The following is a 144,179-nucleotide window of genomic DNA, read 5'->3' on the forward strand; positions in this document are numbered from 1 at the left end:
CCCCAGGACCTGAGCAAGCGGGCTGTGGCGACTGCCCTCTAACTTCTGCTCGGGCCGCTAGAGCTGGGTTGCTCGATCCTTGAATGCACATATATTTTAACGACAGAACTAGAGCCTGTGGCTAGATTCAAAGGTTCCCTGAACCTTCCCTTTAACCACCTGGCATTTCCCACTCCCAATCTGGGAAGTGGCATCAGAATTCTGTATATTAAATTGTTCGAGGGATGGGGGGGATCTTTCGGAGCCAGTCACCATCCTCTTCTTTCTTCTTTCCCCAGGCCCACGGCTACCTGGTGATCTCAGTCCCCAGGCAAACTCTGGCTGGGGAGGGTGAGGGGGCAGAGCTGAGGATGCTCACCTTTCTGGGTGACTCAGAAGCAGGAAGAGAGGGCAGGGCGTGTGAAGGCAAGAGCTCTGTTCCAGGGCCCGTAAGAGCCTGGGACTGGTGGCCCTATCACCCACGCTGCCCCTTGGGCCGGTGGCCTCGTCCAGGCCCTCTCTCGCCCCTCCCACAGCTCCCCGCCTGCCCGAGCTCCACATAATCCATGAAGTTGATCTTGAACTAGGAAGTGCATTTTTCTCCACCCCCCTCCCTGTGATTTCAGACTCAAGCAGCAGTAAGCGGCAGCTTGCAGCAAGTAACAGTGAGCGGTAGCTGGAAGCAAGAGCTTAGTTCCAGGACCGGGAGTCCTAACAACTAGACCACAGGGGCCAGCAGCTAGGGCCTGGATCTCTAGTTCTTGCCTGCCTTGTCAAGAATGAATTCAGGCGAGGAGGCAGAAGGTAAAGAGAAAAGTAAAAAGTTTATTGGAAAAGCAGAGTACATGCGGAAAGACACACGGGTGAACTCAGAGAGAGTGGCTCCTTTGGGAAGTTTAAGTCCTTTATAAGGGGGCATTTACTCGGGCCTTCGTCTCCCTTCTGGCCAGTCATCTTGCTTTGTCCGCGAGCCACCGCCCCCCGCCCCCATTTGTCTCAGGACCCTCCCCTTAGGTGCGCACGCACCTCTCAGCCAAGATGGATCCCGATGTGTAGGCGTCTGAGAGAGGCAAGAGTCTCCACGGCCTGGAGTTGTTCCCTGACCCCCAAGGAGTCTTTCTGCGCATGTGTAGTGTCTCCCTTGCACCAAGGAGGGGGGAAGCGGAGATCCTTTGATCCTTTACTCAAACAAGGTTTTGCCCCTCTTTATTCTCGCCATGACTGTTATCTTAAGGTGTCTACCAGAGACAAAGCTTGGCTATTTACCCTGTCTCTCTGTCCTTGCTTCTATCTCAAGAGAGCAAACAGGAGGCTGATTTTAAATGTCTGACCTGGAGCCCACCTACCTCCTGTGTCAGGAAATGCAAGCAGGGGCCTAGTTCTAAGTGTCCGGCCTGAAGCCCACTTTTCCTGCCCCATGAAATGTAAATAGAAGGCCAGTTGTAAACGTCTAACCTGGAGCCCATCTATCTCCTGCCTCACCTGCTTTATAATTTACAGCATTCTAACGTGTGCTGCCTTCACAACTGTGCAAGGTGCTTTGTCATGCTCTCGTTAATTTGGTAACAGACAAAGCAAACCAATAAATCTCTAGAGTTTATTGAATGGCATTTCATGTACTTACAAAATTGTATTTGCTATCTCCCTTACTCTTTTCATATGCGTATTTGAAACAATTATTGAAATGAATGATAATTACATCTTTGGAGAGTGGAGGGGGAGCGGAGAGCTTTGAAGGCTGAGGTGGTGACAAAACCTGTGCCCGGGACTCGAGTGTCTGGTGCCAGCGGCCCGAGGGTGGAGGGCGCCCTGTGCTCTTGAGCCTAGCCGCTCCGGCCTCGGGACCAGAGCGCGGGAGGCCAGGGGTCGGGCGGACCGGAAGTGCATAGCAATATTTTATTTCCCCTTCTTTCAGTATTCTGTCCCTCATCTGGCTCTCCTGGGGACCTGGGGAGGGAATTTGTTCAACCACCTAATTAAACTTTTCTGTTTCTAATCTCATGCTGAATTTGTGCAAATAGAAAGCATGGGAAATGCAAATGGCAGCTGCCTCACATAAAAGGTGCTGTGTGTGCAGAGGGCATTGTCAGGAGTCTGAAAGCTAAATGGGGCTTCTCAAAAGACACCCGCGAAGGGCTCTGTGCACGACTGGAAACATTAGAAATGAATGTACTGCCTTTTACTCTCGAGGCCTACAAAGAGCTCTGAGGAGTGAAGGCAGGGGTCCAGACTGTAAAACAGCTTCCTTCCACCACAGAACCCATTAGTCTTGCTCATTGGAGAGGCTGCAGGTCTGTGCGCTGAGCCTGGCAGCTAGCTTGGGTCCTGGGCCAGGGCTGTCCTCACAGACCTCCGGACAGGCAGCTCTCTGGTCCCACGCAAGAGCCATCTTTGTCATTAAGCTACACGAACGAACGTGGAAGGTGGCCGGGGTCGGGGGGGGTCTAGTGAAGCAGAGGAGCAAAAGTTCTAGTTCAGTTTTCCGGGCCTTGTCCTGCCCCCAGGTAAGTCAGCATGTTTAAGAATGTGCAGCTACAGTGCCGCTGGTGATCATTCCTCAGACCCAAATTCTAATAAAATACACACCAAGGATGATCATGGGCCCATTCCTATTACTGTCTTCCAGCAGAGTAAAGAGAAAAAAGGATTTTGGAAGCATGCAGAGAGGCATTTGCCTTTGAGCAAGTGCTTTAAAGTCAGTCTTCTCATTTCTAAAATAGGGATCATGCCTATTTCATGGGATTTTAGTTTAACTTATCCGTAGTTAATCTAAAACCTTCACATGTGAGTGGTCTCCCCACCAGCCCTATCTCTCCAACTTTAAGAGCAGCATTTAGTTATAAACCAGGAGGACATAAGTTGAAAACAATCACCCAATTTCATCTGACACCTCCCTGGAAATGTGCATCATCCACCTGAGACCACAGAGCACCGGCTTCTCTGTCCAGACTGGCTTTGCAGATTCTGATAGTGAGGGACCAACATCCCCTTCCACTCAGGTCAGGGGAGAGGGGTGCACACAGGTCTGCCAAGTGTCATCTTCAGGAGCAAAACTGGAGCTCAGAGGGGGGTCAGTCATGCAGCCCACAGCCTACTGAACTGTGAGCTTCTGGAAAGGTGGACTTCTGTCTTATCATTGTTATTTTTGTTATTCCATTTATTTCTCCATTAAGATATTATACCCTTGAGCCAAGAAGGGCCTAACAACAGGGGTAGCAAGGACATTGGGTGCCAAGAACTCTTTAAAATGTCACTCCTGAAAGGCCTGTGGGCATGGAATATATATTACACTGATGGCTAAAATCCAACTCCTCTGCAACATAACGTATAGATAGGAAGGCTCTCATGAAAACATCTGAAAACGACTATGTATAAGCACCTCGCGTTCACCTAACAATGGCTGTAGTTTATTAAATGCACATTATGGATCTACCTGTTCACAGGGTTGACTCATTTAGTCTTAACAAACCTAGGGTTTGGGCCATTATTACCTCCGTAACTTGCCTGTCTCTGCCTGTAGGATGTGTGCAGTGGGATCAAGCCTCCAGAGGCTGTATTCTTAATGCCCAGGTTGATGGTTGCATGTAGAGAGAAATACATTTTTTTAAAAGGTTCCTTTAAAGATCTTAAAAGAAAACCTTCTTTAAACTGTTGAAAGACTAAAAAAAATCCTTATAAAAGCCTTAAAACACCAAATGAACATCATTAACTCAAAAACAGCATCAAAGACTGAGGGCATAAATGCTATAAAGTACATACTTTAACTAATGAGAGGCCCAACTAGAGGCATTTTGTTTTGTTTTGAATAAATTCACCATTGCAGTTGCTTTTTACAGTCTCCTCTTCCCAAACGTTACTTGATTCATCAATGTGTATGAATCCTTCCTCTTTAGACAAAGGTACTTACTAGGTGGGGGAGAAATAAACTATTAGCTCTAGTCAGCACTGTAGCCTAATCTCATATTCTCCAATATTCTGAGCTCAGATTCTCCCACCTAATACTTCTTGTGGATCTGCTGAGTTCCCTGCCAACCACAGCTGAACATCAATAATCAAATCTGCTGACAAAGTGGAAATAAGTTACCTAGATGCATAAGACCCCAGTTAAACAGTTTAAGTGGGAAAAAAGAGAATACCCGACTATGGCAAATAGCAACTTTAGGAAAAAAAATAGTAAGAAAAGCAAAAGTCTGAAAAGCATCGAGGGAAAGAGATCTGTCATCTGAAATAAAATGGTTTCTTCTACACTGACACAGGACATAAGTATGTTAAAGCATGCAGATCGTGAGATCATTTCAGAATTGTGACCATATCTGAAATGGAAAATTCCTAGGAGGTCACAAAAGAAACGAAGTGAACCTATTGGGGGCAGCATTAGTAAGATACTAAACTTGATTCATGCAAGGAGAGATGCAGAAACTAGAAAGATCTATAAAACAAAGACTCACTGATGGAAATGATTAGAACCGTAAGGTAGGACTAGTTGTCTTTGGCATTTAATTTCGATTTTCATATGAATTAATTACGGTTCTAACATAACCATTGATACTGAATGTGTGCTTGTCCTACAGAGGACGCCTGTGTCACTAGCCACTGAACGCAGGGAGGCCAGCCGTGGGACTAGGGAAGGACGCTTTTACTTATGTGGTGTCTGTGCTGCTGCATGTCCAGTTTTTCATGAAACAAAAACAAACCACCATAAGAAAAGTGAATTTTTTAATGTTTTTTCTCAGTGGCAGAATCACATAGCTTTCCAGTAGGTCTAAAATACCGCTTTTTGGAGTTGTAAAAATCCCATTACACAAACACACAGAACAGGCATAGGATAAATAGAATCACATCAGTTTATCAGACGGTTGCTCTAAACATATTCTTTGTCTTATTTTCTTATAAGAAAAGTTTGAAGGATCAAATTGGAACTTGTACACTCAGCAAACAACTCTGGTTTGGGAGGAGAAAACCTAGAAGGAAAAGATAAAAGCAGTAACTGGGTTCACTGGCAATGCCGTGTCCACATCTCTGCGGAAGTGTGCATGTGTGTATTAGCTGGGACGTTTATAATTTCCAAAAACTTTAGGAAATCTAAAACATATTCTTTATAAAAACAAACCATTGCTCTTCAATGTCTTTTTCCCTTGAGGCACAAGCTCCTTCAAGAAAGGGGTCAAAAGCTTTAATGAATAATTTGTTATTCACCTGAAATATCTGGACAGAAAATTGGCAAATTGGGTACATGGTTTAAAAAATTTTACACATTCTATAAAATTGAATTGAAACATACACAGACTTTTTTTTTTTTTTTTTTTTTACTGCCCAATTGTCAAGTGGTCAAAACCTTAAATTGTTTTTAAATCCTTTAAAGACTAAAGACCTTAGGGAAAAAGCTGCTTCCAACACACGAAAGTGTTATTATAACGGAAGCAGAAAGCAGGTGAACAGAAGGCATTAAAGAAAAAAAATTAACCATTTAAAACAGTAAACACCTGTTAAAAGCTAGAGTTATATTCCAATCCTAAAAGAAAGTATAATTACTTAAGTGGATGGCAATGTTCAAAACTTTACTGTTCCGGTGGAAATGATATTACGATGTTAACACAATTTATGAAGCACTGTGAATGAACATGCTCAGTGGTGTGTACTCCAATGAATTTAAAAATCACACAGGATAATGTTAAGAATATCATTCACCAAGGACAGTCCTAAAGTGTCTTAAAAAAATCTATACTAAAGGTTTGGACAGAGAAAGCAGGGATACACTTTGTTTCCTATAAAGAGAGTCACAATACAGCAAGTGCACTCACAATTACACTAGTCACAATTTTTAATTTTACAGAATAAAGTTACAGTATGTAAACTTACAATATATTGATCTACTTTAAAACCATTTTTGATCTGTCATTTTTTAGAAATCAAAAACTAGCAGAAAAATGTAACTGATAAATGCAGTCTTTACAATATTTTATGGCCAATTATATGCTAATTTTCAAAACACAACAGAATTTTTGGTCCATTAGGCCCTTAAAAAAACAAAAGGCAGGTGAGGATTCCCATTTATCAGTAGAAATAGAAAGGTCATGAAAAAACTCCAATAATTATTACAACATCTTTTTACACAATGCTTTTTTTGGGTGGTTAAACACAAGAAATATCTCTAATAAATAATGGGTGTGACCAGGCGAAAAACATAAGTGGATTAAGATGCTTTCATATGTGACTGTCTCACAAATCTTTCGAAGGCCATCAATAACGGATTTTCTTTGAATGCCAACTAAAATATAATTATTATTTCTTACGTTAACATATTTCAGGATTTACTGCTTAACATGCCTGTTTTTCTCCCTCTAGGGCAGGAATCAGCAAACTATGGCCCACAGGCCAAATCGGGCCTGCCGCCCCTTTCTGTAAAATAAAGTTTCATTGGCATACAGCCACACTCATTCACTTATATATTTTCTGTGGCTGCTTTTACACCGTAAGGGCAGAGGTGAGTGGTTTATAGAGACCATATGATTCTCAAAGCCCTGGATTATTTACTATCCCATCCTTTACAGAAAAAGCTTGTCAACCCTTGCCCTAGGGGGTTTCCCAGAGCAATCTAAAATAACGCATATGTTTCTCTACTTTTATGAACACTCTGCTTTCTCTTCTTCAAATGCACGTGTGTAGTTCATGTATTTTATACTTCATTTTATTTGTTGGTGTATACCAAAGAAGCTCAACATCCCAGCTGAGTTCCCATGTTTAACATATTTGGAACATAACTGATCTCTCTGGCCATAACCTGTTTGATTCCAGGTCACTCAGGAATTTTCCAGGAGTTGGAGGATAATAAAATGGATGAGCCACATCTAACAGAATGGCCGGGAAACTGTACATCTTATTTTATCTTGAATAAGGAAGTTGAATAGCAAAAAGAATAATAAAAACCAAATATCCCTTAGGGTATATGCCATTAAGTCAGGGGAAAAACAGCTCAAGCGTTTTCAAAACACACACAAACATATCCAGGGCCATCTTCCCACCTATTACAAACTAATGACTACAACATAGAGTATATTTGTTTTATAAATATATTACTGTCTATATACATATAGATACGTCCATAAAAGACATGTTAAATAATTATCTGTATAAGCAATACTACTTTAAGTTTTTTTTCTGTTTTAAAATTACACATTCTATTAAAATTATCAAAATAATTCTTTAAAAATACCAGGAATAAAGCCAGTAAATAGCTGCTTTCCATTCAAGTGGTTCTAAATCTTATCATTGGTCATTCAGACTCCAGACTTGGTTGTCCATAACTCAAAGAAACAGTTTAATTAAGGAAAACTTAGCCATCAAAAGCGTAACATTCTCCCATTTTTAATACTTCTTAACAAATATGTATGCATGTATGTATGTATATATATATAAAAACACTCTTTTTAGTTATATTACATATTCTCATAAATGAATTTTCATAAAAACACAAAGTTCAAGTTTCTACCAGTATCAAATATTTTATACTGGTGTGCATTTCTTTCAAATGTTTAGGTCAATGACAAACTCTATGAGGATACAGTGATCACAAAAAGGAAATTGAAAACTTAGATGTCACATGCAAGAAAGGAGGAAATACTAAGGGCCAGAATTTGGCCAGTTGGGTACTACTCCCTCTGTACTAAGACACAGAGACAACAAACCGGCTAGTTACTGTGTAAAACAGTCAACTGTCAATTATTCAGGGGCAGAATATTCCAATCTGAATCCTCCTCTTCTATCAGTTGACCACTTCTACTACTTACTAACATACCTCTCTCCGGTTATTTGTTAGCAAGTCTGAAGATACGATTAAGGTGAAAGTTTTGGCTAAAATGAAGTTTTGGGATCAGCTCTGAATTTAATTAATGATGGATCCTTTTACTTATTGCTTTAGATAATTAAGAAATTGCTGCATCTAAAGTCAGCCAAATATCTCATTCTTAAGCTCTGAAAGCAACATCGGTGCTTCAAAAAAAAAGCGCGGGTGGGGTGGGACAAATTTCCTGTTGACATAAGAAAACTATTTCTTAACTCACAGTCAACTACACTGCAGGATTTCAGCGTGACTATTCAGAGCTATTCACGTCAGGCCACGTGGCGGCAAGCCCCACTGTTTTTTCATAGTCTAAAATCCGGAAAGCAATGAGAGCTACTTAGCTACAGACATGAGGAGGTCAAATTAAAGGGTGTGTTACACATTTCACCGAAGACCTCATTTAAAGAAATTTCATAAAATTTGGCAGAATCTTCAAATAATTCAAATGCAAAAATTAAGAAAATGGAAGCAAAACCTACATGTACAATTTAAAAATGATTTCATACTAAAAAAAAAAGCAAGCTTAGAATAAGACTGAGATGAAAGGTACTCCACGTTTGTAACTCTACTTTCGGCACTGGGTTAGCATCTACATTAAACTTGTTACAGAGAGTGACCGACAAAATCAGGAGAACGATTTCACAAGTGAGCAGGTCGCTCAGAGGACGCCTCGGTGGGTCCATGCGGCCGTGCCCGTATCCTCTGCGGGCGCAGCGAGGGGCACCTCACCTAGCAGGCGGCAGCAGCGACTGTGAACCCCACTTTCCTGAATTAGGTTTGCTGAACATGGTTCAGATTATTGGATATGTCAATATGCACAATGCCTTTTAGAAGCATTTACTGTAACCCAAATCCTACTTCATGCGACACACAGTGTCACACGAGTAGTGAAAATGTTGTCCTAGTCAAAGGTGCTTGGACGTTATTTTCAGGCAGCATTTTACCTTTATTTTAAGTTAAGTTCACGCTAGATAAGTTTTAGGAGAAAGAAAATGCCAATAAATTCATTTAATATATTTTAATATATAAAACTAAGACAGACACTTTTATTTACCTAAATTGTTTTTATTTTCTACCCTATTCTAGACCTCAATTTTACTTTAAAAATTTGTATTTAAATAAGGGATAAAATGTTGCCCAAAAGTCTAATCATAGTTACACATCTGTGTTTTAACTAGATCTACAAATCAAAATAGTTCTTATAGTTAAAAAGATACAATTTGTATCAACAGTAAAAGGTACTTTCTGGTTTTTCAGGGCTTTACTTCAAACTGTAGCAGGTAGAATAATAAGGATAACCAGGGCATCTAGGCACACTCCAGAAACAGATCGGAATGCGTCTGTTACACTAAGTAAAACTCAAAAACTGGAGGCAGCGGTGAAGTCGTGTCAGTCACACAATTGTCTGCCACTGATTGCATCATCTCTCTTCTAACCAGCGACAGAAACGAATCCACGCTCAGCAAAACCCATGACTTTGAAACCAGAAATATCCCTTACTAATACGAGAACAGACTTTAGTCTGTATCTAAAACTACACTATTTGTGGCAAGAATCTGGCCTTAATAATATAACAGGCCCCCCCAAAAAACTACCTTCAGGAAAATGGAAAATATACAGTATTTTACAAAAATTTTAAGTTACCATTTACAACTCCTGCATCACCATTTCTATAGTGCAGTATCAATAAATGTTGCATATCCTCAACACATAAAACCACCTCAGGCCAGCCTTGATAAATAGCAGGAAAGCTAAAGGGTATATTAAATATAAAAGTTGCATTGAGAATAATTAGATTCGTTAAAAACAGGCAAGTACTGCAAAAGGGTTATTTTATCCAGTATTTTGCCCCAAAACAAAAAGACAAACACATTAAAAAATACAGGTTAATGGAAGTCTAGGAATTCAATTCCATTTCTACTGTCCAGAAGCACATCATAGCTGGATAACAAAGCTCTAAACTGTAACAGTTGATGGCTTTTGCCTTTTTTATAAAAAAAAAAATGGAAACAATTTTTTCCATTGATTGCATCTGCTTTCCTTTAAATCAACCATATTAAATTAACAAATTACTTAACACAGAAAATCCAAACGAAAATAAAACAACGAAAAGTGCCATACTGTAAATCATTCTAATATATACTGTTACCCATTTCAACATAAACTGGTAACTTTCATTTTGTTTAAAATATAAAGTCAGTACTGTAGTATATCTTTGTTTCTATAAATAATGATTATAGCACAAAGAAGCCCACTTTCCCCAAATAAAAATAACTTAAAAAGCTGTAAAAGTTTCCAATTATGCTTGGCTTGAAAAAATAGTTTGCTAGGTCTAGTCAAATGTTCAACATTCTAAAGGTATTGTAATTGCTTGCAATTGATAGACAAACACCAAGTTAATAAAACATGAAACAAGGATAAAAAGTGCTGCATATAAACCCCTGATGCACCAAAGATTAATATCAAAGATCACAGATACATCTAATAAATCAAACTGGAAAAATCTCCAGCCAAGGATATAGCTTTAAAAAGGAAATATTAAAAAAAAGTTTGAATGTAAAGCAATCCCGTGATACTTCCACTATGTGGGGCTATACATACAGATTCCATGATACAGTATTTCACATAAATGGATACTATATAACCTCCTTGCTGAGAAGGAGATCACATGTGCTATTGTAGCAAACCTCCCTCAGCATTTGAGCTGAACAAAAAACTACTAAACACCACAAAGATGCATCATCTTTCAATAACCCAGCTGTGATTTCTCCACTAAAATGGCTGCAGCCAGCTGCTGGGCATCTGTCATGTGAGGGTTCCTTTTCATGACAATTCTCACAAGGTCAGGTGGGAAGATGTTGCACAAGTTGATATAAATCTTTTCTCGGCTGTCTTGGTACCTGGGGGGGTCTTGCGGCACTCCGCAGTACGGGATGCGCCAGGTGGGCTCCGGCTGCTCAGGGAGGCTCTGGAAGGTGAACTGCTCGTAACACGGCTGCGTGGAGGTGTCAGGCAAAGAATAAGTCTGCCGGTAGCCGTACACATCGATCCCGTAGCTCTGCCTATCCCAGCTTCCCAGCCCTTCCTGGCGGGTGTAAGGCTTTCTTTGTCTGGAAGGAGAACTGTCATACAGCCGAGAGTCAGAAATGCTGTCTATTCTCGTGGCCACCAAGGACCGCCCCAGGTGTGGTGCCTTCGAGTGCGCTGAACTCGGAGGAGACGGGTAATCGCCAGGATAGCTGGACCGGGCCCCCACGGCGGCATGCTGCAGGTGCACGGCCAGGTGTGGGAGGGGAGGTTTGTGATGGTACTTTGGTTCTTCGTGACTGTAACTCTGCACTCTGGTTAAGGGGTCGTGGAAATTCTGCAGGAAGGGCTGAGAATTAAGGCGGCTGTGAGGGTGCATGTGTTGACACTTCAGATTCTCCTCCAGCTGCGGGTCAGGAGAACTGACATAGGAGCGGTCACTGTACCCCACATACGAGTCACTGCTCCCGCAGCTCATGCTCCCTTCACTGCTGCAGTCAGAGGCGACAGAGCTTATCCTATAGTCTGTGTCTAAGGAGAAACGCCTTTCAGGACTTCGTGGGCCTGAGATACTCAGATTTGAATATGCATTCAACATGGAATAATATCCGATGTCGACAGGCGAGTCACATTTTGGATACTGTTCATAAGGCATTGGCGTTCCATGATTTTTGGTTGCCATCAACATTGGAGGATATTGTCCCTGTGATCTTTGATCCTGAGGTGGGAAATGAACTCCAGATGGAAGGCCATTGCTTAAAGATGTAGTGCTTTGGGGTTTTGCGGTAGAAGTAGCCGGTATACTAACTAAGGAAGGTACAGACCTGGTTTCCAGTTTGTTTTTGGTGGGAAGCTTTTCCTCTAGGTCTTGGTAGACTTGAGTCCTTATGCTTGGATCCGATTGCCTCTTTGGAGCACCTCGCTTAACATCGGAAGTGCTGTCGGCTTTAGTGCTGCAGGGGACACTGTTGCTTTTCACCAGTCCTCCTTCATTTGCAGTTTTGGCTGCTGTGTTTCTAGACATGGCACGCAGTTCATCAGCCACTGACCGCTGAGGCTGACTGCCCCTTTCTGGATGATAATATTTGCACTTGTGTCCATAGGTACACTTCTTTCCTGTGAAGAGTAAAATCAGTTAGGCAAAGGGCCATTCATTCCATCAGACCCTGGACACCCAGTGTGGCACTGCTCTTTTAACGTGAAGAAGAAACAAGGGCAGAAATGAGAGCTGTGCTCACTGCTACTCCGCTACTTGTTTCTGAGAAATGCCGCCTTTCAGTCTTCCCCCGTCGGCACTATCAAGAGCAATAAGAAAGTTGGCTGAATGAGTAACAATCACCTCCAGAGTTTTGGTTAATACCCTGTGTCCTTAATTCCTACCTGCCTCTTCTCTTCCACTATGACTCTGCAATCAGTAGGACATTCTGTTTTGCAGAACATAATGTACTGCCGTGATGTGAAAAAACCAAGCTAATCTGATGTGTAGCTAGATGAAAGAACTCCAAATTTTTATCTACCTGAAAACTTACTTCATGTAGAGTTAACCAAAACCATGTTTTAATTCAGGGAAATGCATATGTGTTGAACCCAGCTAGGTAAAAGTAATAATTTTTTCACATAGACTTTTTCTTAAATTTAATTACATTCAAAAGAACCACATACTATATGCCATCCAAATTTATTTTTAACAGCAAAAGTTTAACAATATATTGTGTTCTAAAGGCATGTATTAAATACTCATAAAGAAAGTTACCATATGGACAAGGCTGCTTTTTGTGTTCAGGAACAATAGGTTTCTTCCTCAGAAAATTATCCAGGCTTGGACCATGTCTGCCAAGAGGGTCATCTGGGGGCATGAACCTGTCATGGATATAATACAAAATTATACCTAAGTAGGAGGCTGACAATTTAATTCTAAAGACAGAGTGTAAAGATTATTCACCCCAAGGTATTTTTTTGAAATTTTAATCCAAGTATTTTGATTCAACATTTATAGGATAGGGACTTCCCTTGTGGCGCAGTGGATAAGAATCCGCCTGCCAATGCAGGGCACACGGGTTTGAGCCCTGGTCCGGGAAGATCCCACATGCCGCGGAGCAACTAAGCCCACGCACCACAACTACTGAGCCTGTGCTCTAGAGCCTGTGAGCCAAAACTACTGAGCCTGTGTGCCACAACTGCTGAAGCCTGCGCGCCTAAAGCCCATGCTCTGTAACAAGAGAAGCCGCCACAGTGAGAAGCCTGCACACCACAACGAAGAGTAGCCCCAGCTCGCCACAACTAGAGAAAGCCTTCATGCAGCAACGAAGACCCAACACAGCCAAAAATAAATGAATAAATTTAAAAAGATAATAAAACATTGATAGGATAAAAAAACAGTACAGGAAGTTTTCTTTTCTTAATGAAAACAAAATTAAAATGTTTCAAGCTGAACCTGTATTTGTTTTAATTCAAGTAAGTTTTGAGCCTACCATGTTCTAATTAATTCTTCCTTTTCTTAGTCTTGGAATTTTGTAAGGACTTTAGAAAATGACTACAATGACATTTTAGGAGAAGTTTTATGAACATTAATCTTGTGAAGCAATATGAGGCAGGTGGGCGCCAGGAGGATCAGCTGAGGGACAGAAGGGAGAGGTGGGAGAGAGGAACGGGAAGACTGAAACTACCCAAACATCTAGTACATGTTGGACACCCTGCACACGTCACTACATCTCATCCTCACAATTTACCCTTGAAGTGTTAGTTCCACGTTACAGATGAATACACTTTTCTAATCTAGGCTTAGATGAATTGAGTATTTTTATCTCTGTTCACATGGCCTAGTCAAGATTCAATTTGTCTAATTCCACATTCATTCTCTGCCCCCTATAATAAGGTACTTCTCAGCTGAGATAGAAAAAAATCTTACGGAAATAAACTTATTATTTTGGATTGATTGTCCAATGGAAGCAAGAATTCATGGCATGAATACTGTAACAAGGTTATGATTGCAGTTTGACTACTAGTTATGTCACTCTTTGAACATGAAATAAACCAAGTGTTTACCCATAAAATGTGAATAATGTTTGAACTATTAAGGGAGTGTCAACATGCCTGAGTAATAACACTTAGCAACTATGATGTTTAAGATTATTATAAAAACAATATGGCAACACGAAAAGTTTAAAAATAGAAGACAAAATCACTCAATCCTACAATCTTAACACAATTATTTTCCAGTTACGTGTTGCATTTTAGTCATTTTCCTGTATGTACATATCACTTTACAAACACAGATGTAATTTTATGCTTTGTCTTTTTAACATAAATATTTTTCCATGTTTCTTAACAGTTTTCATAATCATAATTCTGAATAGCTGAATAATATTCCACTAGGAGATGTATTGCAATTTAATTGTTTTCTCTATAGTAACTTTAGTTGCCTTTGAAGTCTTGCGATTATAAATATACAGAAATGAACATATTTGGGCTTCCTTTTTTCCTCATTATATACTCTAAGAAATGAGATTATTGGTTTGAGAGGGTATTTTTTTTTTTTTTTTTTTTTTTTTTTTGTGGTACGCGGACCTCTCACTGTTGTGACCTCTCCCGTTGCGGAGAACAGGCTCCGGACGCGCAGGCTCAGTGGCCATGGCTCACAGGCCCAGCCGCTCCGCGGAGGCATGTGGGATCTTCCTGGACCGGGGCAGAACCCGTGTCCCCTGCATCGGCATAAGGCATATGCAAAAAAGTTTTTTAATTTTATGAATTAAATGGGTGAAAAAATATACTCTTCGTAGATTTAGTTTGCATTTTTGATGATCAACAGGTGAGCCTTTCCCACATATTTGTAAATACAGTTGACCCTTGGAAAACATGGGTTTGAACTGTGTGGGTGAACTGATCCTTGGGTACTTATTTCTCAGGAGACAATCTTGTTCATGTCATCTGTCCATTCATCAACTTAATCGTGACTAGTCTTATATTGCTTTAAATTTTTAAAAATCATATATTTCAAAAATCGTATATTGAAGTAAGTTCTCAATGCTCTAAGTCGATTTCAAAAGGCAGGGTTCTAGCGGTCAGTATGTTCTACATCTGCATCCTCTGAAGATGGCCAGTCTCCCAGTGTCAGTTACTCCCAGTCACTCAGCCGCAGAAGACCTGCTCTGCTAGTCACTTATGGGGAAGGGCAGCCTGCGACTCACACAGGGCCTCCCGAGGCAGGACTCTGCCGTTTTCTTACTCTCACTGAGGATTAGTGGGGACATCAGTGGTTGGAAGAAACTGTCTTAGGTCTGGTCAGTGGCAAAGAGAGAGGGCTTCTGTAGCAGCTGCCCAGGGATAGTTATATTTTCAGGGAAGCAGTGTTACTGTAAGTAAGTGGTTTTACTTACTTGTCATTGACAAATGAATACATTAATAGTCGCTCATCTATGAACTTTTTCCATTCTGGTTTCTCATTTGCCAAATCCCTGTAGTTATCATTGGATACAATTATACCATCCGACTCAAACGCCAGCTTCACGATGAACCTGTCATCATAGCACACCACTCGCCTCCCCTGCACTCTCCGGGACGGTGTGAACACCAGGATTTTCTCCTTCTCTAATTTGCGTAGAACTTCTTGATCTGCAGGAATAATCAGGGTAGAATTTCAGTAATAAGTACATACAAAACACATCTCGCAACCTTCATACAAAGTGAGTGTTTATAACATGAACTGGATACCTGTAACCACTTAACTAGGGATTATGATTTACAGTTTGTAGATGTAGCAAATTTGTAACTCCCAGTAATAGTTTTTCTTCAGGATTTTCAATAAAAAAGGTTTAAAAAATAGCCAAAAAAGTGAACCTGAAAAACATGAAAAGTTTAAAAGCATAAAACCTGAACATGACTGAGCAAATTCTGATTTTCATTACATAAAGCTTTTGCTTGATAGCTGGAGCCCGCAGCTCTACACTGTGAACCAACTTCTCACACATCCCTAGCACTACGCCATCCTAATGAAGCAGGTGTGTTGGGTTCCGGTGTGAGCAACAGATTCTTTCCCCCAAATTTGTTTATTCTGTAGTGCTCGTTTTCTAACTAGTGGATGTGATGGTGGGAGAGTTTGAAAAGTAGAAGAGGTGGAGGTAGCAAAGGGAAGAGTCTTAAGATGCAGAAGGTTCAAAAAGGAAGCAGGCAGTGAGGTCAGAACTGTTGTTCTGGACATGGCTATTCTGCATTCTGTGTCCTTTCCTGTGAAGCAGGTGCTAACAAAGGCCAGCAGTCTTGTGGGGCTGGACTGAGTGAATAAGAAATTAGAAGTGATTATATGGGGAAAACAGACATTGATTAAATATGGACAGGTAGGGGAATGCCCATTTTCTCTTTGGTGGGCACACTCTTTCAGTACTTTCTAATTCTACTGACTTGTTAGTGGTTTTTTAAAAAAAAAAAAGGTGCCAGAACTCATATTTTGATTAATGATAAAATTCTCTCCTCACCATGCCGTCCTTCCTACCTTTGCTTTTCCACTCCCTGACTTCCCACCCCTGTAAATTCTGGCACAGAGTGCTGGGTATAAGCTGACAGATGTCATGAATTTTTTAAAACAAAGGCTCACTTCTCCTCAATGCTTATTAACTGGAGTTACTAATTAAAAAAAAAAATCTCTCTTTTCAGCAGATGATCACTACATGCCTACTCTATGGTATGTGCTGTCTAAGTGTCAATGGCCCTCAAGATGAAGAACACTTTCTCCTCAAGGAGGCCTCAAGTTATTGGGCCGGACGAGCCTGTAAACTGGGAGAGCAGGGGCTGTGATCGCCACAAGAGAAGTATGAGCAGGGTGCGGGGGGAGGGGGAAGGAAGAGTGACATGGGTCAGCTTGGCATACAGACTTCATGACGTTCCAGACAAATGAGTTCATTAAGACCAGAACTTTGGTTTAGGAAAGCAGCAGAGTAGAAGTGGAAGAAATATGAATGTCAAAGTCAGCAACTCGTGGATAAATCTCAGGTTCTGCCACTTTCTCTATCTGGCAATCGTGGTCTTATTGAACCTGCTCTGTCATGTCCTCAAATGCAGATTGTAGGCCATGAGGAGTCAATGAGTTATCACATGTAAAAGCACCTAGTAGAGTGCCGGGCAAGCTCTCAATAAACACTGTGTCCTTCAACTTGATTTTGCCTAATAGATGCGTGTAATTATTGATCTCTTTTGAAAATCTTTTGAAAATCACAGAAAACCAATACAAAATCAAAAGCCCAGTCTCAGCCACAGGATTTGCCATATTATAGTTATTTTGTGTGCCCCCTAACAAACACTTTGAGGGCAGGTGGCTCATTTATCTGTGTGCCCATCAGCACTCAGCACAAGGACATATTAGCACATCAGTAGATCCTCAATAAATGTCTGTGAAAGGAATATGTAAGCTACTTAAAGATGTGTATTTTGAGGGCTTCCAGTTTATTCACTGTCCATGTTCATGCATAATCCGTGGCCCTTTATTTGTGTTTATTTGTATAGGATATGCCTGGATCCTGGAAGCGACTGGAGGAGTGAGGTGGTGGCCTAATAGTCATCACCATCTTGCTTAATTTGCATTTCTTTACCAGCTAAGGAGGTTAAAAGGACACTAATTAGGAAGAAAATTAGTGCTAATTAATTGGGATAAATAGTCCTAACCTAAATAAATATGAAGTCAGTCTAGCTGGTAAGTTAACTGAATCTCTAGTTCCTAGCACAGTACCTGATACATAGCCTCGTGCTTGCTTGTTAAATATTTATTCAATCAATGGAAGCCTGGCTAACGCGCTAGTTTGAATCTATACTGAGAACTTTAAAATATTTCTTATCAAGTTTCTTTTTTGGTATGGTGAAAACAGACTGGACTATTCAATTTACCAGGCATTATCTGGTTGAGGGTTTTAGTCAAAAGAATTATTACCTGGGGGAGAAAACACCTAACAACCTCTGATTACAGTGGTACACATTTTACAAAGTAAACTGCATACTGATGAGTTCCAGAGACCTGGCGTGCTGGTATTTTAAAAATTAAACTCAGCCACATCTCACACTGAGTAGTACCATTTTCCCTTCTTGATCTCATATTCCTTTCACACTCAAGAAGCTTTCATTTACGTGTTTAAACATTGTTTTTTCTTTTTCAGTTTATCTTTTCCCTGATTATTAACGTATTGTAGTTTCCTGTAAAAAATTGGGAAAGTAAGAAAAAGTAAGAAGTAGGGAGAAAATAAGAGATCATAAGGACATGACCCAGAGGCAATTACTGTTAATATTTTGGCATATTTCCTTCTAATCATTTTCTGTGTATTTTTTCCTTCTATACACATGTGTATATATGTATGTATGTATGTATATGTGCACACACACACAATAACAAAGGCTGCCTTTTACGTAAGATAGCACTTCCTGAGATCATTAAAAATTCTGCCTAAATATTCTAATACTACATATTCTATCATATAGATATATACTTATTTATTGAGCCATTCTTCTAATGAATGTATGTTTTTCTTCCATTTTTTTTTCTAACTAATATTGTACTGGATGTATTTGTGGTCTAAAATCTTTGCCTGTACCTCTGTTTATTTTCTGCGGAATTATTCCTAGAAGGGGAACTAGTAGATCCAAGTATTTACACTTTAAGATCAAACTTTTCCTGAAAGGTTGTAATGATCTACATTTCCACATCAGTATAGGAGTAACTCCCTCTGGGCACTGAGTATTATCAGTTTTTAAATCCCTGCTAATTTGATGGGTAAAAAAATAACAGTTTTTAAAATATTCATTTCTTTTTTTTTTCATTTTTTTTTTCATTTCTTTAATTACTAATGAGGTTGAACACTTTTTCGTCTTATCTGGCACTTGCATTCTTCCGTGAACTGTCTATTCCTACTACGTTACCAATTATATACTGTTTTATCAGTGTGTAGGAGCTCTTTATATGTTCAGGACATGGATTCTTTGTTTATTTGTTGTACTTTTTCTTAAGCAAATAAAAAAATTTTCTCATTGTTAAGAGAACGTCCCAAAATACAGAAGTTTGATCCAATTAAATCTATCTTTCCTTTCACAATTTCTTCTAAAATTTTAATTTTAGAAAGGTCTTCCCCAGCCACTCAAAGACTATTTATAATCTCTAATGGAGATTTTTGACAATTAATTCTTCAACCATCTGCATTATATGGTGTAAGATAAGGATCTAAATATGTATATTTTTTCCAAAGAGTTATCCAATGTCTTGGTACGGCCAACTGAATTATGCCCACCCCTCCCACGCTACAGTTTATATAGGCTAGGGTCTGATTCCATGGCTCTGAGTTCCACCATAACTTGTCTATGGATTCTTATTCTAATTTAATAAAATTTAATAATTATAGATAAAAATAAAATAATCTTCCCTTGGGGTACATCGTGGGTGGTCACTCCATTTGTTTTTATTTTTATTGGAGTATAGTTGCTTTACAAGGTTGTGTTAGTTTCTACTGTACAGCAAAGTGAATCAGCTATACATATACATATATCCCCTCTTTTTTTGATTTCCTCCCCATTTAGGTCACCACAGAGCACTGAGTAGAGTTCCCTGTTATACAGGAGGTTCTCATTAGTTATCTATTTTATACATAGTATCATAGTGTATATATGTCAATTCCAATCTCCTAATTCATTCCACCCCCCCACTTCCCCCTTGGTATCCATATGTTTGTTCTCTATGTCTGTGTCTCTATTTCTGCTTTGTAAATAAGATCGTCTATACCATTGGTCTCAGATTCCACATATATGCGTTAATATATATTTGCTTTTCTCTTTCTGACTTACTTCACTCTGTATAACAGTCTCTAGGTCCATCCCCGCCTCTACAAATGATCCAATTGCGTTCCTTTTTATGGCTGAGTAATATTCCATTGTATATATGTACTACATCTTTATCCATTCCTCTGTTGATGAACATTTAGGTTGTTCCACATATATGCGTTAATATATATTTGCTTTTCTCTTTCTGGCTTACTTCACTCTGTATAACAGTCTCTAGGTCCATCCCCACCTCTACAAATGATCCAAATTCGTTCCTTTTTGTGGCTGAGTAATATTCCATTGTATATATGTACTACATCTTTATCCATTCCTCTGTTGATGAACATTTAGGTTGTTTCTATGTCCTGGCTATTGTAAATAGTGCTGCAATGAACACTGTGGTACATGTCTCTCTTTGAATTATGGTCTTCTCAGGGTATATGCCCAGTAGTGGGATCGCTGGGTCATATGGTAGCTCTGTTTTTAGTTTTCTAAGGAACCTCCATACTGTTCTCCGTAGTGGCTGCATCAATTTACACTTCCACCAACACTGCAAGAGGGTTCCCTTTTCTCCACACCCTCTCCCGCATTTATTGTTTGTAGATTTTGTGATGATGGCCATTCTGACCGGTGTGAGGTGATATCTCATTGTAGTTTTGATTTGCATTTCTCTAATAATTAGTGATGTTGAGCATCTTTTCATGTGTTTGCTGGCCATCTGTACGTCTTCTTTGGAGAAATGTCTATTTAGGTCTTCTGCCCATTTTTTGATTGGGTTGTTTGCTTTTTTGATATTGAGCTGCATCAGCTCTTTGTATATTTTGGGGATTAATGCTTTGTCAGTTGCTTTGTTTGAAAATATTTTCTCCCATTCTGAGGGTTGTCTTTTTGTCTTGTTTATGGTTTTCTTTGCTGTGCAAAAGCATTTAAGTTTAATTAGGTCCCATTTGTTTATTTTTGTTTTTACTCTCATTACTGTTGGAGGTGGGTCAAAAAAGATCTTGCTGCGATTTATGTCAAAGAGTGTACTGCCTATGTTTTCCTCTAAGAGGTTTATAGTGTCTGGCCTTACATTTAGGTCTTTAATCCATTTTGAGTTTATTTTTGTGTATGGTGTTAGGGAGTGTTCTAATTTCATTCTTTTACATGTAGCTGTCCAGTTTTCTCAGAACCACTTATTGAAGAGGCTGTCTTTGCTCCACTGTATATTCTCTCTTCCTTTGTCATAGATGAGGTAACCATAGGTGCATGGGTTTATCTCTGGGCTTTCTATCCTATTCCACTGATCTATATTTCTGTTCTTGTTCCAGTACCATATTGTCTTGATTACTGTAGCTTTGTAGTATAGTCTGAAGTCAGGGAGCCTGATTCCTCCAGCTCTGTTTTTTTTTTCTCAAGATTGCTTTTGTTATTCTGGGTCTTTTTTGTTTCCATACAAATTGTAAAATGTTTTCTTTTAGTTCTATGAAAAATGCCATTGGCAATTTGATAGGGATTGCATTGATTTGACAAGTGCTGTTGTTTTCTTCACACAGGTTCCTCAGTTTTGTTAATGTTGGGGAAGAGAGGGGCAGGAGGGGTTGGGTGCCAGTTGAGAATCACTGACTTGAGCAAAATGTTGGGCAGCAATAATTAACAGTTACAGGGGACACCTCTGCCTGAAACTCATACATTTAAAAATTACAAGATAATGCAAAATACTGATACTTTATTGGGATCGAGTCATTTCCTCTACTTGACACCAGACAGCATGCTCCCAGGATCTCACAGGTCTTTATTGATCTGCAGTCACTAGAATTTGATTACCACCTAATTTCATACAGCAGATGAGAAAACTGGGGTCCAAAGAGGGTCAATGTGCTGCTCAAAGTGCCATGGACAGTACCTAGCACAGTTGGAATTTGAATCTAGGCCTCTTGACTCCTAGCATGTCTCTAAAAGTCAGAATTTTTACAAAATTTGAAGTAAAAAGTTTCCAAATGAAAAAAAAAGAACTGGCTTATGTAGCAAGAATTACTGTTTAGTTAACATAACCCAATAGTTTTTAAACTCGAAAATAACTTTAATGTTCCACCCAAGTGAATGTGGCAGTCACACAAACTTAGTAAACAGAAGCAGACACACAGATTATTCAGCAAGACACTGGCTCAGGTACACACGGAAGCTTGCGGGCTCACCTGTGATGAGCGCGTCAGGTCGGGACTGCTCTTTCCTCCAAGCAGGAACAAAGACGGTAACATCCTTGTGGCCTCTTTCCAAAAACCAATCCACTGCTAATTTTATTCCTCGGCAGGAAAAGACTTCTTTGTTTCCATGGCTAAAAGATTATTTTAGAACACTTAAAACACAACAAAACCTAAATTTGACTCCATTAATTCAAATTTGTAAACAGATGTGATAACATAATTAAAATATTAATAAGAAATTCAAATTTAAGATAGAGTTTTAGGGCTCAGAGAAACATTAAGATAACCGAGGAGTGAAAAATCTGTGAAGAACAAAAAGAAAACTGGGATGATTATTGTGTGAAGAATAAAGAAAACTGAGTTTTCAAATGTGAGGTTGTAAAGGTTAACTAGTTAGAAAGATACAAGCTCGTTTTGATAGGAGAGGGAAAAACGGGCCTCAGCCACAATGAGAGTAATTTCAGTCAAATGTAAAAAAGAAGTCACATAGAAAAAAAATCTGTAAAAACAGTGGAATGGAATACTTAAGAGTTTCTAAAAACTCTTCCTTTTCAAGAGTTCCTATGTGTATATTTCAATCCAGTGATTAAGCAATGCACAAAATTTATCAGGTGACCAATGTAAAACAACATACACACATGCACTCAAGTGAAAAACTCAATGCTTAATCTCATACAAGAAACATTTTCCGTCCTTCAGTGAAAAGACACCTGGTTTCTGTTTAACAATATTGTGTTGCACAAGGATTAATGATGACAAAAGGGCATTCAAAATTGGATTAGCAGTTTTAGTGCCTAAAAGAAAATGCCCAACTAAAAGTGTAGTCATTCAATAAATATTTATCTAGCACCAGGCTCTGCTTGTGTACTTTAACCTAATAATTCAAAGTAACACTATTCTAATGTTTTAAAAGAAACAGTCTTCTGCTTTGAATGCAATAAGTACACTTTTTTACAGTTTGAGCACTGAAGGCTCCATTCTTATCTACAATGGAGATAGATATTCTTTGTTCTTGGGCTAAGGTGCACTGAATGGAATAAGGTAAGTAAATGCTCTGTTACCTTTTAGCACAAATCAAACATTAGGTATATTAATATACTGTTCTAGTGGTCCCCTGGGAAGCACTAAAACTATCTAAATATGACTACTCATGTTTGAAGGACAAAACAGAAATAGACCAACTTGCTTTATAGGTATTGAAGGCTATAAATGCAAACCTCAGAAACTGTTTATGTTCCATAGACCTGTCCTAATGGTCTGGGGCAACATTAGAGTTGAAATCAGATGCACTGAAAGTCTCAGAGAAAGGGATAAGGGAAGGGGGAGTTTGAGGCACATTTTCTTGGAAAGAAGGGATACCTGATGGCTTCAACAATGCCCCAGCAAATGACACAGAGTGATGCTAGGTTTCATGGAAAATACTGAAATTTAAGCAGTCTTCTGAAGAAATATAAAAAATGATGGCTGGGGCTTCCCTGGTGGTGCAGTGGTTAAGAATCCGCCTGCCAATGCAGGCGACATGGGTTCGAGCCCTGGTTCGGGAAGATCCCACATGCTGCGGAGCAACTAAGCCCATGCGCCACAACTACTGAGCCTATGCTCTAGAGCCTGCGAGCCACATCTACTGAGCCTGCATGCCACAACTACTGAAGCCCGAGAGCCCTAGAGCCCGTGCTCCACAAGAGAAGCCACCACAATGAGAGACCTGCACACCACAGTGAAGAGTAGCCCCCACTCTCCGCGACTACAGAAAGCCCGCACGCAGCAACGAAGACCCATCACAGCCAAAAATAAATAAATAAAATAAATAAATTTATAAAAAATAAAAAAATGATGGCATTCTCTCATGAGAATATATATACTAATTATTCCTAAATACAAAACTCAACTTGCTAAGACGCAAGTATATTTTTATTTTGCATTAATGCTTTGAGATCTAAATGTATTATGCTTTGCTAGTCATTATGACATTTGGTTTACTGAGACTTAAGAATTTAACTGCTTCTGGCTCTAAAGAGAGGACTGCATAAGCATTTTCTTTCAGGTGATTTCACTTGGTAAAGACAACCATCACATTTTACTGTAGAAAGAGAAGATTCCATCTTTCTAACTAAATAACTTTCATAAACTGTGTGTAAACAGCAAACCACTTACAAACATGGGACTAAGATTCTACAGATGCTAACCCAGGTATGATACCATGTGCGACACTGACAACAGGTCGTTCCCATTATCTGCTCTTCCCCTCTGCCCACAGCCCCGCACCCCCTTCCCACAAAACCTCCTAGGGAGAACGCAAGCAAGAGGATGAGAGGCACCACACTGTGAATGGCAAATAGAACCATATCAACTGTTGATGGACCCACATCAATCTCTGATTTTGTTATTTGAGAAAAAATACCTCCCCAACATTTGTTTAAAAAACTGTAGTGAAATTTTCTGTTATTTGCAGCTAAACACATCCTTAACTGCTGCCTTACTCATACCGTAAACCAACAGAAAATTCTATGAATATCAGAAAAAAATATATTTTAAGGCAGAAACATTACCAGGGGTAAAAAGTTATTACATAATAGTAAAAAGGGAACAATTCACAAGGAAGCTATAATAATTGTGAACTCAGTGTAAGGCAAAAGATCACGGGATGACAAGAAGAAATAAACAAATCCACAATAATACTAATTGACAGGTGAAGCAGAAAACATTTAGTAAGAATACAGACAAGTGAATAATCGATTACAGGTGACCTAATGAACATATACAAAACCCTGTACAAAATTAAAGAGAAAACCTTTTCAAGAACACATGGAACAAGAACACATTGGCTGTGCACTAGGCCACAGAACAGATTTCAACAGACATCAAGAATCTATCATACAATGTTCTTTGACAATACGTTATTAAAGATGTTGCTATACACCAGTAAACCGATTTAAAATTTTAATTTTAGGGCTTCCCTGGTGGCGCGGTGGTTGAGAGTCCGCCTGCCAATGCAGGGGACACGGGTTCGTGCCCCGGTCCGGGAAGATCCCACATGTCGCGGAGCGGCTGTGCCGCTGAGCCTGCGCGTCCGGAGCCTGTGCTCCGCAACGGAAGAGGCCACAACAGTGAGAGGCCCGCATACCGCAAAAAAAGAAAATTTTAATTTGAAAAATGACGCCATTTTTAATAGTTACAAAAACGAAACAGATCTAAAGAAGAAAAGATATCCCAAGAGCTTTATAGAGAAAATGAAAATTGAAAACCTGTTTTAAAGGGAGTAAGAGAAGACCTAAATGAAAGGAACAATATACCAGTTTCATGGATGGTAAGACTCAATGTATGAAGATGGCAATTCTCAAATTAATCTATAAGTGCACTGAAATCCCAATAAAAATCCTGAAAGGGTTTTTTTTATGGAACTTGAGAAGCTGATCCTAAAATTAGTATGGAAAAATAAAAGGCCAAGGATAGTTAAGCAATTCTGAAGAACAAAAGAGGAGGAACTTCCCCACTAGCTATCAATACTTGTGCATAAAACTACAGAAATCCAATTGGTGTTTTACTGGCAAAAATAAAAAAAAACAGAAAAAGTATAACAGACAAGTGAGCCTAAGATCTCTCTCTCTCACACATACACACAGGTGTGTATAAATCATAAAAGTGTCATTACAGATAAAGAAAAGATGGATCATTTAACAAATGGTACTAGGGCAATTGATTATTTATGTGGAAAAAATAAAATTGTATTTTTACCTCATACCATACATAAAAATAAATTGTATATAGTTCAAAGATTTAAAAATAAAAATACTGTAAAACTTTTTAGAAGAAATTAAAGGAGATATTCATGTCAAGATAGGGAGATTCTTCTTAAAGAAGACACAATCACATACTATCAAGGAAAAGAATGATACATTTGAGCACATAAAACTTCTTTATGAAAAAGACTCCATAAAAATGCCATAGCCTGGAAGAAGGTATTTTCAATACATAGGACTGATAAAGACTAGTACTCGTAATACATAAAGTACTCCTATACATTGAGAAGGGTAACCATTTTTTTTTTTAAGGCAATAGATATGAACAGTGAATCCTCAAGAGAGGAAACCCAAATGACCAACAAACATGAAAAGATGCTCAACAGTGAAGAAATGCAAATTAAGCTAAAGTGAGACACCACTTCACACCCATCGTACTGGAAAAAATAAAAGTCTGCAAACACCAGATGTTGCCAAGGATGTGTGAAAGTAGGAACTCATACATTACAGGTGGGAGTATAAATGGTATGACTATTTAGGAGAGCAATTTGGCAATACTTTATAAAGGTGAAGGCGTGTTTTCTCTCAAACATAGTAATTCCACATCCAGGTAGAGTAAAACCCCATAGTAACTTGAAATCAGATTTAAAGCAATCAGCAGTTGGCCCAGCCTCAGATCTCACATGGGGGCAGGCTAATGTCTTCTCTATGGGTGGGACAGAAAGAAGCAGGCAAGTGGGGATGTGTAGGGTTGGTCCCTGCATGTCCAATACTTCCCCAGCCAATTCTCTCCTGATCAGGCCAAACAAATGAATGCCAGCTAGGAAATCCCTGGAATGGCTGCTGCTGGCATGGAAGTCCCTGCTAGCTGCCAAGGCCCAGAATCATCCCTAGTAACAGTGAAAGCCTGAGCAGAAAACTACCAGGTAGCTCCAAACTGCAGGTGGGACTTACAGACTGGGAGAGGCTGGGGGAGACTGAACTTGACCTAACCTTATGAGGCGTGTTGAAGGATGTGACTAATCATATGTGCTGGTTACTATATAAGGGGCAAGGGTAGGAGGCTCTGATAAAGAATTATAAAAAGAGTAAGCCTGATATAAAAAAATATGAAAAACAGGATGTCAGAGTGAGCACAATGTAGCTACTGATGCAAATTAACTGTCTGTTGAGTGTTTACTAAAAGAGTAGGATGATGTTTACAAACTGTAGCTCTAATTCCACAAATAGAGAAGAAAATTCATTATAGTTCTGTAGCCATCTTACAGGCTGTATCTGCATGCATTTAGGGTTTTTTTCCTCAGTAGTAAAAACAGCTAGTTCTATATTTATGAATTGGCATGTTCCTGTGGGCCTCAATTTCTTTCGTATTTCAACAATTTGGCAATAAGGATGGTATACCTCAAGTGAGTCCCGCTGGTGAATTTGTTACAGGGTTTGTAGCCACCATTGATTAGGTTGGAGACCCTGGATGTTTGCTAAAAAGTGTTCCTTTGACTACTTTGGCTCAGTGGGTTTGGTTTCCCAGGGAAAATGCCAAACTCTCACTGCTAATTCTGAGTTCCTGCTGAGCAAAATGGGTAATAGAGGCTTGAAGGTTGTGTGTGATTCAACACTGGCTTTAATGTAGAAAATATAAGGAGCCTGCCAGAAGGTCTCTTTCTTAAAGGGCTTACTTTACTCTGTCATGTTTTGAATAGGCATGTTTATAAAAATCCTGCTTTGCAATGGCCAGAGGAAGGCTCATTTAAAGTAGACAAATTGGTATATTTACACAGATTTTTAGAAAAACCCTACTTAAAATAAAAGGGTTATTGGTATCTCTGGATCTCAGGAAATAAATGAAAGAATGAACTAGACAGCCAGTAAGAATGAATTAAAAAAACTGAAGGAAGAGATTAAGAAACTGAAAGCACCTTTTTGTTTCTCCAGGTTCTCAACACTTCTCTGCTACTGCTCCTTCTATCCCCCTTCACCTTCTTTGCCTTCTCCGGGACCTAGAAAGAGGAGATGATGCCTTCTTGGACAGATGGTTCCCAGGGACTTCAGGATCCCGGGATAACTTCCCTTTGGAAGAGGGAGAATTGCCAGCCTTATTTTGAATGTTCTGGTATGGACTCCACCTCCAAGACTCCCCCTACACTCAACATGCAAAACATAGCTAGGGAAGCAGAAATGATTAAGAGGAAGGAGCAAGGAGCCTGAAAATCTGTATAAGAAACTGTCTTAGAATTAAGGCATCAGGTTGGCAAATGGTTTCCCTGATAACTTGGAGGGAAGGGGAAACAAAAGGAGTCAGGCTTTTAAATTGCAAAATGAGCCTGAAACTATAGTGCCATACAAACCAACTTAGTTTTCATCTCAGTGTAGAGAAAAATCAGCCTTCTCCCTTTGGAGCTACAGGGATTCAAATACCCTTCAGAAGTTATCCAGTACTGCTGGGTGGATCAGATGTGGTAAGGGTACCACATCCCTTCCCCCTAGCTGATATCCATCTTAAGAGTTATTTTCCAGTGCCCTGGAAAGATCTGCAAAAATGTGCCAAGGTTTTCTACAGCATGTTTTCAGTTTGCAACCCTGTGTGTGAGGATGGACACTGACTGTAACTTGGAATGTTGCCTTAGGTGAGTCTGCTTGACTAAGGGAACAGATGTGATGGGGCAAATGGAGTGTCATGGCTTCAGGCACCTTCCGCAACAACTCTGGCTGCTCCTCAAACCTAGGACACCCATTGCGAGGCACTGCTGATGGCAGACTTTGCAGTCTTTCTGCAAAAGGTGGCCTGAGAGAAGCTGCAGTGCTGCTCCTGCATGAGTCCCCCAGTGATTTCCATCAGTGGTTCACCAAGGCATTTTCTAAATGAATGGGGATGGATACAGGGGTGGATCAGAATAGACTCTTAATCCTCTCCACTTCTGTGGTAGCCTTGTTGCAAGCACAAGTAAGAGAAAAGGTATCTGTATGTCAAAAAATAGACAGTTTCTCAGGTATTGGCAACAGTAATCCAGTTTGGGGGAAAAAATGGAGAAAGGTGAAGCCAAAAAGAAACTCAAGATTGCAGTGTTACCTACCTACTTATTCACACAAGGAGCATATACTTTTCTGGGGCTACCAACAAATAAGATAGGACTTGCCGATGAAAAGTCAGTGCCTTACTATTGTAAGAAGATAGGATGTTGCCAATGAAAAGTCAGTACGTTACTATTGTAAGAAGATAGCTAGAGACTGAGGAAGATACAAGGGACGCTACCTATAAAACTTTACCATCTCCATCAGGAGACACCCCCTCTCCGCTTGAAATCAGACAGGAAACAATTAGCAAATGGTGCAAACTAATGAGCAAAACTGACTTAATAGAGGAGCTTCAGAGCTGGGAATGGAAAAGCCTTATATGTTTCCTTTTCCTGCCTTAATATTTTCTTGTCCTTTCTTGTAGATACTGGAACCATGCATGTATTCTGCAATTTCTACTGACCTCTCTTGTTTCACCTACATCCAGAAAAACATATAAGTTGTGGGTATCTCTGGACAACCTTCTACCTGTTCTTTCTCCTCTGAGATTCCTGAGCAAATAGGTCCTCTCTTGGAGGAACATGCCTCTCTTGTCCCTTAATGCTGTTCATCTGTTGGGAAGAGATCTCCTGTATAAACTAAAGGCTACCATATTCTGGACTCCAGGTAGAGGATTTTTGAAGCTCCTGGGAGACAAGCCACCTGAGTTAGTGAATATGTGCTTATCTATACTGAGAGTAAATATGTGCTAGAGGTCTGCCATGCTATGGGCCAAATTTTGAATGAGAGGTTTTCTAATATCCCACAACTAATATGCCACGTGCAAAACTAATTGCTGATTTATTAGTCATTGCAACTTCCCAAACAGATTTCTGTAATTCATTGCAGAGCTTATTCCAGACAATAAGATGAAATTAATTTGCAAGCTGTGAAAAGGGCTACTAAGGTCTGGACTGGGGTAACTGAAGCCCCATTTCTTTTATGCAGGGACTCCTACTCGGAGTTTCAGACATATGCACCTTCTAGTGAACTAGAAATTGGAAACTAAGGGGAGCTAAAATGAACACAAATTATCTTGACAAACATATTCTTCATAAGATTTTCACTATCATAACTTTATTATTCTGTAAATTCACTTTGTCTTGTATCTAATGGGATTATCTTTAACCTCTTCATATATACTACTGCAACAAATTTGAAAACCCCTCAGTTCTACTTTTCTGTCTTCAACAGAAGGGCAATTCCATAAGCACTCAAACTAATATGATATTTGCTAAATCTTATAAAAACATCATATATACTTCCCACTAGAGAACTGAAGTACACTTGCTTATTATGTGCCATTAAATTAGTCACCTGTGATGGTTAACGGATTTACAAAGGTGTATTTTGTAATGCAGAGAAAAATTCAGGGAACCACACACTTTAATGTAGCTTGCCTCAATACAGGACCTAGAAGAGAGGGATAATGGGCGAACCATTCCATTTGCTGTGTCTAGGAAACATAATTTCATGTATTATATACTTTGTTAAGTTATATACACACATATCATTAACTAGGTTAACCACAGGATAGAAAGGGTTATTTTAGAATTATAACTGTTATATTCCTGTGGTAGACAGGAGCAAATTGAAAAACATGGAGAAATCTAACAAGGGAATGAAGGCATCTATTAAAGGGGACTACTTCTTTTTAATTCTTTTCATGGCATTGAAAAAAAAAAAAAGAGAAATGAGTCTTTTGTCAATTATCTTTATTTCCTCAAATTTGATTTTGCTCAACTTTGAGTATTTGCTTTGAATTAACATATTACTTATAATGCTTGCAAAGAACCTTGGAAATCATAAATGATTTTTATTTTCTTATATTTATGTAATAAGTCTATCCCTTATATGATCAAAGGAAAGCCATTCTTAAAAAGTTTTTCCATAGCTCATCTAAAATCTAATTGTAACAATCATACCTAGAATGGCATGTTTAGTACTACTAATAGTAAATTAGCACTACTAATTATTATGACAGTATTAGTACTATTACACTACTACTAGCATTACTACTAAACAGAGATGGCTTTTCATGAGTAGGCCAGCACAGTGAAAATAACAGTGTCTGGAATTAGACATGAGTTTAAGTATTTTCTTTAGTACATTTCTGTGTGACCTTGGCAAGTTACTTATTTTCAACCTCAATCTTCTCATATTTAAAATGGAGATAATCCCACCTACATTGCAGGGTTGTGAGAACTGAACAAGGTAACATCCACTGAGCAGAGTGCCTGGCACATAGAAGACTTCAATAAATATTAGTGCCTTCACTTTCTCATGTCCCTTTGGTCCTAATTTTTAGAAAATGGAAAAGAGCTTGCTTTGGAATGAAAATGAAACCAGTAAATCTTTAATAGCTTTAATCTCACTACTGATGGTAAACTGTGATTTTTTAGATCAATGTGTTTGATATGTGGAGATCACTAAACAGTTTTAGTTTTTTTTTAAAAAAACAGAAAGAGATCAAGGTATCAGGGGACTCAAAAAAACAATCCATTGCTTTTTTATAACCTTTGATATATCATCTTTTATTTAAATCAAAAACTTGACCTACAAGTTTGCTACACCCTTCACTGGAAGATTCAAGTATGATTATAAAACTTTTGTGACTTTAATGGGTCATTATATCAAACTGCATATAATGATAAGGATACAAGTTTGTCAGTGAAGTGCCTAGAGTGAACAGTATGAGTAAAATGTATACTTTCTTAAATTTTTTTTTTGCGGTACGCGGGCCTCTCACTGTTGTAGCCTCTCCCGTTGCGAAGCACAGGCTCCGGACGAGCAGGCTCAGCGGCCATGGCTCACGGGCCCAGCCGCTCCGCGGCAAGTGGGATCCTCCCGGACTCAGGCATGAAACCGCGTCTCCTGCAACGGCAGGCGGACTCTCAACCACTGCGCCACCAGGGAAGCCCAAATGTATAATTTTAAACTAGAAAACCGTATTTGAATCTTTAGTACCAAAGTCCTTTAAGCTTAGATATAGTTAGCTTATATAATTATATTATATTAATATAATAATAATAATATTTATCGAACACTAAATTATTAATACACCTAGGTGCTCTTCAAATACTTGATGACTTAGTTTTTCAATTTTTAGGCCTGACTGTACATAACCCATGTCGTATACATGAAAATAGATTTTAATTTTAAAGAACTCTTTCAAATACTAATGCATTAGCAACGTTTAATGATTGTTAAGAAGAAACTCTCCTACATCTATCCCATTTCCCTTAAGCAAGGAAACAGGAGTACAGCTGGATATCATCTTCAATATGGAAATAAGAGAATATTTTCCTTCCTATTATTGTAGTCTAATTAAATTTCATATCGTATTTAAGAATCTATAATTCCATGTGCTGACTCATGGGCATCTAGAACTTTTTCTTTTATATTGAAGGCTCATGAGTGATTTATGTCTATTTTGTTACTCTTATAGCTACTGAACTTTTAATCTCTGATCTCTTTCCCACTACACCAAGATCACTTTGAACCTAAACCTAGTGATCAGGATGCAATATACCCAGAAAACTAAATCCCTTGTTACAGATAAACTCCCTTCTTACAGATAATTTAATCAGGTCTATCAAGTTGTGTTCCAAACAGAAATCCCAGAGGCCCTTCTAGGGAACAATGAAGGGAATTTTTAACTGGGAAACACAGCCCTCACTTATACCCTCCAATTCAAACGATACTATGTTTTTGTTTGTTTTAAATACTGGGCTTCCTTTTAAGATTTGCAGGATTGTACTGCTTCAAAGGAAAATAAAAGTCTGAAAATTACTGATTTAGGACAATGAAAATTTCAACACCAAAATTACAGTCGAAGTCTTAACATGCAAGTTCATTATTACCCTCCAGTTGGTACAGACACAAGAGCAGTGTGGCCAAGAGAATTTTGAGAATGGGAAAGGATAAGGAAAAAGGAAAGTAGAAAGATGTCCTCACCTTATAAGGTCCATAATTTGAAGCCAAAATCAATAATAGGAAGCACATCTAGCTAATCTAGATCCAAGTGGGTCATTAGTCTAAAGATGCTGAACAGAACATACCTGTTAAGTAGAGGTAATAATGTCTTCAATATTAAGACAGGTAGGAAACGTAAAACTCGAATCACTTTTTTCCTATTATAATTGGGTGACTTTTCCCATTTCTTACAATCACTAGTTAGGTGATTTATAATTAACTTTATTCATTATGTAATAGGATTATTAATGTTGCTATTTCCTAGGTTAGGGTTTAAATAAGCATATTTGAGATAACAGGAAAGTTTACTGACCATTGGTCTACGAAAATTCATTAATGATGACAGGTAGAAGTATATACTTAGGGTTATAAAGAGATGCAGTGGAACAGAACTAACATCTGTCTTTGTCAGACTCCACACTGATATAATCAAACAACAGAAAAAACTAGTTCTGATTCTCTGATTCCTTTCATATTACCTAAGGATTTTCTTTAAAACAATGAGAAATGGGACACTGCCAACTAACCTGTAAGTAGTACCTATGACACTGACACTCATCTAGAGGGAAATCAGGCTGTCTTTTAATTGATGTTAAGCCCCCACTAAGTTGGAACTTAAAAAACATTTCACTGAGAGGTTACCCAATAGAAGTATAATGTGAACCACAAATATAATTTAAAATGACCTAGAATAGCACATCTTAAAAATTAAAAAGTAGGTGAAATTAATTTTAGTAATATATTTCATTTAACTCAATGTATCAAAACTGATCATTTTTATACATATTCAGCATAAAAGTTGTTTTATTTCATATATTTTTGTACTAAGTTTTCAAAATCTTGTATGTATTTTACATTTACAGAATATTTTAATTTGGATTAGACACATTTGAAAATCTCAACAGCCACATGTGGCCAGTGGTCACCGTACTGGACCATGCAGATCTACTGCACATAATTTTGATACATTTTTGTTGAGAGCCAAAACCAAATTTGAATGAACCCTGGCAAGCTGTAGTCTCACACCTGTAATCTAAACCAAAAACTTGGACTAGGTGTCCTGGAGGATTTTATTAACTGTGAGACAGGGCTGTACTAAAATGGTAAACAGGCAACAGAACAGCAAACCCATCAAACAATTGAAGGCAAGTTTTGGAGCCCAGGCAAGATGGTCTTCAATATTCTAATTCACACTGAAAACAGTTCTCAAGTCCATACAACTTCACAAACCAGATTAGATACATAAAAGCCTTTGTACCTTCAAAAAGATTAATCTAGATAAATAAATCCTATTTATACAGACTGCTAAATTCTGCTAATATTTTATAAATATATAGGCTTAGCCCACAATTCTTGATATAAAGAAAAGTTGTTACAACTTGGGCATTTTTCTGTTCATATTTTGACTCTATAATCTGACTATATATGATTTCTGTTCAAACTTTAAGAAAATGACTTCAGTGATTTACCTGGAGTGCTTTTCTACACCCCAGTTAAGATTCAGATTTATACAACACCAGCTGGTTTCCAACATGAGTCTTTTTGAGGGGTAGGGGTCGAGCAGATGGTTGTTTTATTTATGTACTCTCTGCCATTAGACTGGTATACAAAGGCAATATTCTTCTTTTTCCAGGAGTTGTCCACAATTTAACTTTTGCATATATTTTCAAATATAAGTAGGTCTCCTTGTCTGCAGTCTTAGTGCTCAAATCCTTCTCTAAATTTCTCTACAGAGTGAACTTTCTTAAAGGTAAATATGATATGCCACTCTTCCCTTGCTTAAATTCTTTTCGTGGTCCCCCATCATTAACACAGAGGCAATACAAGCATGGATCCTATTGGTCAAAAGTGGTCCACCTGAGATTTTTAGCAAACAAAATATCTATCCTAATACTCTGCTCAAACATGCAGCAATAAAGCCTACCCACCAGTTAGGAGATTTTATCTAAAACCAAAAGCCTGGATTCACTGACCGAGAGAGGACTTGCAATGACAGGGGAGTCAGGGTGAGGAGGATCTCAATAGTTTGTTCATATCAAAAAGAGATGGCTGGTGTGCCTAGCTTCCATCCCATGAAACTGGAGAATTTGTGCTACACATAGTGTAGAGGTAGTGATGAGGCTCTGGGTTTTCTCTTGTTCACCACTCTTATTTCACATATTTGGTAGAAGCTGAAGTAGAAATATGGAGATATAATTTTATGAAGTCAGGTGACTATGTTATGGAAGCATACTGAAGAAATCAAGGACGTTTAGGAAACCAAGAGCAACAACATCCAACTTACACTCCCATCCCTGATGGCTCACAAGATGGTACTTTGTTAATGGCAGAACAAGTCATCTGAACCTAAAACCATGGGTAAATTAAAACACTGGAATTTCTTAAGGAAAAATGAATTTAAACTATTGGATACATGTGGATAGAGAATAATTCTATACTCCATTGCTAAACTACTTCAGGTTTAATAGAATCAGATTTTGAAGAATTGTAAAGCTACTTGGAGGAAATAAAAATCACAATATCATGAGAATTTCATTTCAGAAATATGATAAGTATTACTTATGCTTTGTTTCTGTTTCTATATCTGGAGTATACATTTCACAGTATAATTATATTATGAAGTATCTGCCCTAGTATGGAAAGAAGCCTATTTGCTGAATGACCAATTTGCTAAATTACTGAGAGTTTTTTTTTGTTTTTGCTTTTTTAAGAATTAAAGTTAACTGCAGCTTCTTGTCAGTACTTGTTAGTTAGTCCAGTTCCACTAAATATAAATTTATTCTGTTTCATATTTCAAAAACCAAGTAGTTTTGTGCAAAAGTTTAGGGCTTTATCTAAACTTATTAGTTTGCTGTTTTCTATTTTTGAATACTTATGTCCTCTTTGCTCTTATACCTCACATTGAAATGCTATCACAAATTATGCTAGACTACAGTCTAGGTATTTGTCAATTTTGAATGAATTGCTTATTCAACGAACTTACCCAGAACTTCTATCAATGTGGCACATTTTTAAGAGATATTAATAAGCTGAAAGTAGAAGCATGCTTCCTGCAAAGCAACACAGGATTCCTGCAGTTTTGGGACCTATGCTGTATATTACGGTTACATGGCTTGTCCCTGGGCAATTTTGGCATCACCCAGATCTAAGAGCCCAAGTCTTCTTTATGAAACCATAGAAATCATTGAAAACAATCGATGATATAAACATAAAGAATTAAAATATACCTATAGATCATAGGATGGACTGCTAAACTGCTGTTTGTTAAATGTTGAATAAAAAAACTGAAAAGCTGGGACTTCTTGGTGGCGCAGTGGTTAAGAATCTGCCTGCCAATTCAGGGGACACAGGTTCGATCCCTGGTCTGGAAAGATCCCATGTGCCGCGGAGCAACTAAGCCCATGTGCCACAGCTACTGAGCCTGTGCTCTAGAGCCCGTGAGCCACAACTACGGAAGCCCGCACACCTAGAGTCCATGCCCTGCAACAAGGAAAGCCACAGTAATGAGAAGCCCGTGTACTGCAATGAAGAGCAGCCCCTGCTCACCGCAATGAGAAGCCCGTGTACTGCAACGAAGAGCAGCCCCCGCTCACCACAACTATCAGCAACGAAGACCCAACGCAGCCAAAAATAAAAATAAATTTATTTTAAAAAATCTGAAGAACTAAGTTTTCATTACATTAGTTATTATGTTCTGGATTAAAATACAGAATCTAGCTCTTTAATGTAATAATAACTGTAATTTACTGAGCACCTACTACATGCCAGGCACTTGGTATTAATTATCTTTAATTCTAATAACAAGCCTGCAAGGTGAGTTCCTCTTTTTACAATCCTGAAAACTGAGATTGGACAGTTTAAACAAGTTACTCAGAATCACAAAGGTAGTGTGTAGAGAATTAATTGTTTTTTAAAGTCCATTTTGGTAATTTTACTAAAATGCCTTTCTTTCCTACTTTTAATTTACGTCTAAAGAATCATTTATATCAGTTCCACTGCTAGCATTTAAATGAAACTAAAATATATTCTTCTTGTATGTGGAATATATCTGCCTGAGAAATCAGAAAGGAAATAAAATAGTACTCTATTCTTAACTCATCCTCGCATTTACCTATTATAATTTATTATGATGTATATAAATTTATTATATAATAGGTTTGCTAAAGTAACATGAGTACGACATTAACTTAAAAGTAAAAGCATGGGGCTTCCCTGGTGGCGCAGTGGTTGAGAGTCCGCCTGCCGATGTAGGGTATACGGGTTCGTGCCCCGGTACGGGAGGATCTCACATGCCGCGGAGCAGCTAGGCCCGTGAGCCATGGCCGCTGAGCCTGCGCCTCCGGAGCCTATGTTCCGCAACGGGAGAGGCCACAACAGTGAGAGGCCCGCGTACCGCAAAAAAAAAAAAAAAAAAAAAAAAAGTAAAAGCATGTTTGCTATATTTTATGCAACAGGAAGTGGGTAAAATCTCTCTGCATTTTGTTAAATTAAGATTTTGAATCTGAAGTAGATATGCATTTCTAACTGACTTTTATTACTTTACGTAGATCTCGTAAGTGGCAGAATGTAAAAGTTTACTATGCATTTCCATGAGTTCTGGCACTTTCAAAGTTATGGACATGGTACGACATTTCATTGTGACTGACAGTATAACGCTGCTATAATAAAATTTCCTGTCAACTCGTTCTCTCCTGCAATGCCTGAAGCATCTCAGGTTACATGTCAGATTAAAACATACGATGTGCATTGTCCCGTCTTTACAGCAAAAGAAACAGAATGGGGCCAAAATAGCGTGGGGGTGGAAGTGTTTTCTAATTACATATAGTAGATTGTTTGAAATGCCTTAATTATGCCATTTATTTTTGTATCTCATCATGTGGGATAAGTAAAGTTTAGAGTTTTATGCAAATTTTCAGTTATCCAAGTACTTTTCAATTGCCACTGGGAACTAGGTTTCAGTCATGTGAGTTGCTCCAACTATGACATCATTTATCTAAATGATATCCATTAAAAAAATTCACTTCTATGGGCTCTAAGTTTTATAAGTCTGATGCTGTTTTTCCCCTCCAAGGTGTTCTTCTGACTACCCCAAAGTGTATTTACCTCCAATGCCAAATTCTCTATTTGTATTTTGATTGTCTCCTCCTTCAGAGAACTTTGCTTCAAAAATTAAACTCTCATATTATTGCTGTTGTGGAGACTTTTTCCCCATCCCCTCAGCTTATATAGTTCTGTTCTATATAAAACTAAAAACCCTTTCTCAACTCACTCCTCTTTCTTCCCTTCCTCTGTCAACTTTTGAGAATAACAGTCTAGCTCTATTCCTTCATTTCTTGACATCTTGTAACTGGGTTTCTATCTTTAACACCATATGGCATTCTTGAAGACAATGATTTCCTGGCTGTCATGTCCCTGTATCTTTTTTTCAGTTCTACCCACAGGATACTCTCTCCTTAAAGCCTCCGCTTCCTTGAGTTGATGGCATTTGTATGTCTCTTGGTTTTACTAGCACTAAACTTTTTTCCAAGACTGGTATTTTTCACACTACTCTTTCCCTGGATCATCAGTTTCTTCTACCTCCCGACCTATTGATATCCACACCTTCCATGTTGAATTGTTCTTAACACTGGCTATGCATCAGAAATACCTTGGCACTTTAAAAATACTATATAGTTATTTGGGCTCTACTATACCCCACTGAATCAGATTCTTCAAGAGTTGAGCCCTTTAAGAACCTCTCTGGTGCTCTTGGTATATGGCTATGGTTGTAGGTGTTTCTCCAGGACCTATTACCTTCCTTCATTACTCTCTTGCTTGGCGATTCCATGGTGTTTTGGCTTTACTCATTATCACTCTAAGGTAACTGTTCACTAGTTCTGGATTATTGCAAGAAAAAAAATCATTTCATGGCTAAATTTGGGAAAGATTAGACAACAGAGAGGTTATTTTACTGAAGGACTTCTCAAGGTTGTATGTACACTTCATACCTCTATGACACTTAAGGCCCTTTTTACTCCCTTAGAAAGGGTTGTTTGCATTCAAATTTATCTCCTATCTCCTGTAGTCCACTTTAAATATCATGGCCAGACTATCAGTTTAAGGCACAGCTCTACTCTTGACATTACCCTCCTCAAAAATCTTCAATTACCTTTGGATTGGAGCCAAGTTTAAATTCTCTAGCTTGGCATTGAAGGCCCTGGAAGATCTGGCCTGAACATTTTCAGTTTGTTTTTAACCTTTCATTATGAGGAAAAGTGTATAGACTTTGAAGTCAGACATATTTGGGTTTGAATTATGTTTTACTTTGGACAAGTAATTTAAATACTGCAAATCTCATTTGCTTATAAATGAAAGAAAGATAACCTTTCCATCAGGTGGAAGCAGTATTATTTTGAGGATTACAAGTTGGTCCTTCTCATACTCTATGCAGAAATGCTGCTATCACCTAAAAAACAGTGGTTCTCAAATTTTAGTAGGCATCATTATTAGTGGGGGTATTTGTTACAAAAGGAGATGGCTGGGCTACACCTTGATCTAGACTTGGTAGGTCTGTGTGTGGACTTGGTAGGTTTCTAGAACTATACTGTCTAATATGTAGCCACAAGCTACATGTGGCTATTAAGCACTTGTAGTATGGCTAGTCTGAATAGCGATGTGCTATAAGTGTAAGATATCTGATTTTAAGACTTAATATGAAAGAAATAATGCAAAAATATCTCATTAACAATTTTCTTATTGAACACACATCGAAATAATATTTTGGCTATATTAACCTAAATAAAATATATTATTCATATTAATTTCACTTGTTTCTTTTAATTTTTTAATGTAGGTGCCAGAAAATTTTAAATGACATATGTGCCTCATATCACGTTTCCATTGAACAGCACTGCTCTAGAATGTACACTAGTTAGAACAAGTTCCCCAGATGATTCTTTGATAGCTATCCTCAGGTCACCTTGAGAAACAATATATGAAATGTTAAGCTTTCTGAAAGAAGAACTGATGCCTTTCCATATCTTTATATCCCCACAGTATTCTGAACACTGTGGGCAGTTAACTATATACTAATTGAATTTAGATGCACTTTACGTTTTTAGCCATCAAAATCCATAAAAAAATTTCTCTGGAAGCTTTGCTTTTTTTTTCCCCCCCAGTTCCTAAAAAATTATATTTGAATTACATTTCTTAAATGGAACAAAAAAACTCCTGAAATTATGGCTTTGATTTGTTCCTGAAACCAATAAAAATAATTTTCTCAAAGAACTGGGATTTTATCTTATGGTTATTTGACTTTGTATAGAAAAAGGCCATTTATCTCTCTAGGTTCCAAAGTTATTCAATATGATCATACTCAAGCTCTTCAATTAAAACTAATGTTTAACACTATACCGGGAATATATGCTAATTTTTATACCATAGTAATTTACCAGATGAGGGGGAAAAAAAAGACATAACTAGGGAAAAGGAGGTCTTTTATTTAGGGACAAATGAGGTAAGAGTGGTTGACTGCTCTGGAAGTAGAGAGAGAACTAAGAGAGACACAATTAGAAATATGGAAGCTAATGTTGGGATGCAGAACAACCTTGACGTTAATGACTGTTAGAAAAGAAACAGTCACAAAATTAGAAATACGTTTTAAAGATTGTTTGGTAATAATGAGTGAAGATTTCCCCACTTACCTCATCGCCACATTGCTGCCATCGATAACTATTGGTCTCAGATTTTCCCCATCATCTGTTACAATCTCTTGCATCGGAGATTCAGACCGCTGAGATTCCAGGGAAGACGTTTCCCTCATTATACTGTTAATTGTACTAACCGTTTGTTCAGCCTCACTTTTATTTCCAAGTTTGACAAGTTCTCCCAAAATATCATTGATTAAAGCATCGGTACCAAGTTTGTTTAGCACAAGCTGAACCTGTTCTTCAGAATAACCTAACTTCAGTGCAAACTCCAGTTTTGTTTGGTACTCTCGCACCACATCAGGGGGTTTCCTCACTTCCTTGGTTGGCTGAGACTCTTCAGGTTTAAAGTCTTGCAAAATTTCACTGCGTTTGAGTATGTGAGGCTCTAAACACGGAGACCTACATAGTTGTCTGTGAGTCTTGGTTAATAAGCATGGCTCTACCGAAATGCTACTCAATTGTTCTGACTCATTATCAGAATTTGTGCTTTCTTCAGAGTCACCAGAGCTCGCATTCTCTTCAGACACCTCTTTTTCTTCCTTCCCGGAATTAACTTTATCCATTGTTGGTTTTTCTACCATTGACCAAGGTACAGATGTACTTAAATGTGGGTCAGTGCTCTCCACATAAAGGTGGCCTAGGTCATGCCCCAGATGATCCTTCAAGCCCATGAAGCTGTTATGTGTACTTGACTCCACTTTGCTGTTTTTTCTGTATTCTTGAATGCAAAGCACCCCGTATTCCTAGAGAAAAATGTAAAATATTTAGAATTTCATGTCTACTGAATGATATTTCAGTATCATTTCTATTTCAATAAAGAAGTTGGGAGAGAATTACCAAACTATTGAATATCAACTTTGTTTTGTCTACATCCTCTCATCCCTTATAACACCCTTCCAAGATAGTATCATGTCCTGTTTTTCAGATGACAAAGTTTGGAATTAGAAAAATTAAGTATTCCCTCCAAGGCAACAAAGTAAATAAGTAGGGGAACTGGATTTTTTACCCAGTTTTGTCTGACTCCGAAACCCATGCTTTCCCCACTATATCATGCTGCTTCTCAATCCTGATGGAAGAGATTTTCCCACAGTTAGAAGGCCTATGTTTCTATAGTGACACACAGAATATTATTTAAAAAAACCCTGTTTTAGATGTGCTATGACAGGTTATGTACATTTTCTCTAAAATAATTCACAAAAATTTGCAAAAATTATTTTAAAGAGAAAGCCATGTGAAAAGGAAAACATTAACTTATTATAATTTAAAAGTTATTAATTTGGATCAAGCGTAACAACAATTTAAAGACTTTCAAAAATGATTTAGAGTACTACTGCGATGAAAGAGCACACATTCTACAACAGCCAACAAGGAATGAAATAATTACAAAGTGAATTATATTCCACTTAAGAGATGAATAGTTTTGCCCTAATAATCTTTATTTTGTAAATCCTGAACACAGTAACAGACTACAACACTGTGCTACCCTTATTAAGTGCCAGGGACTACAGTCTATTTCATTCCAGGGGAAACGGCTCTTATTCTATGCACATTTATAGAAAGCATAGGAATGGAATATTCCTATAATTATATTTGCTGCTAAATAAAATTAGCAGCAAATAATTAAGTACACTGAATAAATGTTATCTTAATTTCTTGAATTTTATGGCAGAAAATACTTCTGTATTATATTAGGTGATTAGCTAATTATTATCTGCATTTGGTTAAAAAGTCATCTTTTATTCTACTTTCCCCCTACAGAATGCTTTTACTGTTTAAAAGGCTTTGGCTGTTTTACTGTTTTCCTAAAAGTCTACTGGGAATAATTGTTATTTCTCTACCAGGAATAGGTTAGCAAAATAAAATTATTTTCTCTTGTGCTTCATTGTAAGGACTACATGCACATCAGTAGTTTACTTATTAAGGCAATTCCAGTGTTCTACGCATGGATAACATTGGTAAGCCAGTGGTAGCTGAATATGAGACTGTCATAGAACACCTATTTAAATAACCTAAAAAAGAAAATTGTAAAAACATTTTATTCTACAGTTCCTCAACATCTTATTTACACTAGAAAGGAGCTATTATATAAATGTTAAGAGAAAATGCTAAGTGATTTTCTAAGAAGTTGCACATTTGAATGCATTAGAGTGAACTTATTAGAATGAGTGCAGCATTTCTATACAATGAAATAAATTGTATTAACTATGGTAAATAATAGAGAAGAGACCATGGAATCTTTAACTTGATAACAGTACACTTAAAATTCCTTCAGTGTAGAAATCCTACACACTTCTACAGGAGTTTCTTCAGTTTTATCCCTTGAGAAGACAGATAAATTTAACATCATTGTTCTACTAATATAGCATTCATTAGTTTTAAAGAAACATCACACTCTCCTGGCTCCTGACTGCACAACTGATAAAAAGAGATTTTCCTTGGGAGACCTCTATATCCATCTGCTCCATTATGAAGCTGTAACAATTTCAATTTTTTTTCTATTAATATGGATATGCATGAGCCCAATTATTAGAATTAAAGGAAGCAGTTTTGAAAGCAAATCTTAATACTCAGTGATTTATTAACTACTGTAATATACTGACACCATAATGCAAGCAACAAATCACAACAGCATCCTAATAAAGGGATACAGTTAAAAAGAAAAATCTGCACTGTGGCCTTGGTAGAGCTCCCACCAAAAGTATCTTAAACAAGGAAAACCTATTGGAAGCTGGGCTGCCTGGCAACCAGAGCTGGTTGCTAAGCGGCACTCTTTTAACGTGCCATCATGAATGCTAGCACAGTAAAAGAATAATTTGGTATGAACAAAAGCCTATAAAAGAGACTGGGACTTAAGTGCGTCTGGTTTACCCTCTGAGAACAATGCAGCTGCCAAACCAATCTGGAAGCTCCGACATCATTGTTCTGTAAACCCCACAATCTGCTCTGACTGCAGGAAGTGTATTTAACGGGCAACATTTTTGATCTCCCCTGAAAAGTTTGGATTTTGCATAAGTGCTGTTGTGAGATAATTTTTCACTGACCAAACCCCTGAATTGAACTAAGAAATATTATTTTAATATTGAGCTGTAGTGTTTTTCTTTTGGACTGTTTTAAACAAGATTAATACTTTTTGAAACATACAGCCGGTGGGGAACATTAGAATGAAATGTTATGTTTAAAGAATAGTGAATTCTTAATTTTCACATTTTTCAAAGAAGCAAAACCAGATATTATAAAGTTTTTAAACTGAAAATTATCCACCCTAAAAACGTATTGGGTTGGTCAAAAAGTTCGTTCAGTTAGTGAATACGCTGTTCAATAAAGTTCTTCATGAACATGAAAAATGTCTCCTATTTTTACCTAAAACTGAACAAACTTTTTGGCCAACCCAATATTTAAATCTTTCAGTATCACTTTCACTCTAATATTAAAAAAGTGATGGTGACACTATGTAAATCTGCTTTTCTATGTAATTTTATTATATGGCTATAATGATTAAATAGGGAGAAAAATGGGATTATCCATTGTTTGCTTTTTATAATATTAAACTAGATAAAACTCATTTGTATTCAAATGTATTTAGTGAATACCACACACCTTGAACTTGTGATAATTCATATAATTTATATATACTATTTAAATATAATGTTTCCAAGTGAGCTAATATTAGGTATAAGTGTAAGCTTGATTTACACTACTTCAAAAAATGTACACCTAATTTTGTTAGGCAAAATAACTTTTCTTTTCCTTTTTTTTTTTTTTTTTTCGCGTTACACGGGCCTCTCACTGTTGTGGCCTCTCCCGTTGTGGAGCACAGGCTCCGGACGCGCAGGCTCAGCAGCCATGGCTCACGGGCCCAGCCGCTCTGCAGCATGTGGGATCTTCCTGGACTGGGGCATGAACCCGTGTCCCCTGCATCGGCAGGCAGACTCTCAACCACTGCGCCACCAGGGAAGCCCAAAATAACTTTTCTTTTAAAATATTTTGGTTGAACTTTTTTTTCATACTGACAGGCCTCTCTTCATTTTCCAGATTTCACTGGATAACTTTCTTTGAGGTAACCAATGTCATCTTGTACTAAACAAGCAGTTAAATAATTTTTAGTTCCTATAAACCAACAGACTATAAGGACAAATAAGTTCAATTACCAGGCCTATAAGCTGCATATATTTTCTCCACTACATAATATAAATTTGAAATAACTTACTTTTATTGACTCAAATGGTAAAGATTTGGTTTTTAAAACTTTAATCTCTAAAGTGCTTCCTTATTCACTTGTAATTTGTAAAAGATCACCCTTCACATATATACAATGGAATATTACTCAGCCATAAAAAGAAACGAAATTGAGTTATTTGTAGTGAGGTGGATGGACCTAGAGTCTGTCATACAGACTGAAATAAGTCAGAAAGAGAAAAACAAATACTGTATGCTAACACATATATATGGTACCTAAAAAAAAAAAAAAATTGGTCATGAAGAACCTAGGGGCAGGATGGGAATAAAGACGAAGACCTACTAGAGAATGGACTTGAGGACATGGGGAGGGGGAAGGGTAAGCTGTGACAAAGTGAGAGAGTGGCATGGACATATTTACACTACCAAATGTAAAACCAATAGCTAGTGGGAAGCAGCCGCATAGCACAGGGAGATCAGCTCAGCTCGGTGCTTTGTGACCACCTAGAGGGGTGGGATAGGGAGGGTGGGAGGGAGGGAGACACAAGAGGGAAGAGATATGGGGATATATGTATATGTATAGCTGATTCACTTTGTTATAAAGCAGAAACTAACACACCATTGAAAAGCAATTATACTCAATAAAGATGCTAAAAAAAAAAAGATTGCCCTGAATTAATATGGCACTAAAAAAAAGTCAATATTTTGAAATCATTCAACCAAAAAATTAAATTTAAAAGCTGACAAAAGTCTTAAGATATAAAAGCTGACAAAAATATCTTCATAGGCTGCAGTACTACTTAATGTAATGTGTAAAACTTACAAGGAATTATTACATCTTAGAACAAAGAATGGTATGTGATCTTTATTTTTGTTCAGTGCCTTAAAAATGAACAATATAAAAAAATGATCAATATAACTTTGAAAATGATTAGCAAAGACTACAATAACAACACAAAATTTACTATTACATGCAAGGGAGAAAACACTTTTCTTCTTAAATTTTTAAATTAGACTTTTAAGTTTTGCCATTTACTGAAATACAAACGCATATAAATAATCTTTAAATTAATCAACTATTAACAAGAGTAATTTTCCTCATTTCATGAAGCAGGCTAGACAAAGTTTCACACACAAAGTAGGTCAATGTTTATATTCCCATAGTTATCAAAAAACTCCAAGAATACGGCTTAACTTTTAGGTTATCAGAGACCTATTATAACTGGCCTTTACACTATATTCATGAACACAAAAGGTACTGAGCAAACATATATTGGTCTGAAAACAGATTTCTGTACTTACAGAGCTTTAGATTTCCTCCAAATATTGTAGAAACTAAAACAATTTTTCTTATTGAAGGTCTAATAAGTAAAAAATCAAATAATACTATATGTTGAAAAAGAACTAAAATGTCATGCTATAGATGACATTTATAGATGATAAAGTGTAACCAATTATTTTAATTGCCAAAAAGCTTTATACTAGCTGAAAGCAGATTTTATTATATAAAGGCTATTTACTAGAAATTTGTTGCATACACAAACATTCCCCCATTTAGTGAGATTTTCTGAAAGCTCTCATTAGATAACTTAATCCTTCATCTCAAATCCAGTAAAATTTTTTTTATATTCTAAAAAGCATCATATTATCAAGAATATTAGACCATAAACTTGTTAAATCAATGTTTGTTTGTAACATCAAGTTACAATGCCATAAAGTGGGTTCTGATTGTTATCCAAATGGTAATAGTATGAGAACAATGAAAATAAAATAATGAATATGTAATAAATACCTACTGCTGTAGTCTCTGTGTATTTAATTACCACTGTATTTTAGTGAGTGCTGTTGTCTGCATCCCTCTAGCTAACAAAAGAAGGATGTCCCTTTGAACAGATTGGTTAATGCTCTGGGGCAACAGATGTCTACTGGAACTGCAGGAGACCAGCAACTGGTGGCCTGCCCATCTTCTGAAAACTTTCAATAGACTTATGCATATGTTCACACAATAGGGCATGTGGTAGAAATGAAAACCTCTTTTTAACCCTTTATGCTCTTTCTTTTCCTCCCAACTGATAGATGAAAGTCTTTGTCTCCTCCCTTCCCCATTACAGATCTCTTGAAAGCAACAGTTCTCCAAGTGACATCTTCAATCTAATATCTGAAACTAATGCAAGCAAAAAATAAAAAATAAAAAATAAAGATGGGAGAGAAGAAATTGTAAACTATACATGAGTATTGAAACTGCTGACAAAGCAGTTGAATACTTAATCATCATAATTAAAACAAGCTGAAACATCTAATAGCAATCCATCTCCCCAAGCTAGATTTTTAAAACAATGGAAAAATCTATTAAATCTTACTATCATTTTACAGCACCTAGGTCTGACAGTGACACCTTAAGAAACCTAAGAATGTGACAAGAAGATAAAATCTAAATTCATTGTTTATCAAAATATCAGAACACACTATAACTTATCTTTAAGTACAAATGATTACATGGCATGCTTAATGCCTTGTGAATGTTTATGAAACTGTAATTATTTATATAACTCCAGAATATAAAAATGTAAAAAATCTGCTTCACAGACATATTTTACAGAAAGAATTTAACTTTCTGGTATTTTGGCACTATGTAATAATTTGTAGGCTTTCATTTGAGGTGCATTCTATCCTTAACAGAGTTCAAATTAATATCCTGAATACTTGGCAAAGTTTAACTTCCAAGGCATTAAGTAGCACATATACTCACGTTCGCAGGAAAACACAAAGACATTGGTTTCTGTAGCAGCTTCAGCAGTAACTCCTTAACACAATTTTAGCTGCAGACTTCCAGGCAAGCAAGAAGAACAATGAATGGGTGAACAGATGGAATGGCAATGTCTTTGCTTAACCTATTACCGAGTGGAATAACAACCAATCATAGGCCAGAAAGCTCACAATTAGTCGGCCAGGCAGATGCAAGCCAACCTCAGCACCCTGCGTCAGGTTCGCAGGTTTCTAAGATAAGCAAGTTGATGTCATTCTCGGGTCTGCCCCGGGCAGCATGTGTATTAACGAGGGGTGTGCGGCAACAATAGGCCATACAAAGCTGTAGTAGGCAGCTGCTCTTTGAGAGCAGAGCCATGAGGGAGCAGGCTGCCAACAAGAAAACACCTGGCTTGGGCAGACCAGCTTTTCCTCCTTGGTTTTAAACAAAACAAAGAAACCAATTATATTATAAAGTAGTAAAAGTTGCATGTTTCCAAAAAGTCAAGGCTATCCTCTAGTCTATTAGCTTTTTGTTTCTGAGAAATAAAGAAAACGAGGTGTGTCAAAGTAGCAATTAACTACTGCAGCAATCCCTTTTCTTTAATAAATGATTTACTGGTGAAATGAGACAGATTATAGCAAAGCTACTTCCCTGGAAATACTGGGAAATATAAAATATTTGTAAGTATTGGTTCATTTGTGGCAAGAGAATAAAACAAACAAAAAAAGAGATGATGAAAATAAGATTGCAAAAGAAAAAGGTTTAAAAGCGTACAAACAGAACTGATTTTTTTAAAGTTCATAAGATAAAACAAGTTTGGCCAACTTTGTGCCAAATGAGTCATCTAAACTTAATATTTAGACAAAACTACTTAACTTCAACCTAAAATCACCAGAACGACCCACTTTATTTATGCCAAATAACAGTGTAAAATTATTTTATTATGGATACCAGTTAATCATGTAGTTAAATAAAAGCAAAATCGTTCATTATGTTTTAATATACAACATGTTATTTGTTATATTTATATTTCATAAAATTTGTAAGATGTAATACTCAAATTTCAGTTCAGGAACAGGTTAACTTTACAAAGAAGAAACATTGTAATATTTTTAAAGGATATGAGTATACAAAAATCAGCTCTGTCAGTGAGGAAGCTTGTCATCCCTGATTTATTTCAAAGTTCCAGACTACAGTATTTATAATGTTATGGACTACTTGCTTTTGAGAGCTGCATAAATTGTATCTTGAGTGACCTCTGATTACGGAAATTCAATCAAAATTTAAACACCATCAGGTGTTGTGAGACTAATTCCTTACTAAAGAAAAAGGCAATCTAAAGTGGTTCACTACCTACTTATGTGATGTAGAACACACACACACACACACACACACACACACACACACACACACGTCTCCCCTTTTCATTCCAGTGCAAATTAAAAGAGTGAAGGAAAAAGCTCCTCTTAAAATACAATTTTCTGAGATAGGCTGATTTATGCGGAGCCTGGGCTTTCCCATTATATAATCAAGTACCCTAAAGGTATAAAATTTGGTTAAAGCACCCCAAACAATCTCAAACAATCTAAATCAGTCTCTCTTCTCACACACAAAAACAGAGGCTACTCACATTTAGGACCATGTGACAATACTTAGAAAAAAAGTTAATATTGGTGGGGACTCTTGGGCATGTCCTTATCGTGCCCAGTCAAATGTAAATGAGAGGTACTCTATTTACAAAATAAGAGAGAAATCTACTCTAAATGGTTAAAATTTTTCAGCTACCTCACCAAAAACATTCCTTATGCCTACTAAAAGCCTAAAAATTATTGCTGTTTCCAGAAAGAAAACTAAAATACAAAGTATGGTATTTGTAGATCACCATTTGTCTATAGATATTTTTCCTCAAAAAGAGCTTAATATTCCATGAAAGTATGTTATTCCAAAAATGTTAGAAAATGTAAAAATCTGTGAAAGTATTTTTAAACTAAATGTAATTAGTAGATTCTGAATGCCAAACTAATTTCTAAAGGAAGAACTATTCTTTTTCTGCCAAGGGTTACAGTAATGTTTTTTGCAATAGTTACACCCATAGCCTAATTCCATAAGCCCACAAAAGATCAAGATAAAGCATTTCTAATATTATAGTTTATTGCAAAGTATAATGTGAATTACATAGAGTTCAAATTTTATGTCTTGAGTAAGCATATGAACATCACAAAAATCAAGTTAGAAATTATTTTTTTGTTGGTGTGGTAGTAATTTTTTTTTAATTTCATGAGTAAAAAGGTATCATCAACTCTGAAAAAAGTAAGAAAGATAAATCAAGTCCACTAGTATGGTTAGTAAATGTACTTCTGGTAAAACTGAGTTTGATTAAATAAGATTAAGATGAAAAATATGACATATTCATGCAAAGTAGTTACAACTAAAACTTAATAAAACTTAAGTTATGTACTGACTAGAGATAGCGAGGTCAATATTTATGAATTTACATTAAAATATTTTCCCTTTTGTATATAAAAAAGACACTCTTTAGTATGAATAGACAGTCCCTCTTTCCCTTGGGCTTTCTTTCTTCTTTTTACCCCTTTGCTACTATAGTTACTACTTTATAGCTTTAATTCAGGAGGAGGAGGAATCTTCTCACTAATTCCTGCCACTGTGAACACAAAGAATGAGAGAAAACTACCCGAGAGCTCAGCAGGAAGCCTGATCCCTAGCACTGGATTAAGCTTTTTTGCAAACAGCAAATAAAGGCAGTGATCTGAAAAAGCTAATCAGATCCTGCTGTGGTATTTAGACTATCTTGGTTGCTAGTATTGGATAACGTTAAGCACATTAAAACATCTGTAGGTGAAAAGAGGCCCTTGCCTGCCTTTCTTAGTCACATGGCCCTGGTCCACTTCCCACTGCAGAGAAAATGCAAACAGCTGTACTGGGCTGTCTGGGTCACTGCAATAAATGACTGAGCACAGGGCACAGTTATGACAGTGTGGTTTTAGTGATAACACTAATATCTGTCAATGTCAAGGGCTTTTCTAACATTTGAAAATTCAACTGTTTGCTGAGGTATGAATGTGACACACGTGGGTTTTGATGCTAGTGTTGGAATCAATTCTCTTTGTCAGCAGTGATCCAAGCTGCCTTCCCGGTACCTTTCTCCTAATATGGATTTGTTCTCCTTCAATCTACAATTCTTTTCATCCTAAAACACCTCCATAGAAGTAAGATCATTAAATCAAATTTTCCCGGTACCTTTCTCCTAATATGGATTCATTCTCCTTCAATCTACAATTCTTTTCATCCTAAAACACCTCCATAGAAGTAAGATTATTAAATCAAATTTTCCCATTTGTCCCCAGAAGATTGCAAGGTTAAATTTTTAACCAAAAGCTCTCATTATTTTTGATTAAAAAAAAAAAACAACCAACCAAAAACCTAATTTATACACATGGTGTAAAAGAATGGAGCAAAATCAATCAGGCACTAACTCTAACCTCTGAAAGTTATTATATTTAGTAAATCAGATGGGCATGAGAGCTTTAATATATTTCATTTCCTTAGGCTTAGATTACTTTCATTTCTTAATTTATCTCCTTCCTTGAATACCCCCTAAGTACATCCCTGCCAAAGTAATTTTCAATGACACCACGCTTAGGTTTAAAAAAAATCTCCGCAGATCACATCTCTGGTCCTCTGCTTTGTTTTCAAGATTCTTACAACCGGGGCTCCTCTAGCCCTGTATTCTTATTTTCCACTTCAATTAAGGTGAAGGAATAGCAAAAGTGAAGTCACAGATGCTGAAACAACTGTCCCTTCACCCAAGTGTTCTCTTGCACAGCCTCACCTACCCAGATCATATCTGTTGTTCTAAGCCCAGCTCAAGGCTTATTTTTCCATAAAAATCTTCTTGGACCAGTCTGGTTTTTATTGAACTTCTATAACATTAATAGTCTGTACTGCACAATATAGCACTTATTTATGAACCAGGCTATAAGCTTCTTGAGGGCAGATCCATTTAATCTTTGATAATCCACACAGCAAAAAAAGCCTATATGGTACCCAGCAGTGTGTTGCTATCTAGAAGACATCTGAGTGAAAAACAGGACCAGTAAAAAACAGGCTCCAGCAAATTTGAATGCAGGCATTCATATGAACAAAATGCTCCCTGCTAGTTTTTATTTCTCTTTGTGACAGGGTGAGCTTATCAAAGAGCCTGCAGTGATTTGCAATGTTCCTGTAGCCCTGGCTCTGCCACTGGGGCTGCTTTCAACATCCAAGGCAGCTGTGAAATTGAGTGAGCTCAAGCCTGGAAGGGATGAGAGGTCTTTTCCTGCAGTCTCCTTCTCTGGCTTCAGTTTTCTAACTAGAGTGGCATCCCTAGGAGTAATGCTCTGGCCTCTTCCGCCTCACTTGAGGATGACTTATCTGAGGGGTAAGTCTGGGAAGAGGAGTTGTGTAAGCAAAGTGCAGCCCCTTCCTCTGCACATTTCTCTTGGGATCTGCCCAGGTGCAGACAGCACACAGTTGCTTTGCTCTCCAGCACTGCCTGAGATTGGATGACTACATCTTTCTAATTTGGGGGTTCAATGTTGCTAAATCCTTTATGCTGTCATGTTCTGCAATAGCTCCATCAAAAAAAGAGCTGCTATTTTGATGTCCATCTACCTGGCTCCTTTGTTTATTTCTCAATTGGTTCAGAACTAAGGCAGGAAAAAGACCCCCTCAAACAATATTCAATAATAATAAGTTTTGATATAAAGAACTATTAAGGAAAAAAAAGGTGATGAAAAGACTTACATAAATTAACTCAACAGACCACTTTAAAAATACATATAAAGGGATAAAGTTAAAAAAAAAACAATTCTGTGACAAAGAAAGAAGATAATGCTTCTTCAAGTCAAAATTCTTAGGGTTTGATTATAAAAATATTTCAGTGTCATATCACTAAGAGCAGATATCTTTCAATTCTCTCCAGGGTTCAGAGGCAAATAGGAAATCCACAAAAACGGCATTTCTTCTCAGTGGTCTAAAAACAAAGAAACTTTTCTATAGTCACTTTAAGTGACAATATAACCCATATCATTATTTGGGTTATATTTTCAAATATTTCCCAATGATTAGCTTCCCATTTAGTATTTTTTTTTTTTTTTTTTTTTGGCAGCTTGCGGGATTTAAGTTCCCTGACCAGGGATCAAATGGGGGCGCACAGCAGTGAAAGTGTCAAGTCCTAACCAGTGGACTGCCAGGAAATTCCCCCCATTTAGTATTTTTAAAAGTTCAAATAAACAAGCAAGTCTTTTAAAAAGATGATCTTCAATCCCTATAAAACTTGTAAATACTCAAGGAATGAGAAATTTTAGAAAAGCTCAGAGAATACAAATGACATCCAAAATGCTGATGTACTAGGTTGCTAAAGCAGCTAATGTGTGGCAGAGCAGGATAGAGAAAATTCGTGAGGAAAAAAGGACATAGATGATCTTAAAAGAAGTATAAAGCACATGATATCATCCACGTTAACAAAACACAGTTATATTAAGTACAACTGAAACTGAGGAAAAGCTGACCAAACCTATGTAATTTTTTTTTTTTTTTTTGATACGCGGGCCTCTCACTGTTGTGGACTCTCCTGTTGCGGAGCACAGGCTCCGGATGCGCAGCCTCAGCGGCCATGACTCACAGGCCCAGCCGCTCCGTGGCATGTGGGATCTTCCCGGACCGGGGCACGAACCCGTGTCCCCTGCGTCGGCAAGCGGACTCTCAACCACTGCGCTACCAGGGAAGCCCCCAAACTGTGTAATTTTATATAAAATATATGTAAGACACATTCTCTGCATTATAACACAACTGGATGGTAGTTAAATGGCACTTTGTCTCTGACAATAATAAGATTTACAACATCATTCTCCAAGCCTAGTCAGAACTCAACCCATCTCTCCTTTTGATGCCACAGCACTGTACCTCTCACTCCTGACAGCACCCCTCACTTCCCACCTGCACGTGCTCATGTGTGCACATCATTTCATCTCAGGCTGAGTGTACCAGCTGAGGACGGTGCATGTCTTATTCTTCTTCGGGTATTAAATAACTCTATTTAGCAAACTAACTCAAAACTTCTTGACCAAAAGTTTAAGTGAAATTGACAGATTCAGGCGATAAAGAATAATTGTATCAGACAGAATTAAAAGAGGACTCTATTATTAGAGGTCTCTGTTCTTGCTAATGGTCTAGAAGACAGTGTAATGGTACATTAAATGTAAAGGAACTCAAGAAAAAATATATAAAACATGGTATACAGCAAATTATGACCCAATAAAAGTTCTTTGTTAATTATAAGTTTGATCTAAGTATAAATTCTTGCTAATAATCAAGACAGATAATAGTTCCTTACATACCAGCTCCTATAAGATGAGAAAATGAAATGCTTGAGTTAGTACTTCCAATGGTCCTCATTCTACTGGTTTAGACAATTGTCCCAGTGTGCAAGAAACTGAAAAACTTTGAGAGGCTAACAAAACGAATGGTTGTGTTAGAAAACGCTCAGTCAAATTAGCACAGAAGTTCACAACACAATTTTTCTTTACAGAGTTCTATTCATATCAGAGGATGATATAGTAATTTAGACATTAAATTTAGAATTCTGAGCATTTAGGATAAGATTCCTTCTAAATGCAAATCATCATATACTATAAGTTAAATCTAGACTATGAATCATCCTAAACAGCTGCCAAAACAATTCAACTATAAACTCTAACAGGCCAGAGATTCTTGTGTTTTGTTTTCTGCTGTATCTCCAGCAACTAGCAGAGTGTCTGGCAAACAGCAGGTGCTTAATAAATATGTGCTAAATGATAGCATTCCAATAACTGGGCCAAAATCTCTTTTCCAGATTTATTTGTTCTTTATATCCCTTCACATAACCTACACTCCAGCCAAACACAAGGATTTAAAGCAGTGGTTCTCTTAATTTGGTTGCACACTGGAATCCTCTGGGGAGATTTAAAATATACTGGTGTAAGAGTTTCATCCCTAGAGATGTTTATTTATTTATTTATTTATTTTTTGGTCTGGGTGATTCTAATGTATAGCCAAGTTTAAGATTCTTTCTTCTAAAATAACTTTCTCCATAGTTTCACGGGTTAAAATCTTATCTATTAGTATTGAAGATTCAGCTAAAACCCCAACTCTGCCATGAAACCTTCCCCGGAACACTGTTAAACCTATCTTTGGATTATTTGAGTTTTGCACAGGGCCTGGCATAAGGTTAGGACTTGATAAATGTCTGAGTGGTAAATAACTCTGGGAGCATGGCACATAGCAGAAACACAGTAAATATTTATTGAAAAAATGATGTATAGTTGGCCCCTGTTATCTGTGGATTCTGTACTTGCAAATTTGCCTACTCACTAAAATTTATTTGTAACCCCAATAAATCCTCGCGGTGCTTTACAGTCACCCCACGGCAACGTGCATGTGCAGAGAGGCGGAACATTTGAGTTGCCAGACAGGCATTCCAGCGGAGGCTGAACAAAGCCCTCATGCTGAAACAAGTGTCTTAAAAAGGGCTTGTTAGTGCTATGATTTTTGCATTTTTGTGCTTTCTGTTGGTGAATTTGCTGTTTAAATGGCCCCCAAGTCTAGTGCTGAAGTGTTATCTAAGTGCAAGAAGTCTGTGATGTGCCTTGTGGAGAAATATGCGTGTTAGGTAAGCTTTGTTCAGGCACGAGTTACAGTGCTGTTGGCTGTGAGTTCAGTGTTAATGAATCAACAGTACATATTTAATAAAGTGTCTCTAAACAGTACTGCATGTACAACAAGGTTATGTATTGATTGGTCCATGAAAATGTTCTGACCGGAGGCTTGCAGGAACCTAATCCCGTATTTCCTCTAGAAGCAATGGTTCAGTATTTGCAGTGACTTCATAGAACATAACTACAGTTGCCCCTTGAACAACAGTGGGTTTGAACTGCATGGGTCCAGTTAAATGTGGATTTATTTCAACAGATACATAATGACTATGTGATTCTTGGCTGGTGATCTGGGGATGCAGAACCCTGGATAAGGAGGGCCAACTGTGAAGTTATACTCGGATTTCTGACTGCACAGAGGGTCGGTGCCCCTAATGCCTGTGATGTTCAAGGGTAAACTGTTCAAGAAAAACAAGATTGACTGTAATTTCATCCTCTCTTCAGAACTCTTAGTGATCTTACCTGTAAATTTTAATGCCAGTTTCATTCAGCAAACGGGCACCTCCTAGGTGCCAGGTGCTGGGGATACAGCAAGAACAAAGCAAGTCTCTTCTCTCACCAAACTCACAGAGGGAGAGAATGTAAACAGTAAATACACGTCAGGTGCTGGTAAATGCTATAGAGAAACTTTTAATCAGGGAAGGCTTTTATGATAGTGGTATTTGTGCAGATACCTAAATGAAGTGAAAGGAATGTGTAACAGGAGGAGGGAGGGTTAAGTACAAAGCCCAGAGATGAGAGACGTCCACAGGACAGCAAGGTGGCCAGTATGTCTGGTGGCAGGTGAGCAAGGGGAGGAGTCAGCAAATGAGGTCAGAAAGGTCAAGGTCAAGACCAGCCATGTCATGCAGAGCTTTGAAGGGCAACGCACCTCAAAACTTTACACAGCGTGGGAATCATACAAGAATCTTTTGCATGTATATGCTTCCAGCTACTTAAGAATTAGTTTGACAAGTTTTTTTTTTTTTTTTTTTTTTTTTTTTTTTTTGCGGTACACGGGCCTCTCACTGCTGTGGCCTCTCCCGTTGCGGAGCACAGGCTCCGGATGCGCAGGCTCAGCGGCCATGGCTCACGGGCCTAGCTGCTCCGTGGCATGTGGGATCTTCCCGGACCGGGGCACGAACCCATGTCCCCTGCATCGGCAGGCGGACTCTCAACCACTGCGCCACCAGGGAAGCCCCAGTTTGACAAGTTTTAATAGAAAAGCTGCTGTTGGGAGTTCGATGGAGATTGTGTTGTAGTAATCCTTGCTTAAAAAGCACTACTGATTTACTATATTGTTTAATCAAGAATAATTGATTGAAATTTCCTCTTTCAATACAGTTCCTAGATTTCTTTGTAGGGGGCTTATAAATTTCTTTTTAAACTTGTCTTAAAATATTTTGCTTTTGTTCTTGCTGTGAATGGAGGTTTTTTTCTTCCCTTATATTTTCTAACTAGTTATTGTTGGTGTCTAAAAAATAATTATTTTTATTCTTGTACATAAAACTTTAGTGAACTAGGTATCTCAGTGAACTCAATGTTTCTATTAGTGTTTCACTGAGGCTCTTGGGTTTTCCAGGCATATATAATAATGTAAAATCATCAGATTGACTCTTCCTTACCAATTTTTACATCTCTTGCTTCATACTTCTGTCAATTACATTGTAATGTTAACAATGGTTATTTTGTGTCATTCCTGATATTAATGGGAATGCGTCTAGTGTTTTATTATTAAGCATTATATTGATGGCTGGTTAGGTTGTACATACATATACATATAAAACATACACATCTATCACGTTGGGCAAATTTACCTCCTCATGCCTCATCTGTTAAAAAATAAAATACACACACACATATAAATAGTTGTTTTGAAATTTAATGAGCTAATGCATGTAAAACACTTGACACCTGGAACAGTGCCAGGCACACAGTACGCACTCAGTAAGTGTTAGCTGTATGTAATTATAAGTTTATATACAACTATACATTTACACACAACACAATATGTAGCCTTTAAAAAGTCACTTATAGAAATATGTTTTCCTCCTCATGAAAGATTTAAGAAAAAAATTAAAAATGTGTATTGCATTAAAATGATATATTAAGATGATCATAATTTCTTCTTTGAGTTACTAATATTGTGAACTACATTAACAGATTTACTAATATAGAAACATTATTACATTTTGGAGGATTATACTGTATATGCTGGTATTTCCTTAGGAATTTTTACATCAATAATCATAAGACTGGCTTGTCATTTTCTTTATCTGCTTTGCCACATTTGGGTACTACTATTTTGCTGATGTTAGAAAAGGGGTATGGTATTCCATCCAAACTTTTTCTCAATGACAAACCAATTGCCCCACGTACCAAAGGGAATTAGACTAGACTGGGCCATGTGTTCCTATACAGGCAGCACTATTTCTAATATCTGATTTACTGGTATTCTGAAACGTGTACCTGACCCCTTACTATAAGTTCTAGGGTAGAGTTTACTCCAGCATGGGGTCCAAAGAAAAGAGGATGAGCAAGAGAGAGATCTTATAATTTATGGATATAAGAACCAACACCACAACACACCCTCTCCCAAAAAGTATCCAAATATCCTGGACAAATTACACAACTGCTGTGTTTCAGTTTCTTCAACCATAAAATGGGGATAATAACAACACCAACAGCACAGGGTTGTAATATATATAATAACTTAGAACAGTGTTTGGCACATAGTAAATATTATTATCTTAAAAGTTTATACTAAAAGTGAAATTTCAGTACAAAACAATAGAAAACCTGATTTTCATTATTTTATGTTCTCATTAATATAATTCTAAAGTTCTGCCTTTGTTCCTGATCTCAGAACATGAATTTTGTTAAATTAATAAAATAATTTAGAACAATGTTTCTCAGAGGGAAAGGGGAATGACATTTAGTTTGGAAAAGCCAAACATACCTATCCTTTTTTGTAAGAAAAACTACTCAAGATTTAAGTGTCATGGAATACTTTGGCTAATAAGGATAATTAGAAGACAATAGTATCAATAACTATGAGTACCTTTGTACGGTGACACATCATAACTAGACTTACCCTGGTGATTGTTTTGAAAAGTACAGAAATATCAAATCACAATGTTGTATAACAAGAACTAACATTGTGTTGTAGGTCAATTATACTTCAAGAACAAACAAACAAAAAATAGAAAGAGATCAGACTTGTGGTTACTAGAGGCAGGGGGTGGGGTGAGGGGGAATTGGATGAAGGTGGTCAAAAGGCACAGACTCCCAGTTATAAGAGAAATAAGTACTAGGGATGTAATATGTACAACATGATACAGATAATGAACACTGCGGCACATTATGTGTGAAAGTTGTTAAGAGAGTAAGTGCTAAGAGTTCTCATCACAAGGAAAGATTTTTTTTTCTATTATTTAAATTTTGTATATATATGAGATAATGGATGTTCACTAAACTTACTGTGATAAGCATTACGCGTAGGCTCAGCGGCCATGGCTCACGGGCCCAGCCGCTCCGCGGCATGTGGGATCTTCCCGGACCGGGGCACGAACCCGTGTCCCCTGCATCGGCAGGCGGACTCTCAACCACTGCGCCACCAGGGAAGCCCTGTGATAAGCATTTCTTGATGTATGTAAGTTGAATCTCTATGCTGTGGCCTTAAATATATACAATGCTTTATCTCAATTATATCTTGATAAAAGTGGAGGAAAAAATATTCAAAAAAGAAGATAATGGTAGAAAGCTTAGTAAGGAACATGAGTATAAAAATGGCTGGGAATCAGTAATTTAGAAGAAATACATTGATCTGATGATGGGCAGAAGTGAAGGGATGTGGGAGAAAATGGAAGTAAAATTAGAAGAAATTATAACAAGCACCTGAAAGGAAACAAAGGTTTTTCTTATGGAAAATGAGAAAATACTTCTTTCAGTTTAACAATATAAATTGTGGACTGTGCAAATTTATTTTAAAATAAATGGCTGTAGACAAAGATCAGCCATCGGCTCCCACCTCTCTCATAATCTCATTAACTTTTAATAAAGTAATAAATTAGTATACTTTTCAGAATTAGCTTTCTCTTAAGATCTGTAAGTTACTATCAAAAAATTAAAGCCATAATAATTTTCTCCTTTAAATAATTGTTATTTAACAAATCTTTTATGGAAAAAAATCCTATGACTTAGGAATCTATTTTCTTGATAGTAATATCATTAAATACAGAGTAATTTAGTTCTTATGGCATTTTTACAGATGTTAGCTAGGTGATCAAATTCTATTTTAAAATGTGTACAACTAATACATTTTGAAAGTAATACTCTGATGAAACGCAGGACAACAGCAGCCTGGTCCATGGTCACCCAATCAAGCTAAATCAGAGGTTAAGCCAGTATTCAATGAATTAATGTATTCACTCAAGAAACATTTATTTGAATGCCTACTATGAGAAAGTGACATTAAGTGAAGAAGATGAGAGAGGGTACAAACATGAATACGGTTGCTACCCTAAGGAATATAAATTTACTAAAGAAACCAAATAGATGAATACTTATAAAATATAGCGCATATCAAAATTAATGCTATTAATAGTGATATATCATAGAATACAAGAGACAAAGACATTGGCTCAGATTGGAGAAGGTTCTGAGAGGCAACATATAAGCTGAGAACAGAATGATGATGATGACACATTCCTATATATACTATGGTGTATGTGTCTGTGGTAGGGCAAGATGGGGAGTGGGGTAAGGTAGGGAAAGAAAGGATTTTTGAGAAAACAGGATCAAAGGCCAGAGACGTGAAAGATGATAAAATATACAGAATACTGTGAGATTAATACTGCTGTAGAAGAGGCTAGAAAGTTAGGATGTACTTAGTTCATGGAAAGTCTTGAATGCCATACTAGTGTTTCAACTTTGTTATTGGGAAACTAGTGAAGGTTTCTGAAAAAGGGAATAGTGTAGTTCTACCCACATTTTAGAAAGGTAATTAAATCAATATAAAATTAAATATAAAATTAATATAAATTTAAAATAAATTAAATAAATAATTAAATAATTTATATATAAATTAAATCAATATAAAATTAAATATAAAACTAATATAAAATTAGAATTATTGATTTAAAAAAAAGAAAGGTAATGGGGAACCACTGAAAGTTTCTGAGAATGTGAATGATGTGTTTCTAACTACATTTTAGGATGGTAATTCCAGCTCTATTAGGTTTGAGGGGGCAAGAAACTCAAAGACAAGTTAGGAAGGTATTATAATACATAATGGTCTAAGCAAAAGGTGACTGGTATCTAAAGTTATGCAGAAAAAAAGAAACAAATATGAGATATTTTCTAAGATGAGCCAATGGGTCCAGTAAGGATTTGATACTAAAGACAAAAGAGGAAGGAGTAACAAAAAATAACTGATGGCACCAAATGATACAGATACACTGCAGAATGACTGAGGACATTGGGTAAAGGTGATTAGTGACCACTGAGGGAGCTGTTTTGGAGATATGAAGACAGGTGGGGTGAACAGGCAGCTGCTCCTAAACAAGTTTTTATGCCATAGATCCTTTCTCAGTCTAATGAAGGCTATACACCTCTTTTCGAAGTAATGCTTTTAAATGCACAAAGCAAAAGCAGAGACTGCATTACAAAGAAGCCAATTATATTAAAATAGTCATCAAAATATGTAAAAATGTGATATAGTAAAATATGTCTTTTATTAACACATTTAAATAAGATATAGCAGCAGACCTAATAACTACCATGATTTTGAAGTAGTTAAAAGTAAAAATGATATTTCAGAGTATTTACTTCAACTGTAACATGATAGGGAAACATTTATGATTTCTATGGATGACACAGTCATATATGCTGTTATTAAAATTGGACTTGTTGCTTACATTCATAATTGAGGGAAATGGTAAATTTCAATCAGAGGATATGAATATAAATACATAAATTTTTTCCCATCCAACATCACAGAATGCCCAAATTCTATCCATGGACCCTTTGGGGAACCACAGAACACAGGCTAAAAACTCCCAGTTAAGGAGTAAGTGTGTGCTGAAGAAGAGATGACAGCATATGTATTCTTTTAATAAGTTTGGCAGGAAAGGAATAAGATATAGAAAGATATTTTGGTGGGTAGGGAGGCTAAGGGTTTTTTTTTTCTTTCTTTTAAGAACTTTAAACCAGGAGAATGGATTTAATGGGGCAGGAGAGAAAAAAGGTATGCCCACCTATGTATGAATGAAAGACTGGGAATAAATAAAAGGACAATAACTTAGAGGAAAAAAAAGAAGGAATAGCAGTGAATTGGGAAAACAGAGTTGGTTCAATGAGGCAAATGTTGGCTCTACTCTAGCCTCTAATTCTCGGTCAAAATTAACCAGCCTACCACCCTCAACCCTGCAGTCCTTTCCCAGCCTCCACAAGACCCAGAGGGCCAGGACTGACTGGGGTGAAGAGTGAAAGGCGAGGACAAGCACAGCTGGCAGGGAACTGCCCATGTTCAGGAGCAGGAAGTGCGTTCTTGTTGCTCTTCTGCCTCCTTTTCTAACGCATCTCCAGTCTTCTTTCCCAGCTCTCAAGATACCTAGAGGCTTAATGCTGCCATTTGGCCGTCTAGATACTCCCATCCTAGCTGCTCCGTCCAGTCTCCCTTCCCGCAAAAATCAAAACTCCAAAAGAAAGATCATTGAGGGTACTGTGATGTTTATATGATAAAAGTAATTATTAAATATTTAAGTATGAAAGATTCTTGAGGAAGGGGCGTAAGTACAATGGATGCTCTAAGGATGGCTTGTTAAACCAAGTGACTATTTATTTAGATAAAACGATTGATGAAAGATTTTTAAATATAAGAATCTTAGTGTAATCCTGGTCTCTGGACCTCCTTCCTTGTCGGCACCTTTCCTCCTCTGCACTTGTGTGTGCATATGCACACGTGTGCACGGAGAGAAGGGGGTGCAGGGAGGACAGAACCAACTTACCGCATTTCTGACTCTTGGAAGAGATTCTTAAGCCTTTGGGTTTAGTAAGCAAAAAGCTACATTATTGGAAAGCAAAGATTTAGCAATAAAACAAATTAATCAGTCTTCAGACCCAGTATTTCTATTTTTTTCTTTTTTTTTCTTTGGCCATGCCATGCTGGCATGTGGGATCTTAGTTCCCCAACCAGATTAAGCCATGCCCCCTGCAGTGGAAGCACAAAGTCTTAACCACTGGACCACCAGGGAAGTCCCTAGACCCAGTATTTCTAAAATAAATAACTGATTGTTTTATTTTATCTTCTAATTCTGATTATTTTTTAAGAGATAATACAAAAAGTTGCGGAAGAGGTTAGCACACATTGAGAAGAAAATTATTTCAGGATTTTGATCAAATATAAATCCATGTTGAACTGGATTAGCTTATATTAGGTGTTTATCATAAAATAGTATTCAATCTATTAAAATGCACGTAAGACTTAAGTACTCATTTGCTCTCAAAGTGGGAAATAAACATTTATGATCTACGTGTTATTTTGAGGAATGCTCAGGCCCAAGACTCAGCACCTGGTAGCACTCTTGCCAAATTGGCATTCTGGCTTCTGGCTATCACTCAGGAATTCCAAAGTGTTTTCTCTACCTGCCACATCTTCACTCAGGTGCTCTCCCAGCATGGGATGGTCTAGAAGCTAAGTTGCAGCTGTCAACCTGGCACATGCTTCCCAGCCACCTAGGCTAGCAGTAAAATTTTCTACATCAACCAAACTCACAGAATTAATTTTGTGAATTTTTTTCTTATAAGCCAACTCCTGATTTTTTTTTTCAAAATCACACTTACACTACCTATACTCTAAACCTAGTCTCTCTCCTAGTACAGAAAATTTTTCTAATTTGTGGATCAGTATTTGACTTCAAACATTAGCTGCCTCTGATTCCCTACTGAGGTTCTTATTTAAAAGGGAGGGATTAAAGACCTTAGGACCTAGCAGAGCCTCTATTTAATATAATCAAAAGACCTGAAAGAACACTGAAAAATAGAGAACTTAATGGGAAATAAAGGAGCAGCAATTTAAAGCATTTTGTTTTTCTTACTTATAGGGATCACTAGAATTGTCCACCATCCATTTTAAAGAATGTGGAGTATTTTCTAAAATTCTGTCATTTCTCTTGGCCAATGTATTCATCCCATCCATAAACAGGTCAGGAAAGAAGAACTAATTTTTATTTCCAAAGCTTTACAATTTGGGGGGTGAGAGTATTTGAAAGATGCACCCTGAAATACTATAAACTGGTAAAGAGCATAGTGGGGCCCATGGAAAAACAGAGCTGCTCGCTCAACTTCCAACTCCAGGAAATCCTAGAACACACACAGAAGGGAGCACACAAGGGCCAAGGAGATGTAGAGATCTGCAGGCAGAGATGCCCCATTTAAGGAACTCAAATACTTTTCAAACAAACTTAGAGATCAGCTTATTTTGAAAGTTACACCATCCTATCCTTACACAAAGATGACAAAAAGCCCTGACAATCTAAAGCTTTAGATTTACTTCTTTTATCCACAGGCCTTAAATGATGATGATGGCATTAAACTCCAGGGTATATGTGTATTTAATCAACAACAGCAACAACAATTAAAATGGCCCTTATCTGAAGTACTCACAGAGTAATTGCTAGGGACTTCTTTTTTTTATTTTATTTTAATTTTTTATTTTTTGCCTCTCACTGTTGTGGCCTCTGCCGTTGCGGAGCACAGGCTCCGAACGCGCAGGCTCAGCAGCCATGGCTCACGGGCCCAGCCGCTCTGCGGCACGTGGGATCTTCCCAGACCAGGGCATGAACCCGTGTCCCCTGCATCGGCAGGAGCACTCTCAACCACTGCACCACCAGGGAAACCCTACTAGGGATTTCTTGACTTCAAAGATAAGATACAGAGGACATTTGCACTAGACAGACCAACTTTTTCAAGGCATTAGGAAAAACTCAAACATAGAGAATGGACTGACTATGAGACACAAAAATGAGAAGTCAGCATCTGATAACAAAAATTTTTTTAAACCCTAAAACTCCCAATATCTGTACATTAAAACTCTCTTCCAGATAACCCTGCAGTTAAAGAAAAATAAAAAATAAAATTACGGACATTAAAAATGGATGACAATAGAATTATAACCTATGGGATGTGGCCAAATTAATACTCAATGAAAAAATTAATGGTGTAAATGTATTTAATAGAAAAAAGAAATAAATGAATTAAACATTTAAATTAGAAAGGTTAAAATAAGCAAACAAGCCAAAATAAAGGTAGGCAAAGTAATAAAATTAAAAGCATAAATAAGTAAATTAGGAAGCAAAAAAATGTAGAAATGGTTAATATAATGGAGAGCTGGTTCTAAATATGAATGAATGAATAAATGAATAAGTGAATAACTTCCTAAAAATGTGACCAAGAGGTTAAGGAACTCTACAAATTAACAATACAAATATAATGTTCAATGAAATGGAAGGGTTTCTTTGCATAAATCTTTATGCCAATAAATAAGAATCCATAATTGAAGCCGATTTAAGAAAAGGTTGTAAGTGAATAACCATGGAAGAAATAAAAACTTTGTTAAAGATTTATACCCTCTATTCCATTCCTGACAAAGAATGCTATACCCATTTTTTCTGTAGGTGTGTTCTGGCAAAATCCTTTGTTACTGAGATTATTCTAGGGCACCTAAGAACATGGAAAGCATCCCAACTGGTTTATGAGGCTGGCCTAATTATGACCAAACCTAACAAAGATGGCACCAAAACTAATCAAATATATGTATAATCTTACTTATACTTTATACAGAGTTCTAAATATAAGAAAGGTAAGTTATATAGTATATTCAAATTATAACAATACACATTTAACCAGTAGATTTCATTCTATGATAATAGATTTTTCTAATATTGAACACTGTTAATTCAGTTCATTTAATCATAAGTACTGATGGGTACTTATGGGTACTTGGATGGGTGTGGAAGATGAAAGAGACATGAAGAATCAAGAACTTCTAGATCTATGGTGTGAGCAGCTGAGAAGATGGTAGTAACATTTATTAAAGTGGGGAAGACTTGGAAAGGGACAGATTTGGAAGGACAAAAATTCTGTTTTAGATAATTTTGTTTCAGATACTAATAGCTATCCAAGTAGAGCTGTCCCAAGACAGCTGGGTAAAAGAGAGAAGTCAGTATTGGAGATAAAAATTTGGTAGTCATTAGCATGCAGATGGTATTTAAAAATATAGTTTGCATGGATGGAAAACTGTACAAAAAAGAAGAGAGTCCAGGATTCAAATTTTAGTAACCCAACAATAGAAAGACACTACCTAGATCTGTGAATACCATATCTTCATACAGTATATGTTGCTATACTTAATCATTTTTTAAAACATGCTAAATCAGGACTTTGGTACAAAAATTATTTAACAAAAACCTTACGATATCACAGGGTGGGTTTCCTGCTAGCCCCTGAAAACTTCAGTTTCAGTAGCACTGTCATATTTGTGATTTGTAAATTATTTGAATCTTTTTTGGGGGGTAGTCATTTTTAAACAGTTTTCTGAAAGATGCCTCAGAAGCTGAGTAAGGAGGGCTCTGGGACTATGACCCTAAGACTTTATTTGAATAAGGGTTTTATTCCAAGGGGCAAATTTGTTTCATTTACTTTAACTAGTATTTTATAAATATAATGTAATAGCAGACAATGCTGAAAAGTAAAGTGGGTCTCAAAGTCTGTATCATTGAGACAAGGATGGAATCATTAAGTGGGTTGAAAGCAGCAAAATTTCAGCCTTACTGACATTTAGCCTTATTTAAACTGACTGACTGTATGTTCAATTTAAAAAGAAGAGAACATGAGTCAAATGCTGAAAATGTAGTTTTGAAGATGTGCCTAAAAGATACTTAGGAATTTAACAATTTAAAGGAATTCTCCCATAATATATAAATCTATTTTCAAGTTTCTCACATTTAGCTTTTATAGATATTTGCAGGAATATGTGTATATAAGCAGGGGACACCTATGTCAGGAAACAATAGCCATTGGCATTTAAAAAATGAAATAACAGGGAGAAAGACCCAGTAAAATAAGAAATAAGCTCAAATGCCTACTATCACTGTTCTATGGTTTCAACCAATGCAATAAGACAAGAAAAAAAAGTTGAAATATTTTTTAAAATTTATATTATTTGGGGGTCACTTACAATATATCCTGAAAATCAAGACAGTCAACTGAAAAAGTATTGGAACTAAGTACTACAATATAACTAACGGTACATAAAAGATGGTTATTTAAAATTGACTAACTTTCCTTTATACCACCCACTACAAGGTATAAAATATAGGCATACCAAGTATAGAATATAATGAGGTGAAATCTCATTCATAATTAATAATGACAGCTAACATCTCTCAAGGGCTTATACTTCAATGTACATTATTGGTTAATAGCCACAACCATGATATTATATGATATTACCATGATAATAGGTACTATCATCACAATTTCACAAAGAAACTGCGGCTTAGGAAAATATAGGAAATTTGCCCACGATCACACAAGCGTCAGAACAGGAACTCAAACTCAATCTCTCTGACTCTACTGAAGGAGCTTCTTAGCACTATTATGTCATTCTTGTTTATCAAATTAACAAAGACAGGCTGTGAAGGGAAACTGTGATGGGTGCAGAGAGCGACACACATGCATTTCTAAGAATATAAATTGGTGCAACTTTTCTAGAGGGCAATTTGCATGATCACATCTAGGAATTTGTTTAAAATATATTCATCAATGTGTACAAAGATCTATATACATGGACATTTATCATGTTCACTATAACAATAAAAATATTGGTCATACTCTAAATACTCAACAATATGAGCTTGATTAAATTGCAGTATTTGAATGTGTTGAATGCATTCAGCCAATAAAAATAATCTCTTTTTTTTTTTGTGGTACGCGGGCCTCTCACTGCTGCGGCCTCTACCGCTGCGGAGCACAGGTTCCGGACGTGCAGGCCCAGCGGCCATGGCTCACGGGCCCAGCAGCTCCGCGGCATGTGGGATCTTCCCGGACCAGGGCACGAACCCGTGTCCCCTGTATCGGCAGGTGGACTCTCAACCACTGCGCCACCAGGGAAGCCCAATAAAAATAATCTTTTAAAAGGATATTTAATGATACAGGAAAACATCGTATATTGAATGAACAGCAAGAAACAAAACTACATATGCATACAAATTTTTTAAAGGATGTGTTTATATTGACTAGGAGATTAAAAAAAAATGAAAACATTACCAAAACTTTAAGTTCTCTCTACGGGAGAATTATATATGATTTTTCACTATCACTTTTACTTTTTCTCTATTTTAAAAATGTGATAAAATAAATGTTAAAATATTTAACTCAAAATTTAATTTTAAAAGATAAAACGAAGTAGTCAAAATAATAGAAATGCACTTTGGAAAACATCTCTCCTATTTAAAATTATTTTTTCCTATGCATGATATTGCTAATTTTAACATAACGTTATGAACACAATTTTTATGTTACTTAAGGCATTTTTCTATCTTAGCAAAAATAGAAATAATGCCTACTTTATCAAAATAGATAATTTATTGCACACTTCCAGCATTTTAGATCTGTACTAATCATTTACAATTACAGCAAAATTCCAAGAAGTATCTAATACATAAAATCGCCAACTCAGTGGGGCAATTCAAAGAAACGATGACTTAAAAAACGTCTAAGTCAACAATGAGGAGGCAGCCTCAATTATATGGGAGAACTGCTCCCTATAAGTATACAAAATAATAAAAATAAATTATAAAGTAAAAGCCAAGATGTGAAACAGACTAAGTCACAGAATAAAGGATAAAATTAAGCCCATGTAATTTTGAATAGGAAATGAGTAGATGACTAAGAACAAAGAACAGAAACTAATTTTAGCTTCACCCTAAATGACATGAAGTAATAAATTTAAAAGCCCTTTGAAAAATCTAAAATATAAACTTACATATTAAAAGCAATAAAAGTAAACTTGATTTTTTAGGTATTTTTCATCTGGTAAGCCCAATTACCCAGAACACAATTAAGAGCCAGTGAATAAGTAGACAGAAAAATAAAACAAACAAACAAAATCTCTGTCTAATCAATTCAGTGAATACTGCTAAGTCACTTTATAATAACATTCACTGCCTTCTATGTGCCAGGCACTTTTTATACTCATTAGCTTAAATCACTAAAAACAACTTGCAAAGTACAAGAAATCAAAGAGAAACTGAGTTTTGTCTAAGGTCACAGCCAGTAAAGGACAGAGCTGGGATTCAAACCCAGGTCTATTTGATTGTTAGAGGCCCCAACTACTCTCTGAAAGTGCAATTTCTCAGTTCTCCAACCTAGACAATCTGCGAGTCCTAAAGGCCTTTAATTGCTGCCTAAATACTTTTATGTTAGCCATAATACTAGCTGTTGTCATTCAGTTTCACAGTCCATAGCAGTTATCTTCTTCAAATTAGAGGGAAGAAGTGACAACATCAGCAAGGAACAGCTAACAGCAAGGAAAGAAGACCAAAAATCATTAATATACATCAACAGAAATCATTGAGTTCTGCTGTCCTCACCATCTTTTTTTTTTTTTTTAAAAAAAAGCAAAACAAGCATTGTTATTTAGATAGGATAAATAAGAAATCTTGATAACCCCTGTTCTATCACCTGGAAGATAGGCAAAACAACAGTATAAACTTTATACAATTGTTGTAAAACTAAATTAGATAATGTAAGTAAAGTGCTTAATACTGTACCTGGCATAAAGTTAGTGCCCCATAAATGTTAGCTATTATTATGCTTCATAATAAGTGAAGTTATAGGCTACATGTTACTTGAAGGTAGAAAAATATAATCCATGTATTTAAATTTTTCCATTTAAAATAGTTAAAATGTTTTGTTCTTGAAAGACTTTAAGACTAACTTCTAGAAATTTGCCTTTATAATATCCTTCCCCAGCTAAGTGGGGTAGATAAGGGTAAATGCATGTGACCACTCAAGAAATCACATCATACATACTAAGTTAATTTTAAAATGTTTGGGTACACAAATTGTGTTATTTGCTCTACTGATTACTGCGATCATCTCATAGCCATCTACTGACTTTTGTTCACCCTACCACATCAGCAGGTCCATTTAAAGAACATACTCTATGGCCTTTAACAATAAAAACACATCCATGAAGTATCTACTAGGTATTAAACACTGTAGAAGACTTGGGATAAAACAGTGTAAACCAAAGTCCTTGCCTAAAGACTACAAACGAGATAAAGAAGATCCTAGGCACTGTATTTTGTATTATCAGTTAATCCTTATGACAAATCTATGCCCTAGCTAGTACTTTTTTTTCTGTTATATAGATGAAGAGCAGAGACACAGAAAGCAAAAAAGAAATAAAGAAGAAACAGTTAACTATCACCAAATATACAAGTGTTATAGAGGGATTTAAAGTATTTTGAAAACACAGGGGAGTAAACAAATAATTTTGCCTAAAGATGGGTAATTAGAAAATGCTTGTATTTTAAATTTAAAACTCAAGTAAAAACTCTGTAAAGTATAACTACAGAAAGAAAAAATAGGAGAGTGTTTATCAAAATATTTACAGAAGTTATTTATCGGTAAGAAGATTCCAGGTGGTTTTACTTTTCTCTTTGCTTCTTCTTAATCAACCTGCCTACTTTAATATCTTAAAATATAAGTAGAAAAAAGTCAGCATTAAAATTAGATATTAATGTTCATTTAACAAACTGTCAAAAAATTTTACAGTTAATAGTTAATTCAAACATGGAATGAAATCAGCTCTGTCACGCTTTTCTGACAAGTGTACATACCAATACAGCTTTTCTGGAAAACTTTTTGGCCATCAAAGACCTTAAAGCTTATTCTCTTTGATCATTACTTCTAGGAATCCATCCTAAGAACACAGATGTAGAAAAAAGAAAAATTACTGGGATGTTCAACTAAAGCATTATGATTTTGAAATACTGGGGGAAAACAAATGTCTAACTGAAATAGGAGAATGATTAAGTAAAATGATATGTTCTTAGGAAGAAAATGTTTGAAATATTTTTAATGTCATGAGAAAATCCTTAGTGAATGTTAAATGGGGATGGAAAGGTGGGGCACCAAGCTCTATAAACTCCCAAGAGAGATGATTCTATTATATAGTTTAAATCTCACCATAATATATTAACATGTATTAGGTTAAAGAGACCTTAATATTTCATACTTAGCCTAAGTTGGGACACCTGCTCTGCCATTAACTGTGAAACCTCTAGCAAGTTATTTAACCACACTGTAGTTTGGTTTCCTCATCAGAAAAAAAAAAAGTATTGAAATACTTCTTTACAGGAGTACAGTAAGTATTAGATGCATTAATATATGTAGAGCACTTAGAACAGTGCTTGGCACAGTAAGTGTCACCTCTATTATCAATCTTAACCTACAATGGAGTAAACCCAGTGAGATCTAAGCTGAGGCCTGAATAATGAGGTGTGAGCCAGGCAAAAGATGAGGCGGTACAGGGGAATAATGTCCAGGCAAGCAGGAAGAACTTGGGATTTTTATTTGCTATCTACCTTTAGAGATCTGATAATTTATCTTAAAGGCAGAATGCTTTGAGTGTTCAGACATCTGCTTATGGGCTTTACTTTATGCCAGTTCACTAGGCATAAGAATCATCATGCATCTCTTAATTTTGAAACAATGTGTATCAACATACAAACATACACACAATGACACACTTTTTACAGAACTAAAAATAGTATCACAGGAAGGCAGAACTGCCCAGTGGTTAAGGGCATGAGTTTTAAAGTCAGACTCAGGGGTTCAAACTCCCTCTGCAATTTACTAGATGTGTGACTTTGGACAAGTTATTTAAACTTTCTGTGTCTCAGTTTCCTCATCTATAGAATGAAGATAATAAAAGCAAGCATAAGCATGACATTAGCACATCAGTGCACAATACACAATAACTATTATTATGTCAGCTATAAAAACCAAAGATGGAATTGATATCTCCACATCACAGATCTGAAAGTTATCTTTATGCCACTGGATCCAAAATACAGTGTGCCACAGCAAAGGAAACCATGAAGCAAATGAAAAGACAACCTACAGAATGGGAGAAAATATTTGCAAATTATGTAACCGACAAGGGATTAATCTCCAAAATATATAAACAGCTCATACAGCTCAATATCAAAAAAACAACCCAATCAAAAAATGGGCAGAAGATCCAAAGAAGACAAACAAATGGCCAAAAGACACATGAAAAGATGCTGAACATCACTAATTATTAGAGAAATGCAAATCAAAGCTACAATGAGGTATCACCTCACACCCGTCAGAATGGCCATCATCAAAAAGTCTACAAATAATAAATGCTGGAGAGGGTGTGGAGAAAAAGGAACCCTCCTACACTGATGGTGGGAATGTAAATTGGTAGAGCCACTATGGAGAACAGTATGGAGGTTCCTTAAAAACCTAAAAAAAGAGCTACCGTATGATCCTACAATCCCACTCCTGGGCATATATCTGGAGAAAACCATAATTCAAAGCAATACATGCACCCCCAATGGTTCTTACAGCACTATTTACAATAGCCAAGACATGGAAGCTATCTAAATGTCCATCAACAGATGAATGGATAAAAAAGATCTGGTATGTTTATACAATGGAATATTACTCAGCCATAAAACAAGAATGAAATAATGCCATTTGCAGCAACATGGATGGACCTAGAGATGATCATACAGGAGGCATATCAGCACTTAAAACACAAATTTTTTTAAGAACATTTGGTATTTTTGAACCCCAGAATCACGATATTTTAGGCTTAAATTTGAATTCCTGATTTAATATGCTTCTGTTATTCACTGACCTTCTTACTTAATATTTTTCTTTCCAATAAAACTATACCCTTGAAACCATCTTTGCCACCTTAATCATCCACTACTCCTATCATCTGGGGAATGCTCCAGACACACTGGATCACCTACTCCCTGCTTTCCTTGACTCAGGGTATCCATTTGGAAATGACTCCCATCTTTAAGGCCTGGCATGCCACCTTTCTCAGTGCCTGAATTTCCTACTTCTTTGCTTATGGCACGTAGAATATTCCATCTAGCTTTATGTGCTCTCTGTTAATAATCTCTCTTCTTTTAGAGGTCAGGGTCCTTATACAGCACCTAGATTGATACTAAATAATTATTTGCTGAGGTAATAGAAGTTTACCAGTCTCACATAAGCAATAACTGTCAATTAGTTTACAATCCTACATTCTAATTCTAATACTAAAATGATAAAAAAAAAACCCTCCTACTTAAAATCTTACGTTTACTTCTTTAAAACTGCTATCAAATAAGAATGAAAGTAGAATTCTTTTGAATATATGTAGAAAAGCAATTGAAAGCACTAAAAGGGTATAAAATGATATAAAAATGGTATTAAAAACTATAAAATGATAGCAACACTTTTACATCTGTTACAGTAATTAAAATTAATGTAGAGAACACTGTGATGTGCTAGAATGAAGACAAGGTAACCCAGTTGTAGAATGAGAAAAATACTTAAAAAACACTATATCTATTGAACACTTGGGGTTCAATTTGGCAGATGTAATCCATGAAAACATAGCTCCAGAGAAACCAGTAATATAAAATAGGATAATTTTATTAGTATAGTAATTAAAACAAAAATGTAGTAAAAGGAAATGACTAATAAAAACTTCCATCAGCATACAAACGTTTCTGTTTCCTATAATATTTTCCATTATAATAAACTAGTTCATTAGACTTCCATTATTAAAAGCAGGTTAAAAAAATAGTGGCCTCTTTTTTGCTGTTGTTTTGTTTAAAAGTTCATTTTACTTTACATATAGAGTTTAAGTACTTGTGTGATGACCAGATGCTAGAGGTAGAAATGTAACCTACTTTGAAAGCAAAATCCATTGTTAAACTAAGTAAAAATACTCAAACATTTCAAATCATAGATACACAGTTACCAAACGATTCTGATGTTTAGGGTATCTTCAAGTAGACAGATTAAGGTAACTTAAAATCCAAATGCCAAATTGGAAGAAAGCAGGTGAATAGAGAGGCAAGTCTGAAATAAGCATCTTCCTGGGGTTATCAACAGTAAGACAATTTTACAAATACTTGGTGAAGCTATCCTTATATTCGAACAACAGATAACACCAAAATTGAGAAATTGCGACTAAAATTAATTGCATATGTGATTAAATAAATGGAAGTCATACCCTCATACCCTAAATATATTAAGACTTTAAAAAATATATAACACATTACATTCCCACTTCTTGTGGTTCTCCAAGGTCCAAAAACTTGTATTAGGCATATCCACTGTTTTCTGTTTATAATATACATTAGAAAAACTACATGAGGAAATAAGTGAAGAACTGATGAATTTTCCCAAATTTCTAAATATACTGAGCCCCAAGTATCTCTGCAACTATTCTAAGATGGTTAAAAAAAAAAAAAAAAAAAATCTGAATCAATAAGCGCCTCATGGGCCTGGGGATATTCCAACACATTCTTGCAACCAACAGGAAAACTTTCCCTAAATCTGGATTAGTATTTCTTCTCTTTATCACAAAACACAGAGCACAGACCAGGATTGTTAACGGTTACCCAAACAGCAAGAAATCCAGTTAGGGTGATCAGTACTTGGAAGCTTAGGCTGGTTTTAAGGTCTTGAAGGGGTGAAGGACGAGACAGTTAAGGGAGGAAATGCGGGATTCATTTCTCCAAGTTACATTTGTAACACCTCTTTGTAGGGAGTTAAACATGGGGACCGGTCCGGCTAAATGAACGCAGGGTGAAAATGGGAATTTGTCTGGACACTGAGGGGTGAGGGTTGCAGGAGGGACGCGGGAGCAGAGGGGGGTTTTCGCCACGGCCCGCCTGGGGGTTTGGCTGGAGGGATGGATAATAAAAGCTAATGGCTGGGGCTGTATCCGAGCTGTCGGATGCTGCCTCACCCCCCCGCCGCCCCCCCCGCCTCCCAGCGCGCGAGGTCTGAGCCTCAGGAGAGGGACTGTGGGTCCGTTTCCATCCGGGGCGCCCGGGTCCGCCTCCATGTTCGGCGGCCGTGCCCTGGGGCGGCCGGGAGTGGACCGAAGCCCTAGGCCGCGGGGCCGGAGAGACCGGCCTCCCCTCGCCCGAGATCCCCGGTGGGGCCGGCTTTGCCGCCCGGGAGGATGCGCTGGGCTTTCGCTCGACCCCGCCCGAGCCCCGGGAGCAGCCGGGGCTCAGGGACTCGACTTCCAGCGGCCCGACCTGCCTGGGCCTGGAGATCCGCCGGCGCGGCCGCCCCAGCCACGGCCCCTCCGCCCGGCGCTCGGGCGCGGCCTCCCGGCCCGCGGCCCTCCCCTCGCCCAGCTCCCTCAGGGCCATTGTCGCCGCTGTCCGCCCCTCCACCCCCTTCCCGAGGGACAAACCTGGGGGCCGCTACCCGGCATGGCCGGCCCCGTGAGGAAGCGGCGAGCCGGCGGCGGGGCCCGCAGCGACAGCAGCCACTTCGGCCCTCCCCGCTCGGCGCCGCGCCCGCCCGCCCGGCCCGCGCGCCCTCCGCGCCGGCCGCAGCCCCGGCTCCCCCTCCCCCAGCTGGCACCACTCGCCCCCCCGACCCCCACGCGCGCGCACCCGGATCTGTTGCTCAACCTACTTTCAGTCTCTTCTCATCAGCCATCACCACATGCCCTGGAAGCGGGGCCGCCCCGGGACCCTCCGGCGGGCGGCCGCCTCTCCTTCAGCCTCTGGCCGCCGCTAGAGCGCGGGGCGAGTGGGAGGCTCCCCCATGCCGCCTGCGCGCACACCGGCCACACGCCGGGGACCCGGCTCGGCCCGCCGCCCGCGCCGCTGCTCCGCGGGGAGAGCGAGCCTGGATCTCCCGCTGTCGCCTCGCCCCTAGCCCCTCGCCCGCCCGCAGCGGCAGCCGCAGCCGCTGCGCCGGTTCCTCCTCCCCTTTCCTCTTTTCCTTCTCCTCCTTCGCCTCGTCTGGAGCTGAGGTTGGCAAACCAGCACCTGCTGCTGGAGATCACCGAGAACTGAAACAGGAAACCCCGAACCCAGGGGAAAACCCGGGAGGCGTGGGGAGGGGTGAGGGGAGCTGCTGGAACCTGTCGGGCTTGGCCGGGCCACTGCGGCCGCGGGAGGTTCCCGCTCCGCCTCTCCTCGCGCCCAGCCCAGGGGTCCCGACCTCCCCACTCCGCTCCCCCTGCCCGGGCCGGCGGCGCCTCTCGGCTCAGCTACGCCTCCTCCACCCGGCAGTACCACGGATCATTCCCTGGGCAGCAAGGGAATCGAGCGGCTGCCTTCCTTTCCCGTGCTAGTTTGCTTGTTATCAGTATTCCGTAATGAGGAAAAACCACACCCGGCATTAGCAAGACCAATAAGGGAATTTAAACAAATGAAGCTGTTGGGATTTTACCCAGGGGAAGGACTTCTTTCAGTAAGGAAACTGGCCTTGTTGGAAGTGGCAACATGTCCAAATTGAGGTGAAAGTCAAGTTGAATCCAGATCTCCTTCGGGAGGTTGGGAGGAGAGCCCTCTGCACGGAGGTGGGCTCCTGAGTTGCAAGTGTGAAAGCACTGAGAGCAGCGGGCCCTTCTACTTTGTGAATTGTCCAACACCCAGCACAATCTAGGCCAACATTTCAGAAATGTTCAAATCATCTCACTCACCTGCCTGTGGAATTGTCACCAGGCGCGTCACTCGTAGCCTTGGGCAGGATGCATCTGCTTTTGGAGTGAGAGGGAAAGGAACATCTCCGTCCCTGGATTGTGCCTCTACCACGTGCCACAGACCTGGCAGCTGCTTTAAGTGCATTAACTCGTTTAAGTGTCACCACGGCCAACTGAGCTAGGTGTTATAATCCCCTTTATCCCACAGAATATTGAGATTAGAAAAATTTCCCAAAAGTATACAGCTTGCATAGGAAGGACCCAGGTCTGTCTGCATCCAAAGCACATATTTGTTTCACTGGACCTGAGTTCACACCTTTGATCACACTTTTCACCCTTAACAAAGTTATTTCTTGCCTCTCTGAATTGTTTTTAATGAGGGCATACTTGCTTTAAGCATGGATCAGTTGAATCTGATTGGACTGCTTAATGGTAGTGATATCCGTGATGCTTACTGGGGTTTAAACTTTATAGTTTCTCTATTTTAAAAAACCCTGCTTTTATGGCTCAGTTGAGCAGCATAGATGTCCCCGCCTCATTGGCCAGCATCTGTTGCTCTTTAGCTATGGATGATATGGGGTCCCAGCTGAGAGCATCCTGCTGGCTGGTGTCCATGGCATGCTGACACTGCGAGATGAAAGGAGAGCATCTCACTGAGCCTGCTTTCCACTACAGCAGGCCAGTCTTGGAGCCTAGTAAATGAAATAGTAGACTGGTAGGTTTTTTGGGGGACATATGAGAATTCTCTGGTCCACATTTTTAGTACCACCTTAGGAAGTTTGGCAACCTTCTGTCTGCAGCCAGGTCAGTTTGAATTGGCAGGAAGGGAGGGATGCTCGGGAAAGAATTCCCTGTTCACTGAGCCAAACCCTCAGAAGCCTCTTGAGCAGTATTAGGGAGTGGCAGGGACTTAGAAAGAGGCTGGCTTGCTGACAACAATACGTGACGGAATCTATGGCATGATTTTAGTGAGACCAGGAAGTTCCCCTATTCCACAATGTACCACCCACACAGTCTACTTATTTCCCTCAGTTGACTCAGCTGAATTCCACTCAATATTGATAAAGCATGGTTATGGGCCAAGGCACTATACTAGGAACTTTGGAAGTGAGAAGTATGAATAACTATCATAGTTGCTAACATTTAGTGAGTGCTTATCATGTTCCAGGTACTATTCTGAGCACTTTTATATTCTCTCACATAACACCCACAAAACCCCTACAAGGAAATAACTATCACTGTTTCCATTTCACAAATGAGAAAACTGAGACCAAGGTTAAGGTCAGTAAATAACAGTGCAAGGATTAAAACACAGGCATTCTAACCCTACAATTCAGGACTCATTATGTGAATGATACAGTAACTGCCCTTAATTACCTTACTATGTAGTTGGGAGATAAAAACATATGAAAGTTAAAAGAAAACTAAGAAGGCAAGAGAATTCTTAACTGTTAAATATGTGTCACGGGTAATAAATGCAATGAAGTTTCAGAGGACAGAGGAATCACTTTAGGTTGGAATGGTTGGAAAGACATAGAAGATTATTCTGGGTTTCAAAAAGGGGAAATTTAAGCTAGATAATGAAGATGAATAGTACTTTGATAAGCAGAGAGGATAAGGAAGGCATTTGAGTGGCACAGCATAAACAAAAATAGAATGCCAGGGAAATCTGGGAAATAGGGATAAAAGAAGCTGGAAAGGAAAATTAGGAAATTACACAGATTTGCAAATAAGAGAGGGAGAGAGACAGACAGGCAGACAGACAGAGACAGAGTTTGAGCTCAATGTATCCTATATACACTGGGAAGTCTGTGAAGGTTTTGAACAGAAGGTAACATGGAGAATATCCCAATTTAGTAAACCCAATATTGTATTGGTTATTGGATAGTTTGGAAAAGGCAAGGCTTGAAGCAGGGAAACAAGTTTGAAGGCCATTATGGGAGCACTGACAGGGAATAATGAAGAAATCATGAGGGAAGTGAGGAAGGGACCAGTTAGTGAGACATTGTGACTTAAAAAAAATCACTGAGGCTTTGTAAATGATTGGATACATTTGATGGAGATGAAGCTAAGAAAAGGGAGAAGTCCAAAATGACTTGGGGCTGTGAATATGAAACCTGTAATATCACCAACTGGGAAAAAAGGGAAGTTAGGGATAGAAGAATTACTGTTTTGAGAAAATGTTTAGAGGAATTTGGTTTTAGGCATGTATTTGTGGTAATAGTGGGGATATGCTTGTGGAAATGTTTCATAGTATTATCTAGAAAAGGCAGGGAGTTGGGTAAATGAGGCTTTTATCTGCTACTGAGAGAGTAAGTATGAACACTTTAAATGGTCGCTGTTATAACAATAACCAACTATGGTTTTCATCTTAAGTAAACCAGAGTTGAAAGAAAATTTCAATCTCAGATAAATGAGCATTAGGGAATTCCTCTTCTCTTTACTCCAAGTTCTATTTACTCAAAGGAAAAGAAAATGTATAGGAAAGAAATTTCATGCTTCAGAGAATGTCAGACTGATGAAAGAAAACTTAAGAGATCATTGAATCTGACCCCACTTTTCAGTTTGGGAATGGTGAAAATGAGGATCAAATTTTTGAATGTCTGATACTAAAACTTCGAAATAGGCTTTAGGCAAGTATGGCACATTTGCTATTACCAATTCTGGATAGCCTGTTTGTATTTTAGTTGTAAACTCAAGTCTGGACCTAGAATTGTGACTTCGAGTTGCACATAATTAAACAATTTGAGTGGCTATGGAGCCATAACAGGCAAAGCCCTGGAATAGCCTCACTAGTTAAAAGCAAATGCTTTGGAAAGGACGGGCTGTGAGCAGAAGGTGGGAGGGAGAATGGTTGCAATGTCAGCACTTCTTTCTAAAATGTAGCTCCCAAGTAGACCACCTCACACTGAGATTCACATTTGAACCTTAAAAGACAGAGTTTCAGGTGCCCATCACCCCTTACTTGGCTGCCTCAGTCTGGATTTTCCAACTGCTCAGCCACCTTATCTAAGACCTCTCGGAGCTTCAAAAGTGATGGCCCGTAAGTCACCCTCAGGTTCAAAACTGGCACACAACCCTGGAAACTACTTCTAGTTCTATCCAGAGCTAGTGGTGTCCTTAGGAATTTTCTGATTGAAAAATGTGTGGACCCACTGGTTACACTTGGTGATACAAGAGAATTATTTCTCTTGTTTTCACGTCTCCCACTTTATCATTTATGCCAAAACACTTACCTTAGTTAAAGCGATGTCAATAGTCCCTTGGATGCACCTTCCTCTCCAGCTCTTTGTCCAGCACTTGATTTCCTCTGATTGAAGAGCTTCACACACATAGCCAGGTGACTACTGTGATTTTTCATTCACAGTTTCTTTTGTCTTTCAGAGAAGTTCTGGTTAATTCCAACAGCCCATGAAATGTAATGTTTCCTTAATATTATTACCCTAAATGACCACTTCCCAAGCACATGATCTATATAGACGGACATGGAAGGATACAACACACTCTTGCCCATGTGCTTCAGTGATTGGTTAGAGTTGCTTTTCAGTACTGAGTTCTTGGGGAAAGGAACTAGACGGCACGAGATAACAGGCTGTTGGCCAATCCCAGGGCTTCTTTCTTTTGATGAGTTACCACAGGATTCCATACTAGCAGCATGACTCTGGTTTTCAGCATGTGGGAATCCAGGCAGCAAGGTTTTCAATACGCTTGTGTCATACAGTTGTGTGCTTGTTCTTCTACCTGAGCCAGACAGTGTGGCTGCCCTAATTTCACCATATTTGACCAATGTAGAAATTTTGTAAACAGTAAACACTTAAAATAAGAAATGCTCCTTAGGTGACATTTTGCCATCTTGACAAGGATCACACCTGTCATTGTAGTTCACCCTGCCCAGAAGTTTAAAAATTTTTGTTTCAGCATGGAATTTTAAGTGTACCAAAAACATCCTCATCACCTCCGAAAGCATCTGTTGTTTTATAAGGAAATTGATATATAGAATTACAAATGTACAAAACTGAGATGGTAGTTGGAAACATAATTATGGAAATTTCAGGTTAGAGTACATCTTATGTTAAAAGGCTATATCCAAGACTATTAATTGCAGTATTACTTACAAAGTCAAAAAATTAGAATCAATTTAAAAGTCCATTAATAGGAAACTATTTAAATAAGTTGCAGTGTTGCCATATATTAGGATGCCATTCACCTATTAAAGAGAGTAAAGTGGCTCTATGGGTATGGAATAAACTTCAAGACGCATTGTTTATTGGAAAAGTAAGGTACAGTATATATAGTATGCTACCATTTGTGAGAAAGACAAAGAATGTCTCTGTGTTTGCTTATACATGCATATAACATCTCTGGGTGGGCACACAAGAAACTGCTAAGTGTTGTCTTGGGCAGGGAAACTGGATGATTTGGAAGAAAGGGCGGAAGAGAGATTCACTTTTTAGTCTATACCCAATAATGGCTTTTGAATTTTAAATTGGATACTTGAATTAGCTATTTGAAAAAAAAGTCTTTTAAGTCTACTCATTGGTGATGGGTACTATCGTCCACACCTTTCTATTTGATTCTATAAATAAGCAGATATTATTTTTTTTAATAGTTGAAAAGGAAGAGAAAGAGAAGAAGAAGTTGAGGGAGCCCTGTGAGTTGCACGTGTGGAGTCCGGGGCTTCCCAGGCGAGGGGAAGAGTCCTGTGATCGTGTGGAAGGGGAGATCCCATAATTGCTAAAGGATTCCCAGCCAGCGTTAGTGGGACGGGTCACTTTTTTTTTTTTATAACAAGTAATTGTCAAAAGCTCCAAACTCAGATTCTGTGAAGATTTCTGATGGGAACTGCTTTAACTAAGGGAAACATTCAGGGACATTCTCATCAGCAGATGCAGGAGAAGTTCCTATAAGCTGCAGGCATCACAAGTCAGCAGTAGGCCTGGGCAGATGAAGCAGGTTTTGTTTTTTTTTTTGTTTTTTTCATGATACTCATCACCTAGGATTGTATTTGCTTATTTATTTTACTGTGTATCCTCACATCAGAACGTAAGCTCCGCAAAGGCAGGAACTCTGTCTGTCTTGTTCCCTGCAGTGTCCTCAGTTCTCCTGCGCCTGACATGTAGAAGGCACTTGGGTTGGTTCTAGACTACTGAAACTGGGGACCATAACACCCAGTGACTCTCCAGCCTGTGGCTACTTATTTAGGCCTTAATCTGTTAGGACATAGTAAAGACATGGCCAGGGGAACCAAGTTTTATGCCTTAGTATCTGAAAGAGCAAGCAAAGCAGAATTCAAACCTCAAAGCAACTGGGGAATTAGAAAACTACTTAAGCATGGAGAAACAAGGCAAGGAACCAACTACTGAAGTAGCAGAACAAGGTAGGGGTTGGCTTAAAAACAAAAGGAAGGAAAAAAGAAAAATAACCAACCAGAAAACAAATTAAAATGAAGGAATCTCCCCAAATATCATAACAAATATCATAACAATAAAATAGAAGAGATAGCTGCATAATTAGGGCTGCAGTTTACTGGAAGAGCAGAACTATAAACAGAGCAAGTTTGCTGCTGAGTCACTGTATGCTGGAGAGTTGGGTGGCTGAGGTGGGAGAGTCACCTTGATTTAGAGTCTACAGTGGCTTCAGAGTCTAGGATAGGGGTGAGTGAGCCTAGACGCTAAGGTCTGAGGAATACAGAGGAAATGGATAACCTAGGTGGTTCCAGGTACTCCCTTCCATCCGTAGAGTAGAAATCAATGGGACATTTACACTGTCAGCTATTTTTGTTTGAACGTGGACATTCCAGGGGATATTCAGCCAAAGATCATCCAGGAGTCAGAAATGAGGAGTCCAGCCAGGCAGCGATGGGACCCACAAGCGAGTGCCACAGGCCCAGGCAGGAGATGATCTAGGCTGAAGAGATAAATAGACTGGAACTATCTGATGGCTTTTAACAGTTTTGGATATAGTACAGCCATTTATCTGTTTCTGTCTTCCTTTGTTTCTTTTTTTTTTTTTTTTTGGCTGTGCCATGTAGCATGCAGAATCTTAGTTCCCTCACCAGGGATCGAACCTATGCCCCCTGCATTGGGAGCTTGGAGTCATAACCACTGGATCACCAGGGAAGTCCCCATTTATCTATTACTATGTCTCACGGCCCTTCATTTTCGTCCAAATATTTACCTAATTTGAAACGTCAGTATTCCCCTGAAATGTTTCTCTAACTCTTCAGTTATTATGTGACTTCCTCTGCTTTTTTTAGTTTCATACACAGACCCCTGTTTTACTGAGAAGGGCTAGGACTTCTGGGTTGTTTTTACAAGCATCTATTTTAAAAAGTGAGAATTATTTGTCTTTGGCAGTTTCTGCTTTTTAATGGCAATCTTGCTAGAGAAATTCAGGAACTTGTCACTTTATTTTGGAAAACTACAGGAGGCAGCTAAATGTTCTGTAAACTTTGGCAAGGACAACTTGTTTACTAGAAGACACTTTCCTGATGAATGTATTATTGCTACCTTCTGTGTTTCCTTTGCTAAAATATGTGTTTGCAAGAACATTTTAGAGAGTTGGTAGGTTTGAGTCTAAACAATTACTTGTATTGTCTTGGTGGTCAACTCTTTACGTACAAAAGCAGGAGCTGGCATTTTCCAAGGTTTTTTATTTTTATTTTATTTAACATCTTTATTGGAGTAAAATTGCTTTACAATGTTGTGTTAGTTTCTGCTTTATAACAAAGTGAATCAGCTATACATATACATATATCCCCATATCTCCTCCCTCTTGCATCTCCCTCCTACCCTCCCTATCCCACCCCGCTAGGTGGTCACAAAGCACTGAGCTGATCTCCCTGTGCTATGTGGCTGCTTCCCACTAGCTATCTATTTTACATTTGGTAGTATATATGCCCATGCCACTCTCTCTCTTTGTCCCAGCTTACCCTTCCCCCTCCCTGTGTCCTCAAGTCCATTCTCTACGTCTGCGTCTTTATTCCTGTCCTGCCCCTAGGTTCTATATAACCATTTTTTTTTGATTCCATATGTATGTGTTAGCATACAGTATTTGTTTTTCTCTTTCTGGCTTACTTCACTCTGTATGACAGACTCTAGGCCCATCCACCTCACTACAAATAACTCAATTTCATTTATTTTTATGGCTGAGTAATATTCCATTATATATATGTACTACATCTTTATCCATTCATCTGTCAATGGACACTTAGTTTGCTTCCATGTCCTGACTATTGTAAATAGAGCTGCAATGAACATTGTGGTACATGACTCTTTTTGAAATATGGTTTTCTCCGGGTATATGCCCAGTAGTGGGATTGCTGGGTCGTATGGTAGCTCTATTTTTAGTTTTTCAAGGAACCTCCATACTGTTCTCCATAGTGGCTGTATCAATTTACATTCCCAGCAACAGTGCAAGAGTGTTCCCTTTTCTCCACACCCTCTCCAGCATTTATTATTTTTAGATTTTTTGATGATGGCCATTCTGACTGGTATGAGCAGATATCTCATTGTAGTTTTGATTTGAATTTCTCTAATGATTAGTGATGTTGAACATTCTTTCATGTGTTTGTTGGCAATCTGTATATCTTCTTTGGAGATATGTCTATTTAGGTCTTCTGCCCATTTTTTGGATTGGGTTGTTTGTTTTTTTGATATTGAGCTTCATGAGCTGCTTATAAATTTTGGAGATTAATCCATTGTCAGTTGCTTCATTTGCAAATATTTTCTCCCATTCTGAGGGTTGTCTTTTCATCTTGTTCATGTATTCCTTTGTTGGGCAAAAGATTTTAAGATTCATTAGGTCTCATTTGTTTATTTTATTTTATTTTTTCATTTCTCTAGGAGGTGGGTCATAAAGGATCTAGTGGTGATTTATGTCACAGAGTGTTCTGCCTATGTTTTCCTCTAAGAGTGTTATAGTGTCTGGCCTTACATTTAGGTTTTTAATCCATTTTGAGTTTATTTTTGTGTATGGTGTTAGGGAGTGTTCTGAATTCATTGTTTTACATGTGGCTGTCCAGTTTTCCCAGCACCACTTATAGAAGAGGCTGTCTTTTCTCCATTGTATATTCTTGCCTGCTTTATCAAAGATAAGGTGACCATATGTGCATGGGTTTATCTCTGGGCTTTCTCTCCTGTTCTATTGATCTATATTTCTGTTTTTATGCCAGTACCATACTGTCTTGATTACTGTAGCTTTGTAGTATAGGTTGAGCCTGATTCTTCCAGCTCCATTTTTCTTTCTCAAGATGTTTTGGTTGTTCAGGGTCTTTTGTGTTTCCATACAAATTGTGAAATGTTTTGTTCTAGTTCTGAGAAAAATGCCATTGGTAGTTTGTTAGGGATTGCACTGAATCTGTAGATTGCTTTGGGTAGTATAGTCATTTTCACAATGTTGATTCTTCCAATCCAAGAACACGGTATATCTCTCCATCTGTTTGTATCATATTTAATTTCTTTCAACAGTGTCTTATAGATTTCTGCATACAGGTCTTTTGTCTCCTTAGGTAGGTTTATTCCTAGGTATTTTATTCTTTTTGTTGCAGTGGTAAATAGGAGTGTTTCTTTAATTTCTCTTTCAGATTTTTCATCATTAGTGTATAGGAATGAGAGAGATTTCTGTGAATTAATTTTGTATCCTGTTACTTTACCAAATTCATTGATTAGCTCTAGTAGTTTTCTGGGAGCATCTTTAGGATTCTCTATGTGTAGTATCATGTCATCTGCAAACAATGATAGCTTTACTTCTTCTTCTCTGATTTGGATTCTTTTTATATCTTTTTCTTCTCTGATTGCTGTGGCTAAAACTTCCAAATCTATGTGGAATCATAGTGGTGAGAGTGGACAACCTTGTCATCTTCCTGATCTTAGAGGAAATGGTTTCAGTTTTTCACTGTTGAAAACGATGAGAACCATTGAGAACCACTGAGAATGATGTTGGCTGTGGGTTTGTCATATATGGCCTTTATTGTATGATGTAAGTTCCCTCTATGCCTACTTTCTGGGTTTCTTTTTTTATCATAAATCGTTGTTGAATTTTGTTGAAAGCTTTTTCTGCATCTATTGAGATGATCATATGGTTTTTCTCCTTCAATTTGTTAATATGGTATATCACATTGATTGATTTCCTTATATTGAAGAATCCTTGCATTCCTGGGATAAACCCCACTTATCATGGTGTATGATGCTTTTAATGTGCTGTTGGACTCTGTTTGCTAGTATTTTGTTGAGGATTTTTGCATCTATATTCATCAGTGTTATTGGCCTGTAATTTTCTTTCTTTGTGACATCTTTGTCTGTTTTTGGAATAAGGGTGATGGTGGCCTCACAGAATGAGTTTGGGAGTGATCCTTCCTCTGCTGTATTTTGGAAGAGTTTGAGAACTATAGGTGTTAGCTCTTCTCTAAATGTTTGATAGAATTTGCCTGTGAAGCCGTCTGGTCCTGGGCTTTTGTTTGTTGGAAGAGTTTTAATCACAGTCTCAATTTCAGTGCTTGCAATTGATCTGTTTATATGTTCTATTTCTTCCTGGTTCAGTCTAGGAAGGTTGTGCTTTCCTAAGAATGTGTCCATTTCTTCCAGGTTGTCCATTTTATTGGCATATAGTTGCTTGTAGTAATCTCTCATGATCCTTCTTATTTCTTCAGTGTCAGTTGTTACTTCTCCTTTTTCATTTCTAATTCTATTGATGTGAGTCTTCCTCCTTTTTTTCTTGATGAGTCTGGCTAATGGTTTATCAATTTGGTTTATCTTCTCAAAGAACCAGCTTTTAGGTTTATTGCTATTTGCTATTGTTTCCTTCATTTCTTTTTCATTTATTTCTGATCTGATCTTTATGATTTCTTTCCTTCTGCTAACTTTGGGTGTTTTTTTTTTGTTGTTCTTCTTCTTTCTCTAATTGCTTTATGTGTAAGGTTAGGTTGTTTATTTGAGACATTTCTTGTTTCTTGAGGTAGGATTGTATTGCTATAAACTCCCCTCTTAGAACTGCTTTTGCTGCATCCCACAGGCTTTGAGTCATCGTGTTTTCATTGTCATTTGTTTCTAGGTATTTTCTGATTTCCTCTTTGATTTCTTCAGTGATCTCTTGGTTGTTTCTTAGTGTATTGTTTAGCCTCCATGTGTTTGTATTTTTTACCGATTTTTCCCTGTAATTCATATCTAGTCTCATAGCGTTGTGGTTGGAAAAGATACTTGATACAATTTCAATTTTCTTAAATTGACCAAGGCTTGATTTGTGACCCAAGATATGATCTGTCCTGGAGAATGTTCCATGAGCACCTGAGAAGAAAGTGTATTCTGTTGTTTTTGGATGGAATGGCCTATAAATATCAGTTAAGTTCATCTTGTTTAATGTATCATTTAAAGCTTTTGTTTCCTTATTTATTTTCATTTTGGATGATCTTTCCATTGGTGAAAGTGGGGTGTTAAGGTTCCCTACTATTTTTGTGTTACTGTCGATTTCCCCATTTATGGCTGTTAGCATTTGCCTTAGGTATTCGGGTGCTCCTATGTTCGGTGAATAAATATTTACAATTTTTATATCCTCTTCTTGGATTGATCCCTTGATCATTATGTAGTGTCCTTCTTGGTCTCTTGTAATAGTCTTTATTTTAAAGACTATTTTGTGTGATATGAGAATTGTTACTCCAGCTTTCTTTTGATTTCCATTTGCATGGAATATCTTTTTCCATCCCTTCACTTTCAGTCTGTATGTGTCCCTAGGTCTGAAGTGGGTCTCTTGTAGACAGTATATATACAGGTCTTGTTTCCGTACCCATTCAGCCAGTCCATGCCTTTCGGTTGGATCATTTAATCCATTTACATTTAAGGTAGTTATTGATATTTATATTCCTATTACCATTTTCTTAATTGTTTTGGGTTTGTTATTGCAGGTATTTTCCTTCTCTTGTGTTTCCTGTCTAGAGTAGTTCTGTTAGCATTTGTTTTAGAGCTGGTTTGGTGGTGCTGAATTGTCTTAGCTTTTGCTTGTCTGTAAAGGTTTTAATTTCTCCATCAAATCTGAATGAGAACCTTGCTGGGTAGAGTAATCTTGGTTGTAGGTATTTCCCTGTAATCGTTTTAAATATGTCCTGCCACTCCCTTCTGGCTTGCAGAGTTTCTGCTGAAAGATCAGCTGTTAACCTTATGGAGATTCCATTGTATATCATTTATTGCTTTTCCCTTGATGCTTTTAATATTTTTTCTTTATATTTAATTTTTGATAGTTTGATTGATGTGTGTCTTGGCATGTTTCTCCTGGGATTTATCCTGTATGAGACTCTCTGCACTTTTTGGACTTGGTTGACTATTTCCTTTCCCATATTAGGGAAGTTTTCAACTATAAACTCTTCCAATGTTTTCTCAGTCCCTTTCCTTTTCTCTTCTTCTTCTGGGACCCATATAATTCGAATGTTGGTGCGTTTAATGTTGTTCCAGAGGTCTCTGAGACTTTCCTCAATTCTATTTATTCTTTTTTCTTTATTCTGCTCTGCAGTAGTTATTTCCACTATTTTATCTTCCAGGTCACTTATCTGTTCTTCTGCCTCAGTTATTCTACTATTGATTCCTTCTAGAGAATTTTTAATTTCATTTATTTTGTTGTTCATCTTTGTTTGTTTGCTCTTTAGGTCTTCTAGGTCCTTGTTAAACATTTCTTGTATTTTCTCCATTCTATTTCCAAGATTTTGGATGATCTTTACTATTATTACTCTTAATTCTTTTTCAGGTAGACTGCCTATTTCCTCTTCATTTGTTTGGTCTGGTGGGTTTCTACCTTGTTCCTTCATCTGCTGTGTGTTTCTCTGTCTTCTCATTTTGCTTAACTTACTGTTTGGGGTCTCCTTTTCACAGGCTGCAGGTTTGTAGTTCCCGTTGTTTTTGCTGTCTGCCCCTAGTGGCTAAGGTTTTTTCAGTGGGTTGTGTAAACTTCCTGGTGTAGGGGACTGGTGCCTGTTTGCTGATGGATGAGGCTGATCTTGTCTTTCTGGTGGGCAGGACTGTGTTTTGGGGTGTCTCTGACCTTATTTTGATTTTAGGCAGTGTCTCTGCTAATGGGTGGGGTTGTGTTCCTGTCTTGCTAGTTGTTTGGCATAGGGTGTCCAGCACTGTAGCTTGCTGGTTGTTGAGTGGAGCTGGGTCTTAGTGTTGAGATGGAGATCTCTGGGAGAGCTTTTGCTGTTTGATAGTACATGGAGTCATTAGGTCTCAGGTGGACAAATGTCCTGAACTCAGCTCTCCAACTTCAGAGGCACCAGCCTTACACCTGGCTAGAGCACAAAGACCCTCTCAGCCACATGGCTCTGAAGAAAAGGAGAAAAAAAGAAAGAAAGAAAGAAAAATAAAATTATTAAAATAAAAAATAATATAAAATAAATAAAAAAATAAAAAGTAATAGAAAAAGAAAAAGAAAGAAGAGAGCAACCAAATCAAAAAAGAAATCCACCTATGATCAGTGATAACAGGCGCTAAAACTATACTAAAAAAAAAAAAGGACAGACAGAACCCTAGGACAAATGGTAAAAGCAAAGCTATACAGACAAAATCACACAAAGAAGCATACACATGCTCAGAAAAAGAGAAAAAGGAAAAAAAATCTATCTATATATATATATAAAAAGGAAGAGAGCAACCAAATCAATAAACAATTGTACCAATGATAATAAACTCTAAATACTAAACTAAGATAAACCTAAAACCAGAAACAAATTAGATGTAGAAAACAAACCCCAAGTCTACAGTTGCTCTCAAAGTCCACCTCCTTTTGGGATGATTCGTTGTCTATTCAGGTATTCCACAGATGCAGGGTACATTTAGTTGGTTGTGGAGATTTAATCCGCTGCTCCTGAGGCTGCTGGGAGTGATTTCCCTTTCTCTTGTTTGTTGACACAGATCCTGGGGTTGAGCTTTGGATCCAGCACCGCCTCTGCGTGTAAGTCGCCTGAGGGCATCTGTTCTTCGCTCAGACAGGACGGGGTTAAAGGAGCAGCTGATTCGGGGGCTCTGGCTCACTCAAGCCGGAGGGAAGGGAGGGGTACGGATGCGGGGCGAGCCTGTGGCGGCAGAAGCCAGCGTGACATTGCAACAGCCTGAAGCACGCTGTGTGTTCTCCCAGGGAAGTTGTCCCTGGATCACAGGACCCTGGCAGTGGCGGGCTGCACAGGCTCCCAGGAGGGGTGGTGTGGAGAGTGACCTGTGCTTGCACACAGGCTTCTTGGTGGCGGCAGCAGCAGCCTTAGTGTCTCATGCCCGTCTCTGGGGTCCATGCTGATAGCCGCGGCTCGCGCCAAGTCTCTGGAGCTCCTTTAAGCAGCGCTCTTAATCCCCTCTCCTCGCGCACCAGGAAACAAAGAGGCAAGAAAAAGTCTCTTGCCTCTTCGGCAGGTCCAGTCTTTTTACCAGACTCCCTCCCGGCTAGCCGTGGTGCACTAACCCCTTCAGGCTGTGTTCACGCCGCCAACCCCAGTCCTCTCCCTGGGATCTGACCTCTGAAGCCCGAGCCTCAGCTCCCAGCCCCGCCCGCCCCGGCGGGTGAGCAGACAAGCCTCTCGGGCTGGTGAGTGCCGGTCGGCACCGATCCTCTGTGCGGAAATATCTCCGCTTTGCCCTCCGCACCCCTGTTGCTGCGCTCTCCTCCGCGGCTCTGAAGCTTCCCTCCTCTGCCCCCTGCAGTCTCCGCCCGCGAATGGGTTTCTAGTGTGTGGAAACCTTTCCTCCTTCACGGCTCCCTCCCACTGGTGCCAGTCCCGTCCCTATTCTTTTGTCTCTGTTTATTCTTTTTTCTTTTGCCCTACCCAGGTACATGGGGAGTTTCTTGCCTTTTGGGAGGTCTGAGGTCTTCTGCCAGAGTTCCGTAGGTGTTCTGTAGGAGTTGTTCCACATCAGTAGATGTATTTCTGATGTATTTGTGGGGAGGAAGGTGATCTCCACATCTTACTCCTCCACGATCTTGAAGGTCTCTCTCTCCAAGACTTTTTAAATATATGTAGCTGACTAATAGGGAAATTGAGACTCAAATACTTCAGCTGTATGGATCTTGAACAAGGGTTAATGGAGGTGGATTTCACTGGCTTTAATAGCTAGTACCTTGTAGTATTCTAATGTATCATTTTAAGTTATAACAAGAATACATGTATATGGTAGAAAGTTTTAAGACACATAAAAACATAAGGTTTCAAAGATACAAATCATCTCTCATCCCATCATCCAGATATAACCAACCACCCTTTATAATTTTTTCTTTTTCTTCCATTATATATCTACATTCCACTGCCTTTCCTGATTTATTTTTTTGAGTTCCAGCACTGAAGTTGGAATCAGAAAAGACATGGTCCATAACTTAAAAAAATATATATATTTTCTCGGAAAGGTAAGACATACATTTGAACAAATTCTAGAGAAAACACTAATATAAATATAATTAAGTGACAAACTTGCCTGAGTTAGGGGCTCATTCAGTCAGCTGTGTTCTCCACGATGCAGATCTCAAATAATTCTCTGCCATCTGAGGGATTCATTCATTCACCAAATGTTTATTGGGCACTTACTGTGTGCTGGGCGCTGGTTGCACCCTACTTCCTAAGGCAGACTTGGAGAGTCCCTAAGATGAAAGCAGTTGCTGCTTCCTTCAGTCTATCCTGTTCACTACCAACCCCTTGTCTTCTTCCACCCACCCCCACCCCCACTCATTCTCCACCAGCCACACTGGACTTCTTGCTGTTTTTGTTGTTCCCTCTCTCTAGAACATTCTTCCCCAAATATATACAAGGCTCATTCACTAATGTCCTTAAGATTTCTGCTCAAATGCCATCTAATTATTAGAGAAGCCATTCCATAACACCTTATCTAGAATATCACATATATCCTTCATTCATATACATTCTGGTCACTATCCATCCCTAACCTTGCCTATTTTTTTAGTACATATATATATATATATATATATATATGTATTTCAGTATCTCCAGGTAGGATGAATATATAAATGGAAATTTATTTATTTGAAGATGAGAATGCAAGAAAGTGTTTTTGAATAGGTAAAAGGAGAACAGACATGGCATCACTACTGAGATATATTACAGGAAAACTAGACAGACAGTAGATAAGTAGGTGAGGCTTCAGAAGTCCCCAGATGGGCACAATAATGAGACAATGTAATGAGAGGAGTCTTAGCTATCTAGGTATCTACTGTACATCATAATCAGCCAACAGCAAATCATCTAATCAAGTTGTGATTTACATTGTGAACTCTGTTTTCCTTTAGCTTCTGTGATACCATTTCTCTCCTGCTTCCCCCTTATCTCCCCTGATCAGTATCTTCGGGATATTTCTTCTTCTGTCTACTCCTACAAAGAATTCCTGTCTGACCCACGTCCTGGGTTTTATCACCCATTCCTCTGGCATTAACTACTACCTACATTCTGATGTTTGTTCAATCTCTGCAGCCTATAGGACCTGGCACTGAGTAGGTGCACAATAAAAGCACTTTTTATGTATTCAAAATGAATAAATGGCCTTTTTTTTTGGCTCTTACTGTTGTGTTAGCTATTGTTTTAGGTGCTGGAAAGGTTTCCTGCTCCAGGAGAACTTATATTACTTACCCAGTATATAATTAAACAAATACACAAAATCCACAAATAAGCAAAGGAGTATAATAATTTCACATAGTAGCAAGTGCTCTGAAAAAAATAAATTAGAATGAATCACTAGAAGGTCTGGGACTGGCTTGTGGGTGGGCATCAGGGAAGACCTCTTTTAAATCACATTTGAACTGAAATGATGCAAAAAGAGCCAGCTATGCAAAGAACGGACGTTCAGTTACAGGAAACAGAAAGTGAAGGAGCTTGGAGGCAGTATAAGCTCGGTGGTTCCCACGGCAGAGAATGAAGGGCAGTGTAGTGGAGCTTGGTGAGCAGGAAGGAGTTTGGCAGGAGCAGAGGCTGGGCCCCTATAGGTGAGTCCTGTGCTCTCCTGTTTGCCCAGATCTCACACCTTACTGTTATCTTACCCCTGGCCAGTCTCTTTACTTACCTTACTTGCCTGGTTCTTGTAGGTATTTGAGTTTGTGACCCTTCCTTGTCCTTGGGAAACTGCATTGACAGTTTAAAACAGTCAGGTTCCATGCTTTTGTTTACTTCTGGGCCTCCACATAGGCTGCTCTCTCCGCCTGCAACACTCTGACCCTTGTGAACAAAGATTCAGCTCAGCGATTCATTTCATGCTAGAAAGTTGTCTTTGATCTCATCTATCTGAGTTACATGTCCCTCCTCTGTTCTCCCAGAGTCCAGTGTGACAACCAATGCATGGAAAAGTTGAGTAGCTTCCCCCAAATCACGTGACAAGGTCAGGATTTGAACCCAGGCAGTCTAGCCCCCGTTCTTAACCACTGTGCTCTATTCCCTGCCTATAAGGCCGTTGGGAGAACTACATGGGATGATGCATGCCAAATGCTTAACACAGCTCTGACCTTTGGAAAATACTCAGTAAATGTTAGCTCTAATTACAGACATAATCTCTGCCCTTGAGAAGCTTACGATCAAATGAGGGAGCTAAAAGTCTAGTAAATATATTAGTAAGTTGGAGAAAACAGTTTGAACACTAGAAGGATCTTCACTATAGTAGGATCTAAAACTGTACTTTTAACTGCTTCTCTCATTGGCATCACTTTCTATAAAGTACTTGTCATTTAATAACAGTGATGGTGACACTCTTTGAAAAAGAAAATATTAAAAATAGGAGCAGGTCTTATGGAAAGAATTATTAATAAAATTCAGTTTTAGACATGTTGACCTTGTCTTCTGGAAGGGCTTCTGGAACATCCAATTAGAGATGACAAAGAGGCTGAACAAATGGCTGCATAATTCACCCTGTTGCTTCAGTATCATTCTTGATTCTCCCCTTCCCTCACTTCCACATGTAAGCCAGTGGCCAGGCCTTGTTGGTCCCACTTTCAAACTACATCTGTTAATCTGCTCTCTTTTCTCCTCTGCTGCCACCCTGATCCAAACCACCACCTCTGTGTCTCGCTTCCTTCATCTGTAAAATGTAAATACTGATAGTGCTTACCTTATGGGGTTGTTATGAACCTTAAATAAGAAAATTTGTGTCAAGCACTAGGAATGCTGCCTAGCACATAGAAGAAGGACAGACCAAAAAGTAGAGAGAGGACCAATACTGTGGGGTCAAGGAATCCACAGAACATAAGTTCCTAGAAAAAAGCAATTATCAGAGGATAAAAGATTGGGAACTTCCAACATGTGATGTCCTGTTCCATTAGGACATGTTTACATGAGAGTGGTGAAAAAGAAAATTGAACAAGATTGTTCCACACAATGTGTTAATTAGAATAATGTATACAATAATTATCTACAGTAAGGTTGAGTCAATTAGGCTTCTTAGTTAAAAGGAGTAAGACTCAGCTAGGATCTGGTTGACTCAGGTCACCTCTGTTGAGTCAAAACTTTTTGTCTCAGGCAACCTCATAGACTGCCGATCAGTCTGTTGAATTGGCTTTCTTTGCGTCAGCTGCCCACCCCTGTTCAATTAGTGGAGGCCAGAGAGGGGTATGATCAAACCACCGTGGCTGGGGGCTGCCCTGTCAGTAGGGACTCAAGATGGGCAATTTCCCCTAGAAGTGGTTCTGGGTTCTGGGTGTGGCAGGCACCACAAATGAGACTAATAGTTGAGAAGTACAGTTATGTAGAGGAAAAGTAGGGTGTTTGAAGCTTGGGTTTTGAGTCCCAGCAATTCAGTTCCACTTTGAACCAGCTCTGTGCTTTGAGCAAGTTAGTAACTTTCTTTAACATCTAACTTCTCCTTCATCAAGTGGATATGCTCATGATTTCACAGATGCTAGCTTTGGAAAGCTCTATGTGAACTGTCACCACCTCGAATCAGCTAGGTCCCAAATAACCTTTTTTTGCTTAGAAGGAGAGATGGTTTCAATTGAATAGTTAAGTTATTTGCTGAAAATTTTGTTAAGATACTACTTAAAGTGACACCACTCTCTGAGAATAGAACAAAGGTAAAATTCCCACAAAAGATTCTCTCATCTTTCAGAGGTACGGAGAGAAGACATTCTTTAATGCTAATGAGAGATAATAGGGTAACGCCAACAAGGACAGTCTCCACATGCACAACTGACTGCTATGAATTTACCTCCTAAGAAGTAGAATGAAATGGGGTAGAAGAGCTAGTTAAAGCTCTTCTTCAAAGAAGCAGAATATTGTACTAAGGAACTCTGACAAGAAAGGGGAAAGAGAATGAACTAAATGAGGGAAAGTCCAGCGGAACAAAAGGTGGACCTAGGATTTCAATGCTGTTCTCAGTGAATGGGAATGGGAATTACTCCCAGTCGAGCACCCTGAGTGGGCCATTTGGGGGTAGAGAAAGAGCAGACTGGGAGCCATAGTGTGGTGTGAGGGCTCTAGAACAGGTAAGAGAAAACAGTTAAATGCTGATTCACATCACATGTTTGTGCACAGTCATTGCCACCTGGAAGGTACATTCTGGAATTCAAAGTGATAATGCTCCCGACTACCAGCAAATGTTTTTGCAATGGCTACCAACTGCCCACCCCCTTCTCAAGCTACCACATATAGCTGGAGTAATGAGTTCGATATTTTAAAATATTTAAAAATAAATATAACAAAATAGTCAGGATTCTTACACAAAAAAAAATTATTTTAAAATGTTTGGTATTTGATATAACCTCCAGAAGGGCTTGAAAACCGGGCTTATAAGTGATAGAACCAGGAAACATGTCCAACATTACATCTCAGAAGCATCCCAGTAAGATATCACTGTCCCTATGATAGGCTCAGACGCCACAGCTTGCCCTGCTTTCAACCTGATGCTGGCACTGGAGGTGGCCTGGAATCGCTGCGCTTTGGAAAACGAATGCAGCTTCTGTCCCTGCTATTATTAATCTATTCAGAATGGACTCTGAGCTTCCTCCTTCTTTGGTCCTGGTTCAAAATCTGAGGTGGGTGCATCCAATCAGAGGAATCTAGACCATGTGCCAGCAGCAGTCTAGCTGGCCAAGCCAATACCTGGAGTGCTGAGCTTCTGTAGTGGAAGGTGGGTTCTGCCTCATAAGGTTTCTCATGCATAGCAAAGAGGTTTAGATGCTGGGGAGCCAAAAACATTAAAAGTGTATACAAGGTTTGTTTTCTAAGAATGCTTGGTTTTGGTCAACAAATTCTTGATTTAGTTAATTCAAGATATTTTAGCATACCACAAGCAGTCTTCTAGACATACCCTTTTTGTTCCCAGTACTTGTTGGCAATTCCTGAGAAATCCCAAAGAAAGTGAAGGCAATACTGATTCATTAGACACTTTTACCAAAGTAATGTTTCCCCTGTGGGATATTATGTAAACATTTGCTTAGTTCAAAATTTTGAACATTTACTAGTATTAAAAATTATGACGTGTTTTTTGTTGCACAAAGATAATTGTTAATATATTGAATAATCACCCATAAAAATAATGAATAGGTTAAAAGAAAAGCTTATGTATTAATAAGATACTTTCTTACTTAAAGTATGCCATGATTAGGTAGCATTATGTGGTGATAATCATCATCAACATCATTAAGGAAAGGGTATCACACTAAATATTTTATGTATTCTCAGATTTTTTTTTTAGATTTCTGCCCAGACCTCTGAGAGTGTATACATACAGAAACTAGCTTCAATCTCTTTTTGTCACCAGTGGAATATTTTGTGGTCCAACATCCAGACTGTAAACAAGTTCTCTTATCAAAGCTGTCTAATAGTCATTTCATAATTGATTAGCAGTGCCAGTCATGATGCAGATACATGCCACATGTAAATATTTCTAATATCCATGGTCCCTGTACATCTTCTCCCAACTCCTAGTGTAGCTAATTTAGAAGTTATGCAGTGTATAAGCCAGGTAGGAATTAGTCTATCCTCAGAAGCCTGGGAGATCTTGTCTATATGTTTTTGGTTGTTCCATAGTGAGACCATATTTTCCCAGAGTGATGTTGAAGGGATGAGTGGCCTGTCGTTGGTGCTTACTCAGTCTTTGTCTTTCCTGTGAGTCATTATTGTTTTCTAGCTAGATGCTGTGGCCAGCCTCTCTTCCAATGTGCCATTTTTTCATTCATTTGGAAACTAAAGAGCTGTGCTTTGCATCATGTCCCTAATGTCAGCAAAGCCAGCTCTGCTGGATTAAAATGCAGAGATGCATTAGCAGCTAGTGCGAAGGGCTGCAGGCTGCCTATCTGAGCCAAGCAGACACACTGCACACATTGAAGGCCCTGTTCAGAAGGGGTCAGGGCTGGATGCCTAGGGTTAGTAACATGTCAAGGCTGGCCACGGCAGGAAAAACTGCCTTTATTTTGTGACTGGCAGGTACAGAATATGGCATGTAGGAGAGATGTGGGCTTGGTAGAACTCACAGTAAAGTGGTCACATGATATTTATCCCTAAGCCTCCTATGGGATGGACACCTGGTAAAGGGTAAATTAGTTAATACATATAAAGCACTTAGAACAATGTGTAGTTAAACTTTTTATAAATGTTATTTCACTTAATCTTTATAATAGTTCTATTCAGATAAGAAAACTAGATTCAGAGATGTTAAGTAACTTATCCAAAGTCACACCGCTAGTTAATGATTTGGAGGCAGAATTCAAATCCAGTTCTGCCCGACATCTAGAACTCAACCTTTCAGTTAACTCAAATTCAACATCTAGAATTATATTCTGTTGGAAATGGAGTGGGGGGGGAGTGGTATACTTCACGTGGAAAGGAAAAAGCGTTCATTAAAGAGAACTGCCCCAGTGGGCTTCTCAGACAAAGGAAGGGACCATTGCTAAACAGATTGGAAGTTCCAGAATGGAGTCCCTTAAGCTACAGCCAAAAGCCGTTTTAATCTTTGATGAGGGATTCTGTTGACTTTTATGTTCTTCAGTGTATTTACACTTCCCCCAAATTACTTCACTACATAAATAAACCCACAGGTGTGGGAAAACTGAGTGTGTGATAATTGAGTCAGGAAACAAAGAATTAAAAACTCAAGCTATGCTAACCCTTGGGGTAATGATAATAATCATAGTACCTCAATAAATGTTTTATTTAATGAAAGAACTTAGAGATTGTCACAGAATGTTTTGTATGTAGAGCACAGATTACAGGCAAAAAGAATTAAGATCTTTCTGACCATAGTAAAATAATTTATGCATGTATAATTTTAACAGGTGTTTTGAAAAAACCTGGATCTTTCCAAGAAGAGACATGTTGTTGTTTAAAACAGGAAGACTTATTGCAGTGAATTCTATGAGGCCTGGGAGGCTCCAGATGATACTGGCCCAGGCATCTCGTGTTTTTCACAATGTATTTGCATTTAACTATATCACCATCTAAAGGCTGAATATCCTTTAGGCAGTAATGTTGCAAGGAAGTTAGGGTTGCCCAAGACCCTAAGGTACTGCTCTCCCGAGTACCCTAGAACCTGTCATTAATATTAAGAGAAGGGTGCCTCTGGACCAGGGGTGCCCCTGGGCAGCTGGTTGGTCAACTATTAACTTAGTGGGTAAAGAGTATACCTCCCAAAGACCCTGCACTCTGAATTTCAGCCAGGTTTCATTTCTCTGACTCCAAAATTTGCGTAGTTGCTTCTTCTTAAGTTTTCCCATGGCATTTTGTATGTTATCCCACTGTGACTCCCACGGGACTTTATTGTGTAAGCTGGTTTACTTGTCTGTCTCTTCTCTAGAGGCTTGGAACTGCTTCACGTTCACTAAGAAAGTTCCACTGCCTATCACATTGCTTGACACATGGTCGGCACTAGATAGATAACTGTTGAGTGACTGATGTTAAGCCATAAAGGAGTAGGAAATTTTAAAGAGGGTGTGGGAGAAGGATGCTCTCTAACTGCAGTTAGTACAGTAGGAGTTATTTAAAAATCCTTCATCTGAATTGCATTAAATTACAAAGAATTATGCACATTTTATGACACTTTTAGGTTCAGTTAAAAACCCACTTATTGTGCATTTACTGTATGTCAGGCCCTGTGATGAATAAGACATGATTCTTGCTCTTAAGAAGCTTCTAGTCTAGTTGGGTGGAGTGAAACTGAAATAAATAACTACAACCCAATGTGATATGATCAATGGTAAAAGTGCTTATTATGTGTCAGAACCTAAATACTTTTAATTTCTTATATTATTTAATTCTAACAACCCTATGAGATAGATACTATTATTGTCCCCTTTTGCAGATCAGGAAACTGAGGCCTAGTAAGGTTAAATAAATTGCCCAAGATCACGTAGTTGCTAAGTGGTGGAGCCAGGAGATGAACTCAGGTTAATTTGAATTCAGAGACTAAGCTAGAAACCATTGCACTGTAACTATCCAGCACAGAAGAGGGAGGAATTACTTTGGGAAAGGAGAAGAGAAAGGGAGGAGGGAGGACAGCTGGCATCATGGAGGAGGCATTCCTTAAGCAGTGATCTGAATGACAGATGGCACTATGTCAGATAGACAAGTTGGCAAAGGAAGGGTGAGAGGGAACATTTGCAAAGATGTGGAGAATTGAAAGACATGATGTGTTCAGGGAACTGGGGTAGTTTTGTGTTGATTAAGCTTAGTGTGCAAGGAATGGAAGTCGGGAAGGTTTAGACAAGGATCGTATCATGGGAATTAGAATATCCTCAAAAGTCAGTAGCCTCTGGCAGAATCTGCACCTATGTTAAATTGCTTTTTTCTAGAAGGCCATTATGAACTTGGGGTCAGGGGCTGCACACGGGTAGAATGGAAATTTGTATTACTCTGCTACGCAGGTCCTTGATGGCCATGCATCTGGTAGTGTCTGCAGAGCCCTCTGGTTCAGAGAGACCAACATGGGGGATGAGACAGTTGCAAAGAGCCTGGAATTTTTGACAGAGAGATCATAAGTTTGTAAAAGAGCCCAAAATAACTTAGTGTGAGTTGATTCCTAGCTTAGATTGTAAACTCCATGACTGCTTCTGTCTTAATCACGAGCTCCCAGACTTGGCACATAGTGGGCTCTCAATACACGGCAATACATTTTGTTGAATGAGTGAATAAAAGAATAAGACTAAGAAATTACCACTAAAAAAGGCTTAAGCCTAAAGCAAATAGAGGAAAAGCAAGAATAAATGGAGAAGGTGGCTTGTAAACTCAAGAGATAACAAGTTATGGCTGGAGTGGCCATATTACCTGATAATGACTAGCAGAGCTTTTACTGCAAACTGGGCTCAGAGGACCTGGAGAAGTAAGCTACTGGGCTGAAATTTTGACTTCACTTAGTAGGAAGGAGGAATCATACACAATATCTCTCAGAGTAACTGAGATTTTCTTAGTCCTATTACTTTTTCTTTTTATCTTAAGAAATGTTGCACATGAAAGTTTCTGTTAAGGATGGTCATTAATGATTCCAGTGATTTTATTTTTTTATGGGAAATCAAATAGGGGATTTAATATCACTATTTCTTGCAGGTTTTGTTGATAAACATCTCATCTGACAGTCTGATTTGATTCAATGCAGTAACAAAGTAACATATCTTCTACCATAGAAGAACAGAGGGATTGTATATCATGAAAGATAATTTCTAAATCATACCACTCTCAGAGAGGCTCTTGATAGGAGCTGAGTAGGAGGTAGATAATGCTGAGGTTGCCTTCTCTGTCCAGTGCCTGATATGCTAGTGGTCTCTGTGGCTGGTTGAGATCGATATGTGCTTTGAAAATAAAAACAATAGAGGTCATATTGTTATCCTATTATTAATATATAAGCTCTTTCAGTACACTCTTGGATAATCATTTCTATCTCTACATGGAAATAGATCAGAGAATCAAAAGCATCTGAGACATGTAGGGGAGGGGAGGAAACTTCTTCCTCCCATCCAACTTTTCAGAATTAAAAAAAGAAAAAATTCAGTAGACCCATCGAAAGCATATATAATCAGCTATGTACATTGTAAAACAGGTCTCAGGTTCTATTTATCTTCTCATGCCACACAAAAATATCTTCTTTTTCCTTCATTACGATAGAAAACAACAACAACAACAGCAGCAAAATTATGAACCCCTTGAAAAACTCAACTAATAATAACAATACTACAGTGTCATCTTTTCCTGGCTGATGTCCTGCCTGCCTGCCAGCATGATGTTTCCTCATAGCATCACCTACAGACTTACATCACTGGATGCAAATTTTCCTTCCCTCCTAACTTGTATAATATTGGTTGGTTAATATGTTTTTCTTAGTAACTCATATATTTGGAATTGTTATCAAAGAAAAATTTTAATGTTTTTACCTGGCAAAACCGTCAGCTGCTATCATTTTGAGTTTCTTTCAATTTCCTTCTGTTCTTTTCCATTACAACCTCTTTTATTTCAGAATTCCTGGAGAATGTGCAGGAATCACCAGGGTCCCAAGAGAAACTCTCACAAAATATTGTTCAAACTGGAGAATGCCTACTTCTTTTTCTTCTCTTTCACCATAAAAAAATCAGTGATATTACTCAACTCTGGTAGAGTTATACATCTAAAAGTAATGTTACATTTTTTCTAAGAATGTGTTTTGGATCTACACTAACATTCATTAATTCATTTATTAGTTCCTTCACTCAATGATAATTACGGGTCAGGTACTATCCAAGGAACTAGAGATTCAAAGACAATTAGTGAGAAGACAAATATTAAAAACAAATGATTAGGGCTTCCCTGGTGGCACAGTGGTTAAGAATCCTCCTGCCAATGCAGGGGACATGGGTTCGAGCCCTGGTCCAGGAAGATCCCACATGCCATGGAGCAACTAAGTCTGTGCACCACAATTATGTGGTTGGGGCAACATCACAAAGGACTTTGTCCACCATGTTTGCCACGGGGAATTTGTACTATCTCTTGAAGTCAGGCCACAGGGAGCCGCTGAAGCATTTTAAGCAGGGAGGAAACATCATGTTTAATTTTAGAGAGATGAATCTGGCTTCAGTTTAGAGGATAGATAATGAAGAAATTAAGACTAGAAACTTTTCAATTTCCCTTGGCATAGGTGCTAAAAGACTGGTGTGGGGAGGGTTAGAGGTATCTCTTACCCAAGTGCTAAGTGGAGAATGATATGAGGTGAATATCAGGATTCTGTCTGAGAGAGATACTGGAGTTGAGTTGGAGTAGAATTGTCCAAAGGAAACCATTATAGCTGGGGTCAGAAATCCAGAAGAGACAAGAGCAAAGGGTACCAGATTGGAATACATGGAGCAGGAGGCAGCTTGAGTGAATTCCGAGGATGGAAGTGGGAACCTACACTGGGACTGTTAAGTGGTGGGACTTTTATATTTTCACACATCTGTATGGGCAGAATGAGTTCATTGAAAGTAGCCAGGATGAGGCAGACCAGAAGCAAGGATACTTGTTAGAACTCATTTATGGTTGTCCAGTCAAGAAACATGAAGAATGAGTGGCAGAGCTGATAAAGAGGAAGAGATGGATTTTAGAGCTTTTCAGTTGCTTTCTTGTGATATTTTCTAAGATAAATTAACAACAAAATGTATCACTAGATAACGAATCAAATTAATTTATGGTGTTTATTTTATGTTAAACTTTGGAGTTAATTTTGGAGACTATCAAAGACAATGTGTTTTAGCTTTCACATAACTAATACCAAGCCTCTCTTTCTGGCAATAGACTCAAGGACCAATTGATTATGAATCCATTCCCTGTTCATAATAAAACCTTGTTAATAGCATGTAGGAAGATACCTGTCTTCTTATTATATATGGTAGGGGACATTCTCTAGGCCATCTAAAGTGTAATTTCAAGCTATGAATGTATAAATTATAAAGAAGTGGGGTCAGAACACATACCACTGAAGGTTATCATTTGACTTCTCAGAAGACCACTTGTGCCTACCCTCATTTTGTGTGAACATAAATAACCACAGCCTATATTGAGCTCATGTAGCTTGGTCCAGAGGCAAGCTGCCCAAAGGAAAGGGCAATGACAGGGCACTGAGAGTAGTAAGCAGTAGTAATGGAGGTGCCTGCTCTTCTCTATGACACAACTCTTTCGTCCTGTCCTTCTCCTTGTCCCCAGTGACCTCACCGCTTTGCTCTCTAACCTTCTTTACCAGTCAGTGGGGCTCTACTCTCCTTTCTAAGGATGGCCACTCTAACTACCCATGTACCCCTTGGAAAGGTAGTTGCCCTAAATCCTAACAACCTCCTTTCCAGGCTGCCTAACTTAATTTTATTTATTTTATTTATTTATTATTTATTTATTTATTTTAACATTTTATTGAAGTATAAAGATGCTTTACAATGCTGTGTTAGTTTCTGCTTTATAACAAAGTGAATCAGTTATACATATACATATATCCCCATATCTCTTCCCTCTTGTGTCTCCCTCCCTCCCACCCTCCCTATTCCACCCCTCTAGGTGGTCACATAGCACCGAGCTCATCTCCCTGTGCTATGCGGCTGCTTCCCACTAGCTATCGGTTATACATTTGGTAGTGTAAATATGTCCATGCCACTCTCTCACTTTGTCCCAGCTTACCCTTCCCTCTCCCCGTGTCCTCAAGTCCATTCTCTAGTAGGTCTGCGTCTTTACTTCTGTCCTGCCCCCTAGGTTCTTCATGACCATTTTTTTGTTTTTTATTTTTTTTTAGATTCCACATATATGTGTTAGCATACGGTATTTGTTTTTCTCTTTCTGACTTACCTCACTCTGTATGACAGACTCTAGGTCCATCCACCTCACTACAAATAACTCAATGTCGTTTCTTTTTTTTTTTTTTTTTCCGGTACGTGGGCTTCTCAGCATTGTGGCCTCTCCCATTGCGGAGCACAGGCTCCGGATGCGCAGGCTCAGCTGCCATAGCCCACAGGCCCAGCTGCTCCACGGTGTGTGGAATCTTCCCGGACCGGGGCACGAACCCGCATCCCCTGCATCGGCAGGCAGACTCCCAACAACTGTGCCACCCATTGAGGGAAGCCCTCAATGTCGTTTCTTTTTATGGCTGAGTACTATTCCATTGTATATATGTGTAGGCTGCCTAATTTTAATCCCTACAGTCCTGCCCTGACCTAAGTGTGGCTGTACTAAATCTCTACCCACCCCTTCTTAAGAGGTGTCTTCAGGGCGAACAGAAGGAAAACAATGCAAACTTATTCTCAAGCAGACATTCACTCCACAGTCTTAAATTTTTCTTTTCTGATTTCTCTATGAGATGAGAATGTTACATAGTCAGTAGTGGAGTAAGTACTAAATGGCTCTGTGACAAAGCAGGGTCACCCTAAACTTCAATTTAAGAGGTATATTCAGATGAATTGCAAAACCAGTGACCAGGTTCAGTTTGAGAACAGCTTAGAGTCTATGACACTTGAGGAACCCGAGACATACAAGGTCCCTTTAGAATTATAAAGCTGGAAGATATAGGCCTTTCAGACAGTTTTTATTTGTGCTTCCAGTATCTTTTTTTGAAAGAGGTACGGTGGAAAACTGTCAATAAACACATCTTTGTCATTGGTTAATCAAACTAAACATAGGGCCTCCTATCTTGATATTATACTTTTTTTTTTTTTTTTTGCGGTACGCGGGCCTCTCACTGCTGTGGCCTTTCCCGTTGCGGAGCACAGGCTCCGGACGCACAGGCTCAGCGGCCATGGCTCATGGGCCCAGCCGCTCCGCGGCATGCGGGATCCTCCCGGACCGGGGCACGAACCCATGTCCCCTGCATTGGCAGGCGGACTCCCAACCACTGTGCCACCAGAGAAGCCCTATTTTACATTTTTTAATGAAATACTTTCAAAAATTTTAAGTATCATCTATTTCTTGAGTGGTTAAGTGTTAGCTTTGCTCTTTTCAGTTGCAAAGAAAAGACATGTCCCAGTGACCCTAGGATTATTTAAGGAGCTCTGCGCAGCTCTGCCATAGTGTTTGGCTTACTTGTTTGCTAACTCCCTTGCCCCAACTACCCTCATCTGGAGTGTTTTTCACCTTTAACTTCCTCAATGAGAGGACCTGGGGCAAGTGACTAGGATGGTTGATCACGGTGCTTCCAGGCCAGTTCAGCACACTGCCTGCCCTTTACCTAGCTAACCAAGCCAGGTTCATTCCTGCTGCCTAATAGTCCTCAGCAAACACCTGTAGAAGGGTGATGGGGTTATCAATCTATCAGCAGGATGTACTTAGTGCAATTGGAAATGGAATTTAGAAGTCCTTCTAGTTAAAAAAGATTCCTATAGAAGTAGGAATGTCCTTCCCATTTCAGTTTAATAAACTCCTATTTTTGATAGTGTGATGATGTGTATAAATAGTTTTTGGAACCAATACTACATTAAGGTAAGGGCTAAGAAGAGGAGGCATTTTCTCCTTTATACCATTCATTTGTCTACTTTATTTAAAGATAATTTTGTTACCTTTTTCACAGTTAGATAGCTTTATTTTTATATAAAATTTATTATATAAAATATGTTTGTCAATAAGTATAACTATATTTATCTATACATATAGTAAAGTATGAGAGACTGAATATACAAACAGCCAATGGCCAGACCATAAATACAAATAGAACTCTGACTCACTACCTGCAGCAACCTGCCCATGATACCAACCCCGTTATCTACAATAATGAGCCTAGGAAGCCAGCCCACTGTAAATCAGTCTTGCAGGAAGCCAGCTTGCTATCTCTAGTGGTAATCCAGGAAGCTAAACAATAACTTGCCTAACAATCACTCCAAAATGATCAGAACTTGATGAATAACTAATGGCTTCCCTGATTTCTGTCCCTGCTTCCAGCTGAGGACCAACCTGAGAAAGCCAAATGTACACCCCTAACCAATCTCAAAGGATGCCCCAGTCTTAGTTAGCCCAGCCACAGCTTCCCTGTGCCCACAGCCTTCAGTCAGGGCACACCTGAAGCCTTCTCTTTTCGCCGCTATAACATTTCCCACTCCTCTGCCGGCCTTTGAGTCTCTCTGAGCCTAACACAAGTGATGTAGTTCACGCCTTTGCTATAGCAAGCTCTGAATAAATAGGCTTTGCTTTACTCATTTGGTTGGTCTTTATTTCCACAGATATAATATATAAATAAATTTATATAAAATAAAAGTAGCACATGCTCTTCTTAAAGAATTCAAGCAACATACAAAGAAAAAAAAGAAAGTCAGGTTCATCTAAAATTCCACTACCCTGATATAACCATCATTAACTTTTGGTGATCACTGTTTTTGTGTATCTTTATAGGAGTATATATAAAAATATAAATTCATACATGAACAGCATCATATCATATATTGTTTTTATCATGGACACTTATCATCCCACCCTGTCTAGATTAATTATATTACTTATAGCAAGTTGAGGGAGTTTATATTTTGAAGGTTCTCTTGGTCCATAATGTGACTTCTTAGCAGAGTTGTTTTAAGTTTTGAGACTCCCCCTTGTTAAAATAAGCTTGAGGACAGCATGTTGTGGTACCTCTCTGGAAGAAACCTGGCACCTTCCTCTCCCTTCTGCTGTGTAGTGATCCTCCACAGGTCTGGCTCCCATCCATTGATTTGTACAGCAGAGACCATGCATGGTAGAAGGACATTACAGAAGGACATCACAGAGCACAGTGTGAGAAGCAACCATCATTCCAAATGTGCTAGTATGTGCAGCTAGAATAGGAACTTTATTGTCTGAGGAAGGAATCGTGGCTGCTGGGTCTTCTGAATTGTCTGTGTTAAAGGTTTCAGCTGGGCGTTTGGGCGTGTGTAGAGTGGGTGGAAAGTGGCTGTTAAAACTGGAAGAAATAGGGGAACCCCCAAGCAATGCTAAGAAATCAGAAGCAATCCTGCAACTAGTTAAGAAAAGAGACAAACAGAAATATAGCTATTATAAAAAGTAGTAAGAGAATTAAAAGTGACTAGAAAACTAGATAAAATATAGGCTTTTGAATATTGTTAAAAATATTAAAAGGCAAAAATTGAATAGTAAGGAAGGTAAAACAGACTAAATATAATTAAAGCAAAAGCAAAAAAAAAAAAAAAAAAAGCAAAAGAAAACCATCATATGCCAAGAAGATATTTCAAAAATAAATATAATAATGTTAAAATAATGCAATTAAGCCAAGAGATTGAGAAATTTAAAAAATTTAAATCCAATGGGTTAAAAATGAAAGTGAAAATGCAAAACAGATAACAATTCTAGGGCTAAGATCTCCATGTGGGGACAAACCTTCAAAGCTTCCAGGATGAGACCACTTACTTCCAAGGTAAGTCTGCAGATTGCTGATGACCCAGAGCAAGGACCTGTGGCCTCTGCCCTCCCCTTTCACTGCTGGTTCTCACCATGCCCACGTGTCCTCTTGGCTAAATGCTCTCTGTGCTGTGGGACAGTTGAGTCCCTACCCTAGGCCATAGCAGTACGACAGCCCAGTTTGGTGCACCAACAAGCAGTCTTGGACGCTGGACAATGTTGTCAAAAGTTCAGCTGGAAGACAGTCTCCCAAGATACCAAGAGAGTGTCTCATGCTTTAAAATGTTCCGGGTTTAAAAATGTTTAATAGACAGGTGTGTTTGGCTTTGTACTTCACCTTAATTTTTTGCATGGTACACCACAAAGTTGTCTTACCCAGTTGGTAAAATGCAGCAGTGGCACTGAGTGTACTCTAAGCATGTTTTCCTGTAGTGGGACTGGAGGGGTGAAACAACCCTGGAAATTCCAGGTTCCTCACCTCTGGGGGAGGTACAACACAGAAATCAGTTCGAAAGGAAGTTGGTGGCTGAAATTCAGTGTGGGGTGTGAGACAGACCCTGCAATCTTGCTCCTAAACCAGTGTTTCTCACTTGCTTAACTCTGGACACGTGTTTTACACTCCAGTATTTCACTCCTATGCAATGACCTAAATTTAAAAGACTTCAGTAATAAAGAGATGTTTACCTGATTCAAATCTCAATAGAATTAGGGAATTGACTTACCGTTTTCATTGTTTCATGGAAATGTGCCAAGTCATGTCACTTGGTTTGTACATGTTGTTGCACTCAGATGGCTTTACATATGGTGTGTGTGTAAAAACATTTTCATCTTTTCTTTCTGGAACCACATCTATAGCCAAAATTTTAGTATTACGTGTATTATGAGTTTTTTTAAGGGATTATTTTAAAATGCATTCGTGTAGCGATGATTCTTTTCTCTTCAAATTTGTAATACCGCCTACTCCATCTTCATTCTCAGTTGATGGTCTTGCTTCCCACTTCACTGAAAAATTGAGGAAAATGTGAGACAAATAACACAAGCTCTCACCATCACATTTACCCACTTACATGCATCTATGCCCATAAACTCTGGCTTCCCCCCATGACTATTGGTGAAACCTGTGTTGGGAGCTCCTCCACTTGGGTACCAGAGCCATCCCCCTCTTGCCCACTCAAGGACATTTCCCAGAAATTATCCCTTCTTCTCCTTGGAGCATCATTTCTTATATTTTCACTATCAGCTTACAAAATCCCACAGATATCACAACGTTTCCCTGCCACACTAGAGCCTGTTCTTAGCTGAACAGCCAGAGTGATCCTGCTAAAACCTGAGTCACATCATGTTATTCCTTTGTTAAAAATCATCTGATGGGGCTTCCCTGGTGGCGCAGTGGTTGAGAGTCCGCCTGCCGATGCAGGGGACACGGGTTCGTGCCCCGGTCCGGGAAGATCCCACATGCCGCGGAGCGGCTGGGCCCGTGAGCCATGGCCACTGAGCCTGCGCGTCCGGAGCCTGTGCTCCGCATCGGGAGAGGCCACAGCAGTGAGAGGCCCGCGTACTGCAAAAAAAAAAAAAAAAAAAAAATCATCTGATGGCTTCCTGTCTCAGAGGAAAGGGAAAAATCTTTAAAATGGCCAACAAGACCCAACATAATTCCCTCTGCCCCCACCTCATTTCTCCTCCTTATTTACTCTGCTTCAGTCATATTAGGCTCCTTGCCGTTTCTTGAACAAGCCAAGAGTGTTCCCAACTTGGCGCCTTTACATTTGCTTTCATCTGCCTGGAATGCTGTTCCCTGGACATCCTGCTCCCTTACTTCCTACAGGACTTGCTCCAGTATCACTTTCTCAGTGAGTTCAACCTTGAGCACCTTATTTAAAACTGCATGCTCTATCCACACTCCCATCCCCTTTCCTGTTTCAGTATCTGCGCCCAAAGCCCCAGGATTTACTACTTTCCAATATATCAGTGTTTGTTAATTTCTGGGCATACACATATATATGTATGTAAAGCTCTTGGAGGCAGGAATGTATATCCACTGCCCTATAGACGGCTTGGCACAGTCATTATTTGTCATTTGGATGAATGAAACGGTAACTCCATGAAAGAAGAACCTTGTTGACTTGTCCATTGCTCTGCCCCCAGTGGCTAGAAAACTGTCCGGCTCACAATGATTTTTCAGTAACTATTTGTTGAATGAATGGGTAAATAAAACTAAAAACTGAGAAAAACTGTGCAGGACTGTCTCATGGCATTTAGCTCCCCATCACCCACACCTCTGAGCTGGCTATGCAAGTTCTTTGCTTTTACCTGCATTTAGCTTAGAAATGATCCTAGTTGAAACATGATCAATTGGTCTTCAGCCTCTGCTGATTCCTCAAATATTTCCAAGTAATGGGGTGAGCTTGGGAATGGGGGAGGGCAGTGGGGAAAGGTTGGGATTATAATTGCAAGGCCAGGAATTCTGCCTTGACTTTTATCTGTTGGGTTGAGTTTACTTACTCATTCAAGAAATACTCCTAAAATTTCATCTATGTGCTGGATACTAGAGATACAATTCATTCATTCATCCTTTCATTTAACAATGCTGAATGTTGCCCCCTGTTCCTGCAGCTCCAAGTTGTCTTTGTATAGTGATAAGTGTCCAGATTCAGGGAATGAAGCCTTACCCTCAGGGAATGGTGAGGAAACTAACTACAATCCCCTCCTGGAGGGAGAAGGCAATGGGGAGGGGCTCATTCAACTCAAGATTGGGGTCTACTGGATACTTTGAACCCAAAGGAACAAGCAAAGCCTCAAACTGTCCTGGATTTTAAGCATTCTTTTTTTTTAAATTGATTTTTATTGGAGTATAGTTGCTTTACAATGTTGTGTTAGTTTCTACTGCACAGCAAAATGAATCAGCTATACATATACATATATCCCCTCTTTTTTGGATTTCCCTTCCCATTTAGGTCACCACAGAGCATTAAGTAGAGTTCCCTGTACTATACAGTAGGTTCTCATTAGCTAGCTATTTTATACATAGTATCAATAGTGTATATGTGTCAATCCCAATCTCCCAATTCATCCCCCCACCCCTTTCCCCCTTGGTGTCCATACATTTGTTCTCTACGTCTGTGTCTCTATTTCTGCTTTGTAAATAAGATCATCTATACCATTTTTCTAGATTCCACATATATGTGTTAATACACAATATTTGTTTTTCTCTTTCTGACTTACTTCACTCTGTATGACACTCTCTAGGTCCATCCACATCTCTACAAATGATCCAATTTCGTTCCTTTTTATGGCTGAGTAATATTCCATTGTATATATGTATCACATCTTCTTTATCCATTCTTCTGTTGATGGACATTTAGGCTGATTCCATGTCCTGGCTATTGTAAATAGTGCTGCTATGAACATTGGGGTACATGTGTCTTTTTGAATTATGGTTTTCTCTGGGTATGGTTAGGACTAAGTGAGAACAATACTTGACTATCCTTTGGTGATGAAAGAATTAGAGCTCAGATTCATCTGGCAGCAGGTTTTTTTCCTTGTCCTTGGTTGCCAGTAGCTTATTTGACCTAGAAAAATTGAGATTATTTGATAGTATCCCACGACTTTAAGAATCTTTGTATTTAGCATTTATTTTGTTTCTGGTGGTGAGATTTATATTTATAGCCAGAAATAGATTATGAACAAGACTCTTCTCTTAAACATCCAGTAGCTAATCCCTCACAGAGCACTTTGTACATAGGTACCCAGGAGATATTTGTTCGATTCATTGTGTGTTTTGCATACCTAGGAGAAAGTCTGTCTTTTTCTTCCTGAAGACACTGTCACTATCTTTTTCAATTAAAATATTCCCTGTTTATTAGAAGCCTATACCAAAAAAAACTGGCAAAAATCAATCACAGTGTAGGATATAGATTCTTTCCACTGTTGTGAATGAAGAAGGGCTGGAGATACAGATTATTCTTTTCAAAAGCCTGATTGTGAAAGGAAGACAAGAGGGTGGAAGCCAGAGAAGCACAACTGAGTTAGGGATGGACTTTTTAAATAGGATGGGAGTAACTGCACTGTGAGTGTATGGCTTGAGGGGGGTCAGCTGAGAGGAAGAGATTCAGAATACACAGAAGAGAAATGAAATAATTGCATAATGAGCAAAGAAATGAATTAATGTGTTGAGGGAGTGGAGGGTGTTAGGGCAGTGAGGGAGGAAGGAGGCTTGAAGAGAGTGGTGCAGGCTTAGAACAGCCTCTAAAGCCATAGATCGGGGGCTGACCACAGGCCCAGGACAGCATTGCTGAACTCCTAGCCAAGGCCCTCACAAGTTCAGGAGTGTGAGGATAATAGTGTCACTTCCCAGGGACTGGAATTGTAAAGGCCTACCCCAATGCCTGGCACACAGAGGCACTGAGAGGCAGTAGAAATTGTTATCATTATTGAATCCATGGATCACTTTGGGAGAAAATATAGATTAAAAAAGTCTTTATTCCAATATAATTTCAGACTTCAAAAAGTTGCAAAATAGTACAAAAATTCCTGTTTACCTTTTATCCATATTTACCCAGATGTTCACATCATACCACACGTGTTTTATTATTTATTTTATAGTTCTCTCTATAAGTGAGTGTATAATTTTTTTCTGATATGTTTTAGAATAAGTTGAGATATATTGACTCCTTTACATTTAAATACTTCAGTGTGTATTTCTTAAAAACAAGAATATGTTTTTATATAACCACAGAGTAATTTTTAAAATCAGGAAATTAACATCAATCTAATACTACTATCTAACCTACAGACCTTATTCAAATTTACTTTGGTAAAAATTTTAAAAGTGATTATACCTGTCATCTTTCAATAGACTAGGAGAAATTCTTTTCTTAACTAAGATGATATATTCTCTGTAAATCAGTGCAAAGATCATAAAAAAGCATGGTTTAAAAAATAAATGAAGCTTTTAACAATTCTATATTCAATTAAGAAGAAAGGTGGATTGGTTTAAAATTGTTTGTAGTGGTTACAGGAAAAGGCTGAATCTATTCAAATAAGATTGCTAATGGGGTTTTCGGTAATGGCTTAAAAAAAAAGATGCCTGGGTCACTGTTTTTACAGTAACACGCCACTGAATTCAGGATTATTTTAGAAAATTACTAATGGAGGTGTAGAAATAGTGACTATCACATTTCTCAATGCTTCTTGTAAAATGTGGTATTTTTATTTCCCGCACACAAAAATGTCAAGATGTGTTCAAAGAGGAACACGTTGTTCTGGAACCACTGTCACACTCAATAGGCAGCGTCCCAGGGTCTGGGAGGAGGCAAGAGGGCATGTCTCTCCAAAGCTGAAAAGGTTATAAAACTCCTGGACAAACAGCCGGAAGGACAACATGATGAATGGGCAGCTATTTTAAATGAGAAGTGACCGACAGTGGCCCTTCTCTCGGACAGCTTCTCATAAATTCTTAGAGTCCTGGCTAATGCTGCTCATTTAACTCAGTCCTGAGGGAGTGTATACATATTCTAGTTTTCTCTTTTCTTTTCTTATCCATTTATTTTAGTTACACAGGCAATACACCAAAAATTCTTACTCTATTAAACTGAATCTTATGAAGTTTATATTTCTGTAGGTCAAAATGGCCAAATAAGCAATTTCAAATAGTCCAATCTAATAAAAGAGGTATAACAAAAAAAGAGTCAAACAATAGAAAATACACAGAACCAAATGTTAGAAGCTGTCTCTCCTTACTTATCACACTTCCTTTCCCAGAAGTAACCTCTATAACTTTTGGAAGTATATCCTTCAGTCTTTTTCTGAATATTTACACCATATATATATATATATATATATATATATATTTTTTTTTTTTTTCCGGTACGCAGGCCTCTCACTGTTGTGGCCTCTTCCATTGCGGAGCACAGGCTCGGGACGTGCAGGCTCAGCGGCCATGTCTCACGGGCCTAGTCGCTCTGCGGCATGTGCGATCTTCCCGGACCGGGGCACGAACCTGTGTCCCCTGCATCGGCAGGCGGACTCTCAACCACTGCGCCACCAGGGAAGCCCTAGATATATATATTTAAAATGTGTAAGTGGGCTCATTCTATATGCATTGCTTTACAAATTGCACTATGCATGTGAGATTTTTGCGTGTCAGAATATCGGGTCTGCCTCATTAGAGTAATAGTAATACATTCCACATGACTATTTCATGGTTTTTTTAACTACAGTATTTGCTTATTAATTTCCTTTTTAATATGTAGCTATATTTTTAAATGTTTTGGATAGTACTAAATGAAGATCCTAATGTGTATTTATTGTACACATGTACAAAATTTTTGTAAATTAAGTTCCTAGGAATGAAATAGCTGGACCAGAGGTATATGCATTTAAAATTTCATTAAGTACTGCCAAATCCCTTCCAAAAAGAGTTTACCAATTTATCTACTAGCAGTAACTATTTTCCCACATCCTCCTTGCTTATACTAGGTATTATAAATCTTTTAAATTCTTATTAGTCTGATGGGAGGAATATAATATTATCTTTTAAAATATATTATCTTAAAATGTATTTCCTTGATTACTAGAGAGGCCAGACAACTTTTGATAGGTTTTTATGGGACACTTAGATTTCTTCTGACAATTACCTTTATACAACCTTTGATTTGTATGTGGATTGAATATTAATTCTCTATTTGTTTTATGTTCTATTATTTTCTACTGGTATTGTGTTTTAACTTTATGGCAAACCTCATATTAAGAAGTTTTTAGTTTTATTTAATTAAATCCATCAATCTATCCCATTTCGAATTATGGAGTTTTATAATTTAAGAAAGCCTTTTCAATTTTAAGATTTCAAAATTGATTTTTTTGTTTTTCTAATTCTAATTTTTAAATTTGTTTTTCACCTTTAGCTTTCTATTACATTTGCCATTTTGTATTTATGTAAGTTAAAGTGAAGGTCCGGTTTGTTTTATTTTTTCCAAATAGATGTTTATTCTAATACTATTTTTTCAATGAGTACATCATTTCCTAACTGATTATGATGTCACTTTTATGGAATATACTGAAGTCCTATTTACATATGAGTCTGTTTCTAGACTTTGTATTCTGTTTTATTTATCTATATATTTCTGAATCCATATCACATTAATCTTATTACTGTAGCTTCAAAATATTTTAAAGACTATCTGGAAGAGTGCTTTCTTCTTATAATTTTTGTTTTTAAATCTTGGCTATTAACTCATATTTTCTTTATCATATGAAACTTAGCATCAGCTAAGGGATTAATTGGGAAAGATGGATATTTTTACAATTTTGAGTTTTTCCATCCAGAAACTTTACAAATTTTGTATTTAGTTTGGTCTTTAAAAAAAAAAATCCTTACTTCTTATTATTGCTTTCTTTGTTGTTTTCTTTTACTCTTCTTGACAGGTTTACTCATAGCTGTTTTGTAGTTTTGATTCTGTTGTGAATGGAATAGTTTTTCATTGTGCTTTGAAAAGATTAAGGAAACAGAAATGAAATTGATTTTTGTATATTGATCTTATATCTGATCATCTCTAAAGTTCCTATTAGTTCTAATATGTTTTCAATTGACTCTTTTCAAATTTTTAGGTAGACAATCATTGGCAAATGGGAAATTTGTCTTCTTTTCCATTTTATTTACCTCTTATTTCTTTTTTTGTAGTATTATTTGACAAGCATTTCCAGGATAATGTTGAATAGCAGTGGTGTTAAGAATCCTTGTTTCACCTCTGACTTTAATGGGACTGTTTCTAATGTTTCCCTATTATTTATGATGTTTATTTCAGGAAGATACTCTATCAAGTAAAAGAAGTTTCCTTCCAGTTTTTTTTCTAGTTTTCGAATACATTTTTTTTTAGAAAGTCACATTAAAAAAATTGCTGTATGATGTACCCACACTAATCTTGAGATGCACAAATCTTAAGTGTTCAGTACATTTGACAATTGCATTTACCCATTTAACCATCACCCAAAATAAGATATAAGACTGTGACCTCAGAAGATTCCCTCATACCCCTTTCTAGTCAATTCCTCTCCTGATCAGGGGCAACTGCTTTCTGACTTTGGCACTGTTGATTAGCTTTGCCTGTTCTTGGACTTCATTTAAGTGGAAACACTCCACATGTATTCTGTTGTGTCTAAGTTATTTCACTCAATATAATATCTGTGAGATTTGCACATGTTGCTGCTTGTGAAGGTGGTGGTTCCTTTTTATTTCTGACTAATAGTCCATTGTATAAATATACCACAATTTTTTTATCCAGTCACCTGTAGATGGACATTTGAGAGGGTTACCACTATTTGGCTACTATAAATAGGGTTTCTGTAAGTATTCTTATAAAAGGTTGCTTTTGGTGTTTTTTCTTTCTTGGCTGTGGGCTTGTCATATATGGCCTTTATTATGTTGAGGTAACTTCCCTCTATGCCTACTTTCTGGAGGATTTTTATCCTAAAATTTTTATCATAAATGGGTGTTGAATTTTGTCGAAAGCTTTTTCTGCATCTATTGAGATGATCATATGATTTTTATTCTTTTGTTAATATGGTGTATCACATTGATTGATTTGCATATATTGAAGATTCCTTGCTTCTTGAGATAAACTCCACTTGATCATGGTGTATGATCCTTTTAATTGTGCTTTTGGATTCTGTTTGCTAGTATTTTGCTGAGGATTTTTCCAACTATGTTCATCAGTGATATTGGCCTGTGATTTTCGTTCTTTGTGACATCTTTGTCTGGTTTTGGTATCAGGGTGATGGTGGCCTCGTAAATGAGTTTGGGAGTGTTCCTCCCTCTGCTATATTTTGGAAGAGTTTGAGAAGGATAGCTCTTCTCTATACATTTGATAGATTTCGCCTGTGAAGCCATCTGGTCCTGGACTTTTGTTTGTTGGAAGATTTTCAATCACAGTCTCAATTTCACTGCTTGTGATTGGTCTGTTTATATTTTCTATTTCTTCCTGGTTCAGTCTAGGAAGGTTGTGCTTTTCTAAGAATGTGTCCATTTCTTCCAGGTTGTCCGTTTTATTGGCATATAGTTGCTTGTAGTAATCTCTCATGATCCTTTGTATTTCTGCAGTGTCCATTGTTAATTCTCCTTTTTCATTTCTAAATCTATTGATTGGAGTCTTCTCTCTTTTTTTCCTGATGAATCTGGCTAATGGTTTATCAATTTTGTTTATCTTCTCAAAGAACGAGCTTTTAGTTTTATTGATCTTTACTATTGTTTTCTTCCTTTCTTTTTCATTTATTTCTGATCCGATCTTCATGATTTCTTTCCTTCTGCTAACTTTTGGGTTTTTTGTTCTTCTTTCTCTAATTGCTTTAGGTGTAAATTTAGGTTGTTTATTTGAGATGTTTCTTGTTTCTTAAGGTAGGATTGTATTGCTATAAACTTCCCTCTTAAAACTGCTTTTGGTGCATCCCATAGGTTTTGAGTCGTCGTGTTTTCATTGTCATTTGTTTCTAGGTATTTTTTGATTTCTTCAGTGATCTCTTGGTTATTAAGTAGTGTATTGTTTAGCCTCCATGTGTTTGCATTTTTTACAGATTTTTTCCTGTCATTGATATCTAGTCTCATAGTGTTGTCAGAAAAAATACTTGATACAATTTCAATTTTCTTAAATTTACCAAGACTTAATTTCTGACCCAAGATATCATCTATCCTGGAGAATATTCCATGAGCACTTGAGAAGAAAATGTATTCTGTTGTTTTTGGATGGAATGTCCTATAAATGTCAATTAAGTCCATCTTGTTTAATGTGTCATTTAAAGCTTGTGTTTCCTTATTTATTTTCATTTTGGATGATCTGTCCATTGGTGAAAGTGGGGTGTTAAAATCCCCTACTATGATTGTGTTACTGTCGATTTCCCCTTTTATGGCTGTTAGTATTTGCCTTATGTATTGAGGTGCTCCTATGTTAGGTACATAAATATTTACAATTTTTATATCTTCTTCTTGGATTGATCACTTCATCATTATGTAGTGTCCTTCTTTGTCTGTTGTAATAGTCTTAATTTTAAAGTCTATTTTGTCTGATATGAGAATTGCTACTCCAGTTTTCTTTTGATTTCCATTTGTATGGAATATCTTTTTCCATCCCCTCACTTTCAGTCTGCATGTGTCCCTAGGTCTGAAGTGGGTCTCTTGTAGACAGCATATATACAGGTCTTGCTTTTGTATCCATTCAGCCAGTCTATGTCTTTTGGTTGGAGCATTTAATCCATTTACATTTAAGGTAGTTATTGATATGTATGTTCCTATTACCATTTTCTTTATTGTTTGGGGTTTGTTATTGTAGATCTTTTCATTCTCTTGTGTTTCCTGCCTAGAGAAGTTCCTTTAGCATTTGTTGTAAAGCTGGTTTGGTGGTGCTGAATTGTCTTAGCTTTTGCTTGTCTGTAAAGGTTTTAATTTCTCTGTTGAATCTGAATGAGATCCTTGCTGGGTAGAGTAATCTTCGTTGTAGGCTTTTCCTTTTCATCACTTAAATATGTCCTGTCATTCCCTCTGGATTGCAGAGTTTCTGCTGAAAGATAAGCTGTTAACCTTATGGGGATTCCCTTGTATGTTATTTGTTGTTTTTCCCTTGCTGCTTTAAAAATGTTTTCTTTGTATGTAATTTTTGGTAGTTTTATTAATATGTGTCTTGACGTGTTTCTCCTTGGATTTATCCTGTATGGTACTCTGTGTGCTTCCTGGACTCGATTAACTATTTTCTTTCCCATATTAGGGAAGTTTTCAACTATAATCTCTTCAAATATTTTCTCAGTCCCTTTCTTTTTGTCTTCTTCTTCTGGGACCCCTATAATTCACATGTTGTTGTGTTTAATGTTGTCCCAGTGGTCTCTGAGACTGTCCTCAATTTGTTTCATTCTTGTTTCTTATTCTACTCTGCAGTAGTTATTTCCATTATTTTACCTTCCAGGTCACTTATCCATTGTTCTTCCTCAGTTTTTCTGCTATTAATTCCTCCTGGAGAATTTTTAATTCTTTTATTTTGTTTTTCATCTTTGTTTGTTTGCTCTTTAGTTCTTCTACATCTTTGTTAAATGTTTCTTGTATTTTCTCCATTCTATTTACAAGATTTGGGATCATCTTTACTATCATTCTGAATTCTTTTTCAGGTAGACTGCCTGTTTCCTCTTCATTTGTTTTGTCTGGTGGGTTTTTACCTTGATCCTTCATCTGCTGTGTGTTTCTTTGTCTTCTCATTTTGCTTAACTTACTGTGTTTGGGTTCTCCTTTTTGCAGGCTGCAGGTTCGTAGTTCCCATTGTTTTTGATGTCTTCCCCCAGTGGCGAAGGTTTGTTCAGTGGGTTATGTAGGTTTCCTAGTGGAGGGGACTAGTGTCTGTGTTCTCGTGGATAAGTCTGGATCTTGTCTTTCTGATGGGAAGACCCACATGTGGTGGTGTGTTTTGGGGTATGTGTGACCTTATTATGATTTTAGGCAGCCTCTCTGCTAGGTGGGGTTGTGTTCCTGTCTTGCCAGTTGTTTGACATAGGGTGTCCAGCACTGTAGCTTGCTGGTCGTTGAATGGATATTGGTCTTAGTGTTGAGATGGAGGTCTCTGGGAGAGCTTTCGCTATTTGATATTACATGGAGCCATAAGGTCTCTGGTGGACAATGTGCTGAACTTGGCTCTCCCACCTCAGAAGCACAGGCCTGATGCCTGGCCGGAGTACCAATACCCTGTCATCCACATGACTCAGAATAAAAGGGTGAAAGAAAGAAAAAAAAGAAAGAAAAAATAAAATAAAGTTTATTAAAATAAAAAATAATTATTAAAAATAAAAAAATTAAAAAGTAATTAAAACAAAGAAAGAAGGAAAGGAGCAAGAGAGCAACCAAAGCAATAACCAAATCCACCAATGATAACAAGCACTAAAAACTATACTAAAAAACAAAACAAAACAAAAAATGGACAGAACCTTAGGACAAATGATAAAAGCAAAGCTATACAGAAAAAATCACACACAGAAGCATACACATACAAACTCCCAAAACAGAAAAAGGAAAAAAAAAAATATATCGTGGCTCCCAAAGTCCACCTCCTCAATTTTGGATGATTCGTTGTCTATTCAGGTATTCCAGAGATGCAGGGTACATCAGCTTGAATGTGGAGATTTAATCCGCTGCTCCTGAGGCCGCTGGGAGAGGTTTCCCTTTCTCTTCTTTGTTCGCACAGCTCCTGGGATTCAGCTTTGGATTTGGCTGCTCCTTTGCGTGTAGGTTGCCTGAGGGCGTCTGTTCTTCGCTCAGACAGGATGGGGTTAAAGTTGCAGCTGATTAAGGGGCTCTGGCTCACTCAGGCTGAGGGGAAGGAGAGGTAAGGAATGCGGGGCAAGCCTGTGGTGGCAGAGCCCGGCGTGACGTTGCAGCAGCCTGAGGTGCACTGTGTGTTTCCCGGGGAAGTTGTCCCTGGATCACGGGACCTTGACAGTGGCGGGCTGCACAAGCTCCCGGGAGTGGTAGTGTGGATAGTGACATGTGCTTGCACACAGGCTTCTTGGTAGCTGCAGCAGCAGCCTTAGCATCTCATGCCCATCTCTGGGGTCCGCGCTGATAGCAACGGCTCATGCCAGTCTCTGGAGCTCCTTTAAGCATCGCTCTTAATCCCCTCTCGTTGCGCACCGCGAAACAAAGAGGCAAGAAAAAGTCTCTTGCCTCTTCGGCAGCTCCAGACCTTCTTCTGGACTCCCTCCTGGCTAGGCGTGGCGCACTAGCCCCCTTCAGACTGTGTTCACATAGCCAACCCCAGTCCTCTCCCTGGGATCTGACCTCCGAAGCCCAAGCCTCAGCTCACAGCCCCCGACTGCCCCGGCAGGTGAGCAGACAAACCTCTCGGGCTGGTGAGTGCTGGTCGGCACTGATCCTCTGTGCGACCATCTCTCCACTTTGCCCTCCGCAGCCCTGTTGCTGCGCTCTCCTCTGTGGCTCTGAAGCTTCCCCCTTCCATCACCCGCAGTCTCTGCCCGGCAAGGGGCTTCCTAGTGTGTGGAAACCTTTCCTCCTTCACAGCTCCCTCCCACTAGTGCAGGTCCCGTCCCTATTCTTTTGTCTCTGTTTTTTCTTTTTTCTTTTGCCCTACCCAGGTACGTGGGGAAGTTTCTTACCTTTCTGGAGGTCTGAGTTCTTCTGCCAGTGTTTAGTAGGTGTTCTGTAGGAGTTGTTCCACATGTAGAAATATTTCTGATGTATTTGTGGCAAGGAAGGTGATGTCCTCTTCTTACTCTTCAGCCATCTTGATGTCGTTCCCCCCCGCTCCCCGTATTGATGACTTTGGAAGAGTAGAAATTTAAAATTTTGATGAAACCTAATTTATTTATATATTTTTAATGCTTTTGCTGTCCTTTTCAAGAAATAGTGGTTTACTCCTAAGGTCCCAAAGATATTTTTCTATGTTTTCTTCAAGAAAGTTTGTATTATTTTTTGCATACAGAGTGAGATGAGATCAAGATTCATTTTTTCCCATAAAAATATCCTATTGTTCCAGAAGCATTTGTTAAAAAGTCTTTTTTAACCCACTGAATTGGCTTTGTGCCTTGGTCAATTATCAACTGAGCACATATAGAAGGATCTATTTCTGAACTTTGTATTGTTTTCTATTGATTTATTTTTCTATTCTTATACTCATACCACACTGTCTTGATTATTGTAGCTTTACAGTAAATTTTAAAATAGGAATTAAGTTTTCAATTCAGCTATTGAAGCTCCTATGCATTTCCATATAAATTTTAAAATGACCTTGTCAGTTTCTATTAAAATCTGGTGGACATTTTAATAGAGATGGTATTGGATCTATGAAGTAGTTTTAAAACAGTGAAGATCTTAATAATATTGTCTTTGAATCCATAAACTTTTATTTAGAACTCCATTAATTTTCTTTAGCAATGTTTTGTAGTTTTCAGTTAGAAATCTTATTCACTGTTAGATGTATTTCTAGGGTCTTTACATTTTTTGATGCTGTTTAAATGTTATGTTTAAAAAGTTTTATTTTCCAATTGTTTGATGGTGGCATCTATGGCAACAATTTGACTTTTTATATGGTCTAATCCTGCTAATTTCACTTATTAATTCTAGTGGATTTTGTTTTTGTAGATTCAATGGGGTTTTCTATGTACACAATCACACTGTTGGTAAATAACAGCTTCTGTCTTTCCAATACTGATGACTTTTATCCTTTCTCTTTATCCTTTCTCTCCTTGTATTTTTAATAACTTTGTTTTATATATTTTAATTTATGTTGTGAGATTAATAAAAATGCATGACCAGTGTGCCTTTCATTGTGTCTTCAAATTGGAGTATACCTTTTAAAAGTTGTGATTAAATACACACAACAAAATTTACCATGTTACACATTTTGACATGTATAGTTGCATGGCATTAAGTATGTTCACATTGTTGTGCAACCATCACCACCATCCATCTCCAGAACTCTTCCATCATCCCAAACATAATCTCTGCACCCATTAAACACAAATTCTTCATTCTACGCCTTACCCAGCCCTTGGCAACCACCATGCTACTTTTCATCTCTATGAATTTGACTACTCTAGGTACTTTAGGTACCTTATATAAGTATTTGTCTTTTTGTGATCAGCTTATTGTGTTTAGCATAATATCCTTAAGGTTCATCCATGGTTTAGCATGTGTCAGAATTTCATCCTTTTTAAGGCTAAGTAAAATTCCATTGAATGTATATGCCATATTTTGTTTATTCATTCATTTGTCTCTGGACACTTGGGGTGTTCACACCTTTTAGCTATTGTAAATAATGCTGCTATGCACATGGTGTACAAATATTTCTTAAAATTCCTGTTTTCAATTTTTTTGGTTATATACTCAGAAGCGGAATTGCTGGATCATATGATAATTCTGAGGATTTTCTGATGAGCTACCATACTGTTTTTCCACAGCAGCTATGCCATTTTTCATTCCCATCAGAAATGCAGTGTTCTAATTTCTCCACATCCTTGCCAATACTTGTTATTTTCTGCTTTTTGTTTTGTTTTTAATAATAGCCATCCTAGTGGGTATGAAGTGGTATTTCATTGTGGCTTTGATTTACAGTTCCCTGAAGACTAGGACTGCCGAACAACTTTTCATGTGGTTATTGTTATTTATATAACTTTTGGAGAAATATCTATTCAAGTCCTTTGCCCATTTAAAAATCAGGTTTGCTTCTGTTGTTGTTGAGTTGTAGAAGTTCTTTATATATTTTGGATATTAATCCTTTATCAGATATGATTTGCAAATATTTTTCTCCCATTCCAGAGTGGCAATTGCCTTCTCACTCTGTTGATAGTGTCCTTTGGTGCACAAAATATTTTAATTTTGATAAAGTATTTTTTTCTTTTGTTGCCAATGCTTTTGGTGTCATATTCATAAAATAATTGCAAAATCAAATGTCATGAAGCTTTTTGCCTATGTTTTGTTATAAGAGTTTTAAAGTTTGGATGATTCTTTGTATCAGTATGAAATGTCTCATTATGCTGGGTCAGTGCATTTTACCTTGGATTCTACTTTGTCTGCTTCCATACAAATGCCAAAAGAATGAGTAGGCAAATTATGGTATGGAAATTGCGGCAGTGACACAGGAGCAGGAGGCAGGCAGAGAGGTTCTGGGTGAGCTGGCCAGAGTGGAGAGGCTGAGGAAGTAAAGGAACAGAGGACAGGCTGAAGTCAGGAAAAATTATCAAGATTTCTTTTCTTCTTTTTTTTTAAAAAAATTATTTTACATTGGAGTATAGTTGATTAACAATGTTGTGCGAGTTTCAGGTAGACAGCAAAGTGATTCAGTTATACATATGCATGTATCTATTCTTTTTCAAATTCTTTTCCCATTTAGGTTGTTACACAATATTGAGCAGAGTTCCCTGTGCTACACAGTAGGTCTTTGTTGGTTATCTATTTTAAATATAGTAGTGTGTAAATGTTAAACCAAAACTCCCTATTTATCCCTCTCCCTCACCTTTCTGCTTTGGTAACCATAAGTTTGTTTCCTAAGTCTGTGAGTCTGTTTCTGTTTTGTAAATAAGTTCATTTGCATCATTTTCTTAGATTCCTCATATAAGCAATATTATATAATATTTGCCTTTTTCTGTCTGACTTAGTATGATAATCTCCAGGTCCATCCATGTTGCTGCAAATGGCATTATTTCATTCTTTTTAACGGATGAGTATATTCCATGGTATATATGTACCACATCTTTTTTCATCCATTCATCTGTTGATGGACATTTACGTTGCTTTCATGTCTTGGCCATTGTAAACAGCGCTGCAATGAACATTGGGGTGCATGTATCCTTTTGAACAATGGTTTTCTATGGATATATGCTGAGGAGTGGGATTGCTGGATCATATGGTAGCTCTATTTTTAGTTTTTTAAGGAATCTCCATGCTGTTCTCCATACTGGCTGTACCAATTTCCATCCCTTTTCTTCACATCCTTTCCAGCATTTATTGTTTGTAGACTTTTTGATGATGGCCATTCTGACTGATGTGAGGTGATATATCTTTGTGGTTTTGATTTGTTTTTCTCTAACAATTAACAATGTTGAACATCTTTTCATATGCTTCATGGCCATCTGTATGTCTTCGTTGGAGAAATGTCTGTTTAGGTCTTCTTCCCATTTTTTTTGATTAGGTTGTTTGTTTTTTTGATATTGAGCTGCATGAGCTGTTTGTAAATTTTGGAGATTAATCCCTTGTCAGTTGCATCATTTGCAAATATTTTCTCCCACTCTGTGGGTTGTCTTTTTGTTTTGTTTATGGTTTCCTTTGCTGTGCAAAAGCTTTTGAGTTTAATTAGGTCCCATTTGCTTATTTTTGTTTTTAATTCTATTACTCTAGGAGGTGGACTGAAAGAGATGTTGCTGCAATTTATGTCAAAGAGTGTTCTGCCTATGTTTTCATCTAAGTGTTTTATAGTATTCGGTCTTATTTTTAGGTCTTTAATCCGTTTTGAGTTTATTTTTGTGTATGGTGCTAAAGAATGTTCTAATTTCATTCTTTTACATGTAGCTGTCCAGTTTTCACATAAATATTTATTGAAGAAACTATCTTTTGTCCATTGTATAGTTATGCCTCCTTTGTCATAGATTAATTGACCATAGGTGCATGGGTTTATTTCTGGGCTTTCTATCCTGTTCCATTGATCTATATTTCTGTTTTTGTTCCAGTACCATACTGTTTTGATGACTGAAGCTTTGTAGTATAGTCTGAAGTCAGGAAGCCTGATTTCTCCAGCTCCGTCTTTCTTTCTCAAGATTACTTTAGGTTATTTGGGGTCTTTTGTGTCTCCATACAAATTAAAAAAATTTTTTTGTTCTAGTTCTGTGAAAAATGCCATTGGTAATTTGATAGGGATTGCATTCAATCTGTGGATTGCCTTGGGTAGTATAGTCATTTTGACAATATTGTTTCTTCAAATCCAAGAATATGGTATATCTTTCCATCTGTTTGTGTCATTTTCGGTTTCTTTCATCAGTGTCTTATAGTTTTTGGAGTACAGGTCTTTTGCCTTCTTAGGTAGGTTTAGTCCTAGGTATTTTATTCTTTTTGATGTGATGGTAAATAGGACTGTTTCTCTAATTTTTCTTTCTGAACTTTTGTTGATAGTGTATAGAAATGCAACAGATTTCTGTGTGTTAATTTTGTTCCTGCAACTTTACTGAATTCACTGATGAGCTCTAGCAGTTTTCTGGTAGCATTTTTAGGATTTTTTTGGTATAGTATCAATATCATGTTGTCTGCAAACAGTGACAGTTTTACTTCTTCTTTTCTAGTTTGGATTCCTTGTATTTCTTTTTCTTCTCTGATTGCCATGGCTAGGACTTCCAAAACTATGTTGAATGAAAGTGGGGAGAGTGGACATCCTTGTCATGTTCCTGATCTTAGAGAAAATGCTTTTAGCTATTCACAGTTGAATATGATGTTGGCTGTATGTTTGTCATATATGGCCTTTATTATGTTGAGGTATGTTACCTCTATGCCTACTTTCTGGAGAATTTTTATCATAAATGGGTGTTGAATTTTGTCAAAAGCTTTTTCTGCATCTATTGAGGTGATTATATTCTTTTTTCCTTCAATTTATTAATATGGTGTACCACACTGATTGATTTGTAGATATTGAAAAATCCTTGCATCCCTGGAATGAATGCTACTTGATCATGGTTATGATCGTTTTAATGTATTGTTGGATTCAGTTTGCTAGTATTTTGTTGAGGACATTTGTGTCTATGTTCATCAGTGATATTGGCCTGTAATTTTCTTTTTTGTGGTATTTTTTTCTGGTTTTGATATCAGGGTGATGGTGGCTTCATAGAATAAGTTGGGGAGTATTCCTTCCTCTGCAATTTTTTGGAATTGTTTCAGAAGGATAGATATTAACTTTTCTCTAAATGTTTGATAGAATTCATCTATGAAGACATCTGGTCTTGGACTTTTGTTTGTTGGGAGTTTTTTAATCATAGTTTCAATTTCAGCACTTGTGATTGGTCTATTCATATTTTTAATTTCTTCCTGGTTCAGTCTTGGGAGATTGTGTCTTTCTAAGAATTTGTCCATTTCTTTTAGGTTGTCCATTTTACTGGCATATAGTTGCTTGTAGTAGTCTCTCATGATCCTTTGTATATCTGTGGTGTCTGATGTAACTTCCCCTTTTTCATTTTTAATTTTATTGATTTGAGCCCTCTCCCTGTTTTTCTTGATGAGTCTGGCTAAAGGTTTATCAATTTTGTTTATTTTTTCAAAGAGACAGCTTTTAGTTTCATTGATCTTTTCTGTCATTTTCTTCATCTCTCTTTCATTTATTTCACTCTTATCTTTAGTATTTCTTTCCTTCTACTAACTTTGGGTTTTGTTTGTTTTTCTTTCTCTAGTTGCTTTAGGTGTAAGGTTAGGTTGTTTATTTGAGATTTTTCTTGTTTTCTGAGGTGGGATTTTTATTGCTATAAACTTCCTTCTTAGAACTTCTTTTGCCGTGTTCCACAGGTTTTGGATCATCATGCTTTCGTTTTCATTTGTCTCCAGGTTATTTTTGATTTCCTCTTTGATTTCTTCAGTGATCCTTTGGTTTTTTAGTAGCATATTGGTTAGCCTCCATGTGTTTGTTTTTTAATTTTTTCTTGTAGTTGATTTCTAATCTCATAACATTGTGGTTGGAAAAGATGCTTGATATGATTTCAATTTTGTTAAATTTACCAAGGCTCTCTTTGTGGCCCAGCATGTGATTAATCTTGGAGAATGTTCCATGTGATCTTGAGAAGAATGTGTATTCTGTTGCTTTTGGATGGAATGCTCTATAAATATCAATTAAGTCCATCTGGTCTAATATGTCATTTAAGGTCTGTGTTTCCTTATTGATTTTCTGTCTGGATGATCTGTCCATTGGTGTAAGTGGGGTGTTAAATTCCCCCACTATTATTGTGTTACTGTTGATTTCCTCATTTATGGATGTTAGCATTTGCCTTATGTATTGAGGTGCTCCTATGTTGGATGCATATATATTTACAATTGTTATATCTTCTTCTTTAAGGTAATTTTTGATATGTATGTTTTTATTGCCATTTTGTTAATTGTTATGGATTTGTTTTTGTAGGTCTTTTTTCTTCCCTTCCTCTTTTGTTCTCTTTTCTTGTGATTTGCTGACTAACTTTAGTGTTGTGTTTGGATTCCTCTTTCTTTTTTTGTGTGTATCTATTCTAGATTTTCTGTTTGTGGTTACCATGAGGTTTTGATATAGCAGTCTATATATAAACAAGATTTCGAGTTGCTGCTCTTTTAATTTGAAATGCATTTACAATATCCTGCATTTGTACTCTCCTCTTCTCACAATTGCTGGTTTTGATAGCATATTTATGTGTGGCTGATTTTCTACCTTTATTTTATGTTTGCCCTTACTCATGAGCTTTCACATTCATAATTTTCGTGATTCTAGTTGTGGCCTTTTCTTTTATCCCTAGAGAAGTTCCTTTAGGATTTGTTGTAAAGCTGGTTTGGTGGTATTGAGTTCTCTTGGCTTTTGCTTGTCTGTAAAACTTTTGATTTCTCCTTTGAATCTGAATGAGAGCCTTGCTGGGTAGAGTATTCTTGGTTGAGGTTTCTTCTTTGTCTTTGGATGTAGGATATCTTTTTTGGCAGTTTCCAGCATTTTTTTTGTTGATGGTTGTTCAGCAGTTAGTTGTGATTTTGGTGCTGTCATAAGAAGAGGTGAGCTCACATCCTTCTACTCTGCCATCTTGTCTCTGCCCCAAGATTTCTTTTTGAAAGTGAACATCCCCTCCCTCAAAGACTCTAGAATTCTGAATTCTTTTTTCTTTTTGTGGTACACGGGCCTCTCACTGTTGTGGCCTCTCCCATTGCGGAGCACAGGCTCCGGATACGCAGGCTCAGTGGCCATGGCGCAGGGACCCAGCCACTCCACGGCCTGTGGGATCTTCCTGGACCGAGGCACGAACCCGTGTCCCCTGCATCGGCAGGCGGACTCTCAACCACTGTGCCACCAGGGAAGCCCATAGAATTCTGCATTTTAACTAATGTCTTGGGACTTAATTAGGTCACAGATTGAATTCTTTTGGAACAAAGGCTTTTTTGGCTAAGGTCATTATTTTGTCCTCCATGGCTCAAGTCTCTTGAGTTCAACTCAGAATTAAACTCTTTGTTACACTGTCAGGAGATGTGGAGCTCCACATATACCATGACATAAGAATGAAATGATGACATTATTTAAAATAATGGGGACATGGGAAAGATAGGTTAAAAAATGTTTAAGATATTTAAATGTTGGTTAAATATCTAAGGCAAAATGTCTTCTTAGAAAGGAAATTAAATAAGCCTAGTGAGGTACAACCTCCAAGGCCAAAATATAATAATAATAGAAGCACTGAATATAAGGCGAGTATTTAAATCACTTTACAAATTCATACACATTTATTCTTTCAATCGCTGAAGTAATACCAGTTATAGGTCAACTATGCTCTCTTAACAAATATTAATGATATGTCCACTATCTTCTACTATACCTACTCTTGTCTACTCTGTGTAAATCTATAGAAGTATTCCCTTCATTTTTCTTTACTTTGACTTCAGATTCCCAATCATAACATTGACATTTGTGTGCTAGAATTAGGTAGCTTTTGACAGGGTTCATAAAACATGATCTGGGTTAGAATCCAAGACAGAGAGCCACCTGGGACAAAAAGGTAAAATCCAGGACAGTTTAGGTCAATACAAGACACAGATTATCTTATAAACAAGTGACATTTTTTTAAAACGAATATCGTATATGTTTATTTATTTATTTATTTTATTTTTGGCTGCGTTGTGTCTTCATTGCTGTATGCAGGCTTTCTCTAGTTGCAGCAAGTGGGGGTTACTCTTTGTTGCAGTGCGTGGGCTTCTCACCATGGTGGCTTCTCTTGTTGTGGAGCACGGGCTCTAGGCGTGAGGGCTTCAGTAATTGTGGTATGTGGGCTCAGTAGTTGTGGTGCACAGGCTTAGTTGCTCTGTGGCATGTGGGATCTTCCCAGACCAGGGCTCAAACCCATGTCCCCTGAATTGGCAGGGGGATTCTTAACCACTGCGCCACCAGGGAAGCCCCAACAAGTGACATTTTTAAAAGGTGGGAAATTTAATTTTAAAGCAAAAGCTCTATTCAGCATAACTAATCTCCCTGTCTTTTTATCTGGGTATCTTTAGGAGACAAGTATTCTCTGCAGAATAATGTCCACTTTATCAGAACTAAAATTTTGATGTGGTAAATAAAAGAGACAGAATATTTCTCTTATAATAGTCTCTCTCTTTTTAAGACCTTTTTATTTGTTTGTTTTTTAGAGCAGTTTCAGGTTCACAACAAAATTGAGCAGAAAGTACAGAGTTCTCATATACCCTGGAACCTACACACGCACATTATTAACCCTGCATTATCAACATCTCCCACCAATGTGGTACATTTGTTACAATTGATAAACCTGCATTGACACATCTTAATCACCCAAAGTCCATAGTTTACATTAGGGTTCACTCTTGGTGTTGTACATTCTATGGGTTTGGACAAATACATAATGATGCATCCACCATTAGAGTATCTTACAGGGTAGTTTCACTTTCCTAAATATCCTCTATGCTCCACAAAGTTACAGACAAATTACAAGTTCAGTATAAAGAACTTAGTTTTCCTGAACCACGTGAGCTTAAATTGCTGACCTGATACCTCATTACTCTCCTCCCCGGAATACCTTAGCATGTATTTCCTATAACAAGGACATTGTTCTATGTAACAACACAACCAGGAAATTAAGAATGATACATCTCTATTACTTAGTCCTCAGACCACATTCAAGTTTCATCAGTTTGGTCCCAATATTTAGTAACTTTTATAGCAAAGGGATCCAGCTCTATATCCTGCATTGCATTTTGTTATCATGTCTCTTTAGATAACTTCAGTTTAAAACTGTTTCTCAATCTTTCCTTGACTTTTTCTTTTTGACTTTCATGATGTTGATAGTTTTGAAGATAACAGACAAAATATTTTGTAAAATGTTTCCCATTGTGCGTCTGTCTCATGTTTCCTCATAAATAGAATTAAATTATGCTGCTTTGGCAGGAATATGACAGAAGTGAGTTGTGTTTTTCTAGGTGGTGCACAATTTCAATTTTTTCTGTTACTGATGAGGTTCAATTTAATCACTTAGTGTCTGCTGGTCTTCTTCAGTTTCTTACCATTTCTTCCTTTGTAATTAATAAGTAATTTGCATGAAGGTACTTGTACATATCCCATTCCACATTACACTTACAATTTATCTATGGATTTTTAAAATCTTAAAATCTTAAAATTCCTATTTTACATATTACTATCATTACTTATTTTGATGCTCATATTGTCCCTAATTAAGTTAGTAGGAGCTCTTTCAAGATGACTTCTGTAGGGCTTCCCTGGTGGTGCAGTGGTTGAGAGTCCGTCTGCCAATGCAGGGGACACGGGTTTGTGCCCCGGTCTGGGAAGATCCCACATGCCGTGGAGCGGTTGGGTCCGTGAGCCATGGCTGCTGAGTCTGCGCGTCCAGAGCCTGTGCTCCGCAACGGGAGAGGCCACAACAGTGAGAGGTCCGTGTACCACAAAAAAAAAAAAAAAAAAAAAAAAAGACTTATGTATCCTTTTGCCATGTTCCTATCATTCTTTGAACATTTTCTTATTTTTTGGCATAAGACATTCCAGACTTATATTGTCCTTGTCTGAGCCTTGGAATCAGGCATTTTTCCAAGGAATGCGGGCTCTTTTTGAGGAACCCCCTCCCCGTACAGTCTCCCTTCTCTCCTGCTCATGGTTCTGATGCTCCTCACTAGGCTGTCCTGCCTAGGATACTCTTCTTTCCCTTTTGGGCTCTGTCATCCTGTGCTAGGCTGTGCTCTACCACCCCTCCCCTGTGAACACCCTTCTAGCCTGTTTAGGCAGAGTCCTTTGAAAACCAAAGTCGGATCATGTAGCTTATTTGGCTCAAACCCCTAAAAGGGCTCCAGTTCACTCAGAGTAAAAGCCAAAGTTTGCCATAAGCTCTGAGCTGCAACACGGTCAGGGTCAGGCCCCAGCCTCTCCCATCTCCTCTCCTTCTGCTCTCTTTTTGCTCACCCTGCTCTGTGCACACACCAGGCCCTCTCCTGCTGGAGGGCTCTTGCTCTTCCTCCCAGCAATGTTCTTCCTCCACAGAATCTCTTGGCCAGCTGCCCCGTACCCTTTGAGTCTTTGCTGAGATCTCACATCTTCAGTGAGGCCTCCCCGACCCATCTCTTTAATACTACAAACTTCCCTTTGCTTAGGTTGACCACGTTTCTTTCCTTTAGGAAATATGTATAGATGGATCTATTTGGCAATGCAGGCTGATGCCCACAGGACATGGGCCTGAGAAGAACAGCAGAACCAAAAGAGATCAGAGCTGCTCTGCCTCAGAAAGTGAAGGGAACTTAAAGTTTGCATGGGCGGCTGCCCAGCAAAGGGATGACGGCTCTGGGAACAAGTGCGAGCAGCAGGGATAAGATGTGAACAAGATTTAGAGGTGATCCAGAAACATTTAAGAAGTTGTCTCACACTCAAGTGTAAGTTGTTTTCTTGGAACTTGCAGCAATGCAACTATCTTGTTTGAGGGTGCAGTTAGTGTTCAACTGGGGCAGATGGAAAATGCAGTGGACATGACCCACCAAGGAGAAAGAAGTCAGTGAGAATATATGCACCCCCAGAAAATCTTGCCGTGGGGGGAGGCGGGAAGCTGGTCTTTTCACAACGTGTGGGATGATGGGCCAAGCTGCTGAAACAAGCTGTTAAAGGGAAGGTTGATCCCAGAAGTCTGAAGGCTTCAGGGACTCCTAGGTGCAGGTGATACATACGAATGCAAGAGTACTCCCAAGACCCTTTCTCTGATCTCATGCAAATGAATATCTATTACATGCTCAGAGGAAGGGAGTTCACCATTCAAAGAACTATATCTGAGACTGCCAGGTGTGCTCTGGGAATGAAGACAGTCTTGGACTGAGGTGGAATGTTCTTCTCAAATTGGGAGGACAGGCAGTGTGAGCATCGAACTGTGGGACCAAATACGGCACAATTTCATATATTATGAAGTTAAATATCATTGTGTTAAAACAGAGACACTATGGAACCAGTTGTAACATTGGCTGCAATTTTTGAGTAAATCTAAAACAGAAGCTCTGCACTGAAGATAAGCTGCTTTAGGCTGTGCCTTTACGCCTTGGGAGTTGTTTAATTCCCTCTGCCACTGGATTACTACATTCTAAGAATTAGAGAAACACTGAAGGAAGGTAAAAACACTGAAGTGCCCTTTCTTCATCACTGTTGACCTTGGGCAAATTACCAAACTCATTAGTTTTCTGACTTATAAAATAAAATAAGGAAGTTGACTAGATGCTTTTCAGTTGGGCTGCTTTTGGCTTTAGAAATGCCCTCAGGGTTCCTTTCTCTTTCTTTCTCTTTCAGCATCTCTTTTTCTGCAGGTCTGTTCTATATTCACCTCTCTACCATTTGCCTTCTGTGTCCTCTGAGTTTCTATTTTCTTAGAACTTTGACCTTTACCTTGTCCACTGTGAAGGTCCCACTTCTCTCTACTTTATGACACTTCTTAATTTTCAGTTTCTGCCTTTCCTGTAAATTGTTCAGTCTGTCTACTTCCACTTAATTCCTTACACCTGAAAGGAATCTGGCCCAGCTCATCTTTCTGAAACAATTCACTCAGTTACAGATTGCGGCCAACCAATAGAGGAGGAACCCTGCAATCAACTCCCATCCTGACACAATCAGAGTCAGTGAACAATAAGTTTCTATGTTAGAAAACATGGCTGCTGTCCCTTAGCAGGACTGTAGGAAAGTCATAGTCCCTTAGAACTGAAAGCAATTGGCAGGAATCATTTTAAAAAGTCAGATTTAACCCCAAACCTCTTTTGACTTTTATTAATTCTATAAGTAAGACACTGTCTCACACCCAGGTTTGCTATGACCATCATTTTGATACTTATGACTTTATTGGCTGTATTTTAATAGGATTTATAATATTCATCTATGTTACTAAGTAACTCTAGAAAATGAACACAACATTACTAACAATTTTTAAGGTTGTTGAATATTTTAGGCTCAGTAAAGATATGAGTTAATTCCTTATCCATTTCCTTTTATTCAGTTCAACAGATATTTATTGAATGTCAGTTCTGGACCAGATGCTGTTCTAAGTAATTGAGATACAGAAAGGAACAAAGTGAACAAAATCCCTTCTCACATGGAACTCACATTCTAGAGAAATCTAAATAAGTTGTTTGCTTGTTTCTTATTTTAAAAAAATCTTTAAGCATAAAGAATTATTAACAAAATCTCATATATCCCCTACTCTGTTAAAGCTCAACATTTTGCCACACTTGTTTAGTTTTTTGTTTTTTTTTTTTTAAGAAAAAACACTGCATATAGAGTTGAAACTCTTTATGTAGCTTCCCCTTCCCAGAGTGTTATGGACTGAATTGTGTCCCTTCAAAATTCATATTTCGAAGCCCTAACTCCCAATGTTACTGTATTTGGAGAAAGGACAAATAAGGAGGTAATAAAGTTGAAGTTAAAAGGGTGGAGTCCTGATGCGGTAAAGTTGGTGTCTTAAACAAAGAGAGAGACACAGCGCCATCTCTCTCTCTCTCTGCTGTATGAGGACCCAGTGAGCAGGTGGCTATCTAAAAACCAGGAAGAGGGTCCTCACCAACCAGAACCTTGATCTTGGACTTCCAGCATCCAGAACTGTGAGAAAAGAATTTCTGTTATTTAAGCCACCTAGTTTATGGCATTTTGTTATAGCAGCTGAGCAGACTAAGACACAGAGTTAAGCACTATTCTGATGTTGGTATTTACCAATCCCAAGCAGGATATATACTTTTACTACATTTATGTGGACCTGTGAACAAGAACTACATAGCTCTTTATATAAATAGTATCATGCTCTACATACATTGCATATTTTAAATAACTAGTCTATTTTCATTACAGCTCCTTTGAAAATTTGATGAAAGTTATGGCCAATTTTCTCACAGGAAAATTGTACAATATTTTGTATATAATTTCTGACAGCTCATAAACTGTGATGCTCAGCTATGAAACCCAGATTAAGAATCTTTGCTGTAGTTATAATTACTCTTCAGAATATTTACCCCACAATATTGCAAGGTCCTTAGTCATGTAGCAATAAAGTAAATCATGACCACTGTTCCATGCTTACTGAGACTGGAAAGTGGACTCATATTTTAGAAAGATATGTAATAATAAATATTGGAAATAATTTTCTTTTGAATGCCAGAAAATTGAATTATCTGCATATTCCATTTTTCAAGTCTTCTAAATAATTGAGGTTAGCAGCAGAAAATCACACAGTAGTGATATTGGCTTGATAAAGTGTTAATAAAAATAGGGTTCATTTGACATGACATGAAGGGTTTTAGTTATTACAAATGAATAGAACTAAAAAAAAAGTTCCTGTAATTTAGTGTGTTGATTGCTATAGTTAATATCAAGTCCCATCTTGTTCCCCTATAAAATGTGAGGACACTCAACTACTTCCCTGGGAATTTGGAAAGCAAAGGATTTTTTTAAAAACCCGGTGTGAAGTTTCTTGGAAAGGATGCCTAGCATAAGGATATAATTGTTTTTTGGCATGCTGGTAGGTGCTTCTGTACTGCTCTTTGCTTTGCTCTGATCGTAACAAGAATACTGAGAAAGACGTTCAAGGCCAAATGAACATTTACAGATGAATTACCACCTGCCATGAACACAGAAAGAAATATTGATGTTAAATAGAGCCATTTGAGAAATCAAGTAGAGGAAAAGACTGTGGAACCCAGTGAGATCTAAAGAAACCTCCAAATTCCAGAAAACAGCACAGGTCTAGAATGAAGTGGGATATTATCTGGAAATCACATTCTTGTTTTTGTTGAAGTCTAACATTGCCTATCTTTATCAAGGAGTGCTGCCAGCTATGGAGGAGACACATTCTGAGATTAACTCCAGAGCAAATATTTCCCAGGCAGAAAAGAAAGGAAAAGTCTTAACCATGATAAAGGTGAGGAATCGAAGACAGCATACATACAGTCCAAGAGAGACAGAAATTTGTGGACTGGAAGAATCAGTGGGAAAAAAGATCATGTTTAGGTTTTTAAAATAAAAGAGAAACAAAGTGATAGAGAGATAGAAGGAAAAGGCTGAGGAAACTGAGTTGCTAATATACACAGGGAGATGGGCATTCTGAACATTATTTTAGTACATTATTTTAATAGGTGATTGCTGGATGGACAGACCATAACTTAGGACCAGCATACACCTGAGAGTCTATATATATGGAGAGAGAGAGAGATCCATCTCCAGTAAGGTATAGAAGAAGAGCTGTTATTAATAATACTTAGGAGGAGAGAGAATGAAGAATAGGCTAACCACACTTTGAGTCCCCATATGGCTTGTCTTCTCCTGAGATTGTGGTAGGTTGAAAAATGGCCCATCAAAAGATATCTATCTCCTAAGTCCTGGAACCTGTGAATGTTACCTTATGTAGAAAAAAAGACTGTGGATATGAGTAAGTATCTTGAGATGAGGAAATTATCCAAGATTATCCTGAATTTACCTTAAATGAAAACACATGTCCTTACAAGAGGGAGGCAGAGAGAGATTTAACACATACACAGAAGAGAAAGAGGTCATGTGACCACAGAAGCAGAGATTGGAATGATGAGGCCACAAGCCAAGGAATGCTGGTGGCCACCAAAACCTGGAAAAGACCAGGAATGGATTCTCCCCTAGGGTGTGAAGGAAGCTGACACCTTGATTTTGATCCATTGATGCTTATTTCAGACATTTAGCCTCCAGAGCTGTAAGAAAGTAAATCTCTGTTTTTGTAAGGCACCAAGTTTTTGTTAATTTGTTACAGCGCCCATAGGAACATAATACAGAGATCAAGCAGACAATCAGCAGCAGAGCATCACACGACAGGGATATCAAAGATTGCACATATGATGACTCTTTGAATGAGGATTTGAGAGTTAATAGGCTCACATTAGCCTCCTGGACATCTGAGTAATGTAACCATGTGAGTTTCCCAGAGTAAGAATGAGAAAGTATGAGGAAAAATTTAAGTGTTTATCCTGACTTTTCTGTAGAATTGTATTTTAGAACAGCCAGTTACTCCTTTGATAAGGGAAAGCTTTTTTTTTTTAAATACAGGGAGAGGGAATTATAGAATTAGAAAGTCACCAATTTTCAACCACCAGTGAAAAAACTGAGGCAAAGATCAGGGAAAGATCATCAGGCTAAAACCATTCCATCAGTGGTTCTCAAAGTCCGCTGTTTGCTGGAATCACTGATGAGCTTTGCACAATGTCAATGCCTGTATGAACTACTAGAAATTCTGATGGAATTGGCCTGGAATGGGTTCTGGGCATCAAGTTATTTAGAAGCTCCGAGGTGATTGCTTTTTTTTTTTTTTTAAATTTTATTTATTTATTGATTTTTGTCTGCATTGGGTCTTCGTTGCTGTGTGTGGGCTTTCTCTAGTTGCGGCGAGTGGGGGCTACTCTTCGTTGCAGTGCACAGGCTTCTCATTGCAGTGGCTTCTCTTGTTGTGGAGCATGGGCTTTAGATGCGTGGGCTTCAGTAGTTGTGGCACACAGGCTCAGTGGTTGTGGCTCACGGGCTCTAGAGCGCAGGCTCAGTAGTTGTGGCACACGGGCCTAGTTGCTCCACGGCATGTGGGATCTTCCCAGACCAGTGCTCAAACCCATGTCCCCTGCATTGGCAGGCGGATTCTTAACCACTGTGCCACCAGGGAAGTCCCACAAGGTGATTTCTAATAAGCAGCTCAGGTTACAAATCATTGCTGCCAAAATATCACTCCGTAGATTTTTTAAGTTTAATTCTATCTATCTATCATCTATCTATCTATCTATCTATCTATCTATCTATCTATCTATCTATCTATGCTAATCACACAGGAGAAATGTACCTTACAATGGAGAGATCTGGATGTCATTACCTCAACCCAGTGATCAAATTTAGTATCACTGTACTTAGAGCTACCAGACATTATGTACCTTTGATGTGATGCAATACACCATCATATGATGATGCATATTAGATAGATGATGTCCTTAACTTGTAAAATTCCATGTAAAATTAAAAATTATAACTGTGCTAAGTGCTGTGAAAGAAAGGTACATGATGACAGGAGAGGGTCTAATGGGGCCAGACCTGGATGAAGAGTCAGGACTGGAGCCTCCTGGGTGACTCATGTAACAATGAGATTCATAGAATTCCTGACTCACTCCTGCTAGCTATACTAGCTCTCAGATCTCCTTTCTGCAAGTTCAAGGTGGGTTCACAGGGGAGTGGGAAGCTGGTTTTATAGACCTCATGCAAGTGCCGCACAGCCTCCTCCTCCTTCACTGCTCCTACCAAGCTAACAGAGCCTGAGAGGAGAGCTGTCTGCTCCTGCTAAAGTGCTCACTGTCCCTTGGAGGACCCTGAGACCAGACTGCCTTCTACTGACACTCAGCCACTTGCAAGCCAGCTCTTGAGTCATCATCGTAGCTGTGTCTTCCCATGGGAGTGTGACAGACCAGCTTTAGTATCAAGCAGTCCTGTATTTGAATTCTTTCTCTGCCACTTAGCAGCTCTGGGCCATCATTTAAGCTCTCTGAGCCTCAATTTTTCTCATCTGTAAAATGGGAACAATAATACCTACTTCAGTATAATTGTGTGGAAGAACTAAGATAATGAGTGCAAAGTGCTAAGGAAAAGACCTGGTGCATAATAGGTGCTCAATGAATGGTAGTCCTTCTGCTGTAGGCTCTGTTTGCCTGTCAAACTGGAGGAAAGAAAGACCTGCCAGTGTCGTAGTCTGCCTTGTGCCCTCAGGATGTGGTATACATTTTTGACTCTCTCCCTATGAGTGCTTCTGCAAAGTCTGACATTGAAATTGCTTGGAAAAGAAGATAGTCTCTGTGTCTCTGTGCAGGATGCACCCTGTGATCTCCACCTGGTGTCTCAGTTCTTTCCCCAGGCCAAGCTTGTGAACCCTCAATTAGATTGAATTTCGCCCCCACTCATAAAGGGCCTCATTCTGCATCAGCTCCCTTCAGTGAACAGTCATGTATGAGCACATCCTAGCATTACTTTCAGCACTGGAGAAAGAGTGCAATGGATACATTGTTTGTGTTCACAGAGCTTACACCCAGTGGAGGTTACAGGTGATCAACTCAAAAGCAAATAAATATGTAGGATAATTCCAGATAAGTCCTACAAAGAAAATAAAACACAGCAATTGGACAGAGAGTGAAGAAAAGCAGGAAGGGTTTTCGTTAGCTATGGTCAGGGACATTTTGTTGTTGTTGAGGAGACATTTCAACTGAAGGGAGTCCCTCAAAGATCGGGGGAAAGAGCTTTCCAGATGGAGGCAACAGCTGGTGCAATGGCCAAGGCTAGAATCATCTTGGGGGGTTTGAAGGCTTGAAAGAAGGCCGGTGTGAATGGAGCTGAGTGGTGAGAAATGAGGTCAGAGAAAGAGGCAGGGGTCAGATCATGCAGGGCTGTGGTAAGGAGTTGGATTTTATTCTATTGAAATGGAAAGCCACTGGAGAACTTTCAGAGAGCTCATGCCCTAATTTTCACCTTAGAAAGATCACTCTGACTGCTGTGTGGGTAATGGACCATGTAGGAACAACAGTGGAGGTAGGCTGACCAAGGGGAAGTTATCATATAGTCTAGGAGAGATGATGGCGGTTTGGATTAAGGTTATAGCAACAAAGGCAGTGGGGACTGGTAGGATGGGTGATATGATTTAGAGCTCAACATCAGGACTTACTCATTGGTTTTGAGTGCAAGGGAAGGAGAATAATCAAGAATGACCCCAGATTCTTGGCTTAAGCAACTGGTGACTGGTGGTGCCATGTAATTAGATAGGAAAGACTGTGGGGAGAGTGGATTTTGGAAAAGAAAAAACAACTTCTTTTTTAGTCATGTTATGTTGGAAATGTTTACTGAATGACCAATTGGAAATAGCAAATAAACAACAGAAATACAAGTCTGTAACAAGAAGATCCTGGCTTCAGTCATAAATTTGAGAATCATTAGCCTATTAGATTAATGGTACTAAAGCCATGGGAAAGAATGCAGTTAGAGGAGAAAAAAATACCTGAACACGTAGTGAGATAAGGTCCACAATCGTGGCCTAGAATCCTCCTGACCCTATGGGCTCCTTATCTAGTGCTACCCTCTTCCTGGCCCAGTTCAAAGCCAGAGGCTCTGTTTTTCCCAGTCAATCCTGGTTTGGCCTTTCTCTCAACCCCAGCTGCTCTTACAATCTATCTCACTCACTTAATGGCACGTGGCCTTGCTTGGTTACTTTATCTCTTTGATCTGCTTTAGTCTTGTTGCCCCACCTGCATTGCTGCTCCTGGAGGACAGTAAACATGTCTAGTAAATCCCTGTATCATCTTCAGAATCTGGCAGAGAACTCCATGCTGACTGATGAGATACGGTTGCCTGGGAAATGCCCCATCAGGCCTGCTGGCACTGTTGTGTTTGTGACCTCCAGGTCTCCTGGCACCCTCCCTCCAGGATGGTACCTCCTGGCAGGGATAAACCATTGCTTCTACTACAGAAAATTAAATAAGCATCAGAAAGTCTCCTAGCAAGGCAGGTGGGCAAAACAAAGCACAAGGAAGTAAAATTGCCTTCTTGGTAAACAAACAAACAGAAACAAAACAATACAACATAAATAAATCCCAAACCAAACTCCATTAGAAGGGAAAAGGCCTTCAGCATCCACTCTGGGAGCCTGACCACAAGATCTATTTGTTGAATGAGTCAAGCCAATTTGAACAGTAAGTATAGTTAGTCCCGTTTACGTCTCTAGAACACTGACATTACTGAAGAGCTTGTGGCAGGATATTTTCTCTGTGCTTCTGTTTCTTGCTTGAATATTACAAGTTGCCTGCAGCTTAAAGAGCTGTTGGATTGTTAGCTGTGGCCAGAATGCCAGGTCCTCACAGCCCTTGAATCTCTGATCAGCAGCATAAAAGACAAAGAAGCTCACAGGAAGTGAGGACAGTAAGGGAGGGAGGAAAATGGAAAGAAAGTGGTGCATTGAAGCCAGGGAACACAAAGGAAACCACAGTGCAGAGGTCAGCGAGGGAGAATAAGAAAATGTTGATGAATGGAGGGGTGTCGAAACTAACAGAAACAAAGAAAAGATTATTGGAAAAGGAACAGAAAGCACAATATGAAACATGGATCAGAGAAGAGAGAATGAATGTAAAAGTAATTAGAAAAAAATAGGTGACGTGTAGATTAGTGGGAAAATTATATACTAAACTGGAAAAAATAACTCTTTTTAGGGTATAACTCGAAATACTTTAAGGCCTTTGGAATGCTTGGCTGAGAATGATGAATAACAATGCCTTTAGTGGAATTAACTTAATATGTTATTAATTAACTTTGGTAGGTATAGCACATGGTTGAATTTATTTGGAAAATCAGAAAAAGTATACAATACATAATTTGTATAATTCATGAAAGTCACAAGGGAGAAATATTTTTCTTCAATTACTATAATTAATACCAACTTACTAACATGTGTGCACTCAGGGTAAATAAGGTGAGTTTTTACTGATATTTCTACTAATAATGAGGCCAAACTATGGACCATGTGGTATTCCAAAACTAAATGTGAATAACAAAATGCAGAAAGCAAAAGGGTTTTTTTCCCTAGGCTGTTGCATTGCAGGAAGAATATTATTTTCAATTACCATTGTCACATTCACAATATTACAGGATGAAAAGTTGGAAATTATCCTATGAGAACTGTTTGTCCATTCTCTCTGGCTCTAAATGCAAATCCTAAGACCTAAAATAGTTGGGAAGATTTGACAGCAGTCAGAATGGATCTATGAAAGCTAAAATCTTTACTTACTAAATGATTACTAAGAACTCAGCCAATTTTTAGTGACAGATGAACACCCATGTATCCATTCTGCCTAAAGTAATCAATCCAGAAGGCATTAGCATCCCATGGACCGTCCACCCATGGTTCATTTGTGGCCATCTGGACTAGTGGGAGGTTTGATGTTTCCTGAGTAATTCACATCAAGAAGTGTGGGAAAACATAGGATTACTGGCAAACCAATTAGTTGTTTTGTTTCATTCAAGTATAACGTTTGGTTCTTTCTAGCACAGTGAAATTAAGAAAGGTATCAAAAAATATTAGATCTGAAATAACTCGATTAAAAAAGGGCTAAGGACTTGAATAGACATTTCTCCAAAGAAGACATACAAATAGAGAAGAGGTACATGAAAATGTGCTCAATATCACTAATCATCAGGGAAATCAAAACCACAGTGAGCTATCATCTTACTCTTGTCTGTATGGTTATCTTCCCCAAAAACCCCAAAAGACAAGTGTTGGTGAGAATCAGGAGAAACTAGGACTCTTGTATACTATATGTAAGAATTCAGAATGATGCAGTTGCTACGGAAAATGGTGTAGAATTTGCTCAAAAAATAAAAAATAGAACTGTCATATGATCCAGCAATCCCACATCTAGGTATTTATCAAAAAAATCTTGAAATCAGGATCTTGAAGAGACACTGATTGTTCATTGCAGTGCTATTCATAATAGGCAAAATGTGAAAACAACCTAAATGTTCATTGACAAATGAATGGATAAAGAAAATGTGGTGTATTACAAATAATCGAATACTATTCAGCCATAAAAAGAAGAAAATTCTGTAGTATGTGACAAAATGGATAAAACTTGTGGACATTATAATGAGTGAAATAAGTTAGTCACACAAAGACAAATACTGCATGATCCCAATTATATGAGGTACCTAAAATAGTCAAATTCCTGAAAGCAAAGAGTGGAATGGTGGTTGCCAGGGGCTGAGGGGAGGGGGAACTTGGGAGTTGCTAATCAAATGGACATAAGCTTTCAGTTAAGTAAGATGAATAAGTTCTAGAGATCTGATGTACAATATTGCACCTGCAGTCAACAAGACTGTATTGTACACTTAAAAATTTGATAAGGAGATACATCTTATGTTAAGTGTTTTTACCATAATCAAATCAAATCAAATCAAAGGAAAACAAAAGGTGAAGATCAGTGTATTGCTACAAATTTTTAATTCATGCTCTTTTTTTTTAAAATCAAGAAGTCAAATATATTTTAGAAATAAAGACAAAACTTTATTTAAGGAGAGCAAAAAATATATTAGATCTGAGATTTACGATGGTTAGCTCCAAAGTATCTTCCCATCCTCTGACACCAATGACCTAAGTGGCTTGTTCAGCGGCCACTTTTATACCCCATGCTACACTGGTCTATTCTTGATTTCAAGGACCCTGAGAACTCATTTTAGGTGGTCATGTCAGGTTCAGTGTAGACTCTGGGTAAGTTTACTCCAAAATATGGAGAAAATTGGCCATGGCTTTAGACTTGTTTAAGTAGCCCCAAGGATCCTGGAGGAGACAGATGGTAATTGGTCTCCTGGGTGACTCATAATCTCTGGAACCAAATTGCTCCCTCAGTAGCTCTGGACCAGATTTTGGCTCAGGACCATAAAAGACCCTAGAGGGGAACTGCAGAAATGTGGGTTTCCCAGGTGCTCCTCAACAATGTTGCCCATTACCAAGGCCATTTACCAGGGGAAATAATTTGGGAAGGAAAGTTTACATCTTCCCTTCTCAGAATTTTAGGAGCAGAGCATCCATGATAGAGAAAATAATATGACTAAAAGTAAGCCCCTCAAAGTGGCCTGTCCCACTTTGGGTCAGAGACAGGCACATTAAACTACAGAGGTTAAGAGATTTGCCCAAGTTTGCAGCCAACTGGAGAAGCAGCAGCACTCTCTTCCTTCCACAAAACTGCATTCCTTATGTATGACCAGAAATATTTTATGCCCTCACAGGTCAAAAAGTGGCAAATAAGATAAAGCCCCTAAGTCCACCCCTGGACCCTTGGCAGGTGGCCACGCTCTACTGTGCTTTCCTTACAACCTATCTTTTCAGACGTGGCCTCTGCACCTTCTCGCAGGGCAGTGGGCAGTGAACGGGACGCTCCCTGTAGAGAATGACCAGCAAGGCCTTTCATTGGAGCACAGGGGCGCTGTGTTTGGAATGACTCCACACTTGTCTTAACAGGCATGACCCTTCCTCCTGGGACACATTTTTCACTGTCATGTCTGCCTCATAGCTGAATCAAGGCAGTGATTCATTTGAGTTTTTCACATTCTCTCTTTCATTACTGAAAGAACCCTTGGGTCATATATAGTTTGGACCTCAGCTCCTATCATCCTTTATTTATAAAGAGGCATGAACACTCTCCCTGTTCATAGGGAGGCCTGCTTCACTGGCACCCTATTTCCTTTTGTTCACAAGGTCAGTATTTTTGTTTTGTCTTCTCTCCTCTCATAGATTATTTCTACACATCTGATAAAAAAGAAAGCTCAAAGAAGACTTTTAAACGCCCTTGTCACTCTATGGCTTGTTAAATCTCATGTTGCCTTGTCTTTTGCCTACCTCTCTTGTGGCCTAAAGTGTTTTCTCTGGTGCATGCAATTATAGGGAGTGGATTTTGGCTCAGTATAAAGGCAAGCCAATAGCAGTTATAGCTACCTGAAAAATAAATGGGCTTCTTAGCTTTGAGGCATGTAGCCTATGTATTGGCAAAGGCCATGTGCCAGAGATAACATCAGAGAGGATTCATGTGTCAGATTAAGGATGGCTCAATAGCAGCAAACATTTGAGTATTTTTTATGCTAGGGACAAGGAAAGCACAAGTGAGACTGTCCAGCAGGGTTAGATTACAAGATCCCCCAGTTTCATTTCAACCTGAAACTATACCTAGATACATATGTTGAGACCTTTAAGAAAAGTCTTAAATGCAGCATGTTTCTTAGAATTACTGAGCCATCTTTAGAGATAATTTTTATTGAGCCTATTTATTTTTTCTAATAGAAGAATAAAATTAGGCTCCAACAGGTGAAGTATTTTTTTCCAAGATCACACCATTAGTCATGTTTGTTTAAAAAACAAAAATAGACAAGCTCCATAGATTACAGAGTAGGCAGAACACTTAAGCCATGACAGTATTCTAAATTTCCCTTCTGACTGGGTTTGGAAATTCCTACCTCTTTAGCTACTATTATAGCTGCCATTTGGCAAAGGGACAAAATTTGCCCCTCTGTAAAACACCCTGATTCATGAGAACTAGGGGAAGAAAGTGGTGGCGGTGGTGGTGTGGGTTTCTGTTAGGACCTCAGAAGCATCACTCGAAAGGAAGTAGTGAAGCAACAAGGAGGAAGGTAGTTAATTGTTTCCATGGTGTGATTTGAGGGGCTACCATGGTTACAATTCCATATAGCAATGCCAGTAATCTTTCTGTAAGAACAGTTTCATTGGGCCTTGAAGGCATTTGCCATCTTAAAGAGTTCTCTATATAAAATCACAGTTAATGTATCTAACTATATCAGTTAATACTTTAGCTAACCATTAGTACTTCAAATATCTCCTATGTGCTAGGCTCATAATGTCCTCTTTTAATTCACTGGCTGAGCGATACTTGAAAGAAAGGCTCTGCAGGAAATGGAATACAAAACAGGCACTCTGAGGTGGAGTACTACCAGGGTGATTAGCTTTGGACTCAGACAGAACTAGGTTCTAATGTCAACTCTGCCATTTATTTGTACTGTGACCTTGGGAAAGTTAGGTAGCTAATATATGGAAGTCCAAGTTTCCTTATTTGTAAAATAAGGATAATAATAACATATCTGTTAGGGTTATATTTGAGAATTGGTTAAGCAATCTCTGTAAGGCATTTGCAAGAATACTAGGCATATATGAAGTATTTCATGAATGTTAATTATTTCTGCTATTATATCAGAATCAAAGAAATGGCTTGAATAGGGACAGAGAAGGCCCCAAAGAAAAGCCATGCTTACAAAAGAGGTTGCCTAAAGCCAGTTTTATCCAGGCGGTCTTATCTTGAGAGGAAAAATTGTGCGTCAGAAAAAGTCAAGAAAAGCAGTCCTGTGAACCATATTGCAAGAGGTCTTTTCCCCTTCGCGAGAGCCCTTGGAGGACGGTGAGTATATGTTGTTTGTGTTTGCATGGCAGCTAGGGTTTGAGTATGCCTCTCAGTCTAATTTTTTCCTCCTCATCCCAACCTTCCTGCACTCTACACTCCAGGTATTTGGAATTTCTAATCTCCAGATAATTACACATGCTGTTTCTTCTGCCTGGAAAACATCCCACTGGATTGGCTTTGTTAATTCTGGTTTGAATGTCAGGTCTCAGCTTAGATGTAACTTCCCTGGGGAAGCCTCCCTTCCCCATTAGGCTGAGCTGAGTGCCTCTCTGTGTTTTTTCCCACAGCACCCTGCCAGATAAGTTATTGCATTTATTGTAATCAGTTGATTATGCTTGTTTTTCCCACTAGGTTGTAAATTCAGTGAGAGCAGGTACTATTCACCATGCATAGTACCCCTAGCCTCTAGCATGATAACTGGTAGTTAAGAGGAACACAATAAATACTTATTAAATAAGTGAATGAATGAATGAATTATATGCTGAAGTTTGAGGAAGGGGAAGTTACGTTGGATTTATTCTGGCATTTCTACCTTATATGTTAATTTTGA

At 38.3% G+C, this 144,179-nt stretch overlaps 1 protein-coding gene across 3 annotated transcripts; it reads right to left on the reverse strand.

Annotated features, from left to right (window-relative positions):
• Nucleotides 1-8,963: 8,963 nt before the first annotated feature.
• On the reverse strand, nt 8,964-74,748 carry ZC3H12C (zinc finger CCCH-type containing 12C; the record flags this gene model as incomplete). 3 transcript variants are annotated; one of them, XM_082660207.1, is made up of 6 exons in its annotated part: nt 8,964-11,962; nt 12,600-12,706; nt 15,223-15,457; nt 21,811-21,950; nt 40,268-41,016; nt 74,693-74,748. In XM_082660207.1, the coding sequence occupies 6 exons, from the start codon at nt 74,714-74,716 to the stop codon at nt 10,566-10,568; spliced, it is 2,652 nt and encodes an 883-aa protein (XP_082516333.1). In that variant the 3' UTR covers nt 8,964-10,565. The 3 variants fall into 3 exon arrangements, with proteins under 3 accessions (XP_082516333.1, XP_082516334.1, XP_082516335.1); XM_082660208.1 differs by lacking the exon at nt 74,693-74,748 and adding an exon at nt 74,466-74,544; XM_082660209.1 differs by lacking the exon at nt 74,693-74,748 and adding an exon at nt 47,199-47,222.
• Between the last annotated feature and the right edge of the window lie 69,431 nt (nt 74,749-144,179).

This window comes from Grampus griseus (genome assembly GCF_964374135.1).
Source record: "Grampus griseus genome assembly, chromosome: 8".
NCBI lineage: Eukaryota > Metazoa > Chordata > Mammalia > Artiodactyla > Delphinidae > Grampus > Grampus griseus.